Consider the following 143095-nt stretch of genomic DNA (forward strand, 5'->3'; position numbering starts at 1 on the left):
TCACTGCCTAGCCTCCTGGAGGTGTTGTGGGACCAAATAGGTGAAACACTGATGAAAGGAGGTTCCCACCTGATGACCCCAAAGATGTGTTAGTCTTCACTGCTCTCTGGCATTCATATTTAAGTCATAATTGCTGATCAGTGACCCTACGATCCTCATTGAGTGCTTATCCTTTTCTGGTGCACAAATGTCTTGTGTTTTAGTTGAATTCAGCTATGCAGAGAAAGAACATGAAATGAAGAAACGTACATGAACAAATGTCACAAATCAAAGCATATTAGAGCGATGTCATGTCGACAACTTCAAAAAATAAATTTGCCAATATGCTACATCGCTTGTAATGTTATCCATGGAGACTATTGCAGCAACTTATTACATACAACATAATTCTATGACTTTTGGAAAACTTTTCCATAACTTTCGCCTCTGTGGATTATTTGGAGTAACCAGGTCACAATCTCTGGTAGGAGATATTGCTGTCAAATGTATTTTTTTTGTGCTTTGAGCACTACAGACCGAATGCCATCAACTTCCATTATATCAGATAGAAGGCTGATATCTCCAACACTCTGCAACTTGATCCAAAAAGTGTAGATTTAAAAAAATGGCACTAAGAAGTATTTATTTTTGATTTGGGGGTGAACTGTCCCTTTTAAAACTCATTAGTTTTCTTATTAATATTTCACCAGGACTGTTTATTTGAAGTGACACAAGCAGAGGGAGAGCAGGCATTAGCTGTTGTTAAAATAAAGGACTTGTAACACTCTGGGGACAATCAGTCTCACTAAATGACTTACAGAAATTCCCCACAACCCAGAGTGCAATGGCCTGCAATGATCCAAAAACAACATTACAGCTGTTTCTGCTCACTGTCACTGCCGGGATTCAGAGCTCGTCTTTTCTCAGCTGGAATGTAAATGTGTTACATAATAACTTAAATGTGTAAAATGATCCTGCCTTTATCAACTTTTTGCTACAGATGACTGGTTCATATTTAATAGATTTTGTGTTGTAATACTAAGTGGTTTAACATTAACAAGATACATATTTATTTAAAATGTATTATTTGGAAATTTCTGATATCAATGTTTTTATTGCTTTTATCAAATTGAAGTTCTATTAGTAGTTTATTTACTCCATAAACACTTGAAATGAATAAAATGTAATTATTAGAAACACACTTGCTGTATAAAAGTCTTTTGTTTGTTGTGATAATATTGACATTAATAATTGAACTGATTAGCTGTCAGAAACGTATCAGTTATTGGTTGTCTTGTCTTATCTGTGTTTTGATTGACAGTTTTGGGATGTCTGCGCTAATGGTTAACAAGCGTCTGGAAGTTTACAGCCATATTATCACCTCTGTGAGATGGTACTGTATGTACTATATAGCTCTGTGCTTTGAGGTAAATGCTACTGTTAGCTGGCTAAAATGCTGACAAAGACAATGTAGAAGCTAAGAAGGGATAATGTTTTTTTTTTTTGTTGTTGTTTGTTTAGCATATTAGCATGTTAACGTTTGCCATATTAGAATTTAGCATAAAGCATGGCTGAGGCTAATAATGATAAGGATAAGAATAAGAATAATAAATATCTACTAAGGTAAATATCTTGATGCAAGTGTCTCTGACTTTGCAAATGTTCTTAATATGATTACAATTTTAAGCTAGATTTGCATATTTTGTTTGCTGACTTCATATCTCGTGATGAATCAAATTTATTGGCCAAATTTAAAATTTGTCAGTATGATGTACTGTTTATGTTTATTGACAGCTAGCAGAGAGTGACAGAAAATGTTTGGAGAAAAGGGGGACATACAACAAACGTCCCCAGCCAGATTTAAATAAGGTACATCAAAATTACATGATATGCGCCTCAGCTCAGTAGCCTATAAGGGCACCCTGTAAAAAATATCAAAGTATTTTCAGCTGCATTACCTGGTGTGGCTACAGTTATCTTCAAGGAGACGATGAATGCAGAAATGAGCGAGTCACATTAGAATTTTCCTTTAAGGCCCAATTAAACACAATCTCACTTCCACAAAGTTATAATGAACTCCAGAGTTATGCAACTAAGACAATTTACTCACCCTTCAGGCATTAAAAAAATATGTATATCAATGTAAATGTGGTTTTAATGTGACCCACCGCATTGCACGGTATTATGACAATTACAAACTATGACGAACAGGCACAGAATGCATCTATAATGACGTCAGATAACTGTTGACGCGATTCTACTTCATCAGGGGACTTTGTGGCAAAAAAATGTGCTAACAGTAGAAGTCAGAGTCATCACTGGATTATTTTACTGCTTCTGCTTTGAGTGAAAGACTTTTTCTGCAAAGTGTAAAATGATGCTTTAAATTGCCGTTATTCACACAAAGGCGGTCATATCATAGGAGCTATGAAGTCACAACTTAGCCAGATTAACTCGTTTGTCATACAACAAAGACAGCGGTGCTTCACACAGACTGAAATTTGCATGTTCTCATAACTCACAGCCAGTGCCTCAAAGGAAAACGGAGCAGAATCCACTTAAGAAATCATTACTAATTCATAAGTCTCTCTACTGAAATGTATCTCATTACTGCTTCCTTTGTCTCAGTGCAAAAGTGCTGCTCTGAAACAAGGCAAACAGGAAAACATGAGGCAGATTATTGCTGATCGTACTATACTAACAACAAAGGATAAATGTTTAAAGAGCTGAAGTTTACAGTGAAAAAAAATATTAAAGGTTTTTGGGTTGAACAAATATATGAGCTGGTATGAGCTCAAGAAATACTGTAGTTGAAAAGTACGTCAATTAAAGAACAGAGACTCATTTTTGCTTGGACTTTTGGGTTTTATTGTGTATTGTTGTAAAAATGTGTAATAATTTTACAAAACGTTTTTGACATATTTAAACAGAAAATACAAAATCACATGTTAATGGTGTGAAAATACACTTACATTTTTTAAGAAAATTGTGTTCATTGTGAATTATTTTTTTTATATGAAATTCAACAGCATTTCTTAATCTTTAAATAAAGATAACAGCATGCTCAGGGTTGTTTAACATACAGTAAAATCTATAAGGTCACAGTAAAAGTGCCCAATTTGGGCCTTTAACTCACATGTCAGTCAGGATTTCACTTTAAAAGGGTCACATGGCTCATTTACAATGCAATTCTTACACAGAAGTTCAGTCAGAAAAATAAAACATTCATGACACAGCGGTTTATTTTGTTTTGCTGAACTGCCGCAGATTAGATTTATGGCTCGCTGTTGCAAAAATACACTTTGGTCAGGAGTGTGTAATACTACAGCACATGAAAGCAGCTCTTGGTAACCTCATGGTGCTTCTACTGTGTGTTAATCTACATCATTTAAATTATATGATAAAAGAGTGTGTGCGTGTGCGAGACGACTGGCTGGTTTCAAATGTACATATATGGAACAGTTCAGTCAGCGCACAGGAGGAGTCTGGTTTATTATCACAACTTGGGTCTTATTTTCATATGTTTTATTTTATTTTATTTTGGTCACAACTACCAAGTTAATTGCTGAGATCTGGGAACAGCACAACATTGTTAAGTTCTTTAGGTTACTCAAATTTACTTTTCTAATTATCTAATAATTGGGGTGAATGTTAGCCAAATATTGGTTATGGTCCCTAGTAAACTCCATTTTTGTGATGACCCTATGCACTTGCCATAGTTGCACATGCACACAGTTTTCTTGTGCAAAGTGAGATTATCATCTACTTCTTTGGTGCACTTAAAGGTTGAAATGCTGCACATTAACAAAAAGTCAAAACATGACAAAGAATAAGCAAAATTTGTTCTAACTTTGGACAGAAATGTCTACTCTCAGTTCGCCTCCAAATAAAGAGGTTAAGATAATCCCATAATCAGAACACGTGTGTTTCTTGCTAAATTTGACCTCTTTTGAGCAGAGTTACACGTTTCCAGTTCTCCGCAATGATTATAGTGAGTTCAGTGTTGTCTAACCAAAACAGAAAAAAGACCCAATATGCTAGCATCAAGTGCTGAAGTTGTAGAACTGAAACATCTCCTTACTGCCAAATGTGTAAATGAACTACGGTAGCTAAACATTTACGGTTCTTTCTGGAGTCAGGAGAACCAACTTCGTATGGAGATATAAACAGCTTATTCTAAGGTAATGAAAACACAATGATTCTTCTTACTTAATTTTAGGTGATTACAATGAAAACATAGTTTACCATTTCTTTCAATAGTTGCCCTTTAACCCCAAACACTGGGCCTTAAAGTCTAGGAATGTCTTGATTGATTATGTTGCTTATTAGAAAAGATTGTGAGCCCCTCACATTTTGTTGTTGGCACATTCATTGTGCTTAAGGCTGAGGGTTCAGTCAGTCTTTTGGGCAGATTTTGTTGGGAACGTGATGCTTCCTCATGGTCTCTATGGTCAGTATCCAGCTGACACCCCCATCTTCCTGTTGTCCGATACAGCCACGATGCATCCATTTTCCTTTTCAACAGCATTGACTACATTGAAGAAGTATATCCAGTCCTTAGATTTGTGTCCAAGAGCTGTGAGGCCATTTATAACAGCCTGAGGGCACACAGAGCACACACAAATTAATACCACTTGTCCTTCCCACTTCAGATTTCAAATGTGATTACAGGTAAATTGAAGCGGACGTAGTCAGATTACGCCCTGGTAATCTCTGTCAGAACTCATTAACATAAATAGAAATGTTATTCATTAGATAGACGATCACAGTCTAGTGAATTTGAAAGTCATTAATGGACAGTGAAGACGAGAACACGAGTTTCTCACCTTGTCAAAACCACGCTCAAATTTCACAGTGTTATTGGAGTCAACTAACAGTATAGGCGCAGCAATGGCTTCTGTCAGATTCATCCCAAGCCACAGGCGATTTATTATAGACTGCAAGAATAAAAGGGAATCATGTAAGAAAACAAATAAGGAAGCGACAAACGACAAAGAATATGCAAACAGAGTTCAATGAAGTTACCAAAGCTACTGCTGTTATGATTTGGCTTCCTCCTGATCCGCCGATCACAAGGAGTCCTCCAGACTTTGTCTCTAGTATCACCGGGGTCATAGAGGATGGAGGCTGTTCACCTGTGACCACAGTTACACCCCATATCAGACGGAAAAGAGACTTTAAGTAATGACTTTAATTCAGTTGTCTGAGGTTGAAAGTGCATGTTTGTGTCTGTGCTTCACCTGCCGTCACGTTGTCTGCTCTGCCACAGAAATCAGACAGCTCGTTGTTGAGGATGATGCCTGTTCGTGGAGAGTAAATGCCTCCTCCGAAACTGTAAAATAAAACAGCAGACTGATAAATATTATATCACAGTATATTTGATATAATTCCAAGTAAATACATAAGTATTCTGCTTGAAGAGGCATCCTGCTCACAAATGGTTTATGGTGCTGGTGGCAGAGACAGCCAGTCCGTCTTCATCCAGGACGGACACATGTGTAGTCCCAATGTGGTCATTGGAGGGCTTAAGATTGTTGTAGTAGGATTTGTCATAGGTGCCATCTGAAGAAATCATGTCCCTGATGCGGTCAGTGAAGGAGGGATCGATCAAAATCTTGGCACGCTGAAAAAAGGGCATGATGAGAAAAATGGATATAAGCAGTGGAGGAAGAAGTATCCAGTTCCTTTAATTAAGTAGAAGTACTAATGCCACACTGTAAAAATAGTAAAAGTAAGAAAAGGTAAGTAAGTATAATCAGGAAAAAGTACTCACAGTATAAAAAGTTTAAGTATCCAACAAAGAGAAATAATAATAATAAAAATCACACAGAAAATGTATTTTAAATTATAAAAAACAAACACTTTTATCTGCAAGAAAATAGCCCCCCCCCCCCCCCCCCAAAAAAAAAACAAAGTCCATCAATAAAAAACAGAGAAAACATAACCTTACCCCCCGAATTTATTAGGAAATAATCAAAACAAAACACCCCAAAATCTCAGAAAAAAAAAGTTTATCAAAATAGTTGCCAGCCAATTGATTAACTGTTCATTTCAGCTGTACTTGTATGAATTATTTGGTTATTTAGTTTATAACAAAACATCATATTTAATAACTCTTGTATGCAGTGATGCAGTGACGTAAAAACTACAATATTTCCCTCTGAGACATTGTGGAGCAAAAGTACAAAGTGGCATGGAAAGAAACTAGTCAAGTAAGAAAAAACTACCTCAAATTTAAACGTAAGTGCAGTACTTGAGTAGATGTACTTGGGTACATTCCACCACTGGATATAACAGACCCTTTTACAGCTGACAGCATCAAAAATATGCTTGTCCATGTTGGCAATGGAGGTGGTGGTTTGCCCCAGCCATCCAGACCAGCTAGTAAGTTTTAAGCAGTGAATTTAGACCGTTACCAGTGTCACAGCACACTGTCCTGGTGGGACGGGCTCACCTACAGTTAGAGAGGTGTGAGTCTGAAAGGGGTCGGGCAGAAGTAATTAAGTAATGATTCAGAGCAGATGTGGAGCTGTGGTTCAGAAGAGATGTTTTCTGAGTGTTGTGAGGAAGAAAGACTGTGGAGTTTACTCCTTTCACCATAAAGTTTTGTTAGTTTAGTTTTTTGTTTTCCATTATTGTCCAGGTGTTTTCTATGTTGTCCACAAATAAACTCTCAGTGGCGTGCTGAACTGAGACTATGTTGGATCATGGAGAGCAAGCTGACCGAGAGACGGAGGACGGCTCAGCGCCGGGCAACAGGTAGACCCACATCCCTCATCTTTAGCCTGGCAGCTGGATACTCACTCTCTGGTAATTTGTGTACAGGCAGCTAAATCCTGGGAGCCCTAGAAGAGTGTTGATAGCAACCAGGGTTGTCTTTGACATGACATAAGTGTCTTGTTGTGTGTTTGGTTGGCAGAACTGATATTTCAACAGCCTGACTCTGACAGGATCACCACCATCACAGAACAACATGATAGGAGATATTTCACTCCCAAAGGTATAATCTTTGCTGCCATCTTGATTGTAAGGAAGCTGAAAGGACAACTTGATTTAAATCAATTCAGCTTATCCAGGAGCCAGATTTAGAAAACAGCCTCGTGCACAGGGCTGTAGCACATATTTTTCTTAGCTTCTGAAACATGTCTGCTTGTCATGGATTGCAGTTACACTTCATTATTCATTTACTGACTTGGTTTGTTTGTGTGTTATGTTCTAACTCTGCTGTCATTTCATACCCTGCCACTCCCACTGCCTGCTCCCATCAGTGTGTTCACACCACTTGCTAATCATCACTCACCTGTCCCTCATGCCCTCATCAGCTCCAAAATATATCTACCACTCCACTTCCACTAGCTCTCACCACCTGGCAGAAATCTGCACTTTGTTGCTTTGCAGGTTCGTTACTGAGAAAAGCTTATCTAATTTTTTAATATTAATATGTTTAGTACAACTTTAACAGCTATTATTCAGTGAGATACTCTCTTGGCCTTTTGAACTTGTTTTCCTTTTAGAATATTTTATATACTTATATTATAAACAATAATGAAAAAAACATCTTAGATTCTAACCTTTATGTCATCAAATTTAGGATCACAAACACTTCCCCTTTGTCCATTAGCGAATTTAAGTGCCTCTATGTAACGATGGTACGTCTGAATTTTCTGGTCACCATCCAGGGAGTGTGGAGTCAGGGAGAACCCTGCGGGGAAAAAAAACAACAACAGCCAACTTTAACCTATTATGCTCTACTGTGAATTCACAACTTAGAGTGAAGGCCAAATATGCTGGAATTTAGTTCAGCTGCTGCAGTAGGTCACTTTAAGGGTTATGTTATATTAAACCTTTCATCAGACTGAGAATGAAAGCAAGCAGGGGGCCCCCGGAAGGTGGTGGAGGGATGTGCATCTTTGTATTTCCCAAATTGACTGTCCACGCTTCGCCCACCTGCACCTTGAAGGCCTTCAGATCTTCCATTTTTAAAGTGCCACCTAAGAGAAACACGAGGGATATATCAACAACTTGTGAATCTTTAATTCCCCTCACTTTTCTACTTTTTCTTTTTTACACTGCATACAAGTTTCTAATCAGACATATACTTTAAGCTTGCACAATATGCTGAAATTGCACCAACCTGCAGCTTTTATGTCTTTGATTAAGTCATGTCCAATCTCGCCAGTGTAGAAGGCATCGGCCCCTTGCTTTGCAATTGTTTCCATAGTTTCAGCTAGTTTAGAAAACTTTAGGGTGGCTCCTGTGCCCAGGACAGTTTTGTTCTTGTAGCACAACACTTCACTGAAAAAGAGCATTCATGTAAGAAAACATGTTAGAACACAATACGCTGAGAGATGCTCATGCTGCACGTTATCACTTGTGGGAACTGTAACCTCTTTGGGTTACTTTGTTAACAAAGAGTGATAGTTTCATGCAAATTATAATATACGACATGCTTCTTTCATGTTCAATCAAATGTCCTGCAGAAATTTGTTTCTGTATATAAACTTTTGCAGAGGCAGACAAGAAGCAAACACAGGCCTCGAGGCTTTTCTCAACACACTTAACTCCCAGCTTTTAAAATAGTGCATTTGTGGAAGAGCAACATTTCACTCAAACATTTCTGAAAGGAGGTGCTTTAATCTCTGGGTCAGTAAACCCCTACCCCTGAACTGTTAATAGTGCGCACCCTTCGGCTATTAAAGTAAAACAATCATTTTCACTAATCCGAAAAAGTGTTCAAACGAGCATGTCAGCTGGGTGAAACTGTTACACAACATGAAAACCTGAAAGTTTAATACTCCGAGTCAATTGTTAACCCAGGGGTTATGTAAAATAAGCATGAAAACAGTTAAACCAGCCCTTTGCTCAAGGACCTCTGTAGTGACACACGAGAAAAGACTCCAGTGCTACTTTATCAGTGCCCTCAATTTATTATTGCTCAAAAGTAGATATTCTTGACGCAAAATTTTTGCCAACAGTGATCCTTTTTTGAGACCTTTAATACCTCTCAGTCACAAGCAGTTGGTGAGGTGCCATACCAGAGAGATGAGTTTTCCACGTGATCTTTCACCATTTTGTACTTCAAAAGCTTTCCCAGAAACACTGGCATAGGGATGCCCTCCCTGGCCAGTTTAATTGTTGGCTCGAACAGCTTGGCCCAAGGCAGCTTGCCATACTCTCGGTGAACTGCCTCATAGCCCCGCAACTCTCCAGGAACGCCGATCCACTGGCTGCCTGTAAAGTACAAGTGGGAAACAGTGAAGCTGCTTTAAACAAATGATGGAAACCAATGATCAAAACTATAGGTAAACTGAATGTACATGGAAAGGAAAAGGGAGCAATTCACCAGAGACTGTGTTTTTGGCTATTTCCGGGCATGGGAGGATTATGAGACAATGGTCCCCTGGGCACAGATATGTGAAGGGCCCACCACGTGTGGTTAGTGTCTCCCTGTGGTTGTTAAGTGTCTCTTTGAGGTAATTATTCAAACTCGGGAATCTGAAAAAGGCCCAGGCAATCCTGGATGAATCTAACCACCCCCTTTTTAGGGAGTCCTTGTTGCTCTCGTCTGGCCCAAATACGCCCTTCCTTCATGCAGGACTAATAGGCTGAAAAGCTCTTTTGTTCCAACTGCCATTAGCCTGCTGAATAGTTCAATGTGATATTTGTTTGTGATAATTGTTTATTTTTGTACTGTGTTTTTTAGTTATTGCTGTGGTCTGTGAGATTGTGTGTTGCTACTGCTAGTTGTGAAGCAAATTGCCCCTCAGGCATAATAAAGACATCCTTGATCCTTGATCCTTGATCTGGTTATTTTGTGTCGTTTTGTAGTCGTTTGGGCCTCTTTGGATATCTTTTTGTATTATTGAGGTAATTTTGTGTCTCCTTTTGGTCTTTTGTGTTGCTTTTTTGTCATTTTGTGGCTTCTTGCAGTTGTTTTGTATCTCTTTGAAGTAATTTGATGTATCTTTTAGGGATGTTATGTCTTCTTGGGGTTGTGTTCTGTTGTTTTATAGCCCTTTGGTTCTCTGAGGCAATTTTGTGTCTTAATGTGGCAATTTTGTGTCTCTTTAGGGTAATTTTGTGTCTCTTTTGGTCATTTTGCAACTTAGTTGTCATTTTGTGTCTCCTTGTGGTCGTTTTGCCCCTTGTTTGGTTATTTTATATCTCTTCGCTGTTCCTTTGCATCTCTTTGTGGTCTTTTTATGGCTTTTCCTGGTTGGTACGTGTCAGATGGGTGAGATTATGCCTGTTCAGTAATCCATCCATGCCTCAGATCAACAAATGTAATTACATTTGTAAAATGTTTTATACTATAAAGCACCTTCTAACCTTAGCACTTAGTCTCCACTGAGACTTTCTCAGATCTGCCTACCTGTGATCTGTCCAAAAAATTTGGGACAGTAATTTAACAGGTTACGATTGACATGTAGCGGGGCGGTCTCTCTGAAGTTGTAGACTTTAACTTTGCCTGGGAAGAGATCAACAATCAGATTAACCAGGCTAATCAATCATTACCATATGAAGTCGCACAAATGAATGAGAATACCCACCTGTTCTATCTCTTATGGTAAAGAAAGAGCCTCCTCCGATGCCCATACTCTGAGGATTGACCACAGATGTGCAGAGAAGAGCTGCAATGGCGCCATCTACTGCTGAGCCTCCCTGCTTGAGGATGTTCCTGGAAAACACATTCCCGGTCATGTTCATAAGGTTTATGGGAAATGTGTGAACACACAGTCAGTCACTAACTCTGACTCCTTGCTGCATATTTGCCCACCCACACACACACACACACACACACACACACACACACACACGCACACGCACACACACACACAGGCACATTTTTTATGTTTGCATGCATCACTGCAGACCTCGGGGTTCAGTGTTTCAGGGTGTCAGAGTACCAGAGTGCTGCCAAGAGGCAAGTTTAAACCATGTTTTGATGCGTGAGGTAAGCCTTGGGCAAAATGCCAGGAAGATGCTGGCCATGGTGGTGCTTTTTTATTTTTTAACTTGGCTATACTAAACTGTCATAAAAATGGCAACTCATTTGTTTAATAAGGCTCATCCAACTTAATTAAACAACACACCGGAGCTTGTAAGATTTAGTCTGAATCGTCTCCCAGAGCTCTGAATGGGTCCTTTCACCAAGAGGTTGGCATGGGGTCAGATGTGTTCACTCAGCGACAGGAGAAAGCAGTGTTGGGAATGTTTGGGCTCTGTCATGGTCAGGCCGACTCGGGCCTTGAAGTTTGAAAGGTTTGACAGAGGAAAATATCTCAGGAGATAGAATGATGGACTCAAATCTAATCGGAAGAGTGTAACCTGAGGAGTCTCATGAACAATTAGTTGATACTGGTTTATGTCTTTAAATCAACATAAACTGATTTTTTTAAAAAAAAATAATTTACTGTCTACAGAAAGACAGATTGAATATTTTGTGTATAATGGATTAGCAATGTTAATTTGGTGATCTAACCTGTATTTGCTGTGATTTACTGCATTTTTTCCCTCCATATCTGGAACAGGAGCTAGAGTAGAGCAATGGTTCCCAACTGGTGGGTGGCAGTCCAAAAGTGGGTCCACTCTGAGGAACTGCAAAGTGACTCATGAATGTGTCAAGTTTGTATAAAACCACACTGTATTTTGAAGTACGGTGAGTTTTGGCAAAGAGCTTTTATTTTGAAGTGCCATCTCTGTTTATTCTTGGAGTATGTTTTATTTCTTGGGTGGGTTCTAAGCCCACATGTTGTTTACATACATTTTTTGTGAAATGAAATTGAAGTGGATCTAATGTGTGGACCTTGAACTCCACTGTGAAACTGATAAATTGATTTTTACTGTAAAAAAAAAATCTAGAAAACCGTAATGTTGTGTTTACTTTATATGAAATTGTTAACATAAAATTTAATTTTATTTGCTTAATTTTATGAAGATGAAGTGAAGTGGCATTAACTTTATCTTTCTAAGTTTTAGCAACTTCAGTAAAAGTTCACTGTGCTATATATTTGAGTATTCTGCTGGTTGCAAACTAGTCAGTCATATTTGTGTCTTTTTAAATATGTTAAAAAAACAGAACTTGCAGATCTCCTGACTTCATCATTAGTCACTAGTCTTAATTAAATCTTGTATGTCATACCCAAACTGAGTCAGATTAACTTGATTTACTAAAGATGCTCATGGTTAGAAAGAACAGAATACTTTTACTTGTCATTTTTAAATTGCAACAACTTTACAAAATTACGGAAATACAACAAAATTTTACGTAAATGTAACATTTAGATAAACTAACATAACTTAATATTAAAAGAAATATTTACTAACTTTTTCCAAGGCAACCCGTTTCCTGATTTTTTTTTTCAAGTAAGATTAAGTTGCCAGATTTGACAGTGTAATGAATAAGGAGAAATCTGGACCCCATGTTACCAGTTGGGAACCACTGGCTTAGAATTGAAAGTGACTTTGGAAAAACTGTAGATCAGAGAGTCTTTCATACTTTACACTGCAACTGCTGCAAGGATAAATAAAATTATCTTATCTTATCTTATCTTATCTTATCTTATCTTATATATATATCTTATCAGACTGGTATCAGACTTTAGCTTCCAAAATTTTGAAGAATGTGTGATGGAGATGATACAGTTCAATAGGGAAAAAGTCTGTCCTTGAAAGTTTTTCTCATTAGATGAATGTGTTTCCAATGCATCATTCGTGGAGCTCATATGCATTGTCTCTGCTGTGAACTGGGAAATGAATATGTGCACAGAAAAAACCCCCAAAACAACTCTGCAACTGAACACAAAAGCAGGAAGTCTTTCATGCACATTCCAGTGTTGGAAAAAAAAACACATCACCTTTTTTTCTATACTTGGAGTTACTATGATGACAGATTAATGAAGTCCCCGTTGTGGCTCACCGCTGAACAAATAAATGCATCAAATAAATCTATTGCCTCCATATCAGATAGATTAACATCAGTGTGAGGGTTTGGAAACCTGTTTCTTTCTTACAGTCACATCCAGCAAGGGTAGTTTTGAAATAAATCAACAAGAAGTGAAGAGAATCAGGGCCTGTCTGCACACAGTTCTGCAGGCATTATCTCTATTCTTCAAACAGAGCCTATCAAATCTCTTAAACTGCTTATCCCATTGCTCAGTTCAGCTTTTTATCTCAGCCACAGAGCAGGGGGAGGTGCAGCCTGATAGCACACAGAGCTTTAAAGTAAAGTCATCTCTGTGAATAAAGAAGTATATGATAGGAGGACTGTAATTCTACCACAACTTTATTCGCCTCCAAATTCCCCCCAAAAAGAAAAAAAAAACATAATTCAAGCTCTAATGTGAAAGTTTTAGATAAAGTGTGTCGAGCTAAACAGGTCAAATTCAGCGCTGATTTCTTTAGACTGAGGAAAAAGTGTGCAGAAAGTGACTTACCTGCCGATCTCCGAGCACCGTTGCGAGTCTGCAGACACAGCCGCGTGCGTAAAGCTCCCGCTTGGACACTTGTGGACACCACTGTCCACGAGCCAGACGATGCACAAACAGACGACAGCAACCGCGCAAAGTAAACCAGCCAAGATGAAGCAGCACACCATCCACGGCTTTCTTTTATGAGCCATTTAAACTGCTGTGCAGAAAACTTTGTGTTGCAGGGAAACTGTTGCTGCTGCCGCTCGGCGCGCGCATATGAACACTGCCTAGCCCCGAAGGTGGGTTTACCCCTCCCTATATCAACTCTCTGTGTCTACTGTGTTGAAGTGAAAGTGGGGAGCAGAGGGACGGAGATAGAGCATCACTACCACAATGACCACAGCGAGCAAGTCTGTTTTTAATATCCCACTGCCACCCTCCAGAACTGGGGGAATATCCATGACTCCACGCTAATTCCCAGAAGTTTAATGATAATCTGAAATGTCGTAAATGATTTCAGTGTTTTATCAATTCCAGAAAACTTGGCAGAGTTTGCAACCTTTTGTCTTTCTTCTCCAGCAGCTCCATTTCCCCTAATCCCCTTCTCTACCATTTTATCACACTGAATCATAGGTGTAATATTTGGGGGGGTATGACACGTCCTCCCTCAATATTTCAAAGTAGCAGAGGACATTTATTTTAACAAATTTAAGACATTAACACCATAAATTGATACAGAAAGGACTGTGTAAAAAACTTAAAAAATAAGTAAATTAAGTATTTGATGCACAAAATCTTCCCCCAGTAACCAACAAATCCCTGTTTCATGTATGTTGAAAAGAAACCTATGCCCCTGCACTGAAGGAGATAGAAGATCTTTGTTCTCATCATATTCTGGCAAATGTTTGCTAGGCTCATCTGTGTGTGTGTGTGTGTGTGTGTGTGTGTGTGTGTGTGTGCATGTGCGTGTGTGTGTGTGTGTTTGTGTTCCTGTAATCTGTTATGTTTGGTGATAGCAGACACAGTTCTGAGGTCCAGTTTCAAGTTGTGTTATTTGTACCGTGCAGATATGTGTGGGGAAAAAGCTTCTCTTCGGTCTATTGGTGTGGGATTTGATTGTCTTGAGCTGTTTGCAAGAGGGCCGGTGTTAAAACAGGAAGTGTGTGGTGTCCTTGATAATGCTGCTAGCTGCTTTTCTCAGTCAGATGATAGATAGAGTCCAGGTCTGAGAACTCCATCCTAACAATGTGCTGGGCTGCCTTCACCACACGGTGCAGGTCTTTTAACTCAGAGGTTGCAGCTGAAATACAGCACAGTGGAGCAGTTAGTCAGGATGCTCTTGATGATGCTTCTGTAGAAATGTAACAGCACTTTCTGTGAGAGCTGGGCCTGTTTCACTGCTTTTCCATGTATGTGAGGGTGTGTTGGATTTTCTTCTTGGTTCTTCTGAAGTCAATTACCATCTCCTTTGGTGTGCCTTATGTCAATGTCAGGCTGTTGGTGAGAGTTTGCCGCCCTTGTTTTTGTTGTTTGTCCTGCTCCATTGGGACTAGTTGGCCTTTTGTCCCCTGTTTTTTTTGGCCAAGTGATCATATTGAATCAGCCCCAGAACCAGCCGAGCATGCCAGTAAATGAAATCACTGTGATTGGCAGTCCAGCTCAGTGCTTTAGAAATGAGGAACGCCAAGAAAGTGAGAGATGAAAACAAACTTGTTATATCATATAATTTTTTTACCCAATTTAACAGAAATGGGTCATAAATGTTTGTGTGATTTCTCACTACCACATGATAAATATCCTTTGTCCTTTCAACATCAGGTTGTGTTGTTAATGTGCTAACTGGCTAACTAGTGTCTTGAACCCTCTGTGTTTTGGTTTCCTTTTTTGAATGACGAATACAGACGACCACCCATGCTGGTGCAGAGAGTTGTTTCTTGTCACACAGGCACAGAATGAATGTGCTGATTGGCCATTGGCTGTAGTCCAAGTGCAACTTTTTGGCTAAGACATAGACAATGTGAGGTGAAACAACAGTTATTCTTTATTGCCACTAGTTCGTTGATCTTAGTTTGGGGGGTTAAGTTTTGGTTGGTCCGCCACTTTGGTCCAGACTGAAATATCTCAAAAATCATGGGATGGATAGCCATAACATGATGTAAAAGTTCACATTATTGTACAGCTGATACATACTTGTAACCTCTCACTCACCTGTGCTCAAATGACCCCCCAGACTACTCAGGGGATACCACACAGAATAAAATGTCTGTGTGGTTTTGATATTGCAGCACATATTGACAATCCCCAAAATCTCCAGATGGCCAGTCTACCCTTAAGCTGTGTACAGTAGCACAAGCCCATACTAGGAACACTGCTCCCTTGAGCAAAACACAGCTCCAAACACTTCATACAATCTATCTCCAACTTGACTCATTTTAACTTCAGGTGAAAGTTGATTCAGTAAAGTTAACAATAACACCACAAAGCTCCACCCAAACACATTGAATTTCAGCCCTGTAGGTGAATGCAGCAACACGCAACAAGACTGGGCATGCAACAGGGAGACTGCCAGATCTGCCAGCTAGGATGTACAAAAGCAGATCTGATAATCCATGAGCTAATTGCACATGATCACACATGGTTAGCCTTTTTAGAGGAATGGTAAATACCACTTTGCAATTGAATGATCTGGTATAGGTGCTGCTATATCTTGATTTGCCTTGATGTATCACTTTTTGTGCTGGAAGTCTCTTCACTTAGTTCCTAAATTATGTGGTTCCTAAATTCATTCTGGATGGATTGAACAGATGCAATAATGTTATCTCCAGCAGAGCACAAGCAGCAGGCAAGATGCAAACTTACAGGCCCTGACAGATCCTGACGGCCTCTACATGAAGCTCTGCTTGACTGTCCCTGGTAGTCCTCAGTGGCAGTTGCTGACCGAGGTGCTGAATGTGCTGTGGCACAGGTGGCATTGACTGTCGCTGTCCAGGGTGCTGACCCTCAGCTGGGGCACAATCCTTAGGAACCATAAGAGTCCAGTGCAGTGACAGTCAGCTGTTTTGCCATTGCTTCTCATGATACTGAATCAAATCTTAATTAAAAATGAATTGTTTTAACTAACCAATATTAACACCAACACTTAGCAGGATTTTAAGTAGTTTTTTTTCTAGAATAAATTGTTAAATTTTGATTTTTATCTTCATCCCTATCTAAAATGCAGATTACATAGCAGCATATGTATAGTAACTGGCCAGACACAACTATATGCAGCGTGTTTCAGACTGGGGCATTTCTAGGATCTGATGATTTTTTATGCACTTTGGCATCTTATTTACCCATTAAACAGTTTTTTACTCTCCAGATTAATTTTGAATTGGGATGTTAGATATATTAGTAGTTGTTAGTGATTAGTATTCAGTAGAAACAGAACACTTTGCAACTACTATCATTAAAGGATTTTTAGGTAGCATACTTGCAATTGAGTATTTTCAATTTATGCTACTTCATACTTACACTCCTCCACATCTCAGAGAGAAATATTGTACTTTTTACTGCTCTATATTCGTATTAGTCTCTTTGAAGACTCAGAATAATAATACAAATTCTAATCAATTTCTAAATGATGATTTTTATCGTAGAACTACCCAGCAGTACACAAAAAACTTAAATGAGCTCCGCTTTTTTTCAGGGCTTTAATGCATGAACAGAATATATTTCTAGGCCTATTTTAGATGTCCAGGGCCATTAATAAAACATTTGAGGCTGAAGCCTTGAACGCCAATGCTTAACAACACCACTGGTTTCAAATTTGTCTTTATGGTGCAATTGAATGATACATACATTTTGTAAGATAACATTTCAATGCTGAGGGAGAGCCTGCTGATACTGCTTTCTGTCCAGTGCTGCCTATGGCTGGTTAAAACGTCAACAAGGGGGGGGGGGTGTACATTTTCAGCAGGAAACTGCCACCTTTATCTAGTTTACCAGATGATTTTTATGTGCAAAATGCAAAATAAGTTGCTGTTCGAGTCCGGTGATATAGCAGCACCCCGCCAACATCCTCAGCTGGGAGGAAGTAAAACCCAAAAGGGGGGTGGATAAAAATGACCTAAAAACATTCAGTATTAAGCATTTGGAGCAGAAGTTGGACACCTAAGGTCTGTCCAGTGGTGGATGTTTTACAGGGTTTTTCTTTTTGTGTTGTTTTCTCATTATTTCTTACATTACTCCACTCCATGAGATTCTGTGCTAGGAAAGGTTTTGGCTCCCCCTGCTGAGATCTACTTGTTATACTGATCATCTAAAATTAACCCCAGCTGTGTATGTTTTTGTGACATTGCCAGATACTCACTGAAGAAGGGCATCTTAGTTGAAACATCCCTGTGGCAATATCAAAAGTTGAATTGGAGTTCTGTCCTAGTCTTTAGCCTTAGGGCTCCTGGCAAAATGTTTCAATTTGAGCCCAAACCATTTTTTTATTACATTTTATTTTATTTATTTTACTTATTTACTTTATTTGACAGAAAGCACTGAAAGAAAAATTGTTTCAATAGCTGACATAGTTTGCAGATGTGTATTTCCTTGGGAATGAGAGGGCAGAGCTTAAAGCTGGCAGTGAACAACATGACTGACACTGCTGCCAAATCCAGTCAGTGGCTGTGAGTTAGAAGAAAGCAAAGTCACCGGAGCAAAGATCGGTAAGTCCTAAACTTATTGTAATGCTAAGACAGTGGCGTAAGATGTGTTGCTTGCTGGAATGTTGTAGCTGAAGCGTCTGGCCTGATTTGTTTGGTGGATTCAGCAGCATGCTGCTAGTCATCTGCAGGTAGACAGTCTGACTGCTCTTTGATCAATATCTAGCTGCATGTTGTTGGTTAATGGTGTAAAACAGAAGTGTTAGCTTTGTTGACTGCAGAGGTGAGGGAGCTTTAGAGCATTGTTTTGTCATACAGTGACTCAGGCAGCATGCTCCTTGGTATGACATGATACTTGCAATGCTAGATCACAGGTTGTTTGGGCTCATGTGTGGCTCAGTGGGCATGCTACTCTGTCTGACATCGGAGTGTGTGATGTTTTGCTTGCTGAAACGGGATAGCTGAGGGTGATTATCTAGCTGTTGCTTGGTGGGTTTAGCAGCATTCTTGCTAGCTTGACATGGTGTGTCTACACCACTGCCGTCTTGCTGTTGTGGGCCCCAACTCAAGGGTGCCCACCTGGTGACCCTTTAGACCTGCCTGCACTCTAATGTTGATTTCACGTGACCCTCAGATGGTCCCATTCTCTGAGGCAGAAAGTCGTTCCTCTGACTTTGACATGTTCAGCTTTAATGTGGAAACAACAACGATGCTGCAGACGATGTTGTTAATGATATGGTAATGATGATATGCAGTATGTGAACTGAAAAAAGTTCTTACTATAAACTCGATATTTACTTCTGTCCGCCCTGATTTGAGTGACGTCGGCAAGTCATGTACCAAAATTTTCGGCATGTTCCTAAGTTTTCCTGACTTGAGGGAATGTTCATGTTAATTTTTCTCATCAGGAACTAATTTTTCAGATTTTTCCAATAACATGAATGCAGGGTTACAATCACACGCAACTTCATTTTGATACCATTTTCCTTGAGACAAATCAAGGGACAAAATTCAGTACTGGAGTTCCACAGAAATACTCAATGATGTTTTGACTCATTTTACCATGTATTAACTGACAGAGATAATAGTCTGCTGCTCAAGTGTATTGCATCTGTGCATCTGTGTAGAATTTGTACACACAAAGTTACACAGAGTAACTAATGACCTTTATGATCACACCTGCAAATAGAAAAGCTAGCCAGAAAACACATACATGTTATATGTTGTTAGATGTTAATTGTTGTTGCATTAGTTTAATGTCACAGCCACATGACCTATTCTTTTTATGAATGAATGCCTAAAGGTATTTATTGTAATCACCAGGAGGTGTATCATTTACTTTATTTTCAATTATGAAGCCAATTTATTTCAATAAAATACAATAATGTGTCATCCTTAATATCTTCACGGCTGAGCAGCACACAGAGATGGTGCAGGAGCATATTTTGCAACGATGCCACTGTAGGTCATTGCGTTCCTATAAATAGTGCATAGTTATTATTCTACCCTCCCAGCGTCAAATCACCCCCCACCCACCCATGCCATCCCCTATTCACTCACATCCACCATCCTGTGTGCACTGCACCTTTTTGGCTCTAAGTCTTCCAGTCACTCGCATTTTTCCTTCTTTTTGCAGTCTGTGACCTTTTAAATTTTTCAGGATACACGATCCAAAACACTCACTTGTCTTGTCTTTGTTAACGAGAAGTTTGGATTATATAATTGCTAACAATCATTACAATACACTCTGAAGCTGATGGACAGATGAGTGACCTTTTTTTATCTCTCTCTGAGGCATAACTAGTTCCAAAACAATTTTCATCAGGATGAGTCACACTGAAGAGTTGGAGTAGAGCAGCCGGGTAAATATAAGATAATTACGAGTACATTTAAGATAATTTGGAGTATAGATGATACTGATACTGATTTCATAGATAATGCATCATTTCAAAAACACTCTCTTTTCACTTTAGTGCAGTACATTTAGGCAGCTATGTTTTTTAGCAGCACATTTACAACAAACGCTAAAGAAAACAGACTAAAATTAATATAAGTAATATTATGAACTACATACGTTTCATGCAAAGTAGAAATGTTATTCCACAATTTGTTACTCTTTACAAATGAATATTTTCACAGTTCTTTGATGTGAATATATTAGGGGTCTTAACATAAATATAGCAGACTCTTTGAAATTACCTCAATAACAGCTGTATTTAGCATATTTGTTCTTCATGAGGAAAAGTTACCATAGTCTTTATTTCACTCGTTTACTCTCCACGTTCAAAGTGAAACACACTTGCTGTGTCTGGTAACAGCAACACTGACTGAACCTGCAACAGCCCTCCATTTACGGTGATGAAACCATTATTGGAGTGGGTGGAAATTAAGCAGTTTAAGCTCAAAGGAATTAATACCTCCCTCCTACAGCTGTGGCTGATTGGAAATAAGCACTTTAACACGTCATCAGGTCCTTATACCCACTCATTCAGAGAGTCTTTTCAAGAATATGGCTGCTTTGTTTTTGACGTTTTGTTAGTCCAACTTGCCCAGCGAGCTATCAAGTGTTTTATTTACTTCAAAATTTCAAACCAGTTTGGCAACAATTATTACATTTCAACCCTGCGACCAATGCTAAATCTTCCAAAATAAGTTTATAAATAAGTTATTTTCATCTTTAAATAGCCCAGTATAGCCAGAAGAAAATGTTGCCATTTTATACTTTTGAAAAACCATGGATGCATTATTTTTGTAGTTTTTTATAAATTTACTAATATTTCCAAAGTGATGTAGTTCTGATTACATGTATATGAGCCGAGTTTGCCATCGGGTGTTTTTTTGGCATATCAGTGCAGAGAGAGAAGCTTGCATCTTTAGCAACACTGAGCTAACATTGCAGCTCAGATGAGGAGGATGCCATTCATGCCTCTTGTCCATGAGTAGATGCACACCTCCTTCTGCGCAGTGATATGGTTTGCAGGTGTGGTTTAATAGAAAGAAAGAAGTTCCTATATGAAACTGCTCATAAAAAGGCCTGCAGAATATTTCAAGTAACTGAGTCATGGTCTGTGGAAAGAAATATTGCTGTTGAGTTTTTCAAAACACCACAAGCAGTGTGTCATCTAGTTCCATTATATTTGAGAAGGCAGAAATCTCTACAGCTGATACCTTCATCATTCAGCAACTCACACCTAAATAATCTAGACTGATAAATAGTACTACAGGGGAAAATTTGTATTTTGATTTTAGGTTGAACTGTTCCTTTAATCTTAGTGCTATTTTTTTTATTGGTGTTTTATTTTTGTCCCCATATTTCAGGCCACTTTATAAATTTTATGAGAATCAGGACAGAAATACTTAACTGGACAGAATCACTATGAAGTTTTATGTAAAGTGAGGTAAACCCATCATGAATTTGCATTGTTATAATTATTTCCATTATACATTAATAAAGTTTGGTGCTTTACTTCGGATAGTTTAAGCATCTGTCACATTATGGTCTAGGAGCGACATTGCATAGCTGTGAGACATTATTGATCACAGGAATTTAAACTTTGAAGAGGTTAGAGAGTTAAGATTAAGAGCAACTGACTGTCCTTATGAATAAATATTTGATTATTATGATAATGAGTTGTGCTTTGGTTCATTGGAGTGTGCAGTTAATTATCATATCAGTCTGTTGATGACAGCAGGGCTTTCATCTGAACTTTGTCAAGGTATCAGGTTCGCCCTGCTTCCATGTGATCCTGAATGTGTTATTGTAGTGTTGACATTACATCCTACAGAAAGTGCTCATTAGATGAGTGGGCAAAATGTTTTGATGTTTCAGATGAGGGGGCTCTTTCTTCACCTTGTAAGCCCCAAGCTGCTATGTGGTTAATTATTCACCCCGCTGATTAATCTTTCAGTGACACCAAACTGCGCCAGGGGACGGGGTTAATAGGGATGCAAGGTGTGATCAGAGACACAGTGAGAGTCAGCGAGAAGGATCTCTTAAGGATTAAAAGAAAAAACGGTCCTGTGTCACTGTAACGAGAACAGTCCAGGGCGTAAAAGTTGGCTTTGTTTCTACCTTAAATGTGCCTTATTGGCATTAAATATAAATTGCCACAAAAATGTACAATTCAGTTTTACTACTTTGGGGGTTTATTTGTCAAAGAACATATGACATATCCTCATTTAATCTATGTTAATATCGCTCCCACTTAAAAAGCCAAGTTAATATATTTGTTTGTGTCCTTTCTCTGAGAATATAACTCAGGTTTTTGAAAAGTTTCCAAAAATTACTGCAAGAAAAGTTTGACCCTATATGTTTCTCTGTGTCTTCATATTTCTTTTGCCTCCATGCTGGAAACAGATGTGGTTGGAGGCATTATGTTTTCAATGATATCTCAAGAATGTCTTGAGGGAATTTCTTCAAATTTGGCATAAATGTCCACTTGGATTTAATAATGAAGAGATTAGAATTTGGTGGTCAGAGGTCACTGTGTCCTCGTTTGTTTAAGTCTTTTGAGAGCAATATCTCAAGTGACAAAATGCCTTCAAATTTAGCAGAAACATCCACTTGGATTCAAGGATGAACTTGTTCGAATTTCGTGGTCAAATGTCAAGTTTATCACTGTGACCTCACAGTAATTTCAAAATCCTAATCCTAATCATGACAAAAACACAAATGTCCACTAGAACAAAATGATGAAGTGATGACATTCACTCGTTCAAAGGTCAAAGGTCACTGTGACATCATAATGTTGTGCAAAAACACTTTTCTGGATATTATTGGACTTCATAACGCTCACAGAAATGGAGTCATTTGTTCAGATATTGAATTGGTGACACTAATCTTGGGTGTCCACCTTGAAACTGTGCTGATTGTTCAGATCTGCTGTGCTGCCGGGTTGAAGATGTGTGTGAAGTTTCCATGTTTCAGAATATATAGCTTTTTTGTAGCATCTTTCATTGCCTAATTGAAGCATTATCAACTGTCATGGCTACATATGAGTCTGGACAGACATGTATGAAAACTTTACTGGTTCACGGATGTATGCAACCATTGGGTGGTGATTCTAGTTTTATTTAATCAAAGTCTTTGAAAATATAACAGAATATTCCTAACACTTGTGTTGTGTGAGTGCAAAGCAGCAGCTGTGTGCATCACAGCACTCGCCATGAAAGTTTGTTTGGCCATCTGACCCTGCTAAGAGTTGGAGCGGGTGATGTCGGGGTGGATTGGGGGATAAGTGCAAAAAAAGAATGTGACATGGCCCCCTAAAGAGTAAAAAAAACAACACGTAACTTGATTTTTGGTCAGATTTTTTGAGCAACGAGCAGTGCTGTCTTTTTTAGTTATTTCTTTTATTAATTTTTTTCTCTGTGTTTGGTCTTTTTAAAATAGGTGTTTATTTTGTTGATTACTGCACCGTTGTTTTTTTTACTCTTGCCATCTCTGTGGACATGAAATGGGCCATATTGCACCCTGAGGCTTGTGCGTCCCCTGCTGCATCCCAGTGTCTGCAAAAGGGGAGAGAGCAAGTGAGGGATGGAAGGACAAATAAAGAGAAAGTCATACAGATAGAAAAAGATAAAATGATAATAAACAAAATTCACGTCTTAATTCAAGACCAAAACATCAGAATTTATCACAGATGAGGAGATGTTGATAGTATGCAGAGTGTAACTGCACCTGATTGTGATGGTGCAGAGTAACAATGGTTGAGCATTGGTGACACTTGCTTGCACTGGATGAGATGCAGAGGATAAAAAGGTAGAAGAGGAGTTAAAGCAAGCATGCTGAAGAGGGGGGAGGACGGGAGCGATGGAGTGAAGATATTTGTCTCCCTGGAGCAGAGGAGACAGAGACACAGATGTCAGAGAACAAAAATTCCCCAGAGAGAGGAGGGCAAAAATCTGCTCATTTCTCAGCTTTGCACTATGAAACACAGTTCGTGAGAGCTGCAGTGTCTAATTGGCTCCGTGTATTAACATCATTACACACTTTTGCCCTGCATCCCCGGACATCTGCTGTGAGAATTATGACCGTAGGTGTGCAGATGGGGTGAAGCTGATGGATTGTCACGCTTTTATTTTCAGTGCATTTTTTTCCCCTTTTGAATATTGCTGTTTCTATTTTGAGTAACCAACAGTAAAATATTCCGCTATGTTCACACATTGGCACCAATATTATACCCATATTATGCAACAACATTGTGTGCACAAAATAAAAATATTTGTGACTCACAAAAGTTGAAAAGAAAATTGAATTTTAATTTGAGTTATGATCAAAAATGCAATATTATTATATTATATATTATATTCAGAGATATATAAAGTATTGTCAAAAATATTGAAAGCTTTTAAAAGAAAATAAACAGAGGTTTTATTTGCTAAGTTTATTATGTTTGTAATTTAATTTTACCGAAACAAGAAACATTTTTTCCATAGGTTTGGACCCCATAGGTTTGGAGTAAAAATGCAATTCAGTTCAATTTAATTAACTTAATTGTCATATGGACTCATATAAATACAATTTAATTGAAATGCTATTTGTCAGTTATTTTAATTTATGCATTTTAAACAGTGTAATAATAATAATAAATATATATCAAATGTACCCATCACAGTGAGATATTTGTGTATACGAAGATTAGACAACCGTGGTTGAAAAAAAGGGAATTTGTTTGAATATAAGAGAATAGATGATCTGATAAATTGTGAGTTTTTATTTTCTTTTTTTTATTTCTAACAAAACATTTCATGTACTGCAAAAAAAAATGCTAATGTCCAACATGGACACAGTATTTTTTCCCGACATTTAGCAGGGCGTGATAAAATAATCTTGTTTTATTTTACAATGTTCTTGTCTTATAGCCTATAGTTCTGTTTAGTATATCACATTGCAGTTGTTTGTTTATCCCCGTGCTGACTAATGAATAAGTGCCGCCTCTGTGTTAATTCTAAAAAGGTTATGTTACTATTTATAGCTCAAAACAGCTGAAGTTTGTAAAATGACTTCACTTTGTCATCATTTTTTTGTAATCCTTTTTAATGTTTTTCTTTATTATTGTGACCTTGATGTGAGTCTATGAGTCTTTAACATATAGTTACACTAAAATTAGGACACAGCTTGGCAGTAATTTTAATACATACTATTACCTGAAATTCAAATATGTTCAAAATGTTCCCAGCAATACATGATTAAAAAAATATCAAGAAAAAAGAAAAGAAAAAAAGCAACCATGCTGTGAGTGGTTTGTGCAAGTGTTTCAGTACCCCAGCAGAAGCTGTCGCTCAGCTGCTGTGGGTAAAAACACTGTGCTGTCTCTATTTCATGACTTTCAGGTGTATTAAAAGGTGTTAGTATGTCCTAAAAAGGTCCTAAAAAGTATAATATTTTCTAAAAGTAAGTCACTAAAAATGTCATAGTATAATATGCAGTCATTCTCATCTACAACTCGTCAGATACCACCTCTTGGTTAGTAATTTTGGCTTCAGACACCAATACCCAAAGCCCCTTTTTGAAAAAGGCAGCTGGACGCATCTGTTTATAATGCCTCCAAACAGTACTCGCAGAAGTATGATACGCCACTGGATGGTGTCAGTTTGAAACACTGCCAGTAAGAACTTCATATAAGGAGTTGGAAAGTCCCTGTAGGGCGAGCATGACGTGTCAAACAAACCTCGGACTTTCATCAGGGAGCCAGCTGTTTGCTTCCCATATGAAGGTTGAGCCAAACCCTGGGGCGTTTTTTTTTTTTTGTAAACCTAACCACATTCCACAGTCATGCACAAGGAAGTAAACGAGATGTGTTACTGGTGTTGTAAGTTCATTTTTAAAAAGATTGTGCACACCTAAGGAGCAGGACATTTCCTGTGAAAACAGAAATGTTTTTGGGGTTTTTTTTGAAAACACACAATGTCAACAGGATGCCTAATGCGTCGTATGTAGGCATGAATAGCACTGACCAAGCTGCAATATTGCACAAATTGGGATGATTGTATTGCAATATGTCATGCAAAAGTCAGCGTTTCTTCTTTCTGCGATAATAATAAAAGCGTCAAGCAGAACACAACGTACAGAAAAACTCCCGCATACCGTCTTACTTGCAAAAATCATTATTTAAATGTAATGTTAATTACCTTTATTTGCCTGATAAAGGTCCACTGGAATATTGAATTAAAATACTGGTTTAGACAACTGTTTTTCTCGAAATTGCGTTCACTCAGATCAGGAGTATTCAAATTTCTGATAACAGAAATGTTTGTTTCAAAATGCTCTAAAATGATAAGTTTAGCTATTTAGTCTCTGGAAACCTCTCTGGGAGGAAATCCCCCCCGGATCCCCCCTGGAGGTTGCAGAAATACGGCTCTGGGACACAAGCCTACTTTCTTAAAAAAAGACCTCTGTCCACTAGCATGAATCTCATCGCAGCCACTTGTTGACTTTTTGGTGAATCTGTCTGACATCATTTGTCCACTGGTACTTGTGAAATGTTAAAGGGTGTTTTTTCTTTAGTAACAGAAACTCTCATAGGGGGCTTCGGCCGTGGCAAAAGAAAATGGGACGTTAAAGAAGACTCTCATTTTGCGATCAGCAGTGACGTGAGTCTTAATGAACTTTGCGCGTGGATTGCGTGTGACAGACACGCGGCAGCGCAACACAGTGCTGTCATCCAAAGTTAGCGGAGCCCCCCGTGAAGCGTCAGACGGAGCGCCGGGCTGGCAGATCAGGCTGCACTTCACTCCCACTGCAAATGCTCGATCAGGTGGCTGCTGCTCCAAGTTAACCCCTGCGGAGTGAGCAGTGATGGTCGAGCGCTTGGATGTGGATTATTAGAGAGACCAACTGGCTGATGCTGAACACCTGCACGTGGCGGAGGACTGCCTTCTTTTCCTTTACTCGACCTCCAGCCTCCAGCAGCTCTCACTCTGCCTGTCAAGCGACACGATGAGCTCCTCTCTCCCTAAAAGCGACTCCACTACTTCTCTGCTCAGATCCTCGGGGCTCAACCGCAGGTCCGCGCACCCGAGTAGCGGTCCACGCGATCACCGGAGCCACCGCGCTCACCATCATCCCACCGGAGGCAGCGATGATGCACACTGGCCCGAGGACTGCGAGACGAGCGCGCGGAGACCTCTCTGTCAACCAAGACATGCAGACTCTCGAGGTGATCACCGCGTGCAGAAGAGCCACTCTCACCGGCAGGCGAGCGTCCCGGATGACGGTTACGCTCAGGAGGATGTGAGACACAGGACGAGTCGGCATCAGAAAGAGCGCAGCAAGTCCACTAGGTCCAAACACTCTCATCATCACCACGACTCCTCTCGAGGCGAGCCGCCTCCTGCAGGGCATCACCAGAGCGGCGCCCAGCAGGACAGGAGGACCTCTCCAACCCCGTCTTATCCAAAACAACCGGACGATGCGGCTTTCTTCTTCGAGCCCAGAGAAAGAGTCATCACCGGGTCCTCCTCCAGCCTCAGCTCCGACCCACTTGCGACCAGCGCACCTGTCAAGCCCGCATCCAGCCGCACATCCAAAAGACTGAGCGCAACCGCGTCTGAATATGACTCTAGTCTGCATCCCATAGTGAAGTCAGTGTTTGGGCAGGTAAGGGGGCATGGAGAGGTCATTAAACTTTTGAAACAGTTGTTCACATGTAAGTTTGTTTGTTGAAATGGAACAAAAAGACGATTTAAACAGCGCTGTCTAAAGCAGAGTTTTGTCTTGTGAGAATCTAGATTCAGACCACTTGGTGGGAATTGAAAGAAAATTGCAATATAAATATAACTAAATTTGAAATCAAATGCAGTTTTCAGTATTTCCTGTAAAAATATTTCAATTTGCTTTTTGATAACACAGGGCAAAACTTTTAGGAATATTGGAAAAGACAATTCGAAGAGAGATAGGGTTGCAGTGAAATACTGGTTTTAAGGTATTCCATATGAAAGTTGATGATTATCATATATCCTGTACATTTGTGCATTTGCAGTTTTGAAAAAATGCAACGGAAAATCTCATCTAAAAAATCTTTTACTTCAGTTATTGTGAAAAGGGAGACTTTTAACACATACTTCCATTGAAAAAAATGGTTTTAAGTCTAAATTGTAGTTATATAATATATGATCAAGCAAAACTGACCCTTCTGTTTTCATTCCTTTATGGGTCATTCTGACTGATTATAATAATAATTATGTAATACTATAAAACAACAGTATTTCCTGAGACAATTATTGTACCATGAAAATCTCATACCATTGCAACCCTAAAAAGAGATCTACCTCCGCGGACAGCTGGGGGAGCAGTTGGAGCCATAGGTGGTGAAAAAAGCATTTGGAAATAAGAAATTGGAATTTTAAAAAGTCCACCAATAAGGGTGTAAATCCACAGGACAAAAATAACCCAGTGCATTATCTAATCTTTACTCTAATTTCAGTATAACATAAGATAACATCATGTCTAAATTTTAAACAAAGCAAAAGTTTGATATTCTGCTTCTTTATTGCCACATTTAGCTGTGAATGCTTACACTAAGTGTATCCCAGCTGCAGAGCCAATTGGTCGACAGCAGGTGGAGGTTCATGGGTGAAATGCAGGTGCCCTCCAGTCACCCGAGGAGATAAAATTGAGCAGATAAAAAATGGATGCACACATTCAGTCCAAATCTGGCCCCTCTATGTATCTGGTATCCATCAGTTTGATGATAGGGGGGGCTGTAGTCTGTCATGCATCCCAATATGAATACAGCCGCTTTCATTGTGCCTGTCACCTGAGCAACAGCAAGGGGATCAACTTTCCCGCTGTGTGGAAAACTTGTCAATGATGAGAGCTTGTCACTCACACATGCACACACGCACACATAGGTAAGTATGCTGATACACACTGAGGTGAGTTTTTCTATGCATCAACAGCAAATAAAGGGTGTATCTCTTCTTCCCTGCATCACCCATTCACCTACTAATACATTTGCTACACTTCTTCTCCTGTGACTTCAACACATTGTGCAGTTGTACAGCATAGCAAGCTGTCTGTTCCCTTCTTTTCTTGTTTCATTGAAATCCTTTTCTCTGCGTTGATGATAAAAAGCTCAAGAGGAGACAATTACCTCCCCGAACACTAATGTGTTCCAGAAATAACTCCTCTCAATCCAGGCCAGAGCTTCAATCAGTCTTAGGGGTTCCAGTGAGGCAAAATCCATGCAGTGGTGTGCTATAAAAAAGTCTCTGGAGCTGCTGACGTGTGTGGAAATAGCAGATGTTTTGTCATATAAATAATCTCTTATGTATTTCACATGAAATTCATAGAGTTTTTTTGGCAACAGTGAGCATTTTTATGGTGTTGATTTATATTTGAATAGCTATTGTGGCAAATGTTGCAGCTCTGGATGTGTTTTGTGGAGAGGAATTAGAACAAATATCAGGATTACTCAGATATCAGCTTACATTAAAAACATCACATCAAAAAGTTCAGCCACTCAGCGATGATCAATGTTTATATTGTGACTAAATCATCACGTTTTTTAAAGAGGACAAGTTTGTTTTCTGTGTTGTCACTGTGAAGTCATCATCTGTCAATAGTCAAAGACGATTTCTGAGCTGACGCCGGTGCACATCAGTGTGAAAGGATGAAAGATGTATGTGTGAGACTGAAAAAAAAATGATGGTAGAGGCATTTTTTTTTGCACCTTCTCAGTATCTTACCCAAGCTATTTCATTCAAGTGACCGCACATGCCTTTAATGCTTCTTGAATAGCTGTGGCAGCACAACACTGAATGCAGGGTGAGATATTACACACTGCAAAGTCTTCCATTTCACATTTTCTTACGTAACATCAAGATCTGCATACAATCCCAACAGAACTCTGCCAGTGAAGGAAGCTAAAAATAGACCATCAAGACCTGATTACGAGAGACTGGAGGAGGGCAGAGTGTTTTTTTGTTGTTGTCTTGGTTAAAAAAAAAATCAGCTCTTTTGGCAAACATGCTTCCTGACAGGGCAAATTTGAGAATAAAAGAGCAAGTTTCCGGCATGTGCTGTCATGTTTCTCTGAGCTACCAATTTATAATCCACGCTTTCATATTCATAAGATGAATCATGATTGCAAAAAAAGGCTAGTGTGGGGGTTAGACTAAGGACAAATGTGAGATGTGTTAATGTGTTTTGCAGCCTGATGGATACAGATATGTCATGATACAATGATTTGTTTGGTAAAATATATATTTAATGTGAAAATGTATATGTTTAAATAAGAAGAGAAGGCAAAGAACGACTTAACAAGGTGCAAAAATTAGCCAAAAAAAAAGACACAAGAAAAAATACCTTAAAATAGGCAAAAGGAGAAAAGTTTAAAAAAAAAAAAAAAAACAAACAAAGCAAGACAATGTAAGCTTGTGAAAGGCATCTTAATGCAGTACAAGGAACTGGATGTCAATCCAGGTTTCAAGGACTTAAAGTATCCAGGTTGTGCCAGACAAGTTGATCAAGGACAGAGCATTTTGTCCTCGCAGAATTTCAGTTTCTATTTTATGATTATCTAATAATCACCACATCCCTCAGCTTTTGTCACCTTTAGTGACCTTGCTCTAAAAAACCCTCACTGGGAATCTAATGCGTCACAGACCTCTTATTTAAAGACATCTGTTATCTGCCCCTGAGAGACTTATTATTGCAGAGATGGTTTTCTTTTCAAATTTAGATAAAAGAGTCTGCGTATTAACCAGCAGAGGGAGCGCGCACTGCTTGCACTAATGGCTCTGAACTCAGAGAGTGTGTGAGCGAGAGATTAACTGTGTGTCACATCAGTGAGACAGGAGAAGTGAAAGGGCAGGAGAAGAAAGTGAAGGAAGCGAGACAATCAGATAAATCAGGAGTTGGAGGAGGACAGAGGATAAATTTGAAAGTGCTGGCAGACCTGATGATTGTTATATAAGACAAAAGGCTCATCAACTCTCACTTCCCTGCTCCCACCTGACAGCGACGGAGACAATGTGAGGAAAGGTCTTACAGCGTAGATTAGCCCTTCACATCCTCACTTGGTTTTCCTGCTCCCATTCTGACACTTCCTGTCTGCCTTTCCTCTTCGTCTTCACTCTTACGAAATCTCCCCCTTTTTTCTGCTGGGGTCACACTGACCTTGACTATGTCTGAGAGGGAGTGAAAAGAAATGAATTACAACAAAAGGCAAAAATGAGTAGAATAAGGAAAAAGAGCTGTGTGGAAATGCAAGAGATGATCGCATTCACCACAGCATATGCCTCCAGTACGTCTAGAGTATAACAGGCTATTTTTAGATGCAGAGGGATATTTTTATATCTGTGCTGGCAGAGAAGGAGGTAGAAAATTCACTCTTTGGTTAAATCCCTTTTTTGAGATGAGGATTAGGCGGTGAAATGTAAAAAGGCTGTGTGCACAACTGCACGTGCTGCAATTTTAAGCACATGCGTGTGATGCTAAATATTCCTGCAGACCTGAGGCTGAGAGGAGAAATCCGGTGAGGGACACAGGACGGGATAAATGAGTCAGAGGAGAAACAACAGAGATTTAATTGACTAAAATAAAATATGTCAATATTTTGTGTCCTGCTGACGCACTAAACATTAAACCTGACTAACTGAACATGAGAAATAACACCAGAATGAAACCAAAAAACCAGAATAATCTGCTCAGCGAATTTAGCCTTCCTGATTTGAATGGATTAATTAACCGCAGGATAAAACTGTGACGTCTCAGCCCAAGCACAAGATGACGCAAGTGTGCATTGTATGTTTTTCCACCGCCCTAGATGTCCTTTGATGATGACAAACAGACACGCACAGAAAAATCTCATGGTCACCCTCTTTATCCCTTTATCGTTGCATCAGAAAATACTGTGATTTAAACTCAGTAGCTTTTGAGAAACCATTGACGTGACTACATTTAATTCCACTTTGCAAATAAATCAGAATTTTGCCTTATAATAGCAAAAGAATGATCTTAAGGTTGATGATAAACGCATGAGTGCTTGATATAACATCAACCCTTTCCTCCCTGTCCTACATCTTTCAGCTCATTGAACTCACTTGATGGCTGTGGATGAAACAGGATTATATTTGACCTCAATGAAAAAGCAAAATAAGTTAGTCATATTTACTCTTGGAATGGGCTTCATGTCTAGTACATGCATATAGATGTCTTTGCATTGTGGATATTTTGCAAAAATCATTGTAAATCTGTATATGATTCTTGGAAAACTGTAGATATTCAGATGAATTTTCTCCAGATGTTGGTGTAAAGTTGTCGGTATGACGTGTATATGTAGTTATGTAAAGTAAATTGTGTGTGAGTGAGAAGGATTGAGGGAGAAGGATACAGCCGAACAGAGAGAGAGATGGGAGAAATGGATCTCATGCCCGTGCACACTATGTATGGTCTGACATTATGAGAGCTGACGGCTCCTGTGTCTGACGTCTGATGTGTTCTGAAGTTCACAATGAGCCTCCGGTGAGAGGCTGGGTGAATCATCCGCAAAACAACACAGAGGAGCCGCAGAGATATTGAATGGGAGCGAGATCTGAAGCGACTTCGGCGTGAATGTGTTTATTGAAATAGCAGAGAATAGGCAAGGTCGAACAGCAGAGGGAAATAAGGATGTTTATCAGGGTTGCAACGGTTGCTGAAGTTACCTCAGGAGTGAATGCTGATGGTAAAAACCTGCAATGAGGATTTCATACTGTGTGCTGTGGTTTGTGGATTCGGACAGTGGTGGGCAAAGCACTCAGATCAGCATCAGTTGTGCTTATTGTTAGTCCTCTTGGATGTTTGACCTTCACTTTGCAGAATGATGTGTGTGCAGAGTGTTACACTAAAAGGCTGTTTTGAAATGCATCTCCTTGAGGGACAAAGTTTCTCTTTGTTAAACTTAAGACGAGTACCAGCATGAATTGGTGTCATCACAATTTGTTTGGAAGCCAGTTCAATATGCAACTTACATAAGCGTGATGTAGCAATTTTTGGCCTCCAGCGCACACACACTGAGAATAGAAGATATTATGCAAAGCATGGAGTTTAAAAGGACAGTTCACCCCTAATCAAAAATACACTTGTTACAGTGGCCCTAAGGGTCAAAACACTACATTTCAGAAAACACAATAACATTGCCAAAAACACTTCAACATTTCCTAAAACACTGCAACATTTCAGAAAACAATTCACCATTTCGGAAAAGAACTGCAACATTTCCAAAAACACTTCAACATTTCCCGAAACACCACAACATTTCACAAAATGATACAGCATTTCCCAAAACAAAACAGCATTTCCTAAAACAAAACAGCATTTCAGAAAACAAATAACTTTTCACAAAACAAAACATTTCCCAAAACACTATTCAAATTTCACAAAATGGTGAGACTCAAAACAGTCGGAAACCACCAGAAGATGAAGTACTTCCGGTGGTACCTACCTGTTCTGGTTTGAGTCTCACCAAATGCTGAAGTGTTTTCTGAAATGCTGAAGTGTTTTCTGAAATGCTGAAGTGTTTTCTGAAGTGTTGTAGTGTTTTGACCTTGATGGCCACTGAATAGTGCTGTTTGCCAATCTGGATTGTTTTGGTTGAATTTTAGAGCAATATATCCTCCTACAATTGTTTGTATGACGTCCCATAAATAAGCACCCCACAAATGACGTTAGGTCCTCAATATAAAGTTACACAGTTAACGTTAAGTTACAGAGGTGAGGTTCAGGCAAGTAAAGTTAGTGTTGTTAGGTTTAGTAAAAGAAATACTGTGACAACATGCTTCAAAATGACTCAGAGTTCATTAAAATTTCACATGGTTCTGAACACCAGTCTTCTGGGGTGTCCTGTATTTTATGACTCCACTCTCCCCCCTTCCCACCCCAACCTGCCTCCAAACAGGACTGCTCAGGACCGCTTCTTTCTTTACTCCCATTAACCCATATGTCACTTGATGGCTGTCTTCTAAAATATGTGGTTTGGTGTCTGCATGAATTAACAGCTCAGTGTTGTGTGAGACATGTCTAGATTTTGGTGCATTAATTATGTAGAAAATAAAGAAATGTAAACAGTGCATGAAAACAGCCTATAATGAAACTCAGTGGATGGAACTAGCGTGTATCTACTGCTAGCTGACTTAGCACAACTGAGCAAGCTGACATTACAGTTCAGAACAAAGTAGACGCCATTAATGTTTACATCATGCATGGTCACAAGCTCTAGCCACTCAATAATGAGTAGATGCACGCTTCATTCTGCGTGGTGATACAGACGATGGGTCTAGTTTGAGTACCTGGATCATGATGGAAAGAGACATTGCTGTTGAGTTTTTCCCCCTTTTTGGGCACCACAAGCTGAGTGCCATCTAAATCCACTAATATATTTTAGAGAAGGCAGACATCTCTACTGCCAATATCTCCAACACTTGACAACTTGCACAGAAATAATTAAGATTGATAAATGGCATTACAGGTAAAAGGAAAGGTGTGTATTTTTGATTTTGGGGTGAACTGACCCTTGAAGTGAAAGTCAAAATACTACAATGTAAAAATTGTAAGAAAATGGACTGAATTCAGAAGATATTACCAGCTAAATACACTTACGGCAAGATTACTTGTGTGTGTGTGTGTGTGTGTGTGTGTGTGTGTGTGTGTGTAAGAGAGAGAGAGAGAGAGGGAGAGAGAGAGCAAGGCTGATACAGGGATCATTTGTTTGCCTGACTGTGTGTTTGCATTTGCACATGTTGGTTTGCATCTGTGGTGGCTCACAATCATTGTGTCATTTTTTGTGTGTGCATATTTTGGCTTTGATCTGAATCTGTGCCCTTCAAGCTAACATGACATTGTGATGCTCCTGTGTGTGTGTGTGTGTGTGTGTGTGTGAGTGTGTGTGTGTGTGAGAGAGAGAGAGAGAGAGAGAGAGCGATGGTTGGATGGTGAGGGAAGAGTGGGGAGAAATGTGGGAGAGTAGGGGGTGAAGAGAGAGCGTGTGTTATATTTTTAGCTCTATAGCCCCACATCCATGTGTGTTTAATCGAGTGTGTGTTTGTGTGTGTGTGCGTGTGTGTCTGTGTGCATGTTTGGATTAGTGTCTCCAGCGTCTTGCTCAGGGGAAGGTAATATGCTTGTCCGAACGAGCTTCTTCTGTCACATTCGCATAGATGGTTTAAAACTGTGGAGTGAGCGAGAGTAGGGGAGAGAGCAGGGGGAAAAGAGCAAGAGACAGACAGACGGACAGAGAGAGAGAGAGAGAGAGAGAGAGAGAGAGAGGAGGGGAGGGAGGGAGGAAAGACACTGTAGGAGAGAGGATGGAATGAATAAGCAATCTTGCTTTTTCTACTCCTAGCACTTGCATCTCGCTCTGATCACATGCATGCTCCCTCTCCCTCGCTTATCTTTGTGTTGTTCTGATCTGTCCTTCGTCCTTGTTTACATATTTCCTCCTTTGTCTCAGTGTCCCTCCCCTCATACCTCCCAGCGTCCTTGCCTCTAGGTCCTCCCTGTCCGTACACTCCTTTGTCCTCTCCCTCCTCTACCTCCTCATGATATTTTTGCTCCTCTCCCTGCCTTTTTTCCCAAATGTCCTCTTACGTTAGCCAGTGACCCACTGAACCCTCTTTCCCTTTCTAATCACTCCTATTCCCATGCATGCCCAGAAACATATGCAAACACACATGCATACACTCACATACAGCCACACTAATACACACACAGTTAGAGAGAAAACATAAAGCAAGGAGGATTTTTCTTTGCAATGGGCAACTCTGTAAAGTCGCTTAAAATTTTCACCAAGAAGGTAAGGTCCGCTCTGCTGTGGTCTCCTTGAATCCCCCTGCATGTTTGTCTCATGGTGTGACCCCGACCTGACCAAAGGCTAGTGACTGGACCCTGTACTGTCTGACTGGCTATTCACTAACAGGCTATCTTGAACTGTTTCCCTGTGTTTTATGTTGGGAGAATAAAGCTTGTGTAGTTTCAGGAGCTTATAGCATTGATTCAGACTTCGCTGACTTCCTTTAAAACTAATTCTGCATGTACTTTATGAATTGAGCTTAGCACGGCGCTACTGTAATCTAATGTGACATTTGCATCTTTCTGTTTACAAGTTCCATCGGTGCTCAATAGTGCATGCTGCATTCCCTAGAAACCCATTTTCGCCTTTTAGACAAGAGGTCAGAGGAGCTGGTTGGTGCTGCTTGTGCTCAACCTGTTGGCTGAGGTGAAGTCGTTGAATTTGGATCATGTCACCGAACATTAGAGTCAGTCAAACACAGTGATGCCACCTTACCAGCCAGCAGAGGATTTCTACCCTGTTGAACCTGCACCTGCGGGACCAGTCAGTGGAAATGTTGCGAACAGGTGTGCTCTCTGAGCTGTATCTGATTCTTTTAGCTCTGGTGTAGAGGCTTTTTAGATGACAACATAAGTGCGCAACGGATGAAGAACACTCAGGAGCGTTTTTGTAAAAGCTCAAGAAGATAACCTTTGCTTGTACAATACATCTCTTACATCTGCTGTCCTCTTCGTGTCAGCTTGAATAGACTCTCAGTGTAGCAGGCAGACGACCCCACAAATAGATTTTTCCTTCATATCAGCAGCTGCACATCCTTGAGGAAGCACAATATGACATGCAACTGTTGATGCCATCTGTGCAAAATGGGTTAGAGTGCTGGAGAACTTCTTGCTTGACTTTTCTTTTTTTCTTTCTGTTTAGTTATATAACTGTGAGAGCGTGGCTTCATAGTACTTTTCTGGCACGATATACCCACAGACAGCCCTGCTCCATGCATCACTTGGTCAGATTACCCAGTGGGCATCCGTTCCTGCAGTGGAGACTGTAGGAATGCATGAACTAGCATTAGGACGAGCATGGTAACAGATGGAGTGTGAAGGTCATTTGTAGAGAATATAATACCCTGTATATTTGCTTGTAGTTTATGTATGCGTATATATTATTCATGGCATATGCATGTAGATGTCTTACTGTAAAAAGCAGCTGGAGACGAGGAGTCGTTCGTGTCTGAGAGATTAAAAGCAGCAGCAAAAACAGTCCCTTGGTAATTCGCTGTGACAGTGAATCCACTCGCTTTTATCTGGATCTTCCTCCACTGAGTTGGATATTACATGGCGGTAATTGAGGACTTGACCGACATTATTGTGTTTTATGAGTGAGAGGAGATGTAACTGCTTTTGCATGATAAAAATGTGCAGTAGAAATCAGAGTCCTTTTTCTGATAGGCTCGTTTTTAGCATCAGATTAGGCTGCTAGCTCCTCTAATTTAAATATTACTCAGCAATGGTTGGACCGCATTTGAATTTATTTAGACAAAGTTATTTTTGTTCAGTAGCAGGCAGCGATTGCCCATTTTTAATTAACCTGTAGCTGTCTGTAATTGGGATGACTGCTGTTTTGCCCCTTGGATGGTTGGCTAATGGGTGATTATAATGGAATGGCTGGCTAAACTTTAGCCTCGTCTTCTGGACAACATAGTTATTTTGTAATATGCACAAAAAAGTCTTATTATCCCAGCATGATTCACTGTGTCATCAACCCTTTAAACTCCTACCCAGCAGATGCTGTACTACCACTATTACTACTAACACATTTAGACTGTGTTATTACTTGGAGTCATGATGCTGTCAGATGTGTACTCGTGGACTCTGCTGTTTCTTACTTTCGACAAGTTTTGTCTTAGATGATTTTTCTGCATTTTTCAACTTGCGTCCTATTATTGTAGCTTGGCCATTGTTGCTATCAGTTATTATAATGTTGTACCCAATATCAGTGTTAAGATTTTGGACCACGGCAACATTGCTACAACAGATGGATTGGTCTGCAAATTAAGTTACAACATACAGTTTGGTTAATATTTTACTCTTTACCTCAATGTTCTCTTCCGAATAAGTACAGCTAATCTTGGGCTTTCTTTAAAAAGTGTTATTGTTGGGATGTTGTTGTTTTCCCCCTATCTCTACAATGACTTTGGTGAGTAAATGTTATCATACTTTTAAGAGAGGATGGTCAGTAGTGCAAAACTAGGAGAACTTTTTTTTTAATATAGCCTACTGTTATTATCCCTTAAGGAAAGAGAATTGAAGACTGTAAAAAAGAAAAAAAAAAGATTAAAGTCTGGGTAAAGTAAAATCAGAGATTTCTATCATTATGTCAGGAAATGTTTGTTGAAAACGTGAAAAGACTGGGAACTACATAGCACTAAATTGCGGATAGACCACTGCTCAGTGCTTTCGGTGTGTATGCTATGCTAATGTTAGCTGCTATTAGCTGCTGATTGAGAGTATGTCTTCGTTTCAGCTCCTCAGAGAATACTGCTTATGTTTTTTTAACATTTTAAAACATAATTTTTATGGCTGTCAGCGTAAATGCATTAATCGCGATGTGACTGAAGTTCATATACAGCCGACAGCCGATGTTCCTGTCTTTAAGAGGCTGTACTGGGCTGAGTTTTAAAACTACAGTGATGATACTGATATCATCTGAAAGTAGAAGACTTAAGGAATCCAGGTACCCAACATGTCATGCTAGCTTGTCAGGAAGGGGGCTAAATGATGCTCCAAAGTTAGGCTAAATTTCGAGGATGGAAAATGGCATGGCCATTCTCACAGGGGTCCCTCGACCTCTGACTTCAAGATATCTGAATGAAAATGGGTTGTATGTGTATCCACGAGTCTCCCCTTTAAAGATACGTCGGCTTTGTGCTACTCCCATGCACGTTTTTGCAGTCATAGGATTTCTGATCAAGAAAGAATTGCTTCAACTTGTCAATATGGACTTCAAAACAGGTTTTAAATGCAAAATAAAGGAATTGAAAACATGATTTAAAAAATGTGATTAATCACAATAAACTATGGAAATTCTGTGATTAACTGTGATTTCTAAAATTAATTGTCTGACAGTCCTAATGATTTTTTAAATCCTTAAAATTAGGATTGGGGGTTTAAAACAAACTTTTCTGAGATGGGACAAACTTAGAACGCATTTTTATTTCTGCTTTATCCAGACTTTAAAGAGCACTTATGCCAGGCTTGGGCGCATCTTTTTTTTCTGCGCATTAGACTCCACTTTTGACATTAATACATGATACAGAGGCTTGGTAGTGTTTTGTTGTGCAGAGTTGTGACCTGCAGGACAGATTCATGAATGGCATCGGTTGCTCTTGTCATGACAAATTACAACCTTTTCCCTCTGACTGAGGTGCTCTCCTCCATCATGACTGCCCTGACTCCACACCTCTCTATGACTGACAGACATATGTCTGTCACACCCTCCATCCCACCTCCGTGTTGACTCCTTGTTGACTCCATGCTGCGACAATCTGAGTCACGGTCTCTACCCCTGTCTTTGCCTCTGCCCCCATGCCCCATGGTCCAGGACCAAAAGAAGAACTACAAAGCAGTGCAGTCCTGTGAGGAGGGGGGCTCTGGGGGGGCCTATCTTGAGCCGCTAGTGGCCCTGGCCCAGAACGGAGCCAACATGCACAATGTACTGGGGCCTGCGTGCATCTTTCTACGCAAGGGCTTCGCTGAGAGCCGGCAGGCTGTACGTAAGTCCAGACAATAACATGTGCATGCATGCCGAGAGTTTAGCAACACAGTGTATGCCAAATAACAAAACATGTGATGAATGTGTGTATTGATCACCTCTCATTGGAACGTCAGCACTTACAGCATGGAAATGAGCGTGATGGAAACGAGAAGATGGTATTTTTAGAATATGAGATCTTTTTTAGTCTTCAAGTCCTCTTAATAACTAAAATGCTGAATGAAAGGGTGTGCGTGTGTCTGGTTGTTTATGCATGAGGCTGCATTACTCATAAACACTGGTGGACATTTTAAGCAGGTCGGAGGATTATTAAAGCCGGGTTGTTGTGATGGCAGAAATGCTCCCTACATGACTTTTATCTATCTTCGTGTGTTTGCAGCAGTGACAACATGAGTCAGGGTCTTATTATTAAAGAAAACAGTGCTGCTGAAATCCTCGGTGTAAACGGCCGCTGTTTTACTGACTGCTCTGATGACAGGCTCTTCCATGGCTGTTCATAATGGATGCAGGGGTTCAGATTGAGTCATTTTAATCCAATAGTCCAAAAAATAAAGGAACTGTTATGATTTTGCATCTTTCTTATTTTTTTCTGCATCCTCATCTTTATCTTGTCTATTTTATGTTCATCCCAACACCTAATTCATTATTTTTCATCAGGGTGTCACAGAGTGCCAAGAGTCTGCATGATTTCTTCAGCAGGCAATAATCTCTTCCTGTCTGTCTGGAAGGAAACCTGCAGACTCTTGGCACTCTGCGGCACATATACCTGCAGTTTCTTATTTTTTTAACAGCATCATATTGTGCTGCGTTTTGGCATAGTTTTTAAAAATAGCACTGTTTGGATCCTAACTTTGCGCTGTGATCCTTCACAGGACCGAGAGCTGAGGCCCGAAGAAATGGATGGTATGTCACATTTCAGAGAAATAAAGACTCACTGTAAAATCTGACAAGTTGATCTTACTGAAAGTAATCTTAGAAACCACTTGCCTTGAAAATGAAATGAAATAATACTATAAAATCTTGGTTATTCTTATTCTTTAATTGTTAGGTTTACTTGAAATTTTGTTGTATTTACTTAAGAAGTAAAATGGCTTTGTTCTGCGTTGTGTTTGGAACTTCAGTAAACCAAGTTAGTCTGCCTTAACTTGAACATGACAAAGAGGATTTTGCCAATTATGTAGTTAGGAGATCTTTGAGTTCTGTTTTCTCAATATGTTTAAGAATATACACATATTATTGACTGGTATGCAATGGGCAGAATATTGATACATAGCACAGTAAACAGTTTACTGAAGTTGCTAAAGCTTGGAAAGATTTATTTAATTAATTAAACTTGTCATTTTTAAGTTGAAACAACTTTACAAAACCAGTTAAATATAACTATATTTATTAAAATAGCTTAACCATTAGCAATAAAGTAAACAAATTAAGATTAATACACATATTTACTTACATTTTTTAAGGTGATTGGTTTTCTAGATTTTTTTTGTAAATCAACTTGTCAGATTTTACAGTGCAGCAAAATTTTCACAAATTTTCAAATATGTTTCTGACATTTTGAACCCTGTCTCTTTCGTTTTCAGAGCTGCGTGAGGCATTCAAGGAGTTCGACAAAGACAAAGATGGGTTCATTGGCTGTAAAGACTTGGGGAACTGCATGAGAACTATGGGCTATATGCCAACAGAGATGGAGCTGATAGAACTGAGCCAGCAGATCAACATGAATTGTAAGTAAAACTGTCTGTGTGTGTATATGCGGGCATGCCTATGCATGATTTTTCCTATTTCAAATGCTTATTTATCATCACTGCAGAATGTTTGAGTTCAGTATTATTCAGCCACTTTAAAGGAGCAGTGTGTAGGATTTAGTGGTATCTAGTCATGAGAATTTAAGATTCCTTAAGTGTCCATTGTTCAGGAGGTTTTTACCAGTAGCTAAAGTATCTGCAGTGGGCTCCTCCTCTCCAAAACAACCTAATGATATAAACTGGTAAAAACACTGAATAGAGTATTTTGTTTTTCTGATGCTGTTTGGGTAAATGGACATAGGCTGTTAACTACAGAGATCGACGCAAAAACCTGAATACACAAATTGCTGTATCAAGAGCCAGTCTTTGGTATGTCCATTCTGGGCTACTGTTAAAAACATGTTGGACCTGTGGAGGAGGAATTGCTCCGTATGTAGCTGTAAATGACTCACTCTAAAACCCAATCATTCTTATATTTATAAACTAATGAAAATACAATTATGAATAATAAATACCATTTATGCCAAAATATCTCCCTAAATCCTACACACTGGACCTTTAAATAGAAGAAATAAAGTAGTAAGTCTTGTCATTTTTGTCCCTGAAGTTTAACCCAGGTTCCTCTTTTCAATCTGTCCAACAGTGGGAGGACATGTTGACTTTGAGGACTTTGTTGAACTCATGGGGCCCAAACTTCTGGCCGAAACTGCAGACATGATTGGGGTGAAAGAGCTGAGAGATGCATTCAAGGAGGTGAGGAGAGACAAAATTGCAAACCCGGCGAGTTGACAGCATTGCGTAGAGCAGTGGTTCCCAACTGGTCCAGCCATCAGTCCAGATTACTCCTTAGTCATCAGTTTACAACACAGTGAAATGAAACATATTGGTAAGGTCTATACTTCAAAATAAAGTTTTTTTTACAAACTTGAGATGTTCATAAGTCACTTGTGATCCATTCAGAATGGATCCATGACCTACTTTTGTACCACGACCCATCAGTTGGGAACAACTGGTGTAAAGGTTATCTTCGAGTGACACCGACACCTTAAAGAGAGAATATAGGAAATTACAGAAATGGCACACACACCATTGGAAAAACAAACCAAGAGACTTTAGGTCAGATAAAAGAGGCAAAAATATTGAGTCAGCCAGTGTTTTGGTAATTTAGTGATGCTGAGAGGGATATATGGAAGAAAACGGGAAAAAAAGAGATTTTCTTATAGAATTTTATGATTCTGTTCTCATTGTCTTTTGTTTATTTGCGTCTTTTCCTCAGTTTGACACAAACGGTGACGGCCAGATCAGCACAGCGGAACTTAGAGAAGCAATGAAAAAACTTTTAGGACAGCAGGTACAGAGTCTGTCCCCCTCTCTGTAGCTCTACGTCAATCATGGTGTCTGTCTGAATCTAATCTGTTTACTTGTCTTGCATCTTGTCTGAGACTGTGCTGAGGACATTCACACCTTCCCCACATCCTGACTTTTTCAGGTTGGACACAGAGACCTGGAGGACATCCTACGAGACATCGACCTTAACGGAGACGGGCATGTAGACTTTGAAGGTAAAGAATCTCATGCAGTGTTCAACACTATGCAATTCATACAGCATTTCACTGTGTGCAGAGGCTGGCAGTCAAACATGCGCACACTACACCTGTGTCTACTGGTGTCTTTCTATTGCCATCATTTTGTCTCTCTAAACCTTTGAAACCTGGATCGACATCAGTTTTCTTGGGCTGTCCTCAGACACCTGTCACAAGCAATGTAACCCCTTAAAATCTGAGCAATTTAGTTTGATTTATTGGAAAAAAAAAAAACATGGGAAAAAGGCAATGACCAACAAGAAATGTCCTATGAGACAAGAAAATGACCTTAAAATTTGTAGTAAAATATATTTAATATTTAAAATCACTACAATTTTTATTTCAGACTTATGTTAAAATACATTTTAGCCCTTCCTTGGATTGCATTTTTGTATGTCTTCTCTTCTTCTCTTCTTTTTTTACCTATTTTCTGACCATTTTCTTGCAAAGTTTCTGACAAATTTCTTACTGATTTTTTGCCATGTGTTGTTAGGTTGCAAGTTGGTCATTGCCTTCTCTTAGAGTAAAATCCCAACATGTGTGCTGATATTTCAGTGAGGAGGAGATGAAGGCTGTAGGTCTGTCTATCAGATAATCTCCCCACAGGATTATGGCACCTCATAGATAACCCACAGAGAAAAAGATGCAAACAGGCTGTCAGCGATGAAAATATCAGAAAGGGCTGCTGTTTTCAGTAGCTTAATACTTCAACATAATTTCACTTTTTCCTGCATTTTACATTCAATCCATCACCAATGATGTCCAAGCAACATTTGATCTCACAAGACCAAAAAAGAAAGTGTACCCTTGGATTCCTAGAACTCATGCAGATCATCGTGATCATAATTATTGTGATTTTTGAGATGTGATGTGTGGCAGAAAAGGACCAAGTCTTGTCCACTGTTAAAAAGTGTGCATAAATTAATGCATAACACAGGAATTCTGTTTGGATCTATAATTGGATTTAATTTTACTAAGCAATACAGTGAGGAAAAAAAGATACAAATGTTTAATTTTCTTGCATTAAAACATACTTAATAGCATTCTGTCATGCAGATTTGTGATTTTGATTTTGGTTTTGTTTATGTGCACCTGACTCATTTTACACAACTCAGTTTTTGCTCTCCATCTAACTCCTTATAGGGAAATATCTGACTCTTTAGCTGCTAAATGCTACACTATGTACAACAGCTCGTTGCTAACCGTGTCTGTTTGGTGCTAGGTAGAGTATAGTGGGAGATTTTTTACTGAAATAAAAATGATACTATAAAAACAGTAAGAGAGAACCAAAACAGTTAAAAGTTACAAGCTGTAAAACCAAAACAATGAGTTAAAAGATACTAAAATGCTCAGTAGTGGAGAGTAACTGTGGAGTCGAGTGATGATTCCCTTTAGTTTTGTCACTATGAGTGACCGCTTTTTTTACATTACACATTATTTTGTCCATTCGCTCTCATTCCCAGGGCATCATATGTCACTGCTTTGTCATGCCCCTTTGCATACAATATTGACACAAAAGACAGCTTTAAGCACATTTAAAAGACGCACCTGGCTTGACTCTGAGAGGAACTGAGCGAGAGAGTCCATATGGGGCAGCCAAACAAAACAGGACTTTCAGCCAGAAGACCACAGTTTGTGTTTAGTTTGAAACCAGTCAGTGTTGTTTTAATGTAATGTCATGCACTGACATCACTCACATGATTCATTTATGTTACATCACGTAATAAACATACTTATTTTTACCCAAAATATTTTTTTTCTATATCCTGACCAAGAAGTTTTGTTGCCTAAACCTGTCCAGGAACCACTACACAACACTTCACACTCCATGTGTTACATTGCGTTTCCACTCTGAGGCCTGCATTTCACTATCAGCCTAGTAATTTGTGGGTATTTGACATTGAAAAACTAGGAGCAGAACACATGACAGACAAACAGGCTACTACATGTCTGAGATATTGCCGCTGCTCAGCAAGAACAGCAGGTTCAGTAGGTGCTCCATCTTGCATCTTTACAACCCACCAAAACCTCAAAAGCAGAGGTACAAACCTGCAAATCACACGACGAAATATCCATTCGAGCCATTCCATTCATTCAAAGAAACAGTTGTGCTCACTTATGCAGCATTGTATATTTCACTAAATATAGTTTTTAACTGCAAAACAATCTATCCTTTTCTTAATTACCAGAGTTTGTGCGGATGATGTCTCGATGAGCTCCTGACAGAGAGTCGACATGTTAAGAAATGGCATGGATGCTCTGTTGCTATGGGAGGAAGACGAGAGAGACCGGCACAGAGTACAGATGGATTTTGAACTTCTGAACTGTCAATGAACAAGAAAACAAAAACATATCAACCCTGCCCTGAAACTGCCACGCTGAAGCACAAAGGCTGCCGACGACAGCCGGGAGCAACACTGTTGATTATATGCTGCTGCTGTTTCTTAGAGCGTAAACAAAACCAACAGCTGCATTTCTGACTTTTACAAAGTATATTTTTTGAAAAAGCATATTTTCCTTAACAGTAGAATTCACAATAACAAGTCAATAACATTTCTAATGCTGATGAGGCTGTTGATTAAGTTTGAGTTAGTTTGCTCAAACACTATGTTAATAACTGTAGCATTGAAGAAGACACAATCTCAACGACAGCAAACACCCAAACAGTATATTCCTCTAAAGCTGAGGACAGCTTAAGCACAATTATAATATGGCAATATAAAATTATTCAATGTGATCCTGTCAAAGCTGTGTGTTTGTGTACTGTACTGTTTCCCTCCACCCTCTAATGTAAGTTTATAACGTCCCTTAAGGCTCTTGTTAAACCGTGGATAAGGCAAACCGGTATTTGTTTTGTAATTATGTGTAATGTAGCACTGATCTGCTGACTTAAAATAACATTATGCCTGTCTTACTGTGATATATATGTTATCTACAGCGTGCATAAGACTCCTTCAACTGCAAACAACATTGAAGGAATTTTCCTTACAGTGAGTTGCAAATCTTGAATACTGCAATAAGCCTTTTTTTTTTTAATTACATGTATGTTTTATTATCTCTGAATATTACTTTGCATGAATACACACAAGTCATCAAAGTGATAGGTGATCAACGGAGCGTACACATGAAAGAGAGATTCTTTTAATGCTTTAATTTTTTATCAAAGAGCTTCGATAAATGTTTATTGGGGTTTTGTGAGTTCTGAGGTGATTTTACTTCGGTGCAACATTTACATGTTTAACTTCAATACCTCAAGATGAATTGAACAATCAATCATCCATAAACTGCCCCTAGAATAAGCTCTAATACCAGTTTATTCATCCTCGTCGTTTTCTGTATTTGTAAGGAAGCAGCTCCTCTATGGGAAAAAAAAGCCAAAGAGAGTTTACAAAAATATTATTTGAGTCAGTGTAGTAAGTGTTTGCCTTGTGTTTTAGAAATATGATCCATTGGATTATGTTTTCAACATGGCTGTTTGAGATGCCCATTAAACTTCCTGGGGCAGCTAAGTTACTGGTCGACTGTTCATGGATGGACGTGGGGGCTCAGTATATGCATGCTAAAAGGTCAAGATATTCTTCCAAAGGGAAATCTTACTTTGTGATTTTACTTCTTGTCTTAACTGTGTGAAACTATGCATGCAAGAAACAACTGACATTTGTAGCAGAATATATAAAAATAAAGGTTTTTATTGGAACTTGAGCACACAAATGAATATCTGTAAAAAAAAGTGTGTGTTGTCTCAGTGTTGTCAGGACATGAATCTATCCAGACAGTCACTTTGTGGGTACTCCTGTCTTTGCCTGTGGGGACATTTCGGAAGAAAAACAAAGGTTGGTCTCTAAAATGTCAACCAAATCCTCAAAATTTCAAGGTTAATATTTTTTAAAGTAGGGCTTATGCCACAGAGAATTCTCTGTTCTTAAAAAAAAAACAAAAAACAACTACATTTTTCATTTATATTTTCTATTGATGTTTAACTTATGGGTATGTGCTCAATACCATATACACCTTTGGAACCCAGATCACTTTTCTTGTGCTGCGTTCAAGAACTTTTCACAGTATTTAAACCTTTGAATTCGAGGCAAATTGGTTTGATTTCTTCTTCGGAAAGATGGGGGGGAGGCAATGCGTGATTTGGAAGTAAATGTCCTGCAAATTGCAAGATTTCACAGATATAGAAAAAGGTAATTTCCCTGTTGGTTTTGTTTTTTAATTTCCTTTTCCTTTATTTCTTTTTGTGTTACCAATTTTGAGGTAATTTTTTGTAGTTTTTTTTTTTTTTTAAATATATTGCTAATTTGGGGATAATTTCTTCTTTAGTCCCATGTTTTCAAAAGAAATCAAACCAGTTTGCTTAGGTTTCAAATGGTTCATTCTAGCACCAGGCTTATGGGAGACTTGAGCAAAATTAAAAACCTCCTCTCAGAACCATCATAAAAAATATTTGGATTGATGGAAAAAACTGAGCTCTTCAAATCCAGTAAAGTCTGCAGGCAAGACAGGATCAAGTCTGAGATGTTGTGTTTCAAAAGCCAGAATAAAGGAACATTTCAGTGTGATTTTTTTTAAATTAATGATTTTTTTTTTTTAAAGTGGAATGAATAAAAACAAATAAAAACAAATAAAAATGGGGGCAAACCTAATTCTGACATTGGCAAAAATCTTTTTAAGTAGCACAGTGGCAAGTCCTCTGTAGTTTTCTAAAAACACAGGCTTTTTGCTACTAATTAATTATACAGAGTCAAAGCCAACTTGGCTTTTAACAGAAACAACAGACCATCTTCACTCTCATGAGATCCAAATGCATTTTTCAGTATGAATAAAATATTTATCATAACGGATAAAACTTATAATAGCAAGCATGCAGTGTACACAGTAGCAGCAAAAGTTTTAAGACTTAAAACTAAATCAACTAAAAAAATATAACAATCAGAGCCAAGGCAGTCTACTTGTCGAAGCCAAGGGTTACACAATAAACTGGTTACATGAATTTAGTTTGCAGTATTTACATATAAAAGTAATAAGGTAAATATATTGTCTCACTGACAGCCTTCGATGTCCCCTACATTTTGGAAGTTTTTAGTTTTAAATATAAATATATATGAATTCAGACAATTTACTGCCCTTAACATGACCCCTAACAGGGTCCTGTGTTGTGGCATACTTGGTTGGTAAATCAGAAAATCCTAATCTATTCCACCAAAATATCCTTGTCATTGTTTTCTGTGTACACGAAGAAAGAAGGACACTAAAAACATTGTAGCCTACATTTTATTCATTTTATTTCAGTGCAGTAATATAAAAGAACCCTTTGTGATACTATTGCATTTTGCACTAAACAGTTTTTGCAGTGATTATCTCAAAGATTTTATTTTTCATAAAAAACATTCAACATCAGATGGGACCCCTGAGTTCTCCACGCTCGCTTTCCTCTGGGACTTAGATTTTGGGACAGACTCCAGGAAGGAAGAAGCTGTTTCATTCAGGTGCATAAACATCCCTGTAAGTTTTTTTGTAAACTTTCTAGCAGTGGGAACTGTGGGCACTGTGTGATGGGGAGGAGTGCCTCTCACAATTTAAAAAGGCTTGTTTCACGCATTGTTTCAGATGTGATTGAATGATCTGTTGAGCAGTTTATTTTATAACAAAAAATATATATATTATAGCTTCTCTCTTGTTTTTTTAATGCAAAAATCTTAACTAAATCTTCACTAAAGCTCTCAGATAAATGTATAATTAAATAAGAAGGTAGCCTGCAACATTTCCCTCTGAAATGTAATGGGGTAAAAGCTTAAAGTGGCATAAAAAGGGAATACTCAGCTAAGTAGGCTACAAGTAGCTACCTCAAATTTGTACAAGTTAATTTACACTTGAGTAAATATACTTAGTTACACTCCACCACTGGATTACTATAATAAAGTGGACGACACATACTGGAATAAGGTTGGTAAAGTTTAATAGATTTTGGACCACCCCTCTGTAATCAGATTACTGTCCAGCCCACAGCGCAGTGAGGGCTGCCTTTATTGGCCACCTGTTGCCATGGCGACTCTATACAAGTCTGTCTGCAGGTGTAGTTAGCATGTTGCTAACAGCCAGCACTTGTGGCCAGCACAGTGTCAGAGAGCCCCTGGACTTCAGCCTGGACTGTCCAGATGGAGGACTACCTGACCATCTGTCCTCTCAATCCTCCTCCGACACACGACGAGCCTTAAATCCGGAGGACGCCACGATGAGAGTCGTTAGCTGTGGGTCAAAAGTGAGCTTTATTAACCTAGCAGCTCAGTTATGAGCTAGTTAGCATGCTACAAAACAAACTCATCGAAACGTCCTGATAATCAATAACCACCCGAAGGGTAAGTCAGTGTCTCTTTTTGACGTTACAGGCTGCCTCTGCGTGCACTGTAGCCTACTCTGGTGATAAAACGTTAAATATGGAAGACAAGTATTTGTTGTTAAATCATATTCGGTCGGTACAGTTAAATAAATACAACATACATTTTGTGAATTATGTTATTGTTGTTCCTTAACGTAATTGATAATTACTGTAACTTTATTATTGTTAGTTAATTTATTTCCATGGCCCCATCAATAGGTAGGCTATTTAGGGAGTGTCTTTGTGACATGGTTAGTTTTTTGTTTTTTGTTTTTTTGACCCAAAGCTACAAATATTTTGCCTTGAGCCTCTACAAGTGACTTGGGAAAAATGCATGACTCTTGCTCCACCATTAAATAGCAGACAGCCTATTATATTTTAAATTTACACTCTGATGATTGAAAGTTAAAAGTAAGAAGGTGAAGACCAAACGCTGGAGTTGAAAAAAGCATGGTCCACTCATGTCTTGTATGCTGGTTAGTTAGAGAAATTTTAGTTGACATGTAGAATGAAGTGATTTTGATGAAATATCGTCATTGTAAGCTCAGATTTAGTTGTTTGTTTGTTTTTCGATCGAAGCATATGTCCTACATAATATGTTTAAGAACATTTGGAAAGTTAAAAATCTCAATGTTTTGACAGTTTCTGAATAACAACAAAATGCAGCCATTCCCATTCCATCCCCTCCCATCTCATAAATAACCAACAGCCCCTCTCTCAAAAAATATCTGCTTGATACTTGTTTTGTTTTGTTTGTTTTTTAGTGCCAGTGCTTCGTTTTTCAAGGCCAAACATTGTTTCCATTGCCAAAATGCACTGTTTTTATTTTGTTCTGTCTTTGTCAGATGCAGAAAATGAGTTACTCCTGATTTAAATGTCAGCTTCAGAGACAGAATCTTCAAGCGAGCCAGGAAACTTTCCTCGAAGCTGTGGGTTTAACCGTCGAGTGCAGCCTCTTCACTCCCTGTGTCTCTGTGGCTGTTGTGCAGCATGACTTGGTTCACATTTTCTGCTGACAGCCTGCTGTGCAGGTGTCTTGGCATCACCATCACTGTGTGGTTTACTCTCTTCTTTGTCTTCACAATTGTGCCGGCTGTACTGGGAGTCTCTTTTGGTATCCGAAGACACTACATGAAAACACTTCTCAATCTGTTTGAGGTGAGGCCGTGCACAATGCACAATATTACAAGAAGGGTACAAAATCAAAATCCTTTGTATTTTTGATATTGTTGAACCAGCAGTTTGATTAACATAAAAGGTTGGGTTTTTTTAATTGATAATGCATTGTAAAATATGCAGTGTATTAGAACATTTTAAGATACTAATACATTTTTCACAAAAAAGTTTTTTGTAGTTTTAATCTCACTGACTTTATAAAAAAATGCTGTCCCCGTTGGATGGGACCCTGGGGTTCTCCGTGCTCAAGGGGACTAATAGAGGCACAGGCAATGTTGCTTCATCCTTTTCCTCTGGGACTTAGATTTTGGGACAGACTCCAGGGAAGAACAAGCTTTTAGCCATGGGACTATCATCTGAGGTGGAGTTGATACTGTAGGGAGTTTACACTCGTGGGATTTAACTATTTAACTACTGGCATAGTTTGAGGATTTTTGAGCCCCTGAGGTCTAAAGTTTCTATGGGAGATGCTTGAACTTCCCTTCTACACTCAGGGTAAATGTTGTCACCTTTACTGATGAACAATTAGAAACACAACGTGTTGTCTGAGCAGGACTGCAAACTGCTTTACCAATTTCTTAAAGGCAGCTATTGCAAGGCAGCTGTCCTCGCCTTGGAGTTGGTTCTCTTGGCTCTGGATAAGGCCCTGTTAACGCCCCTGGAGCGGGTCTATCTGAAGTAGCTGTCAATCAAGACTATCTTTCTACTGGATTCTGCCAGGAGAGAGGGATGAGCTACAGGCTCTCCTGAGGCTTATGATGGATCAAGGTATAGAGGTGGTTGTATGGCCAAATCTGACATTTCTTCCAAAGATTCTGTCTGGCTTTCCTATTTTCTTTGTCCACTCCGATCTCTGGCATTCAACTTAGCAAAAAGTGGACCTATTATATGTTAGTTTCAACCTAGAAAGCTTAAAGTTAGACTGAAGATGTTTTACTACAGAACAATTTGGAGCTGGTTTTTCAGTCTTTTCAGTTTCATGTGTGGTCAGATTCTACCTGTTACATGGCAGCATCGTGGAAACTGTGGCACATTGTCATATTTCTGGCATATGTGGTATTTAGTCTGAGACATCCACATGTTTCTGCTATCTTAATTTAGCTCTGTGTACCTCCATCAGGGATTTTTTGTGTTGTGTTCCCAAACGGACAACAGGAAGCTTTCTTGCAAGCCTTTGGTAGTTACAATCATCTTGGCTTCATGACACAGGTCTGGGACTACTTCTTGTCAAAAGAGTATGTGTATGTAGTGCATAACTGTGAATAATTTATTTTCCATGGGCTCCAGCCCAGCTAGAATGCACTTTGGTGTTTTATGTAGAGTACACATGAGGCAATGGTATTTTAAATGTCCTTTCTCCAGGTCTAGGTGGCACAGATGCCTGGTCCATCAAAACTGTGACCTATTTATGCTTGAGTAAGTCAGAAAAAAGGTTTGAAATTGTGACTGGACCAGAATAGCATTGGATGTTTCTGCAATGTCTCTGCATTGTTTTCTTGGCAGAAAGCTTCTCAGGAAAATATGTTCTCTGTTGCAGAGCTGTCTCTCTGCCTTCAGGGATGGTGTTGCCTAATTGTATCACTCTGATCATATCATAGTCCATGATCCCCTATTGTCTTTGAATCTCAAACCTTGATTGTATTTTTGAGGCCTGGAGTGCTTATTGCTATCTGTACAACTTCATAGCTGCTAGTCAGAAGTTGTTTTTTTTTATTTAAGGTTTTACTTATCCATTTCTGTATGTCAAATATTACAGCAAACCATGAAATATGATGTTAGTCTTGTTTTCTGATCTAGTTTTGAAAATATCTTTTCTCTTTAATTAGTGGGCAACCTTACGCATGGAGATGGGAGCAAAGGAAAAGAATCAGGAACTGTATAAACCATACAGCAATGGTAAACAAGAAATGTTTCACTTTTTCTCAGTCATGAATGTATACTCTAACTGTATTATTTTGACCATTGACTCTTTCTCATTTCAGGAATCATAGCCAAGGAGCCTCCATCATCTTTGCAGCAGGAGATCCAGGAGCTCCGGGGTTCTGCCAGCTGTCTGCGCTCAGAGCCGGAGTTTGAGATGGCTGATATATTCTACTTCTGCCGCAGAGGTGTAGAGAGCATCGTGGACGATGAGGTGACAAAACGTTTTTCAGCACAGGAACTGGAGAGCTGGAACTTGCTGACTCGAAGCAACTACAACTTCCGTCACATCAGTCTGCGAGTTACTGTCCTGTGGGGCCTGGGAGTCCTCATCCGCTACGGCGTCCTGCTGCCCCTCAGGTCAGCACATGGTGCACAGGCAGGTCAAGAGGTCAAAGGATGTGAGTCGTTCAATAACTAATTCAGTCTTGAGTCAACTATATGTTCTTGTTTTCTGTAGGGTTACTCTGGCAGTCACTGGCATTAGTCTACTTCTGGTCCTGACAACTTTGGTGGCCTTTTTACCAAATAGAGAGTAAGTTTTTCCCAGTTCTCATAACAAGCATGCATGTGAAGTCAGGTCCCTATAACAAGAGTCGAAAGATGGTGGGAAAGCTTCATGACTGACTGTAAGCACAATTTCAGCTTAAAGTGTGCATCCTAAGGGGACTGGAGTACTTATTGTAGCGTTATGCTATATGTCCTCAGTTTAAGGTTCTACCTGAGTGAGAAGGTTCATCTGATGTGCTACCGCATCTGTGTGAGATCTCTCACAGCGATCATCACCTATCATAACAGGTACAACATATTTAATATTCAGGAACAATATTGGCCTCCAAAGAAGCTTTTTTTGGCACTAGATATTTGTCATTAAGTTGTATGTCTTATTTTTTTTTTAATTATTCATTTTCAGAGAGAACAAACCAAAGAACGGCGGTATTTGCGTGTCCAATCACACAACACCTATCGATGTCATAATCTTGGCCAATGATGGCTGCTACTCCATGGTAGAAAAGTTTGTCTCTGTGTGTGTTTCTGTGAGTGTGTTGTGTGTGTGTGTGTGTGTGTGTGTTAGGTCTTCAGAAGAATGACTGATTATGAAAAGTTAGAGGTGATGTCTTTGAGTTGAACTTGAGTTGGACTCGTCTCTCAGGTTGGCCAGGTGCATGGAGGGTTGATGGGAATGATCCAGCGAGCCATGGTCAAATCTTCTCCTCACATCTGGTTCGAAAGATCAGAAGTCAAAGACAGACATCTAGTGGCCAAAAGGTAACAATGCATCTTCTCAGTGTTGACTTTGCTCTTCTACGCTCCATTTGCATCATGGTCAGTCCTGCTGCTGTGCAATCACATATCATTTAGGATTTTTGTCTCAGTGAGAATTGAGTTATGATTCATTCTGTTCACTCCAGTATATGTCTTTATATGTCTTGTTGTTACCTCACTTGGTGCATTTGGTTTACAATCAAGTTTGAAAAATAGTTGAAATAAGAAGTTGTGGTTAAAACATTTGATTGTTGCTCAGTCACATTTCTTACATTTTTTCCTTAAGGTTATTTTACAATTTAACTGTAATTCAAGATAATCTGTTACCAGTCGGTCACTATATTGTTATCTGTGAGAAAATGGACCCACCAGCGGGAGTGTTTATCAAACCCTGGTACATTTTAATAGTTGTAGGTTTTCTGTCTCTTGAGGAAAAGCAAATGCCTCAGCATTTTTATTTGTTTTCTCTGGTTGTGTAGCACCCATTTCAAAACTATTTGCGCCTGTTTGCTGCAAACTCATTTTATAAACAGACCTTCTTTCCAGCAGTGAAATACTTCTTTAGAAGGTTCAACCGCTTTGCACACACATTGTGGCAATGTGTTTTTGTCATTGTTAAAGGCCTCCTGACAAACAATACACTGTTTGTTCTAAACATGTGATACAAGAAACCCCAATATTGTCTCAGTTTATGACACATCAGTGTGCATGTATGGCTGCCATCAAACAATGAACTTGTATATTTTAAAATAAATCTGGAACAGCCTTTAGCAGCTTCTGAATAGAATTTGTGTTTATAGGCATTAAAGAAGGCAGTATATAGCCAGATTTTGTTTAACCTATAAGCATTGCAGTGATATTTTAAGAGGACGTAGGACAATAGGTTATAAATATACAATGATTTAATCAGGGTTGTTGCTATAATAGCAGTTTGAATTGAACATTATTAGACATTAGAACAAGACAATAGAACATTATTATCTAGATATGAATATAACAGCAAGAGTGAAACAATAAACAGACAAAAGAATATTGAACTTAATACTTTTTTTACTTTATTTTTACCTTAGATTAACCTTAATCTTGTATAAGAAAGAGAAGATTTATCCAAAAATAAGTCTTAAATTTGGTTGAGAGTAATCTTGAAAATGTCTTCATATATATGCTGTACATATACCTACAAAGACATGTTGATCACTTCTGCATTGTCGTTGCAGGCTCAGCGATCATGTTGCTGACAAAACTAAACAGCCCATCTTGATCTTCCCTGAAGGTGTGTATGATGATATAATCCTCTTAAACACAGGTGCAGAGTCTGTATAGTGTGTTGTGTAGTGTTGATACCTGGTTCACACTGTGTCTTCTGCAGGAACTTGCATCAACAACACATCGGTGATGATGTTCAAAAAGGGAAGCTTTGAAATTGGCTGCACAGTCTATCCAGTTGCCATTAAGGTGCAGGGAGTTTTTTTTTGTCTTTTTCCTCCTTTCTGCTGTTTTTGCTCTCCCTTACACTTGATATGACCTTGTGTCCATCATGCAGTATGATCCTCGGTTTGGAGATGCTTTCTGGAACAGCAGTAAATTTGGCATGGTAAATTACCTGCTGAGGATGATGAGCAGCTGGGCCATTGTTTGCAGTGTTTGGTACCTGCCGCCTATGAACAAAGAGGTTAATGTCTTTCTCTTAACCTTGCAAAAAAAAAAAAATTGATGTATTAACAAAATCACTGTTATAACTTTCAGCTCATCTATTGTTTATTCTATGTACTGGAGTACTTTTACTCAGCTCTTCATAGCCTACTCTTTGTAACTGTCCTTGTGTAGGAAGGGGAGGATGCAGTGCAGTTTGCCAATAGAGTGAAAGCTGCCATAGCTGCACAAGGAGGATTAGTGGATCTGTTTTGGTGAGTAATGAACCAAGTTTCCATCCAAATGTAGCACAAATTTAACAAATTTTGCAAAACTGGCAAAAGGAGTGCACATTTATGTGCTTTTCCATACTGTTATGCAAATATTAGGGGCGGGTTCATTGAAATAAGCAGTAGATGGCGCTAATTCTGTAGTAGTAACTAAGAGGACGCAAATGTAAAAAAAACAAGTAATATTTTATATCAGTAAAACTTCATGTGTTTATGGTTGTTGGAAAGAGGGGTTGGCAATAGCATCAAATACAGTTCTTTATTGGCTTTTAACTTTAAAGCAGAGGTAAGGAACGGTCTTTGTGATTCTCTTCAGTGGTTTGTGGAGGACACTAATGACACTGTGTGTTTCTCTTTTCTTTTGCTACGTGTGTGTTCTCAGGGACGGAGGGCTGAAACGAGGGAAAGTGAAAGACACTTTCAAAGAGGAGCAGCAGAAACTCTACAGTAAAGTTCTTGTAGGTGAGCAGGACGGGGGGGCAACATGACAATGCACATTTAGAGGATGGAAATCCAGAGGAGGATAAAAGCAAGCAAGATTCAACAGAAGGACAATAATGATGCAGTGAATGTATCACATCATAAATACAGACTCTTACATTGAATACAGTGACATCTTACATAATGGTGTGATTTCAGAAATAGGAATTTATATTGTTTGTAACTGTTATTGTGTCATTTCTACCAGTTTCATAGTGAAAGTATTTTTATGTTTCTATCTGTGTAAAATCTATATTTATTTATAATGTTTGGATGAAAAAGGACAATGGCTACACTCACAGTACAATACAGCACTTAAATTTAGAAAGGTCAAACAAATGCTAATACACCATTGTTGTTCATAAAACAAAATTGTGTAGTGCCCTTTTTTCTTCCTCCATTTTACTGACGTGAGCTTGTAATATATGATTAAAACACACTTTCTCCTAAAAAAAAAGATCTATAAGGAAATCACAAATATTGCATTAAAGCTGTGGTAGGCAGAAATCTGAAAATGGCACACAAAAGGCAGTTTGAAAACACTCTGCTCCTGCAGCTCTCCCCTCTGTCCTACAGCCCTTCTACCATGTGACCGCAGGCATATAAATGTACTTCATACAGTAAATCAGTGTTTCTCATATATTGATTTATTAAATCTTGTTTAAGAGTTGCATGCAGAGCATTTGCTCAGGCCCTCCTTGCTCTGCTCTCTCTCACTCTGTTCATCAGACCACAAATGGGACAAGAGTAAGCTAGCTTCACCACAAACCCTACGCCTTGCCTCTCACAGCTGTGGACTGCTTTGCCAGGAGGAAAGCAGGCAGCAGCTCTTGAGATGGACCTTTGGTCAGCAGCTGAAGAGGTTCAAATTCAGCCTGTGCAAACCCCCCAGTGCCATGTGTCACAGCAGGCTGGTGGCCAGCGGCAGCGCTGGGTCTAATCTGCGTAATGGCAGCAACAGAATGTTTGCAGATCCAGCGGGGGGTCTGGCCTGTGTGGTCACCCAGAGCTGGGGTTTGCACTGCCTGGATTTGGGTTGCTGCAGTCGCTGAGTGGGGGTCTCTCTCCTGAGCTGCTGCCAACTCTCCTCCCAGTGACGTGGTCTGTAGTGGCGAGGAGTCAGGCATAAGCTTTTTTGGATCAGGTTTTCAGTGAAAGGACTTGCATGCGCATCTGCATTTGTAGAGCAGCCCTTTCCTCTTTCCCCATTTCGCCCTTTCCCTGAAGTGACCTGTGAGTGGCCAGAGTCTGGTTAGATTTTCTAAAGCCTAAAAACAGAGCCAAGAGGAGGGGTAGAAGTCTAGTTTTCTCTCAGACCACTCGAATTACAACACACTCAAAGATTATTATGGGATTTTTGCCAAATGTCGCCAAAGCTGAATTACCTCCCACAGCCATGAAAAAAACTATATCTATTTGAAGTGTCTAGTACTACAGTCATTACATCACAGCCAGACAGTGGCAGTGCCAGCACTTGTGCGTCACCTTGCTAATTGGCTCAAGCCTCTATATGTGTCTTCACCTTTAATCTTTGCTGGGCACCGAGAAGCAGAGAAAGTGAGATAAAGCATTTTCAGGCCTGTTTCACGATGTAAACCATGATGTCTTGGATTGTTAGGAAAGTCTTCTCTTCTCATCTTTGAGGGATTTGAGGTTTAGAGTGACGCAAGGGAACTTGCAAAGGAAATGTTCTCATCTTGTTCCCTTTCTTCAACAGCAGGAGTCAGTGTTCAGACAGTTACCATCCTGCATATTGTGGCATGAGTAACAACATACCAATCAGTATGCAGACTGATTTTGTATGAGCATCTAAAAAAACATAGATTTTCTATTCCAATCTAATCCTGCTCAGGTTCATGGGAATTGAGGGTTTATCCCAGCATGCATCGAGGTAAATACGGGGAATCAACTCAAGAAAGGTGGCCAGTGCATTAATGGACTAAAACAGACACAAAACAGACACATTCAATGTATTTTTGAGCATTCAGTCAATCTTAAATCCATGCAGACACTGTTGCAGCAGCCTGATTTAGATTCAAACTGGAGCTGCATGTGAAACAGAATCCAACCACATAAATGAACCCTATCAGCTGTCAGAGGCCTGTTAGGTATCCTGCTGTCTCTCCACATGAGCTGAAGTCTCATGTTTTCAGATCTAGATCAGTCAGGTAGGAGTATAAAGAACTCTGAACACACATTATGACAGAACATACTGAAATTTGCATAAATTATGTCTTTACTGAATAGAGTAAAGCAACCAAGTGACTACATGATAAACCCTTTAAGTCTTGGATCAACAGCAGCTTTTTTGTGCTGCATTCAGATGCCAGAGAGAATAAATAAAGCTGTAAAATGTGACAACAAAATGATTTGAAAATAAGCCTGGGGGATATTATATCATTTAAAAAAATATTATTATATTTTTTAACACTTAGTAATTTTCTTGTTTGTTTATTTTTGTTCCTTATTTTCAGATCAATTTCTTGTGACTTTTATAAAAAAGGTTTTGTAAGTTTTTTGGCCATTTCTTGTGAAAATTGCTCATTGCCATCTTCCTCACATGCCTTTGAAAGAAATTAAGTCAATTTTCTTAGATCTCAAAGGGTTAAAAACTGTCATTTTAAGTAAGTATCCAAATCAGTCAATGAGTGTTGTCGTTATTTGAATGCAGCCGTTGTGTTGATGCATTGTGGCAGGTGTCAACATGCATCAGGTGTGGCCTTTTGGCTCCAGTAAATGATTGTTGTTTGAATGGGCCAAGCATGAGTGTGTCAAATGCGTCTCATGTAATCTGTTAATCTGGGGGAGTGTCTCGGCCCCCTCTCGGTGCTAACCACGCCCAATCAGCTGTTTCCTCAAGTTGCATCGAAGTTCATGGGAAAAGTCTCCCTCGCTCCTGTCCAGTCTGACGGTGAGTCGATGGTAGACTTCAACCGCGTTTTGTTTTTGGATTTAATTATTGAGCAACAAACGTTGTCAGCATGTCTCTGTCGGATCAGCAGCAGTGGTGTCCCACAAGCGTCCAGGTAACGGTGCTCCAAGCCAGAGGCCTCAGGACGAAGGGGAAAAGTGGCACGAACGATGCGTACGCGGTCATGCAAGTGGGCAAGGAGAAGTATCAGACCTCGGTGATGGAGAAGAGCGTGGCGCCGGTGTGGAAGGAGGAGGCCGCTTTCGACCTTCCGACGCTGCATGGAGGAGGTGGAGGAGGCACGGAGCGCAGCACGCTGCATGTCCACGTCCTGCACAGGGCCCTTGTGGGTCCAGACAAACTGCTGGGACAAGCTGTCATCAACCTGCTGCAGCTCAGTGAGGACAAAACCCGCGACAAGACCCAGTGAGTGTACACAATTAGGACTAACTACGAGCATTTTTTTTGTTGTTGTTGTCAGTTATTTTCTTGATTAATCAATTAATTGTTTGGTCTAGAAAATTTCCAAAAAAGTGAAAAATGTCGATAAGCGTTTCCCAAAGGCCAAGATGACGTCCTCAAATGTCCTTTCCTTTTTTTGTCCACAACCCAAAGATATTCAGTTCTCTGTCACAGAGAAGTAGAGAGAAAGGTTAATCGATTAATTGACTAATCGTTGCAGCTCTACACAGCGGGGAATTAGAGGGTCTTATTTTGTAAAAAATAATTTGAAAAGATAGATAACCAGATGGATGAAATTGAGGCATAAAGTGCTGCGACTAATCTTTATTTTAATATCGATTAATCTATGGATTACTTTTCAGAGTAATTGTGTTGTCTATGTCAGCAAGTAGCAAAATTCCCCATCACAAAATCCCAGAAAGTCCATAGAAGTTTTGTTTTGTCCAAAATCCAACAATAAAACACCGTAGAATACATGTAAGAAACTGGGCCAGTTGCTTAAAAAAATCCTTAAATCAACCAATCAATAAATTGACTACCAAAGAAATGACATTAACTTGAATTTAAATGTTGATTGTTTTCTTGATAACTCAATCCGTCATATGGTCAATAAAATGTCATCAAACATGTTGGTTAGTTTTACCCAAGCCCAAGATGATGTCCTCAAATGTCTTGATTTTATCAAACAACATCAAAATTTTCAGTTTACTGTCACAGAGGAGTGACGAAACCAGGAAATATTCATATTCAGAAGCGGGGATCAGATAATTGACTTTCATTTTTATCAGTATTAGTCAAATTGATTTTTGGATTATCAAACTAGTTGGCATTTAATAGCTGACAACTAATCAATTCAGTGAATTTCAGAAGCTGAAACCAGTAGCAGAAAAAAATCTGTCAGTCAACTAATCAAAAACTGATAAATAATCTTCAAGCCTCAACTCAATGCTTGTTCTAAAAAAGTATTTCTCCTTAAAAAAAAAAAATTTCATTCATTGTATTTTTAAGGAGCCTGTGCATCAGATATGACTATGTCTTCAGTTCTCTCAATACAGGACTGCTTGTTTTATGCATAATGCAGTATTTTTAGGCAGATGTTACTCTAGCTTTTAGCTGCATGTAAATGGGTAAATCATGGAGAATTGAGAACTGAAGACTAAGTAACTTTGATTTTTATCTGCGCCATGGGGGAACAACTCTCATAGTACAGCTTTGTGGTCTTGTGGGATGAAACTTCATAATCCCTTTAAATCCTTAATTATTACAAACCAAGTTTTTTTTAATTAATCCCATTGATAATATCATGCAGCATCTGTAAGAACTGGAGCTTATTGTTGTTGTATTTGCTTCCCCTAATTTGAAAAGACTCTGAAAGTGAGTTCCCTCTGTGATATTTGCACCTTTTTTTCCACTGAGGTGAGGTATTTGAGCACACACAGCCATGCATCACTGCACAGACGCACTCTGGTGGGTTTGACTTATGAATGTTGCCCACTCGCTCCAGTGCAGCTTAAGGGATTTGTTCCCTGGGCAGCAACCTTAAAGGATGCCAATCAGCATTACTTACTCAGGCGAGAGACGAGAGTCAAAGGATTCACTCTTTTCATTCAGTGAACTCGTACACAACAGACAGATTCCTCAAAGAAGACCCAGACTTCACTTCATTGTTCCAGCCCAAGCACATTTTTGTGAGAAAGATGAAATGCAAAACCAGTAGATTCTCAATACAATGCACTCACAGTGAACAAAGAACATGATGTGGTTAACTGTGTAGTGATCAGGTTTTACAGGCCTTGCTGGTACAGTATGATATGAATAGCGATTATAGCTGCTCCTTTAAGCTTGAAACATGCTCAACATTGCTCAAAGAAAAGGTTTAACATTTTGATTCAAGATGTTCTTGTAAAAATTTGAAATACAAGACCCGTCAGCTGAGTCTGTAGCTCAGTAAGAATAGAAAATGTTTTGTTGTACTAAGCTGTTGCTGAGTATTTGAGTCCCCCACCGTGTGACCGGTATTATACAAAAGCAGACTGCATACCAGCCGAAATGCACAAACACACGCATACACACACACACTTCCTTCTCCCACCTTCTCCAGGGCTGTTTTGGTTTGTTTGATGCCTGGGGTCATTGGTTTAATTGTAATATAGTCCAAAACAAGATTTGATGTTCCATAATGCTCATGTTTTTATTCATCATAAAATATTATAGATCTGTTGTCTGCTCATGTTGTGTCAAATTTTGTAAAACATAGAAAGTAGTTGACCCATTTAAATGTTTTTGGGGACTTGTCACAGTTTAAAATCCAGATCAGAGAGCATGAAGTGAGCTGTGATTAAATTTGGTCACACATTGTTTTGCCTGCTCCTCAAGTTTGGTTAGTCTCCAACTCTCACAGCATGCTAAGTTGAACTTCACCTGGCTGTACGCTGCGTGTTCAATCATGCATGGTTCAACTGTGTTTTTGTACTTCTGATGACATCTGCTCATTTTGGCAACATGTCGTTAAAAAATAAAAATTGGTTCCTTTTAGGCACTGCCGCAAAAATTTGTATTGATATTTTGTGAGGATTTTTTTTTTTTTTTTTTTTTTTTTAAATCAGCAAACATACTTCAGCTGCTGGTGTTGAGTAAATGCTCAACTTATTTTCTGTTGATCTTTCTGTAAACTCAGGGAATGCACCTTGACTCTGAGGTTTAAATCCAGCTTCAGCCTCACATTCCTGACTGTTTTTATCTATGAAAGCAAACAGTGATGGCAACAGGGAGAGTCAAGCAAGGTCAGTTTTTTTTTTTAACAGGACCACTGTGTCTGTTCTGTCCCCGAAATGTTCCAACAACGCACAACACATCTACTGTTTGAGGTACGCTGTGTTTGCTGAAGTCAGCAAAACGTTTTTCTCCTGTCGACTTGTGTTGCTTGTAAGAGATGGCACCATTTGATACGTTTTCACTCAATAGTCTTCAGAAACATTTAGGCAGCACCGGTGGAAATGAACAGAATGACTAGAAATGTATTTAGTTATTGGAGCATGTTGAAGGTATTTGCACTGTATTGTTCATACGTGTGCTTTTCTTACTCTTGACATGCCAAAAAGTCTTCTGTGAGAAAGGCCCATTTTCTTTAACACATACATCAATGAGGCTTCTGACAAGCTGAATGACATTTATTGTGGTGCTTCTGTTATTGCCTGTATCTGCTGTCAGGCCCCGCTGTGAATCCAGTAGAGAGAAAAATAGGACCCCCAGGGTTCCCATGGTCCTTGAGAAGTTATGCAAATAGAAAAACAGTTTTTCCAGGATTGTAGATTGTTTGGAATTAACTGAACGTTTTGGAAAAGTTTTATATATACATTTTGTTTAAAATGTAGACGTAAAACCCCCCAAAATGTGTGTAATGTGGAATACATTCCTTATTTTTACTCATTTCTAAATCAAGCGCTGCACTGCGTGATCACTGAAATGCGACTTGTGTCACGTGATACACATGGACTCATTCAGCTGGTTGGCAGCAGGAATGTCTAACCTGCAAGGAAAGTTAGCGAAGACTAGCAGTTTGCTTAACCACAGCTGCCAGGAAAGTGTGTGAATAATAGTTAATGCAAACAAATATACATACAATATAATAGATGGATTCAGAGAAAGGCAGGCTCTGCACCAAAACTTTCAAATTTTTGATGCAAAGTGAAAAACTGGCCAAATACTTCATACGTGCATACCTCTCCACTTTTTCTATTTTTCCTAACTTCAAATTGCTTGTTGTCAGACAGGTGTCCAGGTAGGCTCTTTTAAATGACCCAAAGTCCTTTAAATGGGGTTAAATATTATGGAAAAGTTTTTAAAATTCATGGGTAAAATTGTGTGGTAACCCTGGACCCCAGCTGTTAAAACAAACAGTCAGACAATGTAGAGAAGCACGAGGATATAAAGGAACCTGCAGTAAGGTCAGTCAGCTTCCGTCCAACATTTTGACATTTGAAACAGCTTCACTGTAAGTTTATCTTCCCCTGATAAAGCATGATGTATTGTGACTGATTTCGGCTGAAATGGGAAAGCCTTGTTTACTCCTTCACACAGGCCTTAATTTTGGCTTCTGTGACTCAGGGCTGTGGGCTGATTCAATGAGTCCTGGAGAGTTTTGGTCCTTGGACATTATCACTGTTGAGTCCACTCACACAGCTGTGCTTTGTGATAAGAAAGGCTTGAGCTACGCATTGTCTTATCAGTGGTTTAGGCTTCACAAGGAAGGATGTGTGTGTGCAGAAAGTAGACTGCTTGTACTAAACGTTGAGTCATGCATTATCCTCTTTGTGCAGCAGAGTGGAAAACTTTCTTCTCATCACAGGGCTTAAGTGCATCATTTAAGTTTAAGGGCATCATTATTATCATCCAGGCACTGTTTAGTGAAAGTCTTATTTAATTCCTCCTCCTGCTCACTGCTTACTAGTCCAACAAGCAAACGCCCAAACACTTTTGCAACTTCCCCTCTGTTTAAACTGAACCGGCTCACAACTTCTCCTTTTTATTACATGTGGGATGCAGTAGTGTTAATGGTACATATCAATCATATGTAGTAGTTGTTCAAGAGTCAGAGTTGTGATTATAATATACATTTCAATATGGTATAGTATACAGTACAGCATACAGTGTTATTATAATATAGTATTATGTTGGACTTAAATTTGCTTGGTAGACACAAAGACAACTCTAAAGTAAATGTTGATATTGCTGTTTGTGTGCTGGATGCCCTTAATTAGCTAAACCAGGTTTAAAGGGACAGTTTACCCCAAAATCAAACCTTGATATTTTTCGTCTTACCTGTAGTGCTACCTATCAATCCAGATTGTTATGGTGTGGGTTGCTGAATGTTAGAGATATCAGCGTTGAGATGTCTGGCTTCTCTCTAATGTAATGGAACCAGATTGCACTTGTGCATACATTAGAAAAACTCAACAGCAGCGTCTCTTCGCGGAAATCATGATCTGGTTACTCAAGATAATCCACAGACTTTGTTTGTTTTGAGCAGTTTCATGTAGGAACTATTGTCTTTCTACCAAATTACATCTGCCAGCTGTATCACAGCGCAGAAGGAAGTGTGCATCTAATCTTGCATAACTGAGCTAGATAATGTTACAGCTCAGCCATGCAAGACGACATTAATGTTTACATCTCACACTGTCATGAGTACGAGCCTCACGGCTTGGAGTAGATGCTCTCTTCCTTCTTAGTGGTGATACGTTTTGCGGGTGTAGTTCAGTAGAAAGAAAATATTTCCTATGAAAGTGCTACAGCAAGGTCTGCAGATTATTTTGTGTAACCATAGTATCATAATTTCTAGAAAGAGACGTCACTTTTGAGTTTTTCCATATAAATTTGTTTTTGCAATTTGAGCACCACAAGCTGAGTACCATCTATTTCTACTACATTCAAGAAAAGGCAGACAACTCTACGGTCGATACCAACAACACTCGATAACTCACACTAAAATAACCTAGACTGGTAAATACCACTAAAGGTAAGAGGGAAATATTCAGTTATGATTTGGGGTGAACTGTCCCTTTTAAATATGCATTCGCTAATTAAGGGCAGTGGAAACTAGTCGTGAACACAATGCTTTATGGTGATCAGGTCTATAAATAATAACACTAACTTAATGTTATACTATGCTGTGAACCATCAGCTATACTTTTGTAAGATATTACTTTTATTGTGAGGTCATATTCAACAGGGAGAGAAATTTCATAGTGGTTCTACTTTGACAATGAAAGTTTTCAAAAGGATGATGTGATGCCACAGAGGGATTGGATGAAATATTCTTTTTCATAACTTTGCACCGCAAGTAATTACAAGACTGTGCATGGCAGTAAAAACATAACGGCTACATAACACTGTCTACATTAGCATGATAAATAAATGCAATATCCATCTAGCAGTGTTATGCTGAAGGACGTTCACCAGGCAAATTGTGAAGAAGTCCCTCAGCGTAATATTTATCAAGTCAGGGCCTGAGATTTGTAGATCACATCCAATTACTCTTTAGCAGTAGGAGGCAGGGGATTTGTGACAGCAGTCTTACTCGTTTAACTTCCAGGAAAAGACATTTCCTTCTTAATTTGTTTGTGTAACACATCTGAAACATTTCTGAGGGAGGAGGAGGAGGAGGAGGAGTGAATCACAACATCATATCTGATCCAGTACCAACAAGAGAAGGATACTATTGGGTCTCAGGGAGAGGTAATAATGTAGAAACAAGGGAGAAAAAAATACTGTATATGGCACATAAACACACATGATTTAGATGATCACAACAAGGCATAATGCCTTTTTAGTTTCTAAAACCATATTTTTTTAACCAAATGTGTTGGCCGTTAGGGTAACTTTAATTATTCACACTGCAAGAACAGACAGTTTGATGTTGCCACAACACAGCAGTATTCTCTTTACACACACACACACACTCACACCACACACAGAAATGCACCCACGGCCCCTTCCTCATTTCCTCATTTCCCCAGGAATCCAGATTTCAGTTGGAGTTGTTTGTTCAGTGGTGAGCTGACCTCAGATTTCTGCCTGATAGGCATTTTTTATGCTGACTGCTCCTTTTTGTTGTTCTGTTAAAGTATTCTGCTTTTTCTGAGACCCTCCTGTCAGCGTTGGACCATGATGCAGGTGCAGGAGCTGTGCAAACTTGACACATCCTGGTTTCAGCGCACATCTTGGTTGAGGCTCTTCTACATGTTATCACAAGACTTACAGTTTAAATTAGTAGTTTGAAGTTGTAGCTAATTTTTATGTTGACTGCAATGTTGGTATTTCATAATCAAGCTACATTTAAATGTGGTAGTTGTTTAAAGGGTGAGCAGGACTTTACCAGTTTATGTTTAATGAGAAGCAGAGACTAATCTTATGAGATAAAAACTTGTTCCCACAGGGGGCTGTCTGACTCTCTGCAGGGTTGGATGTCTGGGAATGTGCAATTTTTGCTGAAAATCAAGCGTGACACATGTTTTCAAGGCATAATGGGTCACCAGCTATCAGAGAGTCTGCTAACTATAACTCTGTGCTGCATGTCTGATCCTGATCTAGTGCTTTTTATTAGGATTTGATCATGTTACACATTGGAGAAACAGAGAACAACTATCATATATTGCCAAAAAAAGTCCACACAGTACAAGCATTCATGACTTGCCCACATTGGAGGCTGCCACAGGCAGAACAGTATTATTATTTTTAAAAACTTTCCTTCATGGTTAGTTTGCTGGTTGTGCTCAGATCCCTTACAGACTTTCCAAAAACATTCACTGCTGAGTCACTCTCCATTTGCTACAGGATGGCTCATAGTTTCCAACAAGAGGCTAACGAGGACTAAACATCCACAAAATGTACATGAGTCTCAGTCTGAGAGTCTTTTAAGCCATTCAGTAGATGATGTAGTTTTCCATTTTAACTCAAAAGGTGATTGTATCTTATTTCCACTGCCTTTAAGTGGTCCGAAAAATCAGTTTTTGTGGTTCTAAGAATGTTTTTAATCTTAGAAAGCCAACACTTACACTTTGCTGAAAAGTTGATGATATCTATATCCATGTTTGCACAGTTAATATGACATTTGGGGATTATGGCCAGGGCTCCCCTAAAAGCAATGAAAAGGTTGTTTTTGTTTGCAATTTTTTTTTAATCTCTTAAGTTAGTAGGCAGTGGTATGACCAAATTAAAATTGGCTGACTAAATTGATAGGAAGACTGAATTTTGTAGCAAAACTGAGTGGAAGCTTTCTGAGGCCTCTCTTAAAGGCACAAAATGGTTTAATCCACTTTTGCACTAGGATTTGTCTTGAAACGTAGCTAAGGCAGAGTGACTGCTTACACTGCTGGAGCACCAGCACAGACTGCCATATCTTTCCCAAAAAGGGGAATCAGGGTTCCGAAAAAGAAAAGGGAGGCAGAAAGAAAGAAAGGAAGCAAGGAAAGAAAGAAGGAAAGGAGAGAAAGAAAACTGACTCTGTGAAAAGAAATTCAACAGGTGAGTGAGAGAGACATTAATCGGGAAGGATGGGGGTCCCACAGAGACTGCAGTAATACATGGGGCCCAGAATTTTGTGCTGTGCCCCTGGTTATGCATCTGTTAACATGATCAAATACGTTTTTTTTTCTGATAACATGTCTCTCTTTAACAGATGGTTTAAGTTGCTGGACAAGACTGGCAAGGCAGACAAAGACAGAGGAGAGGTGCTGGTCGACATCCAGTTCATGAGACACAACATGACGGCCAGCATGTTTGACCTCTCTGCTGCTGGAAAATCCAGATCTCGCCTGGGCAAGTTCAAGGACAAAGTTCGCGGCAAGAAAAAGGAATCGGATGCTTCATCAAACGTGGTGCCATCCTTCACTCAGGTTCTGACAGACAGCGAAGAGGAGGGAAACGGGGATGCTGAGGTCGCTGCAGACAAGGATGAAAAAAAGAAGAAACATAAGATGAAGTCTCTGTTTTCTCCCAAGTCTAACCTGCAGAAGAACATGTCTCAGTCCATGTCTGTCCTGCCTGCAAAGAACTCCTCACTGAGCGGCAGCCAGTCGTCTGGTCTAAATGTGGATTCCTCTGAAGGTTGACTTCATCACCATTATTTCATTTATTTTCTCTCACCCTGTGTCATTGAATGCATGTTAACTTTTTCATGTCCTCTCAGGTAAAAAGAAGTTCAAGTTCAAGATACACAAACGCTCGGGCAGCTCTGGCAGCAAAGATCCCGCCTCTGGTCACCAGAAACAAGGCGCTGCTGAACAGAGTAATTTGTGCATTAATGGCAGTCACGTTTACTGTGAGGAGCCGCCGCCGCGCACTTCTCGCATCGGCTCAAACTACAGCCTGACCAGTTCAGGCCGCGGATCCATGGAGGACGTCCCCGACAGCTCTCCTCCATCTGTTGATTCACTGAGGGGGGCGAGGCAGTGTTCGCCATGGACAGAGGAGGAGGAGGAAGTAGAAAATATAAAGGAGGATGTGGGTGAACTAAGAGAAGAGGAAGAGGAAAGGATTAAGATGGAGGAGGAGGAGAGGAGGAGAAGAGAAGAAGAGGAGAGTGCTAGGAGACAAGAAGAAGAGCTTGAGAGGGTTGTTGAGGAGAAGAGGAGACAAGAGGAACAAGAAAGAAGAAGGATTGAAGAGGAGAACCTTAAAAAGGAGGAAGAAGAAAGAATAAGGAGGGAGGAGAGAAGGAGGCAAGAGGAAGAGGAGCAATTAAGGAGGGACGAAGAAGAGCGTGAAAGATTAGCTGAGGAAAAGAGGAAACTGGAGGAGGAAGAAAGGAGGATAATTGAAGAAGAAAAAAGGAAAAGAGAGGAAGAGGAAAGGGCACAAGAAGAGAGGAGGAAACAAGAGGAAGAGGAGAGAGTGAGAAGGGAAGAAAAGAGGAGACAACAGGAAGAAGAGCGTGTTATGAGAGAGGAGGAGGAAGAGCGTGAAAGATTAGCAGAGGAAAAGAGGAGATTGGAGGAGCAAGAAAGGAGGAGAATTGAAGAGGAAAGGGTGCAGGAAGAAAAGAGGAGACAAGAGGAAGAGGAGCGCGTAAGGAGAGAAGAAGAAGAAGAGCGTGAAAGATTAGCAGAGGAAAAGTGGAGACTAGAGGAGCAAGAAAGGAGGAGAATTGAAGAGGAAAGGGTGCAGGAAGAAAAGAGGAGACAAGAAGAAGAGGAGTGTGAAAGATTAGCAGAGGAAAAGAGGAGACTACAGGAGCAGGAAAGAAGGATTGAAGAGGAGAGAATTAGAAAGGAGGAAGAGGAGAGGGCTGAGGATGAAAAGAGGAGACGAGAAGAAGAGGAGCGTGAGGCAAAGAGAAGGCTTGAGGAGCAAGAAAGGAGGCGAAGGGAGGAAGAGGAAATGCTCAGGATGGAGGAGGAAAGAGCTCAGGAAGAAAGGAGGAGACAAGAGGAAGAAGAGATTAAATTAGCAAAGGAAAAGAGGAGACTAGAGGAAGAAGAAAGAAGAATTAAAGAAGAGAAAATTAGAAAAGAGGAGGAAGAGAGGATCAGGAAAGAGGAAGAGAGGATGAGACTAGAAAAAGAGATGATGAGGAGACTAGAAGAGGAGCGTGAGGAAAAACGGAGGCTGGAGGAACAAGAAAGGAGGCAAAGGGAGGAAGAGGAAAGGATAAAGAAAGAGGAGGAGGCTAAGAAGGAAAAGGAAGAGTTTGAGAGATTGCTAGAGGAAAAGAGGAAACTAGAGGAGGAAGAAAGGAAAAGGATTGAGGCAGAAGAGAAGATGAGAAGGGAGGAAGAGGAAAGGATACGGGTGGAGGAAGAGAGGAGAAAGAAAGAAGAGGAAGAGGAGAGTGCTAAGAGGCAAGAAGAGGAGCGTGAGAGGTTGGCACAGGAGAAGAGGAAACTAGAAGAGCAAGAAAGAAGAATTGAGGAGGAAGAAAAAAGGCAGAAAGAGGAGGAGGAAAGGATTAGGAAAGAGGAGGAGAGGAGACAAGAGGAAGAGGAGAGGGTTAGGAAGGAAAAGGAAGAAGAAAAAGCGAGACAAGAGGAACAAGAGAGGAAGAGAATAGAGGAAGAGGAGAGGATTAGGAGGGAGGAAAACGCTGAAAAGGAGAGGAGAGAAGAGGAGGCCAGGAAGCTGGAGAAGGAGAAGTTAGCAAGAGATGCAGAAGAACACAAGAAGAGGGAAAATACAACCAAAGCCAAAGCTCCGGGGAGGAAACTTAAAGCAGAGACGCCTGCAGAAGTCACTTCTACCAATCCATTTGATGAGAGTCCTGACAGCAGCACGGCCAGAGAGTCAGCTGTCAAACAAAGGTTAGTTCATGCTGGGCCACAAAAACTGCGACAGATACAGTATGTTTAACTCATAACATGATATAAAAAAACAATACACATAACCAACCCTCTTTACATTTTTGCATAAAACAAACATAACAAGACCAGGAACAGAACAGCAACAGAGGTAGTGAAAATACATTTAAATGCCTGACAAAATGATTTCATTTACTTATACAGAAAGTAGGGATGATAGCAGTCAATCAACGATTGATTAATGGGTCCTTAAAATGTGAAATTTAAATGTTGTCAAAGTGTATGCAATATGTTGACAGTATGTTGATATGTTAGCTACGACTGAGGAAAAACAGGCATTGTTTGTATGTTTTATCAAATAACGATTAATCGATTAATCGTTCAGTTCTGTGAAGTTTGAATGAATGTGTTTTACAGTGAGTTAACAAGGAGATTAAGCAAGTATTCATTTGGAAAAAGATAGAGACTTAAATTCAGAAGGTGCGCAGTTATATTTTACCTTTGAATAGGAAAAATAGGGACAAGAAATTTTCTTTCTTGACATTTTGAAAGAAAAAACTCTTAAGAGATTAAAACTTATAATCGATTAATCAATTGTTAATCATACCGATTAATCGAGTAAGGAAAGTTCTTACAATTTGCAACCCTAACAGAACGTGTTGTCTGAATGTAGTTTATCATCTGTTTCTCAGGATGAAACAACAGCGCAACAGTACTTCTCATGCAACCTAAAGCTGACACCATCATGAAAATTGCATAGCTTTGTTTTTGTGAGTGTGTGTGTTAGCAGCGTGCACGTCTGTGAGTCTGTCAGCTAAGACTGGGAGCTCAGTGCATAGTCTGACCTCATTAAAGCAGAGGTCTCGTGATCATGAGATCACAGTGAAGATGGATGGTGATTTCTCTGAGAATTTAGGATGAAATTTTCTTAGTTATTTTTTAAAAGCATTTGTTATTCATTATCAATTAGGCTTGGATGACTTTATTTTCCATACCTTCGTACTGTCCTGACATTTCATCAGGGTATATGTTATATGATGGTATTTACATAATCAGGGAATGTGCTACATTTCATTAGCTCTTGTAGCTATTTTAGGTAATACATAAATAGTGTATATAAAGTATTTATACTATGTATAAATACTCTCAAAATGTCAAGAAAGGAAATTATTTTTGCTTTATACACAAAAAAAACTCTTCCAAACCATTCTGATTAGTCTTTCCACTGATCCAACAATCACCAACTTTGGTTTGGAAAATGTAAATCCTTACATATGTGTGACCTTTATTTAACCAGGTAAAAGTCTGATTGAGATTTAAAATCTGCTTTTCAAGAGGTGTCTGGCCATGTGGGCAGCACGAGACATTATTATAACAATTGATACATTACAGCTTTTTCAAAGTTCTATGTTCTTCTTTGTTTTCTAACTTTGCAACACAAGGCTTTAAGATTTTAATATCTTTTATCTCCTTGACAACATCTTAAAAAAGGAATGTTTTGTTTTCCCTCTGAGACTCCTTTTAATTAAATGCTCAACCATGCTTAAACTATGCTGTCATGTTGTGTGTGTCTCATTTCCAGAATCCAACTTGGTGCATCATTGGAAAGAAGCAAACCCATTTCCACTGATGAAAAGAATCCTATTAGTGCTCAACGGGAGAGGCGACCAGCTCCACAGCCCCCAGGAAGTAATCAAGCTGAGCGACAGAGTCAGAGGGAGCAGGACGCGTCTACACGACATCTGGCACAAACTAACAAGCAGAGTAAAGACAAAGACATCAGAACTGTGAGTGTTCTCCCTCAGCGCTTGGTACAAATGATCGCTCCTCTTGGTAAGTCCCCCACAGATGCAAAGAACACCCAGAGCTTGACGCAAAGCAGCACCAAACCCAGTAAACGCCCTGCGCCGTCGAGACCTTGTTCTGTGGAAGATGAGCCATCATCTGAACACAAAACAGCCTTATCGCCTTCTGATGGCAACATTTCCGCTAAAAGTATCTCTGAGGCAAAACAAGCCCCAATTGTTTACAGTTTAAATCCATTTGAAGATGACGAAGATGAAGCTGAAGCCCAAGATGATACAACAACCTCTGGTAATACCGGTTCAGCACAGTGGCCTCCAGCTGGGTCACAAGCTGCTGATAAAGATGCTGCCTCTCAAGCAAAAGTCAAATCCTCAAAGACCCGAGCTCCCCCAGTTCCTGCAATGAAAGCTGCCAAGTCCAGCACTTCGATCAACCAAAGCACTGATGGAGACCATGTTACGGATGATACAGGTGTGTCTGTACCTGTTAAAAGTTCACCTGACCCAGAGACTGAAAAACCTGTCAGTGTCCAGGAGGCTCCACTACAAGAGTCCCAGCCCGTGAAGGTGCAGCGTGCTGGGGAAGAGGCAGGTGGGAAGAAGGAGGGGCAGCCTGTCGCGTCACGCAGGTGAGAAAGTTCAGTTCCTCAACAGTTAAGCAACTCATCCATCTCTTCATATACTGTAAATGAGCTGTAGACTAGCTCCCAACATCCTGCTTTTCATAAAAAGATTCATCACGTTGTCGGGGGCGAAATTTTGCAGGCACATTTAAATATACAATGGAGAAGTGTTGTCGTCACCGATTGGTCAATAGCTGTGGTTAAATGGTGATATACCACAGCTTCTCATACCTTCATGCTTCATTCTATAAATGACCTTTTTCACAGCAGACATTTCAACTTGTCGTAGTTATTAAAGCACAAGTAAAATTTATAATATTAACAATGTCTCAGTTCTGTTAAGTGTGTCAGAGAAATATTCCACTGAGCTAGCATGCAAAATATCAGGACCTTTCCGAAATGGAATCCAGCTATCATTAATCTTATTAAAAACCCCTGTGGTTTTCATACCACATGCCAAAATGTTTGTGGTGAAAAAGGTCTCTTTATAATTCATTAAACGCTACATTTTCTCCATGCTACCTGCCTGCCACCTGTTGGGCCAGCTGTTCCTGCAGAGTTAAGGACTAAACAATAAATTAAATAAAACAAAAAAAAAAAAACTTTAATAATGTGTTGAGTGAAGAAGCACAGTAGTGGACTGACTGTTCTTGTTTGAAGTAATGACTGTGTATGAAGGTGGACAATGAATCTCCACCTACTTTTTTAATTTTTTTTTTTTTTGTCTTAGTTTGGGAAGCTGTGATGTTAGTCATATTTATTACATTAGTCTGTGGTTTGGTTTGAAATAAGCCGGGGAAAAAAAACAACATTAATTAAAAAATGCCATTTTGGTTAGCTAACTTGAGGACGTTTACAAAGTGATATCCATATTCCAACATGATCTCACTTTGAATATTTGTAGCTTGTTAGTTTACATACTATACATTGTGTAATAAATATGTCCTCCATCTTTGGGGTTAGGGCATTGCTAACATTTCTGCTGAACTGCTGGCTGGATTTTGAATGAGCACAAGAGGGGAGAGGAGAGGAGAAGGGGGACTAGGAGCTTGAGCAGGCGCAGTTGCCATGTGGTTGTACTGCGTATGTTTTTTTTTTAATTTTTGTTTATTCTTTTCTTTAAATGTTAGGGTTTTTTTTTTGAGGAGTCAGGGGACATGACAGGGGACATGTCCCCTCTGTATCCCCTTTAAATGCCGCCCCTGCACATTGCATATTTCTAATGTAGCATCCTCTGTGATTCTTCCTTTCATTTATGATTTATACTCATTCATCATTCATGTTTGCTTGTATTATTAGTTGTGTTGTATTTAATAACTTTAGTGCGGATGGATAAGCTTCTAGTGTTAATACAACTTCAGCTTGACTAGTCATTTCTAAATACTGCATGTTACCCTTTGATTGTATTGGAAAATGATACAGTTATATAACTGGGTCATACTTGCAAACCAGCACTCCACTTCCTTTCACTTCAATCCAGCTAATGTTTCTTTCTGTCTTTCTCTTTGTTTGTTTTTTGTCATTTCAGGCTTCAACCTGTAAAACCGCTTAATCCTTTAGAACAGCAGCCTGTTTCAGTCGTTCAAGGGGAAAAAGAGAACAAATCAACAAAAATCATTTGTGAAGTTCAGGAGAAAACGAAGGTATTTTTTAAGCTTTTATGGTAGTTAAATGATATTCTGTCTCTCAATTAAAAATAGAATTGCTTTTGTGTTAACATATAAATTCCTGTTTGTCTGGCTTATCAGTTTAATGGTTTTGTATTTGTGTTTTAATATACGTCTCCATGTTATAGTCACAGGTAAATGACGGTGGGCTGAAAGGGCCCTTTTCTCAGCTGACTCAAGAGGAGCTCATCTCTCTGGTGCTCAAACAGGAAACACAGCTCTCAGAGAGAGACAAGAAGATAGCAGAGCTGGAGCAGTACATCGACAACTTGATTGTGCGCATTATAGATGAGAAACCAGAAATTCTCATGTCTGTGAACTCTCTCAAGAAGGCTGCTTAGGTGGATCCATAGCTGACACTTTACTCCCACTGTACCTAATCAGTTCAGACCCAGTGATTTGGCAGTACCACAGCAGCAACTACAGAATATTTGTTTATTATATTATGAAAGGTAACTGGAGGAAAAGTTTACAAAGTTTAAAAATTAAGAGTCCATGTACTGGCATAATGAATAATGATGAAGATATGAGTATATTTGGTAAAAGACAGAATCTGTTTCAGTTTGAGCTATGAGCTGTACAACTGTCAACTTGCAATCAAAGATATTAATGAGTACAAAGTACATTTTTCTAAAAAAAAAAAAAAAGAATAATATTTTTGACACTTTGAAAGAGTATGTTTGACATTTAAACAACCTGTTTTGTGTATTTGTTTTGACTACTTTCATGTTGAGTTTAAAATCATTTCCAGAAATCACTGTAAAAATTAAAAAAAAAAAACAAAAAACAAAACAGCAGCTTCCTGTCCCGTGGAGGTATCTCCAGTATGAAGAAGAGCCTTAATTTACTAAACTATGCACTAGTTATGTAGATAACGATTCTTGCCCTTGTACTGAATGTCAAAGTTTACGTGATTCTACTAACCCCCAAATGGCACTTTACTCAGCTTGTATTAACATAATGCACACTGAATTACTGTACTGTACTTAGTTATGGTATTAAGATATGCAAAATACAATAAATGTCTTTCTTGTTCTAATAAACATAATTTCTGAAAACAATTTCTGAACAAAATAAAGCCTAACTCTTTCTGTAGATTTATAAAGAAACAATTTTATATTGTTTATTGATATTGCTTTTATTACTATTGTGTGCGATCTAGGATTCCTTATTTTCTAGATTTTTCATTCTGGTAGTTTTCCTCCAAATAAACTATATGTCCTGATTTAAAATTTGAACAGTTCCTAATATCTACCAAATTCATAATAAATGAAGAGCCTCCTGTATTTACTAATTTAGGATTTATCTCTAAATGAAAGATTGTCTAGAATTACTGATTAGGTTAGAATAGCTGTATTCCCATGTGTAGTTTTCAGGTAATGTTATTTTAGGTACCACATTAATTTTTTTTTGTTTTATTATCAGAGAGGACAGCACAGTATGAAAAAAATCACAGTATAATATGATATAAAATGTTATGATAAAAGTCAGTGAAGTATTTGATAAAAGAAAAAAAAACAGTGTGGTATGGTGTATAAATGTCATTGAAAAAAGTCAGTATTTTAGGCGATGGATATCTGGTTAAAAAGTCATATAGTAGACCCATGTTAAAAATGTTATTTTAAAAAAAGTCACAAATTAGTATGCAATAACAGCATCACAAAAAATCATAATTTTATAATCATAAAGTAGGCTTTAACAATTTTACAGAAAAGTCATAGTTTAACATACAATAATATGTCATACAAAAGTCATAGTATGGTATGCAAAAAAAAAATGTCTTGGAAAAACAGAATGTAATAGTATAGCATGTGAAAAAAATATGGAAAAAAGTGCCATGAAAAAAAAGGTCATGGTAAAGTATGATATAAAAACGTTATTAAACAAAGTCACTATTGTATGTGATGAAAGTGCCATGAACTGAAAGAAATGTAAAAAGTGTTGCAACCGTTCCCAGTCTCCCCTATAGCAGGAGCAAGCGGAACCTTTAACATCCCGAACGTTTGTATCGACCCGGACATGATTTACTGGTCCCCATCAGACCGGATACAGAGACGTTTATTGATCGTTTAGCAGCTGTTTACAAATCCTGCATGTGCATGTGGAGCCCACCGGCGAGCTGCAGCTGTGCAGACTAACACCTGTTTGATACTGTTGATCTATAGAAGTCACCGTACGCACGCGGTAGCAGCTCGTTTGTAAGATGTCTCGTGCGGGTTTGAGCTGCCCGGGCTGCGGCTCCTCCAACGTTGTGGACGATGATCTGTACTGTCAGGCCCAGATGGTGTGTGCGGACTGCGGCTCGGTGGTGTCTGAGGGAGTCCTGGCCGCGGAGGAGTTCGTTGGATGTTCAGGTATGAACAGTGGTGATCCGCAGGGCTCATAAGTGTAACCTGCAAAAGATTTTCGTGACATAATGCTTTAACTCTTCATATGCACGAGACAACTCTTAAGAGGGTCATTTTCAATATGACTTATTATATTTTGATTTCATGTATGTTGTCTGCTATCTCACACACTCTATACTGTCACTACTGTCACTGTATGTTTTGTTTATTTGGTGGAATATTAGGCCTCGTGCAAGAAACGATATAGAAATAAAATTTCTCTTATCTTTGTTCATACTTTTAAATTTATTTTTTTTTTTATTTATTCATTTTTTTAGGTTCACCAATGTTATCTTATTGTTGCTCTAGGAGAATATTATACGTCTCGTGTTCACAGGCCACAATTTGATGTCCTGTGCAAATAAAAAATAAGTTATATTCGAGGAACACTTAAAAAAAAGTATAAATATAATTCTATCAAATTTAGACAATGTTTTTGAATAATAATGATTGGATTTTCTGGGCTACCACTATACTTGGTGCATTGATCCCAGTTACTGAAATTTCAGGTACTGTGCGTCCCTCTGCTGACCAAAGCTGGATTGTAACAGTTACTCAGATACTGCACTTTAGCACAAATCTGAGGAACTTTTACATTACTTAAGTATTTTAATCTTATGCCACTTTCTACTTCTACTGCACTGCATTTCAGAGGGACATATTGTACTTTTCACTCCTACAATTATTTGAAAACTACTTTACAAATTAAAAATTTTGCACACAAATCATATGAAAGTATATGTGTTGCTGAAATGATTAGCTGATCAATATTAAACAGCCATTATTTTATAATAATGTAAGTCATTTTTCATGCAAAAAGGTGTAAATACATTCTATTAGTCTAGATAATTAAAATAATTAAAAGCAAAAATTTTTGTGCATGAAAAATGATATATTCTCATTTACCTCTATAGGTAAATTAAGATTAAGATTAAGCTACTCTGGGCACTTAGTGATAATTTGGTTTAAAACACTTTTATTTAGAAATATGCTGCACCAGTTTGTACAGAAATTGTAGAACTGTGCCAAAAGTGTTTTTGCATTCTTGAACAGCATGGTGATGGGTGCATATGTGCTGGTGTCTTTGCTAATACTAACCCTCTGACATTTCTTCTACAGTTACCATTAGATTTTGTCTTTGACTTTGCTCTGTGTGCTTTTTACAGAAGTCAGCTACAGCCGAACCACTGCTGTGACCAAAAAGCCCTGTATGAACCTGAAAAAAGGTGAGATCTTCTCTCCAGCGGGGACCTTTTGCTTGTTAGAGATATTGTTATATAGTAGCTCTTCCCACTGCTCTAACATGCTCACATCACTCTGTTACACCTCTACAGGTCTGCAGCGCGTGAAAGCCATATGTCAGATTCTCAGGGTGAAGAGTGAGATCGAGAATCTCTCACAGAGCCACTATCAGCAGGCCTATCAGCACCAACATTTCATCAAAGTCAGCCTACAGAAGAAAGAAATTCTTGGTGGTTGCTGCGTGATTGCAAGCTGCAGACAGTTCAATTGGCCCATAACCATGGGAACCATCAGCTACCTGCTGGATGCCGACCCGATGGTGGTGGGAGGGGTTTACCAAGAGATGGTCAAGATTCTCAACATTGAGGTTCCGATCACGAACTTCACAGATGTTCTGGAGGCCCACAGTCAGGAGTAAGTGAAGGACAGTGGTCTGAATGGTCAGTTAGAGGGAAACACCTGAAAAACTTCATCAGCAACATGATAGTTAAACAGGCCGTTCAAAAACATATATGTATATATACTTTTTTTTTTGCATTGTAGAATAGCAAGACATAAACAGCAGCTACATCTGGATAATTTATACGTCAGCATTCATTTTCGTCATCCCCTGTTAAACACAGAGAATTAATTTTATTGAGGACTGACTTTTTATGGCCCAGGTCTACTATAAATTAGGGGTGTGTGATATGTCAGTTATACGCGAGTACTGTATTTTTTTAATTAAACAGTACTTTATTTAACCTTGTGATAATAATACTTTTCTAAAACTTAACAATACTTTAACCTAATTATAATATTACTTCATTTTGCTTTTTATAGCATTTTTTGTTTTACTTTGTTATTACAGTAATTTATTGAACTTTATTGTAACAGTGACTTATTTAATAGTTTAGTATTTTTGTAGCCTGTTGTACTTTAGAGGAGATTTCAAAAACACATAACTTGTGTATTATCTGGAAAAAACAGAACGGGTGTAACACAGGCTGCTTTGCTGGAAAATCCCATCCATCATCTGATGTATGTGGATGACCTGGTCATTTTTAGTCTATATGGTGCTGGGTTTCGCCAATTACTGAAGGTATGTTCACAGTATGGCCAAGATAATGATATTATATTTAGTCCCGAAATGTCATGAAAGTTTGAATCAGAGAGGACAGGAAATCTGTTTTTCCAGAGTTTAATTTGTGTGATGTTCCTCTTATGTCATGTAAGGACATAAAATACCTTGGTCATTTTCTTACTGATGATTTGAGTGATGACAGAGATATTTATCGACAGTGCTGTGAACTCTATGCTCAGGCTAATATGTTGATTCGTAAGTTTAGTATGTGTTCTAATTATGGGAAATTTTCATTATTCAGAGCCTTCTGTACACCCATGTATACAGCTCACCTGTGGTGTAACTAATATGTTAATATATATATATATTTACCAATGTTTACATATGGGATGATTTTTATTTGGTTAGTTTTTTAAAAACAGCACCATTTGTGGTCTAAATCATGCATAAGAAATGCTTAAGATTATGCATATCATAATTTTTGAAGATCAGGACCCCGGGAAGCTTAGCTGCTTTTTTGGTTGCAGCTAATGACGAGGTCTACGCTTACTAATAACTATTTTTTTTCTTTTTGTCAGGTACAAAATTAGCTCACTTCATGTTCCTGAAGAATTGGCTGAGAACTCCACGGACTTGGCCAAATGTGCCATGGGCCTGGTGGAGCTGGCAGCAGATTCCTGGATTGTAACTGGCCGTACACCCGTCCCCATCATGATGGCGGCAATCTATTTGTCTTGGCAGTCCTTGAAACCCAACAAGCACCGTCTGAAAGTCTCCCTGGAAAAATTCTGTCAGATTGCCAAAGTGAAAAAGCAAAAGCCTGCTACGAAGAGAATAACCGAGATGAAGGAGGTGCTGTGTAAGCTGGGTAAGGAGATTCCCTGGGTCAGGGAAGCTGTGACACCAGATAATGTCGTTCAGCTGGTGGAGGACATTCTCAAGCACCGGCCTGCCCTGCTAAGGAGGGCTCTGAGAGCCCATGAGGACGCTCTGCTGGCTGAGAGTCAGGCCAGCTGCGGAGACTCTCTAACTGAAGAGACGGCTCCCGCCCAAGTTTCAAACGCATCCTCCGTGGAACATCTTGAACTGAATGCTGAAAGAGCCCAGCAACCAGGAGATGGAGATGAAAATCTATGCACAGGGCCCGAAATGCACATTGACACTCAGGGGGGCAAAGATTCAGTAACAAACTGGGGGAAGAGAGTGCTGTTTGCACCCCCATGTGTGATCCATGCAAAGAGAAGGAGGGCGGAGCAGCCTGAGGTCAAGGATGTAACCGGTGATGAGGAAATCTCTGACAGTGAAATCGACTCATACATCCGCACTCCTCGGGAAGCTCGAGACTTTGCTCTGATGCAGAAGATATCTGAGATTGAGAAATCATAACTCATTAAGACTGAACTATACCAATAAGGATGCAGATATTTTACTTTCCAGACTTGGTTGATGACGAGAGTACAAGTTTTTATTTATTTTTTGCTGCTTATACTTGATTCACTCTCAAATAAAAATATGTTGAAGTGGTTTAAAAAATAGATGGATTTGGAAACACCACATAATGTTCAGTTAATGCAGAGTGAAGACCTCGTAGACCTTGTTTAGAATATGATGAAATTTTTTATTTTACACATTTTGACCAAATAACAGTTTTTTTAACTGACAAGCATTTACCTCAGATAGTGTTTCTAAACTTAAAAATATCAAAACACCAACATCACACAACTAGCCAAATAGTTTCCATTGAGATCCACATTTTGTTAATAAATTAAATAAAGGTATATATTTTTAATGTTTCATGTATTCATTCAAAACTGACGATCAGCTGTTTCAGTAAAGTTCTTGAAGCGTTTTTGGAGAAATAGAAATTACCTTGGGGCTTTAACATGAAGTGAAGGGACCCTTACAAGGTTCTCAAATTTACTGCAGGGGGGTTCCAAAATTATAATAATATTTTTTCTAGAAAGTTGAATCTCAGTAAAAAAGTTTAGTGTATACTAAAACTTCATGTAAAAAGTCATGGCATTGTATTTGTTATGAAAAGAACTGTTGGAATATAATCTGCAAAAAAGATGTCATGAAAAAGTGGCAGCATAGTATGTGAAAAAAATGTTGCAAAATAAGGTTATGGCATGATGTGTGATAAACTATGATAGTAAACTTTATGACAAAACTGTAAGAAAAGAACAGTTATTGTAAGTTATGTTAAAAACAGTTGGAAAAAAGTCTTAGAAAGTATGTGAGTATAGTATTTCTTATTTCTTATTATATGTAAAGAAAAAAAAACAAAAAGTCATTGTATAGTATGACAAAAAAATTAGTTGAGTCAAGGTACAATATGTTGGAAAATTGGGGAAAACTGTACTATTTAATGTCGAAGAAAAACAAGTCGCAGTATACCATGCTGTAAAACTGAAAATAGTTTTGTGACAGTAAATTGTCAAAAATATTACAAAATACTCATTGTATACCATGTTCTCCAAAATAGCATCAAAAAGTCATAGTTTCTCACATAGTAGTGATCTCATCCCAGCCACGTGAGGTGTCAGAAGATGATCCAGCTGTTCATGGAGAGAGATGGAAGAAACAATCTCAAGTTGAGTTGTGCAACGTTTAAACTAACCGAGGCCAGCCACCGGAACCAAACGAGCGTAACCGAGCTGCCCGTCCAGTGTCCTCACAAAGGCCAAACTGCAACCCTCCAGAGCGAACCGTTTCCCTGGCATTGAGACTTCTGAGGAAGGTGAAACGATCTTTCCTGTGCTGTTATGGGGCTGATGCTCTTAAATGACAGGGAAACATAGGTAGTGTTAGACCGAGGTTAGGATCTCCCATTAATACAATTATGGGTTATTCTCTAATCAGGCCTCTTCTTCATCTTTTCCCTCAATGTTTCATGGGATAGGTTGCCTCGCTGCTGTTGATTGATGCTTGACATTGACTTTTCTTTAATCTTAACTTTTCATCTGCTTGATCATCTTGCACTATTTCAGTGTGTAGTGACTAGTTTTAAGAAACTCTCATTTTTAATGCAAGCTTATTGTTCCTGATAGATGAAGTTGAGTCCCATTACTCCACTTCATCTTTATACCAATTCATGTTTCTGAGTCAGAATTTTGCATTATGAGTATTTATGTATAATTACGTATTTTGGTATTCATTTGTTAATTAATTTAATAATTTGAATAAATTGCTAATTAATTAACAAATCCCCTATTTAAATCGCTACACCATACTATAGCATGGCATTTTCTGTCATTTTTTATCGACTTGCTATATCATGTTGTTTTTGGCCCTTGTTGCAACATTCTATGCTATGGCGTGTCTCGGCATGCTATTTTATGCTGTTTTCAGCTGTTTTTGGGACATGTCATATTTGACATTTATTGCAATACTATAGTATAGCCTTTCTGGTTGGTTTTTCTCCATACTATAATATGGTATTTTCAGTCATTTGTTCAACGTGCTGTATTATGGTGTTTTTGGCCCTTTTTGCAACATTCTATGCTATGGCGTGTCTTGGGACGCTGTTTTACGTTTTCACTCACCAGATTCTCAGAAGAATGAAAAGGTGAACACCCAGGGATGGTAGAAAAAGGTTAAAACTGCTCGAGGCAGGCTTTATTCAAAGATAAAAATGTCAAAAGCGTAAATCAAAAGCAACTGTTACCTCACTCCTTTTCACGAGAGTTACATATACCATCTAACACAATGTGTAAACAAGATAAGGTTAAAGCACAAAAAGCACACAGAGTGATCTGTTGTTCCTCTTTATCTGGAGGTCTGTCGCATCATCACTCTCTCCACTAGAAACTTCATCCTCCTGCTTGGGGTGTCATGTTTGGTTAGAAGACTCATCCTCCTCCTGCTGGAGAGTTTCAGCCCCTCCGCGTGTGGTTTTACTGTCACTGATCACTCAAACGGCTGCTGCTGCTGATTCAGGAACATGTTAAACATGACCAATTTTATTAGCCTATGTATTTGGCATCACACTGCAAAGCCTTAATGGTAGATATGGTTGTTACATCTTTAAAAGTTTTAGCTTCAGAGGAAAATGACCACAGAAATAAACAAGTTTACCAGTTGTACTTATCTCTGTATTTCAAAAAAAATGCAGCTGTCAACCCACAAAATCACAAAGTCATGGTTATTCTGTCTGTATTGATGAAATTGGCAGATTGCCATAATGTTTACTGGGCACATTCATGCTTCCTAGTGGATAGTTAATTTCCAGTTTGGAATCTTTTACACAAGTTATATAATGGCTAGGTGTCAATAAAAGTTATGGATATTCATGGTCCACAGAGGATAAACACCAACTGGCACTCCTTCAACTGCTGTCATCAGGGTCAAAGTTTCTAGTTTTCAATTTCATATGTGAAACTCTAACGGGCAGATTAAAAAGTAACTCACTGAAACCTAACACCCTCATTCTTCCAAATAGATTGACCTCTCCTCAGAGCCAAAAGATCGACCAACATAAAAAAAGGCTGATATCCATGAAAGTTCCAGAGGATTTTACTGGTGGTCAGAGGTAACTCCATTAGTCTGAAACGCCAATGTTTCTGCTTTTACTCATAACAAATCAGCAAGTTACACTGAAACAATGGCAAACACTTGTCTTCACTGTGTAATTACAAGACCACACTGGCAGCACAGTGATTAGCAGGCACTCCAACACGATGATGGCACTTGAACATCTTCCGCAACTCAGTGCGGAAGCGGCCGTGTAGCCAAGCATAGAGGAAGGGGTTACAACAGGATGAGCTCATGGCACACAGGTGGCACAGCAGTTGGATGAGTAAAAAGTAGCGCTTGTTAATGAGGTGAATGTCTATGTCTCGCAGCACATTAAACACATGAATAGGAAGCCAACACACCACAAAGGCTGTCACCAAGAGTGCAACCAAGCGAAAGATCTTTCTCTTGCGAGCTTGTTGAGCACCTGTCTGGCCTTTTGTCCTGTGGCCTGGTGCAACACACTTCCTCAGTTTAACAGTAATACAGAGATAAGAGACAAAGACGGCTGACAATGGCAGGACATAAGTGACCAGCAGGGTGCTGTATGCATAAGCTCGTCTTTCTTTCTCTTTACCCAACCAGAATTCCTCACAGATGGTGAAGCCTTCTTCTTTGAACTCTACGTGGTAGGTGTGGGCGACTGCTGGAGCTACCAGCCCGCAGGACAGAAGCCAGATACCCGTAAGGACAGAGGCACAGGTGGCCACAGAGGTACGCTTCTTCAGGGGATGAACTGTTGCATAATATCTGCAAAAAAAGAAAGAGTAAAGGGTGCATAGTGTTTTTCATTCATGCATGCCTAAAAATGATCCAATGAATTGTTGCATGATTTATCAAAAAAATGGATTAAAGTTTAACCCTCTTTGTTACATAATGTATTAAAGCTGAATCAAAATGACTCATATTTAAGCCATTACTTTATTAAGCATGAGGAGTGAAAAGTGTTATAATTAAAAGTAAGTAACCTGCAAATCACCATAATTTTTAAGTGAGTATGAATGAAACATTATGACATAATGATTAAATATCCTGGATGTCTTATTTCTGGCTTGTCATTCTACTCAAACTGAGAATAATGTGTTAAATTATGGAGAGCTGAAATTCAATTCATCTTTATAGTATGGTTGCTTGAGGTTTAAATCTATTTTTTCAGAAATTCTTGGCTAAAAGGTCAATAAAATCATGTTACACAAATCAACAGAGACTATATACTTTGATGATCAAAATGATCCTCAAAATAAATTCCAAATGTCACTTGTGATCTGTGTGAGATTATTCCTGCTGTGTAGATCCACCCACCTGTCCACAGCAATCGCTGTGAGCGTGAAGACTGAGACGTAAACTGTGACTGGTTGGATGAGGAACACCAGATAGCACATCGAGCGGCCAAAAACCCAACCGTGTGGGTTGAAGGCGTAGGCCAGAGTGAAGGGGACGCAGGTCACGCACATGAGCATGTCAGAGAAGGCCAGGTTTCCAATGAAGAAGTTGGTGACATTGTGCATCTTGCGGGTTCGGCAGATGATGTAGAGGAGCAGGTAATTCCCAAAGACACCAACCACCACAACAAGCACATAGCAGGGGATGATGAGAGGCTTGTAGGTCTGCAGGAGAGCCACATCTGCAAACTGGGAGCTGTGGTTAGTGGAGCTGTTCTGCACCGCAACCTCATAAACCTGTCCATCTGTCTGCTGTCCTGACACCGACGGCTGTGTGCTCCCAGTCGAACCACTGTGATTGCCCTCCATGGCAGCAAAGCCTAAATTTGCCAGTATTTACACTGTTCAAAACACAATAAAACCACTGTTATTACAGAACATTACGAACTTTTCCAAAGGTCCTATGAATGTATTTATTCTGAACAATGCATGCAAACTATAAATGCAACTTCAACAACAACAATCTATGTATGACATTTACAAAAGGAAAGGCAATTATTGCATAACGATGCTTTTTTCCGATACACGTCGTCAGAGTAAAAGATGAAGTGCATGTTATTAGAGGATGTATAATTATGAAGGCATTTGAATGTGAATATCTAAGATGGGTGGCACAACATTGTGCGTCTTCCACATGTGCAAATGGAAAATGTCAAATCACAGGGTTGAGTCTGTATATAAAGGGCATACAGTGCTGTTTTAGTCTTATTACAGAGCAGCTGACTATTTTTAGCACTTTGCAGCATCAGTGGAGTATTTATTAATTACATTTTATGGAAGTTGACTTAAAATGTTGCATTTGAGGAGCTCTATATGATCTTCAGCGCATTAATATAGCAATAAACAACCATTAGCTATTTAAAGATGTGGTGTTAAGGTGTCCTGAGCAGAGAATCAAGTCATGTTATTGTGTGTAATGTGATATGGGCTTCTCTGTTCTTTGCTGAGGTAGAAGGTCTGGCAGGGCATGCATGTTAGTGCATATAAGTCCCTGCAAGTCCCACTTTGCATTGTGCTCGTATGACAGTTAAATACTGATATTGGGATAGCGTCACAGAAGCATAGTGCTAGTTAGTTGCATTTTGTAATACTGGTATTCTCTGTCCACACTGGATCCGTGCATATTCACTGCTATTACATCATGTAAACAAATCCTGTAAATGATAGGGCTTTGTTTAATTTGTAAAAAAGCCATTTTGTAATATGAATGAAAAGATGAGGAATTTGCCCTTTAATGTCTTTGGGATTCTATTTTTTTATTTATCTGATGTATGTGCATATTTCCATTGACTGTGGAAAAACAATGCAGAACAATGTTACATTTTTTACGGTGTTTTAGCTGCATGCAAATTTTGAGATATGAGCACCTAATTGAGTCAAATGCTTGTATATTGTGTCACATGTACTGCCTGTTGGTGAATCAGATATTGAAATTACAGTACAAGTTGTGGATGAAATAACGGACTCGCCTAACAAAATAATGCTCCTGCAGTGACAGACTATTTTACGTAGTCAAAAATTTTAACAGTCAATCATTTGGCATTGGTCTTCGGAGAGTCTTCTTGTGACCACAGCTCATCTTTGCTAATGTGGTTTTTTCTATGTTTTGCATATAATTTCTTCACATTTTTTAAAAAATCTTTTTCATCCTGCCTCATTACATAAATTTCAACTACCGACTAACCAACTCTTTGGGCTTTCTACAGCTCTCAAGTTGCAGTCAGGTTTCTGTTATTTAGCTTACAATGACTTTCCCTGAATATGATTAGACATACAAAAATAGCTCAACCCAAATGGTACAGTATGTTATCAACTTGGATCTTACAGTGCTGTGACAAAATAATATAATAAAAACCAACATAGTTGTTGTTCCTTGCTTTATTAATTTGAGATAGACGTGTTCACTTTCTGTACCCTCTTCAAGTAATTAGATGCCGTATTCAAAGCTTTTTTTTTTTTACTAATATTCATCTCCACTGTTATTAGGATTGTCTGGCTTTATTAAGTCTAAATATAGATGTCTGAATTATAATGCCAAGATGTTTTACACAACATAAAATACATAGCTCAGAATTTTTATTTATGAATGCATATTTCTTTTTATAAGATGGCATTTTAAAATAGATATGTAAAACCCAGGGTATGCAAAAAACTTACTTCAATAGCCCCTGTGGCCTGAATAACATGCAAATGGAAAAAAAGAGAAAATAAATAGCAGTTCTTATGAAATTCATAAGCAGTGCTATTTTGTGACATGTTGACATTTAAAGGGGTGAAATATATGTTACTGCAACTATTATGAATACATTTAATAGCCAAACTGAAGATTTCAGTAATAATAATTTGATTTCATCCTATTCTATGTTATACAATAGTTATTTTTTCTGTCTTGGAGAAAATATGTTACCATTATCTATGACCTGAGGGATGCAAAAAGAAAAACAGAAAGGAAAAGAAAACAAAGAAAACAAAGACATGTTTTGACAAAAATCACATGAACTCACCTGTGTCGTTGTTTTTCAGTGCAGAGATGGATTGAGTGAATATGAGGAGCAGGTTTTCCTTATGCGCTCCTCCACAGTGAGTGAGCTGCAGCTGCTGTTGTTTCAGAAAGAGAGAGCGAGAGAGGGGAGAGATATATAGGGAGGCAGGGGGAGAGAGAGAGATGTCTGTGCAAAATGACAGAAAGCCAACAAGATGGTAGAGAGCCGAAAAGATTGATGTCTAGGTTGGACTTGACGATGACGTTTGATCTTGAAGTGATTAGTTAGTGTCAGGACTGATGGATCTCAGGATAACAGTAATTATCGATGTGTTCACAAACGTGCAGGTCTCTATCTTGTCGATCAATGCACAGATGCATTGCGAGTAGACTTCTGATTTAACACTACTAACGTGCTGTTAATGCACTTTTTTTTCAGAAGTTGTGTATTGATCATTTATTATGGAGGGAACTGATTGAAAATGTTACCTGTTTTGAAATAAGCGTTTGCATAGATATGTCATGGTCTTAAATTTTGAGTTTTATTGTGTGGACTGTTGAAACACAAAATTCAGTATTGCCAGTGATGTCTGTCAAAAACTCGACTGATATATAGTGATAATTAGTCCTTGGCAGAGAAAATTCAGTATTCAGTATATGAAAATTCAGGAGACAAGGACACAATTGTGTGTTTTTTAACTGTTTTAAGTGTTCGATGCATGGTTTGTCATTGATGACTTATATCAGCAGAGCTGACAGGTATATCAGCAGATATTTTATTTTATTTATGCCATAGAAGTCAAAAATCACCTGTCACAAATAAGACTTGAACTAGCAACCTAAATAACACAATCTGCCTGATTTACCCACTGAGCTAAACCCCCAAACAATTCACACTTTTGACGTTCATTTTAGCTCAGTATCAGCAGTCACGTCTGTCGAAATATTTCATTGATATAGAAGTGAGACCGATAATCAGCTAAGTTCTTGGCAGGTATTTCAGTATTCAGTATATGAATATTCAGGAGACACTTTCTCACAGTCGGCAGATTCACTACCCCAGACTCAATACTTTTCCACTGCTCTATCTCCCCTGCTCACTCCACACACCTGCTCTCACTCACCTGATAACACTCACCTGAAGCTGATCACCAGCAATCAAGCCCAGCATAAAGACTCCAGCCTCACACTCACCCGGTTGGCAGATTGTTGCCATGTGAGACTTTCCAGCATTTCTCTACCTGATCTCCCGGTTCTGACCTAGCCCATCCTCGACTCACCTGTATTTTATGCTTCTCAGAAAACGCCACAGCGTTCTGTCCATGATCATGAGTTTTGCCTTGGTCAACCTGGTGTCTGGTTGCCTGTGGCTGTTGGGCGCTTTTCACCTGCAGCGCTTCAGCATGAGATTTTCTGTTGGGTTTTTTTCCGCTGCACTCACTGCCCGTGAGTAAACGCCTGGTGAAAAATGTTTTTGCCTCGCTGGTTTTTGGACAGTTTACCTGGCTTCATCATCCCTGCTAATTGTCCCTTGCCTGTTTGTTTGCTTGGACATTATGCTCACCTAGTAACCAACTCTTGCCTGTCTGGACAACATATTTTGCCTGCTCTCCTGTGAAACCGCTAACGGACAGAGACTTTGTTTAGTGCTTATCACTCAGCTCAGTGTTTTTGTTTTTTGAGCTCTTTGAACTGTTGTTTTTTGTAATGTTATTTCTGTGTGCTGCTGAATTTAAATAAAGACATTGCAAATTGATTCTGTGGTCGGTTGTGCTGCAATTTGGTTCAAAATACACCCGCTTCACAATTATGTGTTTATTAGTGTTCGTTGCAAGGTATGTTATCAAAGACTTATATCAGCAGAACTGACAGATGATATATCAGCCTATGTTTTATTTAATTTATGCCATAAAAAACAAATCACCTTTCCAAGACAAAGATGTGAACAAACAACCTCAGACACACTAACCACCTGATTTACCCACCGAGCCAAACCTGATATTTTGCATGTTTAACAGACTGAGCCATGCATCTGACACTTCATCTGTATTTTACCTTGAATATAGCTTTTTGCTTTGGACAACTGAATTTACCTGTCCTGGGTGAGGTTTAAACTAATTATTTCATAGTTTGCAGACAAGCCCTCAAACCAACTGAGCTCAACCTTCAGACATTTCAAACGAAGTTGCACTTCAGACTCTTTTCTGGGAAGCGGCCTGTAAATCTTACCTGCCCTGCATAAGGTTCAAGCTCAACATTTCAAATAGGTTTTTTGTTTAAATGTTAATTAATTTACATGAAGTTTTCATTGTTTGGTCTACAAATGATGTACACCAAGGTGATGTGGTATTTATGTACCCTCCAGTGCCATTTAGTGGCCACTGGAAGTACTACATCATGAAATATTTCATTCTCTGCGTGCATTATCCGACTTTCACAGAGATGAGCGACTGCGTCAGTCTGAGTCCCGCAAGGAAACCCAAACATGCGTGGGGGTGCGAAGGCCCTTTCATCGCTGCTTGCAGCTTTAATTACCTTAGCCGTTCCCATGTTCTTTTTCTGGAGCATTCACTCTGGAAACTTTTCTTGGACACTTCTTAGGATTTTTAGCTTCCATGGTCCCACCACCTTCTTCCTTTCCCTGTTAACTCTGGCTGATTGAGACAAAATGCATCACTTCCAGTATGGCAGTAAAGGAAAGTCTCCACAGACACCACAACTGTGTTATACACAGTCAAATACAAAGAGTTTTCCCTGGTGGCGATAAACTTAATCTGTATTGTGCAAGTTGCTCTGCAATGGCTTGAATGTAACAGACATTCATTGATTTATAAAGATCCTGCAGGTTTATTGTTTCCAATTGCTATTTATAGATAATAATAGCATTTTAAAATAAGGTTAGTTGGTCATGCAGAGAACATGCCACTTATAACTCATTTTCAAAGGAATAACAATTTTGCACCTCATATAATAACTTTACCAGGTTCTCTGTTGGATTTTTCTCAACAAAACTCTTTCTAAATTGTAAGTGAAGTGGAGTGCAGCTTTTAAGCAGCCCCTGCCTCCATTATGCCCCGAACTCCCACCTTGAAAAATGAGTGCTTACACAGTAACTCCATTGTTCAGGAACATTCACTGGATAAAAGGTTTTTTAAAGTACTCTGTGATTCACAGTAACACGTCCTCAAACGGCAGAATAAGGCTAAATCATTTCATTCATTCTGTTAAGAATAATAAGAAAATGAACTTTTTGTTGGAGACGGAGAATGAATGATGGAAGTCAGGGCGCAGTTGTGCCTCTGTCGAGTCATTTCTGTTTTGCAGCAGTGAGTACGAGCTGGAAATTTGCTTTACATGTCAGAACACACAGCTATGAATGAAAAAGATAAACCTTCTTAGGACAAAGCTGCACCCATTCTGGGTGCTGTCAAAGGTAAAAGATTTATGAACAAACCTTTCTAAACTCAATCATCTGTTTGAAGAAAAATATGACATTGAAAAGAAAAAGGACAATAACCTTGCTGCATGTAAACACATAAACATCCATACTGCTGATAATGAGAATGACTGCAAAACATACACATTTCATACAGATCACATTCCCTCTGCATGCATTGTAATGAAAGCACTGCAATCCTATATTGCCAAGGTCATCAATTACATGAGACACTAGCAAGAGAGAAAATAAAATAAATCAATTCACCTTCACAAAATGATTACAGGTTCCGAGGACGGCATTGTAGGATGCAATACTTTTATTTGTCAGTGAAATGTTCATAGAGAAAAGCACCCCTGTGGGTACAGGGATAATGTGGGAGTTTTTCCTCTAAATAAATAAATTAATTAATTAAAAGGCCATTAAAAAATGCTAAAATATGTTGATGTGTTGATGCAAATACACTCTGTATGGAGTGATCAGCAGTCAAGGAGATGAAGCGTCTGCTGCCAAGGGCCCCATGAGCCTCCATAATCATTACTCCAGTGTATTTTTAAAAAATGAATTTTAATGCAAGTGTGTGTCAGAGTGTTTTCACAAATGAGAAACGCTGATTAGGCTGCAATATTTACAGGTCTAGAGCTTTATGTTGACTCCAGATGAGTAAAATGTACCGTCGGAGAGCTGCTCAGGCCAACAGGCAGAGAATTAGACATTTTAGGAATGTAAACGTGTGGATTAGATCGTTATAGTTTAACTTGAGTTGTAATGATCTGTTAGCAAAGGATGTTATTATGAGCTTGAATTGATGTACAATAATACATGGCTGATTTAGATAAAGCATACTTTATTAAGGTCTTTTACATATATTGACTCTATTACTGACATGTAGATAATTCACTGAATACTCATACTTTAAAGATCAGTGGTAAGCCTAAAAGAATCATATTGGGTTTCTAGGTTGTTTTGCCGATGGTTTGTGCTGTCATTATGCTTCACAAAAAATACACACAGGCTTACTCCTTTGTGGACCTATGCAGAGAGGGGTTTTCTTTTGTATTTTATGTTATTTTATGTTGTTCTGTGTTGTGTTGGGGTTTTTTTGTTGGTATTTTTGTCTGCTGTCTTTCTGGGTTTCTTTGAGGTAATTTTATGTTGTTTGGTTGTTTTGTATCTCTTTGTAGTTGTTGACTCTATCTTTGTAGCCATTTTGTGTCTCTTTTTTGGTTGTTTTGCCATGTGTGTAGTTATTATGTCATTCTTTGCTGTTACTTATTGGACAAAAGCAACAGTTGCAATCTTTTGACCTAGCAGATAGCTGCAGTCTTTATTTTCATTATGTTCAATATCTTGAGTTGTGTCTCATCTTCCCACCTACATGTCTGCAGTCAGAGGGTTCGGCAAACAGTATGCATTAGGATGTCTGCTCTTATCTCTGTTGCTATGGCAATATTTGCAGCATTGCATTTATTCTTATTAGGGTTATTAAAATATACTTTAGGCATTACATAAAGCTGTAAAAGTAGATATGAACAAATGTCTTGTGTGACCTTTTGTTCAGTACAGCCCTGCAGTTATGAAGTGTTTGTTATACCCACTTTGCCTCACTTGTTTATCACCTCTGCCTGAGTTTTCTTACATTTATCAAGAATATGCTGCCCCAACAGAGAACAACTTGTATTCTCAATCCATAAGCGAGTGCATATAAAATTAAACACTTGTAATCTTGGCTTTGACATTATTGTAAAGAATAGTTGATAGAGAAAGTGGTTTCTTTGGTGGTCCTATTGAAACATTCTTTAAGGGTCTTCTTTAAGTGTTTACATTCATTACGCCATGTTTTATTGTACACAGTGAAAAATCAAATCCTCTTTGTGTCTAATAAATAGACACCATGCCATGAATTCAAATAAACAAAGGTACTCGTAAACACGATTTATATTGAGCGGGATAAAGCAAAAGGATTTCTTTTGAATCTGTTTGAAAGCATTTCATCTGAATGAAATACAAATGCTGTTCTTCTATCATGATGCCAAAGCTACGCAAGGACATGTACAGGGACAACCTTGCACACCTTGCACAAAACAAATGCACCACTGAGATCACAGATGCATGCTTTGCATTAAAATTGAGGGGACACATATAAAACGATAGGTCTGGGGTTTCTCCACCAGAAAATTTCCAGCATTTGCTGCGTAAATTTATGGTGTAAATGACTTTAATTATGTTGAAATAAAAGCATTCGGCTACTATAATGTTTTTTTGAGGAGGAAAAATGTACTTAATCTTAATATTGTTAATCTTCTTAACACTGAGGGGAATGTGTCCCCTGCGCCCCCGCGCCCCCCCCCCCCCCCACACCCCGCAAATCTACACCTATGACTTAGATGTTTACAAATTAACACCGGGGCATTTCTAGGGCTCGGATCAACTTCACAGTTTTTGCCTTGAAAACCACTGAACGCTCTGAAATAACTAAATGAGGCTTTCAGCAGATGGCCACAGAGGGTGGCCCCTCAGAGAAAGACATAAATGGGTGCAGATGTTTTTAATCTAATATACTGGTGAACAAAGTCTGATGGGGGTTTTGTTATGTTTCTTCCTCCCGTTTGTGCTGCATAGAGTGAGCGGAGTGTCAGTGGGGATGAGTGCTGCAAAGCCCGCACTGCTTCTGTATCAGAAATCTGTATGCAGCATCAGGAGTCTAGACAAATATACACAGGTGGTGCTCTTGCATCTGCCCTTTTGACCTGTGATACATGCCCGTTTTCTAGACAAGTATGTTGCCCTAAGTCTCAGCAATATTAATCACTTTTGTGAAATCACACCAATATTGTGTAATGGTATTCAAATGAATAAATATTTAAGTAAGGAAGTGCCACTGTTTGTAACTTTATTTTTCATGAATAAATATGAGAGAGGTACTGTTTTTTTCACTTGAGCAACTGCCCCTAAAATGTTTATGTATGACCCTGGGCAGCACAGACATGCCCCTGCTCATGGATATGCAAAGAGACCCAGCACTTCTCCTAAACAGGAGCAAGACTCACAGACTTTGCAGTGGTTTTGCATCTTTTTTGTTGTTGTTGTTATCCATGTTTTTGCATCTCTTTGTGGTCATTTTGTGTCTTCTTGTAATCATTGCACCTTTGTGGTTGTTTTGCGAATTTTTATAGTTATTTTGTGTGTTTTTGCATTCACTTTGAGTCTTTATTTAATCAGTGCATGTTATTTTGAGGGACAGTTTTCAGGTGAAGGCCAGGGACGGGGCTTGACAATTTGGCTGTTAGGCCCGTTCACATACATCCCGTACATCACAAGAGTTTTATTGAGAAACAAAAAAGAGATGTATTTTTCAGCTCATAAAAAACATGACACTGAGCTCTGTTCTTGTTAGAAAAGATGCTGATAGATTCCTGCACACTGCTGGACTCGCAGCTGCTTCAAACTTCATGGAGTTATTTTGGTTCCACCTAGTGGTCACCTTGAGTACATTTCCCAGAGTTATTGCTCTGATATAGAGCAGTAAGTTTGTATGAGCTATGGGACTCTCCTCCTTTACTTGATTAGAGTACACTTTACTGCCTCCCAAATCAAGCTTGCATGCCGTTAATGTAATTGAGTCAAATGACGAAGGGCTGACTCAACAAATGAGTAATTGCTACCAATTAAACAAATGGACTTCACTGACTGGACAGTGATGAAAATGTTGCACTGTGACAAGACCGGGAGCTGTAGGCCAATAACAGTCATTTTTTATCTTCCTAAAGATGTGAGAAGCATATACATCTCCCTCTAACCAATTCATTAATTCATCCTTAACGCAGGATCGATAACAGAAACACGGACACGTGTAAAAGGTCACTGGTCTTTGGTTTTAGTATTACAGTACAAACAGTAAAACAAGGCACTGCACTCAATCAGTGAAATGTGAAGACTGAAAGAATAGAAAAAAAACAAGAAGCCATCGACAGAATAAACGCTCATAATGTGGAATTTAGACAGAGCTGGATGTCGTTGTGATGTTTCTTTTACTCGCCTCCGCACAGCTCCAGGAGGATTTTGCGGTAGTCACCAGATGTGTCTCCCTGCACAGTGAGAGACAGATCTGTGAGACTTCAAAGGACCGGTGTAGTGAATAACTGCAGTCTCATCAAGACACACTGATAACAAACACTGATATTCAGATTCCAGGACTTAGAAAACCTACCACGATATGCTTGTAACTACTCGACTGAAATGAAAGCAGTGATGAATTGAAGTTCAAAACAACACTAAGGCATTACATCAAGTTACAATTGCAATTATTATATCACAGCTGATGTATTTCAGAGCTTTTGCTGACTACAGTGGTTTCCTGCTGCTTGTATTTAGTGCCTCACCTTGATGAAGGAGTAGAGAGTCTTGCCATACATCTTCAGGAACTGTGCTTTAATGTCCAACATGTCAATCTCCGCCCGCGCAACCATTATTCTGATGAGGACACTATCTGTAGTGCCCAGCCCCTGACACGAGACACAGACATGTGTTTGTATGGCAACAGAGTTTATCGCTGCTTTTTTTTACCAAATGAAGTGCAACATCAGCCTACTTTTCTTCTGGCCGATATAACTAATGTCATTTGTGTACGAATATGGAATGAAAGAATGAAAATATGATATATACAAACAAACCAACACCAGCAATTTAATGTGTAGTCGCTTCACATTAAACTGTAGTAGCTCCATTACAATAATGAAATATTTACCTTCATTGATTTGTATAATCGCTCTGCAAAGAACGCTGGCTTGTTCCTTATGCATTTCACTGTAATGCAAAAACAAATACCAGCACATGAGGTGAGATGTTTTCAAAACATGAAAACAAAAAAGTCAGCTGATTAAATGTGTGGAAGTTCAGTGTTTTTAAAGTTGCTTCTGTCATCTGGAATGACATTAAATGCAACAATGAATATATTAATACATAACTTAATAAATATGCCTATGAAATACATAGATATAATTAGAAATTAAATCATGAAAAGGAAATTGGGAAACAAATATATATATATATATATAAATAAATATATATAGAAGTATATATATGAGTCAGTATAGTTCAATAAAAAAAAAATCTTATTTCAGGGGACTTAAATTTCATGATTCCTAAATCATGTATTTTGGGGGCTTTTTTTTTATAACAATCTTAAATAAATGTGGAATTATAAAACTCCCCTGAAATAAATAAAAGTAGTCCTTTGTAAAATTAAAAAAAACAAAACATTTTTGAGCTAATTTACACTTACAATCTATACATTTGTACAGTAAATAATAAATATGTCTATGAAAGAAATCAATAAATATACCGATGAAATAAATCCAGAAATTAATAAATGAGGCAATAAATATATAAGGTTCCATTTTTTTAAGATTTTGGTGACATCTTAGGTGCTAGCCTGTTACAGCAGTGTTTCAGAACTACAAGCACTAAACTGCACGATATTTTCTTTTATTTTCTGAATAAAAAGTTTAAGCTGTGGTTCTGGCTTTGTCTCTGTCTGTGCTCGTTTGAACTTAAAGTTAGCAGCTTTTACAACAGATCTCTACTTGATGGAGCATGTCGCAGCAGAAACAGACCTATGGCCAGAAAGACGTCCTCCAGACATCCAGACATCTCCCTCTTAATGCTGTCCTCGATGTCTCTTCCAGAGATCTTCTGATACTCCTCAAACACTGAAGGAAAAAAACAACAAGATTAATGGAACCGAATCCAGAATAAATCTATTGGACTGTCACACAGTGTCATGACACTACACACTGCATGAATGAAAATGAACGTGATTTAACAAAGCAACTGTTTGCCTCTTAAACCGCCACAGAGGGTCAGTAAAATCCCCAGAGTCTACTACATGACCTTTTGCAGCCAGTTTAAGTAAAATGAAGTAATTTCATGTGATGTACTTATAACACGTGTGCGTTACGTAAGCAGATTTTAACACGATGTTTGTGAATATGCTGGAAGAATACCTCGCAGCAGATGGTTTCGGTTCCTCACACAAAGCACAGTAAGGAATTTAACCTCGTCCGTGCCCCATCGAGCCTCACCAGCCTCGTAGATTTCCTGTAATCACAAACGTTAAAATACAGCGAGTGATAACTGACATACACTTTATCTCAAAGAACCTGAACTCTTGCCTTGGCATCTATAACAGCCTGGGCCTCGTCCACTTTGTCGCTTTCATCCCGTCCAGCCTGCAAAGCAGAAGAATTGGAAACAATAAAACAGAAAAAGAACTGTGCTTCTATGATGCCAAAGAGACTTTTGCTTCTTCTTCCCTAAACAGCTGAAAACATTTGACCCCAAGTTCCTTCTGACACTTTACAAGTCATCTTGTCTGTCAGCTTCAAGAAGAATGGAAAATGATCTAATGAAATACAGATTTTTTTTCCAGCAAGAATCAACAAAGTGAATATTTCTATTCTACTTTTGGAAGCTTTGAAATACATGTTTTTTTATAAATCAGGTTGAATTTTTAATGAAAATGTCATATAATCATCGTTACATGTGAAATCAAAGAATTCATTATTCTTATAAGAATTCATCCTTATGTTTGCTCACCGTAAGTAGGGAGACCAAAACCCTCTGAAACATTCCTGATGTGTCTCCACAGACAGCGTCCTCCAGGTTTTTTCCATATTCTGCCATTGAAAAAAAACATGACTTCATTAAAATGTAATGTATATAATGTAAAACTTGTTAAAGTTTCTGCACAAAGGAGCAGAAACTCATTACAAGCCTACAGATACATAGAGTAGTAAATATAAAGAAAGAACAAATATTTACAACAGTTCCATTATTATTCACTGTGGTGTAATCTCGGTTCAGCAGCTATGCTGGTATAATTGGTGCAAAATGTGTGTGTAACATAAAGCCCTACATAATAACAATTACAGGCATTGAGAGACATTTAAAACCCACTTTGAAAATACTTGCCGACTGCCATCATTACAACCACAGAAACAATAAAGTGCCAAAGAGAGCAGTAATGGCTTTTATAAATAATTTATGTCATCCGCTGTTTTCTAATAACGGATGTCATTGCATCTCTAAACAAAGAACAAAGAGGCTCAGCCGCTGCTACACAATATCAGCTATCAAACATGACGCACAGGCGCCAACACACACTGAGACGCACCGTGACTTGATGCTAGAAATTCTTCTTATAGAAGTGACACACTTACCTTTTTTGTAAAACGCATTGATGGTTTTTATTTCAGCATTTGACCTTGAGGCAAGGACATCGATGAGACAGGCCTCCTCTGTTCCAGCCCCCTGTTGATGGATGATTACGGACGTGTTAAAAACAAGATATGAAGACACAGTTACACAAGATAAGTTTATAAACTAAAGGAAATGTAGCTTAAAGGATATGTTGCGCAACATTCTATATTTTTGTAAACAAATCCCATGAAAAGACTGAAATCCACAATATGTTAGTCCATCTCTACATACTTTCCCACTTATTCGCCCTCGCTGTGGCTCGCAGCCCGAAGCTCGTCTGTTCCTACATGTACTGAAAACATGTTACCGACATAAGACACTGAAAATTTTAAGGACTTAAGCCTCACAACCTTTTATATATTTTTTTAAAAGACCGGGAATCTTGCAAGATCACTATTTACAAGACTAGAATTAGATTCCTTTTGAGATTATTTCCCATCCTGCTTTTGGTGGAAAATATTATGCCAAACTCCCTTTAAGAAATATGACAATGAAAAATTACATGTCCGCATAGACAAAAAAACCCTCTAGAAACACAAGATAACAGGCAGTTTATGTCTACAGTATTCTTGTCCAAGATAAACTGTATTTATGTACTAATTTTACATTTTGGTAACTTAGTGAGAGGAGACTGCTGGAATGAGAGGAAAACTGTTTCAAAAATGTATATTTCTCATTAAAATAGGTTCTACTTCTATTAATGCACATTTGAGTAAATGCACTGATGAGTAAATACAATAGAAGCAAGGTGTGTGTGTGGAATTCTAAATAAACCACAGAGCCCAGGTTGATTGTGATAAAGGAAACATGTCACACAGTGCAACGCTGTGTCTGATTGATGTGTTTTGCAAACAAATGAAGCTCTGAACAGAGGAGTAAGATAAATCAGACTTTGCATAATACAGATAATACGTGTTGGAGAAAAAATTGATTGTTGGTCAATTTTTGGGATTCATTGACAGAAGGAAAAATAGATACTGTCACTAGACTTGTGCTAAAATTTGACCTTCATTGCATATTTCAGCTCGTAGGCGTCGTACACAGGCGCCAGCATCAGCAGACCGAGAACGACACTCCTGAAGTTCCCACTCAGCTCTGAGGACAGATCATCAGCCAGGTCCTGCGGGAGGACAGTAACAGATGGATTAACAGGATAATAGCCCACCAGTTGTTCCCAGTGCTTCGCTAATCTAACCATTAGGGTCATCTGTAATGAAAGCTAATTATCTTTGAGATTAAAATAAGTTAATCTTGGCTTTATGTCTGAGTTTTGTGCTGCCAGCGTGGACATGAGGCCTGACTTCACACATTCCAGCAGCAGGACTTGTGTCTCCGCTAGAAGGTGTGGTTTCTGGACACAGTCATGTGAGGCTGTTCCACACAGCTCGCCTGTGTAACCCCTTGTGGGCGTCGCCGTGAACAACATGACTCACTCTTTCTGCTTGTGAGGATTCCTCTCACCATCTTTTTTTTGAACTGCAGCTCTGCTGTGGAACATTTCAGATGACTTTATCGACCTCTTACCGGACACTGCACTGTGGGCTGGTTATTATCTCATTTTGTCAATAAAATAAACACACCCAAGTTCCTTTTTAGTTAATATATTGATCCACATGACCATGAGACAAAGAAACGGTCAGTTGGAAACACACCTCAGTGGGTTCAATAAACCTTTCTTTTTTTTTTATGGAGGGGAACGTTCCCCTTTCCTACAGCAGAACACAAAGCCCTCTCTGTCCTGCTGTTTGTTTACACGGGGTATTAATTTCTGCTTTACAGTTAATGGTTTACTAGCACATTATCTATGTTTTCAGGACAGCAGCTTTAAGTGAAAGAGTGATGAGAGCGTTCACAATGAAATAAGAAGTTAAGAGATGACACATTCACTGCTGCCGCCAATGCTCTCCATCAGGGCTGCTTTTCAGATTCTTCTGAGTCTCCATCTGCTCTTTACTCGCTTCCTCTGATACATCAATTTTTGATTTATGTGTCCGAAATCCCATAACATGCACTACACACCCAATATGTGCACTGTTTATGTGAACATAAACAGTATAATATCTTTTTGGATGCACTGACCTGATGTCACTTAATGAAAGCCGTGATTACCTCAGCTCTACCGGTAATTAAAAAATAATTTAAAAAATTTTAGCACAGTGAAATCTTAATCTTTATGCATATATACTCTTAAATTAAGTATTATTGATGTTACAGAGCTATCTTGGTCACTGTCATTATGAACATTGTCCTCTATCACATTGCATTGTGGGATAATTATGCCTACTGTTTGCATAAAGTTATATTTTGAAGGAAAAAGTATGCAATTCATGTACTTTTTTTTCATAGTAAGGTTTTGGACATAATAAAAAAATCTCACATACTGTTTTAGCTGACTAAATAGCATGTTAGTATGGAATTTCGGACACAGTCGTAGTGAAAAACACATTCACAAATAAGATTTGTTCTTTCCTGCCTTGGAGTGCAGCTTTGTGGTCAAGCGCTCACCTTTCCCACTGACTGTTTGTAGGCCTCTTTGATGCGCTGCCTCTGGGCAATAGTACGGTGCGCCACGACTTCGATGATGGCTGCCTCATCGGTGCCTGCAAGAAATAACACAATATATAATAGTATAACCTTAACCATCTTTAATGTTTAAACTTGTAAGGATTACGTTCCTAAAGGTTAAGATTTCACCGCGCTGTCTGTTTAAGAACAAGGATTTAGCTCATAGAGTTCAAATGAGAGTAGAACAGATATTCCCAATCAAATCAGCATCAGAGGATGGTCAGAGTGGCATGCATTATTATTTACCATTGCAAGTGTTGTGAAACATGTAAAGCTGCAGCCACATTCTGTTGAAGCCTACACGACGCAGCCCTACAAACTGGGCCTACCACGGGCACAAGAGAAACCCACTAACGCCACAGTTCTTTAAAACTTGCTACAATACAACAGTGTAGTGAATAAATATGAGGCCAAATGTACCAACAATCCACTTTATTCATTTTTTGATTTCATTTTACATGAAGATGTGATTCACACTTTAAAAACTAACATTGCATTTTCAAGGACACACAGCTGAACCCTACTATTGTGTTGCAGGCTTTCTACCGTATATACCTCTGTATAAACAAATAATGATATGCTGCCAGTCACAAACTCACTGAGGTGAGATTTTGCAATAAATATTATGAAGAATTCTTCGTTAAGGATGTTTTTGTGTTGACTTTGAATAAAGTGTGTTTAACGACGAGTTAACAAAGCAATTAAGCTCAAATTTATCTTAGTTCTGTGAAATATGGTTATATTTTTGTGTTTACAAAAGGAAAAAAAAGATGTAAAAATAAGCCACAGTTCTCAAACTGGTAGGCGTGAAACACATTACAGCCCCACTGACAGGTTGTCATGATAACAACCAGCATCAGTTTACCAAATTCTTTTGTATTTGTAAAAAGACCACGCCAAACAATGTCCTTCCTACTCAGTCTATGTCTATGGTTCAGCCCTAATGTGTAGCACATAGGATCGGGCGACGCCTCAGCGGCCCTGGAGATGATCCTAACACACAGCTGTTTGTTGGCATCGGCATAGAAACCATCTGTTTACAACAGAGCTCAAACTAGAGTCAGGGGAGGATGATTATGCTAACTAACAATAATAACATCAACATTCCACGCCATTATTGTGGCAACAGGGGAAGAAATGTGACTGTGACGTACCCCTGGATGTTTGTCAGGACGTCTTTGAGTGATACATACCTGAGTGCGCGGCTTCAGAACAGTGCAGCCCATAATGAGATTACTATTTTACTTCCTGCATGATCAGCAAAACGAATGCTCCTTCCATATCAGGCATGAAGAGGAAGCTTTACAGCACAGTGTGCAGAGGTGAGGCAAAGTGCAAGGCCGCACACAGCACAAGGAACGGACTATGAAAACTCTAAGTTGCCATGACAACACACTGAGAAACTTTCAAACTTTCCTGGAGAGGACGAGACAAACCCAAGAAAAGAATATTTTTTTTCCTCATGGAAGTCTTAATGACACAGTAAAATCTAACTTTAGCTAATGATGGTTTCTGGATCACTCACCAGCTCCTTTCATGGCTTCTCTAAGACGCTTTGCATCTGCCTCAGCGTCAAAACCAGCCGCCTCAGTCACTGTTCCACGATTTCCAATCTGGTCAGAAATGAAAAAGAAATTACAATCATTTATCCATTAAGCAGATATAAAATTGGGTGTTTGACCTTCACTGTGCTGAATGATGTGTGCAGTTTGAAAAGGGAACGTTTCTCTGTGCTTATAAAGATAAATCAGTAACAGTGACTTTTGGTATCAAAAATATAATTTGGCCTAGAAAAAGGAAGTATTAGGACTAAAAAATTCACTGAAAAATAAAAAAAGAGGTATTAAAATTATTTTTATTTAATTTTTTTTCATTCTGCTGTGGTTGACAATCTTTTAGATGATGTAAAAAACAAAGATGTAAAGGATTTTTTTACACTGCTTAATGACATCTCACGTTAATCAAATAATAACTGCTGCTGATAATTGCATCAAAGTGCAAGGTAGCATCGAGTGAAATGAAGAAATGAAAACCTTAAAGTAATGTATGGCTATACCAAATACCTTCAAAACTTCTGAGATTTTTGAATTAAGCTTTGAATCTGTTGTCACATTTTATTTACAGAAATTCTGACAACAGTGAAAATTCAGTTGTTTTTTTTTCAAGACTATATGCCAAAAAAAAGATTTGAAGCAGAGTATTTCATTTATAAAAACCCGACAATTTTGGAAATCAATACATCTATCTTTTTTTTAATTAACTTTGAGCTTGAACTTTACAACACTCTGTTATTGGAAATATTTGGATGACACAAGTCAGAAACAATACTACACAGCAACCACTGGAATCTAATTCTATAAATGGTATTAATAATAATATTAATGACATTAGTGGAGCCTGATTTTTATCTGCAGCTGTGCAGAAAACCCTGGGTTTAAACATTATGAATACACATGCAAAAAAAAGAAAAAGCTGTGCAGAAGTTTAATGTTGAATTAAGATTTTCAACATTCACATTATCTACGAAGCTTAAAACTATTCAGCACAGCCCTAAAATAATGTTAATTAAATTTTCATACCACATTTTGTGTCTATGATTAAATAAGTATGACAACAGACCTGACACATCTGTTACTGTAGCACTTGTGAATCACAACAGCACCATGTTGCTACAATTTAATAAAAACAACAAGAGATTTTTTAAAAAATTAATATTTTATTGCCGCACAGCCCTTTTCAAAAGAATCTCTACTGGTGATGCAAATACATGTAAATATTGTACATGAACCACAGCTTTGGGGAGGACTTACGGCTGCCATTGTAGAAGGAGTGAGGATTTCCAAACTGGAAGCACAGAAAGCTACGAAAGAATAAATACAGAATGATATTTTGTCTCTTGCACAATGACCTGTTTATTATAACACAAAAATAAGTAATTAACTGCAGCATCAGGTTTAGAAGCAGTAAAATGTAAACACATCTCTAATGTGTCCAACAAAGATGCAAAAATTACTCCACCGTAGTATCCATTTCATCTTTTTGTGGCAAAAAAACTCTACCTGTTAGCTCTAAAGCCCCACTATTTCAAACCCTGGCCTAATGAAACAAATTTGGCAACAATACATCTGTAAAGCAGATATCAACAGATATCGTGATCTTCTAAATCAGGCAGGTCCAAAGTCCAGCCCGGGAACAATTAAATGGCCCGCCACTTGTGTCAAATGATTCTATATGTGTACCACCACACTATATTTGTTGGGATTTTCAGATTCAGATGTCCAGTTATATGGGTCAGCTTTTCTCTGCCACTCATGTTTGATTTGTAATAAAGATTTTAAACAGCTCCTCTTGATGGAGCACAGTATTATGTTAATGAATAAGAATTAAGTGTACGTAAGCAGTGTAAATATATGTATTGTAATCCTTGCTTTTCCTTGTTTTTCATCGTTTTTTATCCCAAGTATTGCTCGTTGGAAATGTTTTTCTTTCTTTTAGATATTTCAAAAATATTAATATCCATTTGTATATTAGTAACAAGCATATACAGCTGTTTTTAATTCCAGTGTTAGGCGGGTTCCTTTTAAAAACCCTCAGGGTTTTATTACACCTGTTTGGGTTCCAACAGTTTGAGAGTTTCACAGAACAATTACAATCTTAGAAAATGTTTTCACGCTTTATGGTATGACACAACTTTTTAATATTATTATCTACATGTATGTTATTATATGTAACAATGACCCTTAAAGCAATAAAATCTGAAACCATTTTAAAGCAATTAAATTGCTTCATTTAATAATAATAATAATTTAAGCAAATGCAAACTGCATGATAATTGTCAACTTTCATGCATTACCACACAATTTCAGGGTATACCACTTCGACCCTACCACTCGGACTTTCTGATGATATTGTACATTTTTTATTTTATTATCTCCACATATGAAGAACTAAACTGTCTCTGTGTTAAACATTACCCTCGCTGACCTTTGATTAATATTGCATGCAGTTCATCATCAGAGAAGGTTTCCGTCACACACATTTGGTCAGGGGCTCTCTTGTGTTCCACGTCTGTGCTGGCGTCCCGGGAACTAATCTCATTGAAGTGTTTGTTTGGACACACCTGTAATTACTCCACTGAGAGGAAGGCTAGTGGGGTTTCACTCCTACCTGTTTTCCTGCAGGTTTGGATCGACTTACACATTGACAGAGTTATCATATATCTGTCAAAATCAATTTAGTTTAGCACATACAAAGAAGACTAATTTAGTTGACAAGCCCCAGTGCTGCAGAAAGTGTATGTCCCCAATCCAGATGTTTTACATTTACGGGGCTGTTTGTATTACTCATAAGACAAAAAATGATTCCTGTCATGGAATTTGTGAAGAGATATTTATGATCCTATAAGTACCTGATTTCTGTGTGTAGGTCAACAGCCACACCTCAGTGGTTTGCGATGTAAACACAATGTAGGTGACTTGATCTCATGTGTATGGACCACAGACCATAAATAAACACAAAGCGGATCATGTCTCCATAGCGCAAATGGTATAAATTATGAATCTTCCTCTGAACATACAAAATGACAGCTTCAGGTAGTCAGTTTGAGTTTCAGCTTTAAAGTGTATTTAAACTGTGTAAATGTGTACACTGTAGGCTACGTTTCAGGGCTTGAAGGTCATTAAAGATGAAATGTCAAACTACCCCTGATGCAAATGCTTTCAGTTGGACTTTAATTTCAAATGCATTATTTATTAAATTCTAGTTTACAACTTATTTTGTCGGAAAGCAAGTTATTGGCTCGCCAACCTAAAACGTCAGCGAGTTCATTGGAAATTGAGCAATAGTGGAAAGGGGTTTTACTGTAGCCTGACTTACAAGCACTGGAAAAACTCTACACCACAACTATGTATCGAAAGTAAGTTTTGCATGTGAAATGTACACCCCAAAGTACAAATATGCACTATAATGTTCAGGGTAGCTTAAGTGCGATGGTAAAATGCAAAGAAAACGTGATTCAGGAAGCGGTGCCCAGCTACTTAACAGTTAACTTGGCATGAAGTTGTTGGACACACCCTATCTGCAGAACATTACCCGCTTTACAGTCTGAGCTTATACTCCGCAGAAACAACTTCCGAAAAACACCTCAAAAACATAAACTCAACTGTGAACCAAACCTTACCTGTCCCAAAGGCCAGTGGTTCCGAGCGAAGAGAGGAAAAGCGTCAACGTACCGGGAAACTAGAGCCTATAACTGACAGCAGCTCGCGCGTCCCACCCACTGGGATGCAAGGACCCGCCTTCCGCGTGCACATTAGAGCGTGCACGTGAGCTACTGCTGCATTCACGGGCTGGAGACAGATCAGGAGGAGCCGAAAAACTCTCTTAATGCATTTACTGTTATCCCCGTAATGACCAGAGGTGGAGTATAGGCCCAGGCATAGGTGTAGATTTCAGGGAGGACGCAGGGGACATGTGTGTTTGTCTTCCCGGTAAAAACATCAACGAGTAGAGGACTTTTATTTTGACATAATTAAAGTAGGCAACACCACAAATGCGTGCTAAAAAGGCACATTTTTGGTGCATAAAAATTCACCAGAATGTTGTAAATAAGTTCTTTAACGGGCCTTGGTTAAACAAGAACAAACACATTTCAAGTGTTATGACAATAATATAGTTATTATTATTGTCCAATAATCCACATCATTTCCTTCTCACCTTTTACTCGTTTTTTGCAGTTTGTTGGACATTTCGTGCCAAGTTGCTCATAGTGTTTTGTGTGTGTGTGGGAGTGCGTTTTTAGAAAACCAATGCTGATCCATGTGTTAAAGATTTTTTTTCTTGAATAATTTTATTTTTAAAATAATTTCGGACTCTGTAGGTGTAGTATTGGACAAAACAAGCATTGCAAATGTGTCACTATGGGCTCTGGATAACCAAATAATCAAACATTTAAATGAGAAAATAATACATTTTAATAACACGTTTATATATAACGCACCTTCTCTGAGCGATGTCAAGTGAACGCAGCATATGACCACACGCGCTAGGGGGAGGGGAGCTGCAGCTGCGCTCTGAACTACACTACCCACAATTCCATCCGCGCGTCAACAGCAACAGCTAGGATGTTGCGATATCGCTGGCAGCCAAAGATTGCTGTGGTTGCAGAGATTAGGCTGCTGGGTTGAAACCGCTGCCTAATGTTTTGCTGGATGTCAAATACCGTGTTTTTTTCAGCTGCAGTCGCGACAGACGGAGGCTTCAGTTTCCTGTCGACTCTGCGCCTGTTTGTGTTGATGAAAGGCTGCATCGCGCTAACGCGTTAGCTTACCAAAAATCACAGTTTTAATGTAAATGGGAGCAATTAAATAGCTCGACGGGCAGCTATGTGCCATCTAACGGTCTCTTCACTTGACTGAGGATGGAAACATTATTTCGGGTGACGCTATCAGACAAGTTACACGTCGGATACATCGCACCCGTGGACATTATCTTCAGAGGATAACCTGGATAACCTTACACGAAATGTCATAGCGCTTAAGTAGCTAGCACTTAGCTAGCTCGGTAATGGCTGGACGAGATGGAGAAGGACCTAATGTTATCATCAGCAGCCGACCATGAACAGCTGGATGGATAGCTAAAGAAATACTTTCTCCGGAGATGCTTTAGCCTCCTGGGTGGTGTAATTCACTTACATAACAGCTAGTCGCAACCGCTCTAGCTATCACCAACTGGCTTGTGTTGGCAAGCAAATGGGAAATTTGCCACCAAAAATCTGGGTTGTCTCAACATCATAAGTGACAGAGGCATCACTGCATGTTCTGAGGCTGCAAATAGACTTTACTTGAAGCGTCGGGTTCGTCACAATCCGACTTGCATTATCTGATCAGTGCAATAATAATTGAGTGCACGGGAAAACAGTCATCTTTGACTGAAAATACTCCTCCTGTCATTTCGACATCATGAGGAAGTTCTTTGATTCTCGTCGGGAGTTGGTGAGCTCTGGGCCTGGCTCTGGAGGAGGAGGTGGCAGCTCCGGGTCCAGTCATGCAGGCGGAAATTTCATTGGCAGAGCCTTCACTGTCGGCCGGCACCAAGTCACTGTTGAGGAGATAATTGCTGAAGGTGAGGAGGGGTTGCACAGGCCCTATGATGCTATTTGTTTGTTGTTTTTCCTCCTTATTCTCCCATGCATGTTGATTAAGCGAGAGTGTGTGTCCTGCAAGACAAATGCACGTGACAGAGCAGGGATGTAACCTTATGCCATCCCCACAGAAATGATGCAGCTTTGCATCTTTGTATCTTGGATACATAAATGCAAAACTAGAGGCCTACTGCTTTCTCTCAGCTGTACACAGGGCTCCAACGGATCCTTAAAAAGTCTGAAAAGGCATTGAATTAGTTAATCTTAAAATAAAGCCTCTGTTTTTATTAAAATGTCGTAAAGCAACCCTTGAAAGGTTTAAAAATTGCAAAGACATGGGAAGTTGGATTTTATACATTTCTTTTTTCTGACGTTGCATTGTAAAATCTCAACATAATTGGTCAAATAATTTAAAAAAAGAATTGACCAAATACATCTTCTTAAACTATTTCTGATGGGAATTAAAGCAGAGGATTATCACATACAGACTGAGAAACACAAAATTGGTAATAAAATTCACCAATAAATGCTAGGTATTCTCAATTCTAGCCAGATCTAACTTTTTCACTGAACTTTTTTCACCGCACCAAGAATGTAAGGTCTCTATAACTCTGCGTAAAATTGTTCATGCTCTTTTATTTCCAGTTTTGGTTATTGTAAAAGTGGTCTTAAATTTCATCCTGAGTGGCAATAAAGAGTCTTAAAAAGCATTTTTGCCTTAAATTGTAGGAACCTTAGTACTGTGACGAACAGTTTCCTGTTTGCTGTTTTATGAATCAGAAGTGTGATTAAAGGAGACCTACCTGGTGTTGGACAGTCAGGGCAGTTATTGGATCCCTTTTAGAGTTTTTCTCAGTTACTTGAACATGTTTGTCCATTCAGAAGATACATTTTCAAAATAGCTGACAGACAGACCTAAAATGAAAGTCTCTGACCATTTTGTTTTCAAAATACTCTCACAGTCACAACACATTAAAAACATGCCTCAAAAGCAAATATTTCTATCAAATCAACACAACCTGCGGTCAAATGGGTATAATCTTCAATCATTATCACTATCAATCATTACACTATGGACAACAGAATAAAAAATAAAGAATGAACCAGTTCAACATTAGTTTGTGCCATTGGTTGATACTTTACATAGTTATATCATATGCCAAAAAAGGCATGAATTCTCCAAAGATGATTTTACTAGAGATCACAAACCCTGCTGCACTCTGCACCTGCCCTTTTTGCAGTCTTTTGTTTTTTTGAGATGCCCTGTTGAAATACTGGAAAAAGACAAGCATTTTCTAGAAAGAAAGACAGTTTTCTTTATTCATTTTTTACCATTACGTTCATTATTCATAAATGTGCCTTTGACCTCTTTGATCCACGCTCGCAAAACACAGAAAATGCATCTTTTATAGATGGTTGAGGAATGATAATTCATTTTGCAAAAAATTGTGGAAAGGAGTTTCACACTGATGCACTAGAGTTTTACAGTTATGCAAGTAATTTCTGTCGTCTGTGAATAGATGTGTTCAATTTGTTTAATTAAACCATTTATTAGATTAACTGTATTAATACAATAAATCCAATAGAGTTGTGGATCTTTCTATTAGATCAGTGTTAACTGTTTTGAAAAATTTGCATTTTTAAGAGAAGACCTCTCTGTGTTAAGAGGGTTATGATGAGTTTCATTTATCGGGTCTTAATTGAGAAAACCTGTAAAATGAATAAAAGAAGGGTTTTTTTGTACAGTACAAGCTGTAGATTACAGGATTGTTGGTTTTTTTGTAAATACCAGCAGCACTGAATTAGGGACTGAATTATGTATATATGAGTGGGGTAGGAGGTGGTGAAAAATGGAGATGGCATGTCAAATCATTTTTAAGCACTGGGGAGAATTTTTATTTTGGTTCAGGGGAGGGACAAATAAGTTTAAATGGTTATATTTTGTATTTATTTTAATACAATTGAACCTCAAATCCATTGGCAGGTTTGAAAGGCATGTTTTCTTTAAAAATTGCTAAAATTACACATTTTATCATAGCCAGATTTGCCAAATTTTGAAATTTCCAACGGCCCTTCAACTCCTAATTTTTAAGGAGTACTGACACTCTGCTTAAGATGTATGCTCCTTTGGTGATTACTCTCACTCTTGTGCTGTCAATGGCTCCAGTATTACCTGCATGTGGTGTGAAAATAAAGAAATATGGTTATTTGTGGTGGAGAGAGGGTCACTCAGGGAGGCTCAAGGAAAAATAATTGTTCTTTTTGGTTGGGTCAAGATAAAAAGAACAACAACAAAAAAAGAAGTCACACTCCAGCCAGCTTCTTCCTGTGATAAATAAAGCACAGTCCCTTAGTAATGCTGAAATAGAGGCCTGTACCTGACTAAAACAAAGCCATTGTATTCCTAATTTTAAAACTGGGAAATCTTTTTGCTATTCTTATATTTCTATTAGTTTTCAGTTCTGGTAGTTTTGTACAGACTGCATACATGCTCATGGTAGTACTGTGTAAAGATTAAATGTACATGCTCGTGGTGAAATACTGTTAACAACTATTGTCATTCCCAGACATTCCTTACCTCTATTGAATTTTGATTGAATATAAGAGACTAATCTTCTTAACCGTAGCCTGAGATAATTACGTCTGACTTACAGTATTATTAGAATCGATGCAACCCTCAGCCTCGACCTGCACCCGTGCTCATACTCTAGGTATCTCTTGCAGATTTATAGTGCCACAGTGCCGTACAATACCATTTCACTCGTGTCAAGTTGAGAGTGCAGTACAAGCCGCAATGTCTGCCTGAAATTGATGACTCTGTCCCAACTGAGCTCGGCAAAGGGAATTTGTGGTCTGAGCTATACCAGATGGTTAGGCCTCAATGTGGGCCTCGACGTAAACCCTGCAGCTATGACATGACTAATACATAACGCTATGAGGCTGCACCATTTGGTCCTGATCACTGATGTAAGGCTACATGGACGCAGATTGCAACAGTTGTGGAAGTAATTGGGTGTGAAAATTTGCATGTCACAAAAATGTTAAAGAATGGGATGCTAGATTTCACTTATTTTGTGTTGACTGTGGTGAAGTGTGGTTGTACTCTTGCAGTGTGCATCTAGTTGTTGGTGAAATGTCATCTTTTTGAGGCCTGACAGTTTTATTCATTCTCTTTCTTTGTCCTGCAGGTGGCTTTGCAATCGTGTTCCTCGTGCGAACAAATCAAGGGGTGCGTTGCGCCCTGAAGAGGATGTATGTCAACAATGAGTATGATCTGCAGGTGTGCAAATGCGAGATTCAAATCATGGTGAGTTGAGATTAAATCATTTCTCCCCCTGTTCTCACATGGACCTCATGATTTTTCCACATATGAAGGCAACTACAATATAACTCAAATCACGCCTGACAAAATCCAAGAAATTCACACACGGAAGCTCTATTCTAACAGTTTGGTAAACATACAGCCTGCAGCAGGGTTAATTTGATGGTTGTGCTGTATTTAGTCATCTGGTTCTTGGTATGCTTTGTTTTTGTTTTCATAGTATTGTCTTGCATGCTCTGCTCTCCCCCTGGGATGTATTGTCAAAGGAGTTGCAGGGGTTATTTCGTGTGAGCACCGATTCTTAAAGGACCATCAAGTTCATGTTTTTTTTAAGCATTTGTTGTTGAGATTAGTTAAAGGTTCTAAAGTCCTAGCTGTGCCCCTATGAGGTCAAATTTTCTCTGTTTTCTTGTATAACATTACTTAAAGCTGAAGGTGTCCTTGCTATGAATTTAATACAGATGCACATGCTGGTAAAAAAGGAAGTCTTTCACTGCATTGAATGACCTCTTGACCTGGTAAAAATGAAAGAGCAAGTCTGGTATTTATTATGTTTACAATAAGGATATATGTCACGGTATCCTATCACAATTTATTCTATATCCCATCAGCAGTCTAGGGGAGTTTTTTCTGAGTTTTGAAGCGTTTTACCGTAGCAGACTCGGACATTCGTTGAGTTCACTCACAGAACTGGTTCTTTTCTGTCTGAAGGACAACTCAGGAAGGAAGGAAGGAAGCAATGGATGGTGAAATGACAAACAAATGTATGATTATGTAAACATTCAACAGAATTGCATGCATTTTAACAGCTTAGTTTTACTTTGCATTTCAACACAGATGATCCTTAAACTTGGTTCAGGATGATGGCTGGTGAAAACTGCAACATTATATGACGTGTTTTCTTTACCTCCCGGTCCCTGTCTATATTGTTCTCTCTCTCGCTCACTCACTTGCTCTATTATTGACAGACATGCAAACGCATGCACACACACACACACACACACACACACACTCACACACACACACACACACACACACACACACACGCACTCACACTCATTGTCAGACAGACAGTGTTTCACCTCAGCCGCAGTACTTTAGTTTTTTCATTACCTAATAGTTTCCTGATTTCAGCTCCCCATTGCAGCTCCCTCTGCAGGTGATGGCCTCACACTGCATCACAAAACACTAAATTGAATTAAGAGGGTTCTGTCGTGTAATTCACCCATTTGCAACAAAATATGGGAATATGGATGATAACAGGACTTCTTTTTGTGTCACTGTTTCTTTGTTTTGCAAATGCTTTTGTAGCCTCTGTGGCATCTTTTCTGAATGATGAATTCAAAGTATCAAGTCAAGACAAATCAAGTCAAGAAATAAGTCCATCCATTTTACTGATCAACTAACGATTATTTTCTTGATTACTTGATTAGTGTTTTGGTCTATAAACTATCAGAAAACAGTAAAAATTGTTGATCAGTGTTTCCCAAAGCCAAATATGATGTCCTCAGAACGTCTTGTTTTGTCCACCACCCAAAAATGTTTGTTTTACTGTCACAGAGGAGTAAAGAAACCAGAAATGTTCCAGATTCGAGAAACTGTAATTAGAGATATTTTTTTTACATAAAAAAAGATGTTGGGTCTATTAATTGTCAGAACATGGTGCAAAATGTTGATCACTGTGTTTCTTAAGACTGAGGCGACGTCCTCAAATGTCTTGGTTTTGTCCACAACCCAAAGATATTCAGTTAACTGTCATTAAAGACAAAAGAAACCAGAAAATATTAATATTTAAGAAACTGGAATCAAATAAATTTTGACTTTTTTTCTTAAATAAACAAACACAACAAAACAACAGGCCAACCAGTGGCTCACCTGGTGTGTGCTCGCCGCAGCGGCTGCAGGTTCGACTCCAACCTGTGGCCCTTTGCTGCATGTCATCCCTTTTCTCTCCTCCCTTCAAGCCTAACCTGTTCTATCTGTAATATAATGCAAAAGCCAAAAAAAACCGTTAAGATAATAATTAATTGATTATCACATCAGTTAGTGGTTGTAATTTAATAACAACCAACTGATTAATTAGCTTTACACTGTGCAACAGCTTTGCCAGAGTTGTGCATTTTTGGACAAGCTTTCTGAGCAGTCTTTTGTTAACGCTCTGAAATGTGTGTTTGTGTTCTTGCAGAAAGACCTTGTCGGTCACAAGAATATTGTTGGTTATCTTGACTCCAGTATTACGGCAATGGGATCGAGGGATGTATGGGAGGTCTTCATACTTATGGACTTCTGCAAAGGTGCGTGCTGAAAGGGAAATGCAGTGCAGCTGCAGCTGCATGCTTCATGTTTGGGCAGCTTTTTGCAAATAATTTTAACAATATCAGTGTTTTCGAAAATAAAACACAGAAGTTAAGGTTCAGTTATATACCATTTGGGTTTATTTCCCCTGTTGTTTGAGCTGCTGTATGACTGACTCTTGTTTTGCAGGGGGGCAGGTGGTCAATTTGATGAATCAAAGGCTGCAGACCGGCTTCACCGAGGCCGAGGTGCTGCAGATCTTTTGCGACACCTGTGAGGCTGTCTCTCGCCTGCACCAGCGCAAGACACCCATCATCCACAGAGACCTTAAGGTGACACATTTTGCCTCTTTTCCTCTGTGTGATGCTGTGGTCTGTGGTGTGTGGGTTATGATGGGTGGCTCAGGGGCAACACCCTCCTGCTGTGGATCTCAGTGCTGTGTGTTTGAAGAGTCATGGTTGATGTGTTTGCATGAGCTGAAGCTGTGTTTAATTATGGATAAGGTTTAATAGGAGGTTAGAGGAGATTGTCAGCTGTCAAAATACTTAACATACCTTTCGGTTTCTGCAGAGTGCAGTCAACTGCAGTGTGGTTGTGGCATTAATGTAAAGTTACTGTCACTCAGTAGCTTTAATCCACATGGAAACACAACTTTTTATTGCACAACAGATTTCTTGAGTTACATTAAAAACGTGACACGTTTAGGAGTGTGTGTCAAGAGCGCGTTGGAGCATAATAAACGGAAGTGATTTGGATCTGGATATCATAATGTGAAGGCACCCTCACCTTGATTTTTATCATCATTATCTCAAGTGTACATGTTGTAGGAGGCATGTTTGACTAAAAAAGTGTCAATCACGGTACAGCACCACCTTCTCACACAAATTGGGTCCTCTCATGTATAACCCCCGTGTTCTCAATTAAAGCAGATCTACAGTATGTGACTGTGTGTGTGTTGCATATCTACAGGTGGAGAACATCCTCCTGCATGACAAGGGACATTATGTGCTGTGTGACTTTGGCAGCGCTACGAACAAGTTCCAGAGCCCGCAGACTGAAGGAGTGGCCGCGGTGGAGGAAGAGATCAAAAAGTTTGTACATCTTTTTTTGTCTGCTTTGGCAATATTTGCAGCTTTCGTTCATTAGCAATCCTTTTAGGTATGGCTGCACAGAAACTGTCAGCAGTATTTCATTCATGAGCAGCTTTTGTTGTTATTGTATAGACTAATTGAATTTTTAACCTCGTCGTCATGTGGTGATTCTGCGCGGCACTGTTAATATTTTGACGTGTGTGCAAAAACAGCTTTTGCTTGATGCGAAATGCAATTTGTGATGGATGAAATCACTACTTTCATTAGCATTTATGAGCACATAATACTGTGTAGGCTGTTTTCATTTCACTGCCGCATCAAAAACTGGTGGTTTTCCTACTAATTTTGTCCTGTTTTCATTCTTGCTAATTTCTTCCTGTTTCCTTTCAGGTACACCACTTTATCATATCGGGCCCCAGAGATGGTGAACCTCTACAATAACAAGATTATCACTACAAAAGCAGATGTGTGGGTGAGTGAGGAGAACAGACAGATCTGTGATAATCATGAGAGTCGTGCAGGTACAAGAGAAAGAAAGAAATATTAAAGGGATAGTTCAGCTCTTTTGAATTGGGGTTGTGTGAGATACTTACCTATAGTCAGTGTATTACATATAGTAATGGCGTTTGGCTTGCCTTCAAACTGGGGGCAGAGGTATCATCATGGTGGCTAAGCAATGTGCTGCTGTGGATGGGAATTGGCAACAAAATGTATTTTAGCCACCTATAAGAAATCAATAACAGTTTAACTGTACGCTATATTTAATTTACTGCATTACCTTGCCACAGAGAGCCCATTCTGACTATGGTTAATGGCTTCAAATTGGCATCTATTTTCTAAACCACCAGACTCCATTAAGAAAAACAGTTATTTAAGCTCTCGGAACACTATAGCTGCTGGTCTACCACTGCCTCAATTAGTAAATTTGTTTGTGCTGTTGTGTGACTTTGGCGATGTAACAGCTCCAGTTTCCCATTGGTAGTCACTGTCTGACAGCAAGGTACAGCTGTAAAGATATTCTAAATATAGCGTGCACTTAAGCTTAGGTGGCTAAAATATGTATTGTTGCTAAGCCCTCCACATCAGTGCATTGCTTAGCTTCTGTGTCTGTCCTCCTGCTGGCTTCTCCAAACAGGGGCTTGCCAGCAGACTGATGGCATGTAACACACTGACTATGGATAAGTACCTCATACAACCCAACTGCAAAAGATCTGAACTAACCCTTTTAACCTGAAGGCTTGTTAAGCAGCACATGTATGAGGTTTAGTGATTGTATGTACTTTAAAAAGAGAGCTTAAAAAGATGCTGACTTTGTACATTATGCTAGCTTGTATTTAGAGAGGGAAGGGTATTTGTTGTTTGACTTAATGTTTATTATTGATTTTCTCCTCTAATCTCCCCCTCTCTTCCCCTCCTGTCTTTGTCTGCATTTGGTGTGACTGGGCTCACATATGATTGTCTTCTCTAGGCGCTGGGCTGTTTGCTGTACAAACTGTGCTTCTTCACTCTGCCTTTTGGTGAAAGCCAGGTGGCCATCTGCGATGGCAGTTTCACCATTCCAGACAACTCCCGCTACTCTTATGATCTTCACTGCCTCATTCGTTAGTCCCTCTTAAAACATAACTAATGTTTTCAGCAACAATCAAATTCAGTTGTCACAAAGGCATGCACTTGTGGTTAAAGTGTGAATATGAACATATTGACTTTTGTATCTCTCTACTGCTTGAGTCAAGAGTCACTCTTGTGTCTTGGTGGTGTTTTTTTTCAGGGTACATGCTGGAGCCAGACCCAGACAAAAGACCAGATATCTACCAGGTGTCCTACTTTGCTTTTAAACTAGCTCAGCGGACCTGCCCTGTTCAGAATGTGAAGGTCAGTCTCTCTCAGCACCAGCGTCAGCTGAAATATTTGGAAATGCTTAGCTTTCTCTCATCAGGGATTGATTTTCATGTCGTATTCAGTGGAATCTCTTACATTCTTCCTGAGCAGGCAGTTGTCACACTGTGGAAGGAAAATCTACACTAATTCATCAGTAGCAAACAGTAAAAAAATGCTTGTTATATCTAATGATATTCTTTGTTTTTACTTCCAACTGCAAGAATCAGGAAGTTTTTAATGCCAATTTGTGTCTGTAACGTTGTCAATGATGCTGCTGTCTTGTGGAAACACAACATACATTTATTTAAAGATTTTGCACTTTTTTCCCCATAATCCAGAATTCTCCGATTCCTTCTAAACTTCCTGAGCCAGTCAAAGCGAGTGAGGCTGCAGCAGCAAAGAAGAGCCAGAATAAACCCAGGCAAGCATGACCTGCTTACACTGTATCACCATTAAAGCTGTAGTAACACTGTGGAAGTAATTAGGTACAGTCAGTATTCTGATACTCATTAAATAATTATGTTAACACTATTTGCCGTGATTAACAAGAAGGCCGACATGCTCCCTTTGTTGCCAGACTGACAGATCCAATTCCCACCACTGAAACCTCCATCACCCCTCGCCAGAGGCCCAAAGCAGCCCATACCCAGCCTGCGGCTGGCATCCTACCCATCCAGCCTGCTGCTCTCACCCCTCGGAAGCGTGCTAATCTCCCCGGTGGTGCAGCTCAGCCTGTGGGTACGTACAGCTCTCCGTCCTTATTCTCCCATTCGTCATCGGAAAAAGAAACTAAGCTTAAAATAAGGATGTGCAGAAAAACAGGAATCCCTTTTATCCTGTGCACACATCGAATACCTTGATTCTCAATGGGAACAGGATTCTTATTCTAATGCAGAATTTGGGACAAAAAAAAGGTTTCTGCTTACTTTATTTGTAAGTTTGGTCAGCTGTGATGGTCTGGAGAGGTCCTGATGTTGTATTCTTGGCTGTCTTGCTAAATGGTGTAGGTCTTTTTCTTTTACTCTGCCACGCACAAACTCAACACACGGTCAGAAGTCACCTGTCGCTTATCTTCATGACCTCTCTTTCCATCTCTGTCTGCCACTAGCATCCACATTTTGGCATTGCAAGCATGGCCTTTCTTGGCAAATCTCTGCTAACCCGTTGATTGTTCCAAGAGCTAAAATTATCTGTCCAGCAAACTTTTGCAGAGTTCCTCCCCAGCAAAGCACATACCAGTTCACCCTTTCCCTAAAAACACTTTGTTGATATCTTAACACATCCATATAAGCCCATGTACTACAGCATCCCCCCACAGTAAGCAGGTTAAGACTCTTATTGATTAAAGGAATCTAACCACAGGCCCAAAGTTATTATGTAATGATTTTCTCCACACATGATTCAGTTTTTGTACCTGTTACAAATCAGTTTGCTGTTTTTTTTAATCAGCATTTAACATATTATATAATCCCCAGAAATGTTCCGATGAGTCTATTTTATCTTGCTTGATTTTCATATTGTTGCACATCTGTACCGGTATTAAGATTAAATAGTGTTTCATGCTGTTGAGTAATGTGTCTGTGCTCTTTTTAACGTCCCACAGGAGTCAGCTTAAACCTCTCCCAGCCAGCTGCAGCTCTGCAGTCACAGAAGGCGCAGACTTCAGCTCTGCCACTCGTCCAGTCACAAAACAATTCATGTCAGGCTGCGGCTCCCCAGAAGCAGGTAAGTACTGACAAATACTGCGGAACAGACAGAGGAGCTTTTAACAGGTGCAAATGAATACTAACCATGAGTCAAAATTTTCTGTATCAAAATGTGGAAAAAAGACAAAAACCTTCAGTAAATTATAATGCATGTTTGGCTTTTTGTGTCAGGTTGGGCATTGAGTATAGGATGTCACATAAGTTATTAATTTTAATTTCATTAACTAATCAGTTAGATTGACAGACAATGAAATGCAAAAGTTTTGATAATTGTCAAAGTTCTATTATGCCTCTTGACAGTGATTGCAGAGACGGGGAAATGAGTTTTCAGGTTGTTCGTCTGTCCCATTCTTGTGAACACGATATCTCAAGAATGTCATGAAGGAATTTCTTCAAATTTAGCACAAATATTCACTTGGATGAGTTTGGTGGTCAGAAGTCAAAGGTCAAAACCACAGTTAATTTGTGTGGCTCATTTTTGTGAATGCGATATCTTAAGAACATATTAAGGAAATTACTTCAAATGTTGCACAAATGTCCTGTTGGACCTAGAGGTTTGTATTTAAGAATAAGATTCAAGAATTTGCTTCCTTGATCTGTATTATATCATTGTAAATGAATTATTTTAGGAGTTTGAGTTTTGGACTGTTGAGAAATTTCAAAACATAACCTTGGGCTCTGGGAAATTGTGATGAGCATATTATAGACTAATGCATAACGGAAATAAAAATATGTGTCAGCCAAACACAAACATAAATTCAGTTGTGGGACTTAGTTAAGGTGGTTTTCTAATGTAACCTTACAAGTGACAACAGAGTTTGTCATATACCTTTGTGTGGAAGCCTGTGCAGCCAGCAGCAGCTTCAGGAGCAGAGACTACAACAACTGCAGCAGCAGCAGTCGTGTCACCAGTGACCAAGGCTGACGTCCAACCACAAGCACAGCCAGTAGTTCAGCAACAGACCACACCTCCCTCTGCGGCCAGCGCCACCTCCCAGCAGGGAGCTCAGACTCCATCGAGCCCCGCCCCTCCTCAACGCCCGGCTCGACGCAAGCAGGCTCAGCAGACAGCGGCTCAGCCTTCACCCAGCAAACCAGCCTCTGGTCAACTGCCTGTATCTCAGCCAGCAGCTGCTCAGGCTTCACCCGCCTCTACTGAGATCAGCCAGAAAGCAGCTGAGACGGTAAGTTCTGCTCACCATTCAGTTTTTAACAGTGCCTAAACACCATCATCTCTGTAGAGCTGTCAGAATTCATTATAACGCCTTCCTTTCTATTCGTTTGTAATCTTTCAAGTGGCAATTTTCTTTTCATCCATCTATTCATTGTTTCAGTTTTTTTCGTAGGTATCACTTTGAGACAGACTATAAAAATATTGTGGTAGTTACTCTCCCTGTTTGTTACTTTCTAAATCTGTCAGTCATTTTCCTTCTTTTTTGGTCTTTGGTTTCTTGAAACTTTTAGCCTCCAAATTTGACTGAGTGACATAAAAACTAAAAGGACAGTTTACCCCAAAAATAAAAATACATATTTTCACTCTGACCTGTAGTGCTATTTATCAGTCCAGACTGTTTTGTTGTTTGTTGCAGAGTGTTAAGGATATCGGCTGTAGAGATGTCTGCCTTCTCTCAAATGGCACTCGTCTTGTGGTGCACCTAAAAATACATTAAAAAAACTCAACAGCAATGTCTCTTTCCAGAAATCATGACCTGGTTACTTGAAATATTCAACAGACCTTTTTGTGTGCAGTTTTAGGCAGGCTATATAAGAGCTGATTTGCGTGGTTGAACAGGTTTGGTGCACTTGGAGTTGACTTCTCTTATATTTTCTCTTACCAGAAAATTTAGAGAAAATAAAAGAGAAATTTAGAAGAATGTTGCTGCATGAGGACCAATGTGTAACATTTAAGCATCCTGTGAGAGTTTCTGTGACGTGAGATCCTCCATGAACTGTCTTGATCTTCTGTATTTTGCTTTCACTCCATGCTCCTTTTGACCAGACTCCACCTGCTTCTCCAAAGCCAACTGAAGAACGAGGCCACCAACGCACACCGAGTGACGCTGCAGTGAGCAGCGTTGCTGGAGTTCCGGTGAGCGACTCCTCACAGCAGCCACAAGGAGCTAATGGAGACGCTGCCCTCATCCAGTGAGTTGCACATGTAAACCTGAAGAAAAAGTCAAACTCTGTTCTTCCCCTGTTTATTTTATTCATGATATGTCGTGCTTTTTTTCCCCTGTAGATCATTTACATCTCAAACTGGCACCGCCCAGCTTGTTCAGCTCGGTGTTGATGATGCAGCCCAGGACCAAACCAAAGCTGGAGCCACTGCTCCTGTGTCCAGCGATGCCACCAACACCCCCACACAGCCTGCGTGGAACCCATTTGATGATGACAACTTTTCAAACCTCTCTGCAGAGGAATTCAAAACTGAGGACAAAAAGCCTACTGGTACTACGATTAATACTACTGTGTTTGTGTGTGTGTATATGCAGTAGTACGGTGTAAGCATTTACTAACTGGGAATTTCTTTTTTTGCAGACCTAACTTCAGAAATTGATGCATCATCCTCTGAGGCATTGATACCAGGCCTGCAGGCCTCATCTGTGGATAATACACCCCAAGATACTGGTATGTCACTTTTTTCCCTTTAGATAGTCCACAAAATCAGAATTTTGGGTTTCCATCCAAATGTAGCACTCATTTTTCATTGAATTTTCATTTTATCTGCAATAGAAAATACAATTTTATGCGCTTCTTCATCCACTACTGTTATGCAAATATTGGGTTGGTTCATCGAGATAAGCAGTAGATGCCTCTAACTCAGGTGCCATTACACTACTGTGGAAGAAGAGCAACAATCGGACCACAAACGAAGGAAAACAATTAATGTATAATATAGGTCTGTCAGCTAATTTTTAATATTGTGATCAGTTGCAGAATTTCAATATTTAGTTGCGATTAATTGCATTTTTTAATCACGTTTTCAATTTCATTATTTTGCATTTCAAAACAGTTTTGAAGTTCTTATTGATAAGGATATTCTTACAGGAGTGTCTTGATTAGGAATCAATAATCTATTTACATTTAGATATCTTGAGATCAGAGGTCAGTGGACCCCTATGAGATAGCCAAGCCGTTTTTCCATCACCAAAATTTAGCCTAACTTCGGAGCGTTATTTAACTTCCTTCCTGAGAAGCTAACATGACATCGAAACACTGGATTCCTCAAGTGCCATATTATAGCAGTATCATCTCTCCAGCTTTAAAACTGAGCCCAGTACAGCCTCTTAAAGACAGGAATGCCAGCTGACGATTAATGTGATTAAAAAAAATTGTTATTTATGGACTTTAATCGCATGGCGATGACCTCCTCTGTTCCTTGCAGCAGTTGGTTCAAGTGGTCAGCATTTCTTAGGCAAGGCAGCTCAGACTGAGATTTACAGTAAAACTAAATGAAGTTGTTTTCCACTTCAATACCTCTCTGTTGTACTGATGCCACATAATTCATTGTGCTGTATGACTCTGAGGGAGCACAATGTAAAGTAAACCTGTTAATGCACCCGATCCATTAATCTGATAGCATTAAGAAGCTTTCAAAAGCAAGCGCCGCCAACGAGCATCACATGAATAAAACAAAGGGCTCAGTCAGAATGAAAGAAATTACGACATTTAAATGATGTTACTCTCTTGATGTTAATTTACAGCGTTCTGGCAAGGCTGCTTTTATACTAAGCAAATGGAGCCCAGGATTGTTTTATGTTTCCCTCAACAAGAAAGAAAAATTTAAATATGTATTTCCTCATTTACTATATTAGGTAGGACTTTTTAATACAAGCTACGGCTAACAAATACACACTTGACTTGGTTTTAATCGCTATAATTGGCCAAGACAAATACTTAAAATCAAGTTTGAACTATTTTTATTGATGCACTACAAACTGTAAAAATCAGCTTTCTCCCATCATGCTTTTTGTTTGGCTTCACAATTGATTAAAATTTTTTACAATAAAACACTGCTTCTCTTTCCTAGTAGAAAAACCATCGACCATTCTTAATGTGGATTCGGGATCGTCACTGTTGGTTGTCCCAGATCCTTTCGGTCTCGAACTGTCTGATGCACCAGGTAAACATCTTACTCTGTGGATCCATATTACACATGAGGACCTTTCTATGGTCTTTTTCCTAGTTGTGGTAACATTTCTATATTCCAAACATGCATAAGTATTCACTCATGACAGGCCTTTGACTTTAGGAAGAAAATCCAGGAACATGTTTCTTCAGAAGTCTTTATCAGTATTTGCTCAAGTATGTCTCCTTTATTGTCTCGTATTTCTTCATTGGCCTTCAGAGAAGCTCATTGAAGGACTCAAATCTCCAGACACGTCTTCACTCATGCTCCCTGACCTCTTGTCATTGTCTGATCCCTTCGGTGGCTCTGTGGAGGAGTCTGCAAAAGGTGTGTAGTGTGTGTATGTGGGTATATGCTCTTTTGCAAGCAGGAGTATATTTTGTTTCTGAAAGCTAAAAAGGTCATCAAATATTCCAGTTTAGTAGAATGAGCTGGAACTGGAGGATTAAAATCACTGTAGATCTTACTGGAACATGCTTTTGTCCTCTTCATACTTAACTCTTTTTTCTGTCTGTCTTGACCCACCCAAGACCCTCTCACTGCAGAGGACTCCCTCCTGGGCTGCTCTCTGATCTCTGGTCCATCTGCCCCTCCGCCAGCGAGCAGTGCCACCTCCTCTGTCTCCTCTGCTCCCACCTCGGCTGCCTCTGCTTTGGATGATTTCAGCCTGTTGTCTGGGGACTGCGCACAGCCAATAGCCGGTAAGCTGTAAAACACGAACCCCAGTGATTTTTAATCTGTAAGAGTAGACGGAAAACAGAAAACTCACGGGATTTAAGTAAGTGAATGCAAAGTATCAAGCAGCCCCTTTTCCCTTTTGGTTTCGCATTTCTGTCCTAAAGGAGAACACAGCCCGTGTGGTTTACAGAGGTGATATTCATACTGTAGTAGAAAAGAAAAATGCAATTTTCCTTGATGATTTTCACATTCTCAACCACTGGGTGGCAGCAAAAGCTTTTCCATCATAGCTTCACAAACTCATGTAATCAAAAGTCACCTTGACTGATAATGTATTATCATTACCTTCAGAACTTGATAAAGTTTCAACATTTAAGGAAAGTAATTCAAACTTTTTATATTCACTTTTTTAGTTTTCCCCAGTACAGTAGAATAATTGTTCCGGTTAAATTTTCTATGTCTCACATTAACAACAAGTTCTTTAAAAATAGCTAAGTGCGTCTTCTAAATTGAATAATCTATAAAACCGATTGTGTGTTCCACTTAGAGAGCTCCACAGCTGTGGTGTAGTTGTTGGTTCTTGGCTGGTGAATGAAGGCATTAGACTGTCGTTGACGCTGCCAACTCTGAATCACAGCCTGACTGTGTGCACCAGCTGCATGATCCTAATTACTGCTGATCTCTGCTCATAATATCTTATCAAACAGGCTTTGTACCGCTGGGGAGCTTCCGATGGTTTTCACAGCTAATTTTATGAAAATGTTTATCATGGTGACAAAGGTCTGAGTCTTTTTTATTGTTGGCCTAAAATTCATGTGGATGAAGCATCTCCTCTATAGTGCATTGATTAAAAACAATCATCTTTTTAAATGGCCACAGTGCTCCTTTTTATTATCTTTTCACTCCTAATCCTTAACCTTTTCTGGCAAGAATTGGCTGTCGCACTTTTACATCAACAACCCACAGGGTGACCAGATCCCAACAAACCAAATGTGGGGAACAATGTGGGGCACATTACCAATGCTGAGATACTAAAAACAACAGATTCACAATTTTAAAAGTACAGTACTTTGCCAAACTTTGATGTAGCTGCCATTTCTTTGTGATAGTTTCCAATATATGCCACCTAAATCTGTGAGTTTGTGCTGAACTGCAGTTTTCCCTTTTGCACAAGGCGTAGTAAACACAGTGATGGTCACCTGTGCTTGACCCATATGTGCGCAGTTTTATTGACATTAAACACAGCCCTGTGATGACAGACTTGTCTGCCTCTTAACAGCCATTAAATAAAAGTCAGATTTTAGAAATCCATCTGTCCTGTAGTGGTTTGACTTCTGACAACTACAAAATGGGGGACATCATCTAAATATGTGGGATGCAGGACAAGGAATAAAACTGCTGTGGAGCCCCACATGAAAACCTTTTAAAAATGTCTCAAAAAAACAATGAATTCCTTAATAAAAAAAACATGGTATTAAAATGTCAAAACAATATTTCAAAGGTCATAAAAGTGGGAAGACTTGGGAAGTAAGATTTTATGAATGGTTTTTGTCTGACATTGCATTATAAAATCTTAAATAATTGGTAACATGTATTTTTTTTACATAATTTACTGAATACCTCTTGCGTAACGAAACATAGATCAGGATAGCAAAAACAATAATTTTTGTCCCACCAGGATGCTTTGAGCAAAAGATCCACTGTCTGTTGACTGTCACTGTACCTTAGAAGACATGGGGAACTGCAAATTCATTTAAAAAAGAGGGTTAATTAACCAACATTTCTCAGCATGACTGCAACCAGTGTAGGGAAATGCACACGAGGCTCTGTGTATTTAATGCAAAAAGTTTGTAAAATTTGGCACGATGGGAATAAAGTTACCCAGGGATGACATTTTTCCGTAGGCCTGGGAGTTCTCCATTGGATTTTAGAAAATAAGCTCTGTGGTAAACAAACATTTATGATACTTGCATGTTTTTTTCACCAAGATAATCTTCACAAATGAACACCACTTCCAGGTTTTTAAAGCCTAAATGCAATAGTCAGAGGTAAAATTGCTAGGCTAAAACGAACCATACTGCCGTTGCATCACCACCAAAATGAGGCTGTAAAACTGTGGTTGGCACATTTTTGTATGACGATGTGAATTCTTATTCAGCCATTTGTTAGCAGCTATCTTTTTTAAGACAAATAAAAATTTCAAATTTCCCCCTGGGGCATTTGCTGAGGTATTTTATGTTGTCGAATAAATCCTGAAAGTCTTGTAAGCTTTTGTTAACCACAGACCTTATTTAAGGCTTCTAACTAAAAATCCATTCAAAAAGCCCAGTGACTAAAGGCAGTGGAATCCCTCATGCAGATTAAGAGTAGGAAATTGCCAAGACAGCCTGTCGACAAATGTTAGATAATTCCTAGTTCTGTTGACATAATGTTTTTTCTTTCCTCAGTTTTGGTTATTGTAAAATGGGTCTTAAATTTCACTCCAAGGTCCTTTAAAAACGTCTTAAATCTACTTTGCCTTTAACTGTACGAACCCTGCTAACAACCCACCTGTCCTTTGTCCTCTGCAGACTCATCTCTTCTGATCTCAGACTTTGAGCCGCAGCAGGCCACTGCAGAGGCCGGCACAGAGGACGAGTTTGATCCGATTCCCGTCACGGGCCGAAAGAACTCCCAAGGTAAGTCTTCATATTCTCCACCGGGAAGCACAGGTAGGTCGAGATTAGGATTAAAGACACAGTAATTGGTTGTTTATTTCATATTCCCCAGTTGAATGCTGATTTTCTAAATAACAACACAATCAGGTGCCTACACTTTTTTACACACTCAGACTGTTTTAAAACCAGTAAATGGGTAAATTATGCCCTCTCTTTCTCCCTCTCTTTCTCTCTCTCTTTCTCGACCTCTCTCCCCTCCTTCACTGCTTTGTTTGCTTGTTGTGACTCGCGCTCCTCTGCTTCTCCCTCCCTCTGTTTGCCTGTATTTGTCTCGTTCCCCCCTTCCACCTCCCCCCCTTGTCTCTCCGGCCAGTTTCAGGAGGCCACTCGCGCAGTAACAGTGGCGGCTCTGAATCCAGCCTGCCCAGCTTGGCCCGCTCCCTGCTGCTGGTGGACCAGCTCATCGACTTGTAGGCGGCTCCCCCCGTAGAAGCTGTAACACTGGATTATAGACTGGCATAGCATAACGGCAATCAACACTGTTGTCATAGCTAGCTTCCTGCATCCCCCGCCGCCCCAGCTGTCATCTCCATTCTAGTTCCTACAGTAGAAACGCCTTTCAGTGCTTCTTCATACCTGCCCTCTCCGCAGTATCAGTCTGGCTTCTCTTCGCCTCTCATCTCTCACCCTCTCGCTCACATTTTCTCTTTGTTGTCGTCTCTACTCTTCATGTGTCATCCGTCGGTTCAAAGAGTGGCCAGTTCACTAACATCATCCTTTCCAACGATTAACCATTCCATCTTTCTGTCAATCAGGATATATTCTTGCTATCCAGTTTGTTTGAGCAATATTGCATTATGTCTAATAGCAAACAATAGAAGATCATTGTTGTAATGTACAATAGGCATAGTTATAAGTGGTCGTAGTTATTATCGTGCACAAGTGAAATTGTCGTTGTTTGCCTTTTTAAATTCTCCTCCCCCAGATTTATTTGCACATTTTAAAGTAAAAACCATGGAAAACGTTAAATGGCCATTTAGTTCAGATGAGGTCAGTTTATTTCTACTATAAAAGAACACCTTGTGTCATGTAGCCCAATTTGCACAGTAGCATAAATGTTACCTCTGTCAGGGCTGTTGGATGGAATATCTTTAACAATTTAAAGCTGCTATAGATTACACTAAATAAAATTACAATCTGGAAACAAAACAGCCATAACCACGCATCCTACAAACACCACGCTGAGTGTTGACCGGACTGAACAAAGTGCCATAAAATAATCTGTAAATAAACTGCTAACTGGTGGAGAAAGTGTATCAGCTAAACTCCAAATATAACCACAAAACTAAATAAATTATGCCCAACAGACAAAGGAGCCGGAACAGTGACAGTAAGTTTTGGCATTGAAAATAAAATTTGGCACTGAATAAGGAAATACTGGCACTGAAAAAAATTCCACTGCAAAACAAAACACAGGCTTTTTTTTTTGCATTCTGCAAAATTTTCAAGGGACAATCATCACACCTTTTTTTCCCAGTGTCAGTTATGTCATACATTCACATCTGCGATAGCCATGGCCAGAGGCATTATATTTTCAAGTTGTCCATCCGTACTTCCGACTCTCGTAAATACAATATCTTAAGAACGCCCTGAGGGAATTTCATCAAACTTTGTACAAATGTTCACTTGGACGTAACAATTCACTGATTAGATTTTGTTGGTCATAGGTCAGAGTCACTGTGACCTCACAAAACATGTTTTTGGCCATATCTCAAGAATGCGTATGCCAGTGATGACAAAATGTCACACAAATGTCGAATAGGATATAAAGACGAAGTGATGACATTTTATAACCAAATGGTCAAAGGTCAGCTTCACTGAAACACATTTCTGGCAATTATCCAGCATCAAACAACAGCAGAAAAAAACCAGACTTAACTTTACATACTTGCTGTTTGGGAGCTCCAGGTGAACTCATGATAGACATTAATGTATGCTGTGCTCTGTGTGGTGATGCCCGAGGCTTCAGAGCGGACTGCATGTCCAGACGAGTGAAGTTCTGGCCTTAGTATGCAGATTATATGAATAAATCATGATGTCCTTGCCTTAAACTCCCACCTTACACGCTAAAACGATGACAGAAAGTTAAATCTGAAAAAAGAAAAGAGAAAAAACTATCAGCAAAAATAAAACAACCTCATACTGAAATAAAAGCGGCATTAAGAAAAATCTGAAAATTGTCATTGAAAACAAGTCCAAATCCATTAAAAAGAAAATAAAAGATAAATGATATTAAATCATTTTTAATACCTGCATTTTATTTTTCAGTGGAACTTTCTTTCGTGCCAATGTTTCCTTTTTCAATGCCAAATTTTATTTGTGATACCAAAACTTACTGTCACTGTTCTACTTCTGTAACCAATCTTATTTGCTAAAATTATGATCTTATTTTTAATTTTATCCTCGGGGCAAGCAAGAGATTGTTTTGGATTTAAATGATAAATCAGGGTCATTTAACAGTGTTTATAGCAGTGTGCCATATCAATAGAAAATGCATGAAATCATGAAAATAATTTGAATAATCAGCAGTAATAGGTAATAGTAGAATACAGTAGCTTTTATCTAGAAAGAAACCATTCATAAATATTCAGGTAATTTGTTGGCACTAACAGAAACTAATAAGACATTATAAAAAAGGATCTTTACTCATTTGCACTTTTTGTTTCAATATCAACTCAAAAACATTCATTCTGCATTGTGCAATCCTTCCTACATTCCTGTCATTTGTTCACTCCTGATTTATGTAAATAGATATCTGCAGCCCCTGCAGGCTCTTATCCAGACCATAGCATTGGTTATTCTTCCCGTGTATATATTGAGTCATTGTCATGAAGCTTTACTTGTGGAAAACATATTGCTTTACTTGTGAAATCTCATATATCCATCCATATATACTGTATATATACATATATATGTGATAGATGTATGACTGAAAATGACATTGTTTTCCTGTTAATAAATGTTAATATGAATAGAGTGTTAGAGAATGAATGTAAGAAATAAATATTAGTCTATAATTAAAAAAATATCTATGATTCTGACACCATAATCACTGAATAATATTGAAGAATACTCTATATAAATATTTCATTCCTCTTTGTGGAATTGTGTGTTGAGAAAGTTTTTTTTTTTCTTGGTTATATCTACTCAATTATTGTCAGTACATTCAAATGTATAGATGATAAATCCTAGTCTTTGTTCAACCCCGGAGATTAGGCTGAGTCCCATGTCTTACTCCATCCCCTTGTGAAAAGAAAGTGAGCCTGTGTTATGTTTGTTTACACGAACTGATGAAGGATTATATTTTTATTCAAAACCGGCGACAGTTTTCTGGAAAAGTGGGAGCTTAACCTCTTGAATCTTGTTTCATTTCATTGCTTAAACTAGAACTTTTTCTGAAAAATTGTGCTTCGTAAAGCTTTGTTTTGCTTTACCGGCTTTTAGTGATCACAGGATTCATATCAAAAAGCATGGCAGTGTTGTTGAATGTTATGTTCATGTGTGTTGGTATACAGTGTTATGATAAGTATGTATGTGTGCGTGGAGTCAGAATTGTTGGATGTGTTTTTCCAGTAGCCTACTTGTGTTGTTGTTTGCTGCAAATATGGCGACGGTCACGTTGCCATTAAAATCTCTTCTGAAAGCACAGCCCCCACGCACCCACCCCCTAAATTCTCTCAGGAAGTCAGAGCTACGTCTGAGAGTTGGATATTGGCTTACTGCTCCCCGGTCTCGCTGTCCGCTGAAAGTCTGCGCTCCATATTACCGTTTAGAGAATTTGTCTGATGAGGTTAATGTGTGAGGGGCTCTGTGATGTGTGGAAAGGTTGAATCTGCCAGTTTTGTAATGGAGACACAACACATTAAGTCAGTTGCCCAGGGATTGAAAAATCAGCTCCAATCAGCAATATAGATGTTTCTGTAGGATCAAACAAATTTATTTTTGCTTCCCATCACAGCGGGAAGACTACCTCCACCTCTTTGTTTCCATTTTTTCATATAATTAAGTGTTTTTTGTGAGTTCTACTTGAAATAGTCGAGATAAGTTTAATGAGAATTTATTGGGGGTTTTTTTGTTTGTTTTTTGTTGTTGATGTTTAATTTAGTATCGAAGCATAATAAGAATTTTGAATAATAAACCAATCCGTAGGGGGTAGAAATCAGCAAAGACCCCATGATACGATATCATCATAATACTAAAATCACTATACAATATTTTTGCAATTTTAAACATTTTGCGACATACTGAGTATTGTGTTAACTTATATTACAATACTGATTGTGTTGAAATTCAATACTTGATCCCCATGTCTCAATACAATTTTGCCATGCAAAATATCGAAATACAGTTCTTTTTTTCTCTTTTTTTTTCTCCCACCCCTACAAATCAGTCATATTGTGGTTTAATGGTAAAAAGTGCATAAATCTTAAAGGTCCTGTATGCGACATTCAGATCATTAATCCAGCAGCAAACCACTATTTGCTGTGAAACATAGAGTAATGAGCAGAGAATGGAGGCACGCTACCTCTGTGTGTGTTGCAATCTGAGCTTCTCTGTAGTTTGTTATAGAAAGCTGGTCGGGCTGCACGTGCATGATAGTGCATGTGTGTATCTCACTGGCTAGCTCACTGCTGTTGCTTTGCACTGCTCTCATTTGGCGGTTACCGCTCATATCGGGATGGCATCGTTACAGATGCCTAGAGCCCACACTCCGGTTTCATGCTGGCTAACATCGTTAGCTTTGTCAGCATTGTTGCTGTTGTTAAGCACTGTTTATGGAGTTGGCACCTCCATTCAGAGAACCGTGTGCAGACAACTCATACGCTCTGAATTTTGCATATAGCCCCTTTAGTTGGTTTTCATGAGCTAGTTGGATATATTCCACTTGCATAGTATTAAATAGAATGTGGTTACGTTCTGAATGGCGGAAGACAAGGCAACAGTATAAAATAAAAAACCTTAAAATTCAGACTCTGGGAAAAGTGCAAAAAGTACCCCAGCTGGCAACGAAAATCAATGGACATTAATATGTAGTTGAATGTCGCGTGTGATGTAGGGTAACATTAAAAAAATAATAATAATAATAATTTAATGTCAGGACAAAATTCTCATGCCAACTTTAATTTGCTGTAGAATACTGACGACAGATGACGCTGGTTACAATGCCCTCCAAACATCTCAAGTCAACATCATTATGACATCTTCTATTCCTTATATCTTACAACTAAATATCATTTCATGTCAAACTGTTATATTTTTAGTGTTCACAGAATTACACGTTGTGAGGATATTTAAAATACAACCAAAACACAACCAAAATTTGTCTTTCTGCTGTCATTCTGATATGTCGTGCCAGCTTGGATGGAGCCAGTTTTTGACTTATTCACATCTTCTTTAATAATAAAAAGGATTCAATTTAATTAATTAATGCACAAGACTGAGAGTATTTTGAGTAGAACTCCCAATTTAATTTTTGAAGTACATCCTTTTTTTTTTTTAAATAAATTTGCGAAAACTCAAAGGAGTGGCTGGTTTCTAAGCAACAGTCTGCAAGGTGTATTTACTGTAGGTGCTGCATGTGCAACTGAAGGCTTGTTTTATTTTTGATCATCCTTCTTTACGATCCTTCCTCTGAACAACTCAAGTCATTTGCAGTTACTGTTTGAACCTATGCAACTCCCGAGCTTTCTCCCTGTAGCCGCCAGTGTGCTGTTGTAATCGGTAAAGCCACGCAGGTAGTGACATTTGTCCCTGATGTGGAAACAGAAGCCCCTCATTTTCTCTGTTGTTTTGCCAAAAATGAAAGCTGTCGATTAACTGATACTATTGAGTGTTTCGAGACGCCTCTTGTCTTTATGGCCCAAACCTGCGTCAGAACTGTGGTATCGTGTGCTCCTTCTATTTTTGTGAGATAATTAAAGAATTATAAAGGGATGGCAAATAAAATACAAATGTGAATGTCAATGTGTTGAGTATTGATTGTCAGATATTCTTTGTTTGTCCAGAATATTGGTTGATATGGCTCAACAAAATTATACATTATGCAAAATGACTGTGTTCATAATGTTTTGTCAGTAAAAGGAAAAGTTTCAGCATATATTTAAAAAAAGAAAACTTAGATAAAGTTGGGCTGAGAACTACATGTTTGAAAATAATAAATCTGGGGGTGTGGCTTTAGAAAGATGTCTCAAGAAATGTCTGCTTCTGTTGACCCAAGTTTTTTTTTTAACTGTCCATTGTGATTCTGATCATGTTAAAGTGGTGCAGTTTATGTAGCACTCTTTTAACTGCTCTTCATCAGTCTTAAGTGCAAAGATATCCGAAATAAGTATTTTGGGTAAGATTGTAAGGGTTTAAATTATTTGTTAATTTATAGAAGATTTAATTGTGTAATGCACTAATCCAATTCTTATTCTACTCAGATACATTAATTCTACTCAGGTAAGACTCTCATGCCCCATTTAAATGTCAGTTAATTTTTTAATTTTTATATTTTTGTGACTATGGCTTTACTCTACTAGATGCTATCATGTTTCATTTGTCTTCATGGAGGTCTGGAGTCAGGAATACATCTGCAGCTGATTGGGTTAGGATCATTTCTGGAGCTGACAAATCAGTCATATTTATCTTACTGCAGATAGTTTTTCTCCAGAGAGCACTGACAAGTTTACTTTTCATCTGTGAAATGTCCAGCTCGGTACATATCTTGGTCACAACTTTCCAATAACCAAATTCAGATTGTCTTCATCAAAAATGTTTTTCATCTGTTCATGTAAAAACAAATATCCGTCTTGACCGATCAGTCATAACCGAAACTTAAAAATCAAGTGTAGGTCGAGCTATTTTTCACCTCAGCCATCTGAGTTTGCAGATGCAAGATATTTCATTCAAAGAACACAAGAATCCATACCATGTTTGCCACTTCAGTTTTTTTTCTCTCTACAACCCAACAGGATTTTGCATAGACCAGGTTATGTTTTTGGATTTTGATCCACAAGAAACATCGTCCAGAAAAAAACTGAACAGAATACAATACAGTATTACAACTCTGTACAATTACAACTTTATTGCTCACCACATTGGCAAATTGTCTTTAGCTCTAGCTTACCAAAATCCAAAAATAGTGCAAGACCTTGTAAAATTATAGAACAATTCTAGCAGTCTAGAAGTACAGCACACGTGAAGAATACAAATATCATAGATAGCAAAATATGTAAGAGATTCAGAGGTCAGCAAATATTTCAAGCATCTATCTTCACATCTCTCTTTCATCTTCTCCACATACAGACCTGCAGAGGGAGCTCAACAGTAATGCACTGCGAGCCGCTCGGACTGTGGCTTCTGTGCAGCCCACTGAGGAGAATCAGAGGCCGAGGATCCAGCAGACTGCTGATTGTGTATATAATAAACACATGTTGCCACCAGATGAGAGGAGCGTACCACACCACCATCTGATACCAGCTGCATCCACCAGCCTGCCTTTTATACCTGTGAACCAAGTATCCCAGTTCCAGCCCCCAAACAGCCCGGTCACTTCTGATGTCTTCCAGCTGGCCCCTTTCAAAACGCCAGGAAAAGAAACCAAGATGGCATTCAGCAGCACCTCCTTTTCTACATGTCATAAACCTGTTGAGACCTCAGATGTTTTCCTCCAGGCACCGTTTGGAAAGAGGCAGGAAAACACCAAAGCCGGCCCTAGTAACACCCACATATTTCAGTCTGGTACACAACAGATTCAAACCAGCAAACGGTGTCACCTGGTTCCAGTGTCATCACCTCCTGGTCCCCGGGCCCCTCTTCTGCACACAGAGACGCCTCTGCTCCAGCAGCCGGTGGCAGTGCACCGGGTCGTCTCCAGGATCGGTCAGCAGGCTGCTGTTGGGTCGGTAGCTGTGGGGCCTCTGCATTCCTGGAGCATCGGGGGAAGACCTCTGGATGACCCGTTCACTGCTGCACCTTTCCAGCCAAGATGCTCTCAGGGGAAACCTTGATTTATACCATCATCTCCTAAAATACGCCAAGACAGAGCTTTTTTCTCTAACTTAAGAAGCAGGCAAAGCAGACTTCAGTGGCAGTATTAACCAAATACCTAATGTAGCTTTACTCTTGTTATTACTGCAGTATTAAAATGAGTAAATTATCCTTTAACCAGTTATGTGCTTGTTTAAACTTAATGTTCTACCTCAGTCATGTGATTTGCTTTCAGTCCAAGTACAGCAGTGCACCATTTCAGCACTTTACAAACAGTTTGAGCTTGGACTGAGGGAAGTTTAAGGATTGGTCCTTTTTAAGCTCAATTAAGGACATCAAAAAGGGTTTTGTTAAAGGCCTAATCATTTTTAGTCAAATAATGAAGAAAAAGCATTTAGTGTGTTTCAAGCTTGTCGTATTTTTTAAAAAAAGGTCTGCATTACTCAGTCCTTTACAAACATTGCAGTTTTATTATTTACTGATGCTGTAATATTAGAAAACATTAATAGCTTAGAGATAAAGTTGCTGTTTTCAGTTTTAGTCTTTTATTAGAAACATGTCAGTCAGTTTGGCAGTGATTGCAGTTATTTCTAGCTGTTTACCCTTTTGTTTACATTTCAGTTACTAATTGTGCCTATGATGTACTCGTCGAGTTATTTTTCCAAAATGGTTGCAGGCTTCTACTCAGTATTCAGCATAGATGCTGTAAGAGATACCAGACTTTCTGCTGCAAGCCAAAGAAAATGTTAGAAATGTATAGACATAATGTGAAACATGTTTCACACAGTTTGAGGACATAAAATATTCTTGCAGTTATTACTTTCATATCAAGCACTGTAAACTCTTTATAAAGATCTTCATAAAAGACAGGCAAGTTACATAAAATACCAAATGGATGATCTAGAAATAGGTAGAGAGTCGCCCTGGAACCAGTATGATTTTGAGATTTGAAAGGACTTTGATTTCAAGCTCCATTTACCTGCTTTACTGCTTAATTGTTTGCAGGTTGGTGTTGCTATTTTCCAACAAACAGCACCAGTGTTAATGGACCCTTATAGTTCTCTTAAAAGGGTTTTTAACATGCTAATGTTGTTTGTCTTTGGTCTTTGTATTTTAAATGAAACATATCGTATCTGTGGTTTAGGTGACAGGTCAGAAGGGATTCTCACGAAGGAAACATCATCTCTACCAACTGACTTTTAGTGAGTTTCTCTTAAAAGAATATTTCATCCCACAAATGACCATTTGTATATTAATTACACACTCTGTTTTATGTTAAATCCTAGAAGAAAACTTTTCTCACATTCTTCTGGTAAATGGCAAAACCAACAACTGAGAAAATGCATAATGAATAGAAATAGGAGGGGCCATGTTTAACAATCACAAAACTACAATAAAACATCCATTTAATAACTCTCACACAGCTCATGCAGTGTAATCAAAGCCTCTTTTATCCAGTCGTATGCTCAATACTTCCCAAACAGCCCCTTCTGATGGGGAATTAGACTTAATGATAAACTTTCCTATCCTCTCTTCAAGGCTTTAAAACATTGTTGTATAAACAGTCTCATACATAGACAAGTAGTTCACCAGCGCCCTTTATACGACAGTATTTTAAATATTCTCATCTTATTGATGACTTTTGTGCATCCGAATTAACCATTTAGCTCATGACTGGATAAAAGACTCTGTTTATTTTCCACAAGTTATTTGAGAGTTTGTAATCAGATGTTTTGATGTTGTTTGCTGTGGCTAAACGTGAACCCCTACGACTTCAATTCATCAAGAATTTTCTCTGTTTTTGGATTCTTCTTTCAATGTGAAGGCATACGAGAAAAAAGACGTTTTCTTCATGAATTCAGTGTGACACAGGGTGAGTAACTGATACACAAATGGTCATTTGGGGTGTGAACTCTTCCTTTAAGATAATAAGATCTCATTTAAATGCTTTAATTTTGCTTTATATCTTCTCAAAGATAAGGATTTTTTGTAAACATGCTGCCTTGCCTTGCTTACAGCATTTGTATATTTCTATATTATCTGGCAATTAATACTGGACATTAGGAAATGTCAGTGAAAAAAAAAGCATTTAACGGATTTTATTAAAGGTTTGTAAACACAATGACATCCTGGTCATTCACTATTATAATGCACACACCCTAAATTATGAGATTTGATTCAAGTTGATTCATTGCCTTTCTCTGTTTTCTTTGAGATGGGACTCACTGTTAAGATATTTTTCAGAGGCAGCCCTGCAGGGTATTGAAGAGGCTAAGATGTTGTTTAATGTCTCTTATGTGTTGATAGAGTTGCTAAGGTTTACTTTATGTTGTTGATGCATTCCTACTCCTCTGGACTTCAAAGATGCAGACAGTGTTGTTGCTTTGGGTGTTACTGATGCTGTCCTTGAATTTGAAGCAGCAAGGCCAAATATCCAGGAACATTTTTTTAGTTTATCTTCATTATACTAGATTATACAGATTAAAGAACATGCAAAGGTAAAATGGAAAAACACTATAAACACAGGTGTGCAGTTGTCATGTCAGACTGAACCCTCAATAAACCTGCATAAAACATTTAAGTCACAACTCAAACCTCTATCTACTTAAGGAGGAAAAGGGAAAGTTGAGCTGCTTGTTTTTTCTTTAAAGTGTCATGTGATCTTAGATTTAGTAAGAGATGGAGAGCGCATGGAAAGAGAGGAGAGTGAGCCAGGTTGCGAGCTGATTTCATCACAATAAACATGTCAGGGTTTGTGTATGTAAATGGAAATAGATAAGTCCGAGGCTTTCCTGTAAATTAGTTCAAGGTTGTGTGTAAGCTGCACTGTGGTTCATAAACTTGCTTCACTGTGGAGCTGATTAGCAGTGCGACGTCCGTGATTGCCATTGTTTGTGCAGCCAAGGTAGACTGTGCCACAGGCCAAGATGAGGCCGCTGCTAAGCATATTTTCCTCCTGAAAGTTATTCATCTTCGGTGGGGTTGCTTTTTAGTAGAAGGAAGATTGATTTGATCATTCAAATATTGAGAACGTTTTGCATCGTTGTCCTTTTGGAAATGAGAGAATTTAATATTGTGTTATATGTTCCTCATGACAAACAGTAAAAAAAGACAAACTGCCAACACAATGCTGGAAATGGGAAAAAAAGGATTAAAAAAAATTAAATGGCCTTAGGCTATGTGAATACCTCTTCCAGAGCCCCATAGCATCATAGTTGGATTTTGATTTTATTGTCTGCCTTGAATCCGACTGCCTCTGCTTCTGGCACTTCTCTCAGACACACCTCCATTAGCTCACTGCCCACAGGACTGCAAGTCCGTCTGCATGCGTCTGTAAAAGCATTTACAAATGCTGAACAAACTAAGGAAAGCACATGGAAAAGATATATTAAGATTTATTTCAGTAGATCTGAGTGGAATAAGAGTCAGCTGACTTGTCTGCTTCTATCTCTTGTTGCATAATCTCAAACTCTGAAAATCAAGTTCCATTTTATTTTTCAGTTAGAGAGAGTTTATACACGTCTTAACCAAAATGGAAACTATTTACTCCAAACTGCTTGGGGTTATAAATAAAGTAAATAATTATTTATCCTTCCTTTAATCTGTCTACATTCTAGCTGTTTGCACATTTTCTCCAATGCTAGTTTGGAAAGCAGAGCAGTCCAGATGTGCTTTTCTCAGCAAATTCCTCCAGTTTTTCCATCAGTAAATAGTGGTGACCAAAATATCTTTGTCTGGAGACATTTGAGTGCATCTTTACCTGGTGTAACAACCATCTCAACCACAGCTCAAATCCTTTTGTCAGAGATGTAAGGCCTAATTTCCTTGTTTGTCTGTAAATCAGAGCTTTCTCCTGCGATGGCTGTGGATAGCTGCCAAAATTTTTCTGAGAGCATTGCAGGCATAAAACCAAACTTAGGATATATAAAATCCTTTTAAAGCAAATACTTCACCTAAAGTAAATGCACTTGTCCTACTTTATCTTGTATTTATCGAGTATTTCATCCCTCAACTGATCATTTGTATATCAATTATTCACCCAGTGTTATGTTGGTTTCATGAAGAAAACTTTGTTTTTCTTGCATTCCTCCATGGCGAAAATAGGATCCAAAAAAAGCAACCGTCTAAATGAAGTGAGGGCCATGTTTAACAACAGCAAAACTCAACAGCAAGCCTCATTTATCCAGTTGTATGCTCAGTTCTTCCCAAACACACAGGAAGGCGCATTAACCATCCGTGAGTGAGACTGTTCATGTTTTAAATAAGATTCTTGCAAAAATGCATGTGTTTGGTAGGTAGTATACGACCGGATAAATGAGACTTGGATTACACTGCACGAGTTGTGTGAGTTTGTAAACAATGGCGGAGTGTGTTACTGATATACAAAAGATCATTTGGGGTGCTGAAATATTCCTTTAACAGCTTTAACATGTCTGGTCATATTCAGGTCTGATTCATTTCCATACAAACTGTGTAATCTTCAAAGATGATGCACAGTTTAAGGCCCTGCACGCTCACACAGGTGTTTTCAATTCTTTCTGATTACACCTCTGCTCTCTTGGGTGGAGCTACAGAGAAAATTACATGACGTCATCAAACTTTATACAGTAATAAAAGTCTCTATTTACTATACAGTGCACTATATTTATCCTCCATTTTATTTTAAAGTGCCTCGCAAATTATCCCCACAGCAGTCATTCTGACTTGTCATAGCAGGAAAAGTGCACAGTTGACATAAGTTTCTCCCCGTTTCATGCAGGATATTTTGACTTGACAAAGTAGAAACAACACAGGTGTAAAAAATAAGAAAATGAACGATGTCTGAGGTCGATTTAGCTGCTTTGATTTCTGGATCCTTGTTTTGTGCATGCTTGCTCACAGTCACTCTCACTGGAGCATTTTAAGAGAGAGCAAACCATCGTTAGTGTTATCAGTAACAGCTGTGCTTTTCCTGCTAGGACAAGTCCAAATGTCTGCTGTGAGAAAAGCCTATAACATTAACAATTCCTTGGTACTGTTTTAATATCCCGATTACTCGTGACAGTGTGACAAAGCCCCAGCATGACAGGCATCTTCTTTTTGTTTTTGTGTTTGTTTTAGTTTTTTTTTACAATCAGCTCGCTGCTAATCAAGCTAGCTGTTAGGCCTGCTAGCTGTCTGGAGCAAATGTGTTGGGAATGATTCATTCAAAGTACCTGGTGGGTAATTTACGGTTTTTACTCTTACAACTCCTATTTGTATGTTACCTTGATTAATTATTTTGTTGTGCTTCCTTTGAGAACAAAATATTGTTCTTTCACTTTGTTTCCTTCTGGCATGAATCAGTATTTGTCAGCTAGTTTATTTATCTGTGAATCCAGTTTCAGTTATCTTACAATACCTATGGTCTAACTCTTTTTCGTGGAATCACATTGTTTTGCAACACTCTTTTCACAGTTTGACCATTGCTTCCAGTAAAACCTCAAAAGCCACCTACTGTCTTCAACCTTTATTGGAGGTGTGTTCAGCTGTCGCTTACATGCACATTGAGGGCAGAAGAAAACCTGTGGACGTAAAGCACAGGTAGGTACAGCATTTAAAATTGTGGTTGTAAGTCCTTAATTGTTGTCACTTATTCTGATTCCGAGAACCTGTGATTATACCTTAGTTTCTGCAAACCACAAATACGTTAAATTTGCACATTTCATACATAGCCTTGTCATATCAACATTTCAAAAATGACGTAGTATATGAGCTGACTTTGGTATTTTAAGGTGGAGGGGATGGTTGACGGTGTGACACCTAAGCGAGACGCCTGCCAAGCTGTATCATAGAGTGGGCTAGTCTAAAAGTAATAAAATTGGGATTCAAGACTTGTGATGTCAATGACAGAATTAAGGAAAGAAAAGCACCCCAATATCAGTAACACAACCACTACCAAAGAATAAGCTTTAGCTTAACAGGAAGTGACAATTAAATAATTAAACAAATCACCTGCAGGCTCTTGTTCTACATTTACCGTAAAAACATGATTGTGGTGTTGCTCTTCTTTTAACTCTCAGCAAGAAGCATAGAAGTGTACTTCAAAAAAATGAAGTGCCTTTTATGCAATCACCTAAAAAGATCATGACAAACACTGTCATCGTCCATGGAAATCAGGCATCTGATGCAATATAATGTGAACTGTATATTTCTGTAATTTAATGAATATTCATTCACACAATATACATTTTACAAAACAACGCTTGCCAAACAGACTTGCATGTATAAAACACATGACGCAGTTACTGAGCCACTGGATTTTCTGCTGCTTGTGCAAAACAGTAAAAGATTTGTTTTACATAAAAAGATTTGCATCAGGCAAAGGTGAAAATGCAAATTTATGCCACTCCATAGCACATCACAATGCCTGAGCAATGTGTCTGGTTGAAATATTTTAAACATGAATACTTTGCTGCTGAGCTCCAATAGCATTTAATAACCAAAGCTGTGCTTGCTACACTAAATATTCATTTTCTAGACTTAAAAAAAGTCATAGTTCATGGCACATCATGCGTGAGCCCCTTGTTGAGGAAAACAGACGGTGCAGGAGTTGAATCACCAGCTGCAGCCTCATACGGCAACATTATACTGTCTCTCTGTTTGGATAGAGGCGCAGTGAGAAGTTCCTTTCAGGTTTCCATCCTGAGCTTGGATCCCTCTCCTCATCTTTTTGTTTTTTAATCACCAGTGGTTCTCATGATTGGGACGTGGAGGAGGGCGTGATGGAGGAGGTGCTCTGCATGGAGGTGGACTCTGAGGTGGAGGTGGTAGGGAGCCATTTGGAGACGGAGGTGCAGAGAGTGAGCTCATGTTGGAAGGGGGCAGTGCTCTGTTGGGAGGTGGTGTGTACATGGGAGGGGTGGTTGAGGACGGGGGAGGAGTGGACGGCAAAGGGGGGAGCGTTGAAGTTGGCGAAGGGGGCAAATTGAAGATGTGGTCGCCCTCTGAAGGGTGATGGCGGAAACTGTGGGGCAAAGAGTAGACAGGCGTGGAGGGATGGTTGTAGATTGGGTAGCGAGGAGGAGGGTAGGATTTGCTTCGGGTGAAGTTTATGCACTTGCCCTGTAATAAAGAACAACAACAAGGTTATTGCATAGGTTTTGTTTTTGAACTTAACCCTTTGAAACCTGAGCAAGGTGGCATGATTTCTTTAAAAAAAACATGTGAAGAAGGCAATAAGCAAATAGAAAAGATCCAAAAATTAGCAAGAAATTGGTAAAAAAAAAAAAAAAAAAAAGAAAAAAGTACAAGAGAATTACCTAAAAATCTGTTGCAGCGTGAGATTGAAAGAAAATCTGTAATGACAAGAAACTGCAGACATTCCTGGATCTGCTGTGGCACAGGGATTGGCAGGCTTTGTAGGGTACAGCTTTCAGCAGATGGAAAGAGGAAATTCCTCCATTCGCGAGTGTCATGGAAGGAAACAGCATTCTTGCCAGCCCAGTCGAGCTGACGCTGAGAGCTGGAGGAGGCAGGCAGCATCTACTCTAAATGACTTCTGCAGACAGGAGCATTCCTCCAGACAATACTGCAGTTGTTTTTACCTTTGTCAACTCACTATGCCACTTTTGCTTGAAGTTGGTGCAGCTTTAGCTTTTAAAAATGTTTAGTCCGTGGATTACGTGCATCTAATGTCATTCAGATAAGATTCTAACTTCCCAGTTTGATCCTTTCCTCCAAACTTCCTCTATCAATCATTTCCAGAGGTCATGATTTTAAGCTCTGGCAAATTCACACACATCTGCCTGCCAAAAGTTGACATAGTTAGTTCAGAATTTTATTAATTGCTTTGTTTTGAATGAATGTGCTCTTATCTAACAGCTGTAAAGAGCTCATAATTCCTCAGAGGAAGTCACAACATCACGCTTCAACTTTCCATTATTCTGTTATTTTTGGCTTGTCGATATCTCTCACCTTGTCTCCAGGATGAGGTCGCATCACAGACACTCTGTCATAGCCTTTTCTCAGGAATACACACAGCGCATCCAGTTTGCCCTGCAGGAAGATGATCACAGAAGACGGTCCAAATAAATAACCGTATAGAGTACAAGTGCTCTTTGACATACGCCTGAGTATTAGTGCCACATCTAAAACAAAAATGTAAAAAAATAAAACAAAAGTAAAAAAAGAAATAAATAAAATGTTTTGAGATTAAGGTCATCATTTTGAGAAAAAAAGTCATAATATTATGAGAATAATGTTGGAATTTAGTGAAAATAAAATCATACTATTTCAAGAAAAAACAGTACTACAAGAATAAGTCCTACTTCTATTAGAGAAAAAATCCTAATATTAGCTGATTAAATGTCACCTGTCTCTCCAGCCTTAAGATGCAACTTCTTCTACTGTACTACTAATTTACTATTTTAATCATGTAATATTATGAAAAACTGTTACCAAATAATAACAATAACTATACATACAATATACAATAATTGTATTCTCATTAAATTACATCTTTATTTTTGTAATATTATGACTTTTTTTTCTTTGAAATTACAACTTTATTCTAGTAATTTTAGACTTCTTCTTGTAAAATGGAATAATCTTAATCTAATTAATTAACGACTATTGTCATAACATTATTGCTTTTTTTTCCTCAAAATTAGGACTTTGTTCTCATAATTGTATGAACTTATTCTCACTATTTTAGTTTTTCTTTGAATATGGCCCTAGTCCTCCTTTGCACTGACAACAGCCAGAATATTAGCATCATTTGTGTGCAGCGGCCAGCTGCACAGCAAAATCAGTCCTTTAAAATCCGACTAGCAAGCAAAGTTTATGTGTTTATATTTGTGACTCTGCCAGACTGTATCTGTACTTTTTGCTCCAGATGTTTCTCTTTGATTCTTGCATAGGAAGCTTTATTTGGTCGAGCGACAGATAAACAAAGAATGTATTTTGTTAGAAATAACACCCGCTCAACAGAATCCATATTCAGGGGTTAGCTCAGTTCATGTCTGGTTCCTATTACAGTCCATCCAGCTGACTAATATGTTAGGAAACACATTTTATTAACTATTTCCTGGTCACACATCATTCCCAGGAACACTAAAAGTATGATTTTTTTAGATTATGGCTGATAGAGCCCATTGTGAGGAAGAGTCTTTAAGTTTTAAAACATCTGGAACTGTCATCATATTACATATGTTAACATTATGTGAACCATGCAGTTAAATACATTTGGTAACAGTTATACAACTATGTTACAGCTGAGCAAAGAGGAAGTGCATGAGATGTGGTTGAGAGCTCTGGAAAAAAAATATTTAAAGGAATTATTATATATTATATAAAAGGAATTTTAAAGCCAAATAATAATAATTTTTTTAAAATACTTTTAAGCAAAAATATTAATAGACATCTAGTGAAAATTCAATGACTCAAACACAAAATAAATTTAACACCAAATCACAAACTTTCTGACTGAATGAACCAATAACATAACTCAAATA

General features: G+C 38.8%; 9 protein-coding genes across 12 annotated transcripts in view; 5 read left to right on the plus strand and 4 right to left on the minus strand.

Moving 5' to 3' along the window:
• Positions 1 to 4122: 4122 nt before the first annotated feature.
• On the minus strand, positions 4123 to 13770 carry ggt5b (gamma-glutamyltransferase 5b). The gene is made up of 12 exons (XM_042509587.1): positions 13416 to 13770; positions 10530 to 10657; positions 10352 to 10447; positions 9015 to 9210; positions 8114 to 8274; positions 7824 to 7970; positions 7551 to 7681; positions 5415 to 5602; positions 5220 to 5311; positions 5005 to 5114; positions 4806 to 4916; positions 4123 to 4577 (listed from the first exon to the last, which is right to left on the minus strand). Exons 1-12 carry the CDS (start codon positions 13598 to 13600, stop codon positions 4431 to 4433), a joined length of 1692 nt encoding a protein of 563 aa, XP_042365521.1. The 5' UTR covers positions 13601 to 13770; the 3' UTR covers positions 4123 to 4430.
• Positions 13771 to 26941: 13171 nt separating this feature from the next.
• cabp1b (calcium binding protein 1b) lies at positions 26942 to 45271 on the plus strand. The gene is made up of 7 exons (XM_042509616.1): positions 26942 to 27626; positions 40440 to 40470; positions 41151 to 41294; positions 41959 to 42068; positions 42592 to 42666; positions 42805 to 42877; positions 45088 to 45271. Exons 1-7 carry the CDS (start codon positions 26967 to 26969, stop codon positions 45111 to 45113), a joined length of 1119 nt encoding a protein of 372 aa, XP_042365550.1. The 5' UTR covers positions 26942 to 26966; the 3' UTR covers positions 45114 to 45271.
• Positions 45272 to 50177: 4906 nt separating this feature from the next.
• Positions 50178 to 56105, plus strand: LOC121960039 (glycerol-3-phosphate acyltransferase 4-like). The gene is made up of 12 exons (XM_042509632.1): positions 50178 to 50435; positions 52280 to 52349; positions 52436 to 52733; positions 52834 to 52908; positions 53082 to 53171; positions 53287 to 53380; positions 53527 to 53642; positions 54857 to 54912; positions 55009 to 55094; positions 55183 to 55311; positions 55467 to 55546; positions 55944 to 56105. The coding sequence occupies exons 1-12, from the start codon at positions 50268 to 50270 to the stop codon at positions 56047 to 56049; spliced, it is 1368 nt and encodes a 455-aa protein (XP_042365566.1). The 5' UTR covers positions 50178 to 50267; the 3' UTR covers positions 56050 to 56105.
• A 2792-nt stretch (positions 56106 to 58897) lies between these two features.
• On the plus strand, positions 58898 to 75356 carry LOC121959871 (trichohyalin-like). Its single transcript, XM_042509395.1, has 6 exons — positions 58898 to 59378; positions 67594 to 68021; positions 68104 to 70210; positions 71790 to 72641; positions 74164 to 74278; positions 74431 to 75356. Exons 1-6 carry the CDS (start codon positions 59023 to 59025, stop codon positions 74641 to 74643), a joined length of 4071 nt encoding a protein of 1356 aa, XP_042365329.1. The 5' UTR covers positions 58898 to 59022; the 3' UTR covers positions 74644 to 75356.
• Positions 75357 to 76345: 989 nt separating this feature from the next.
• On the plus strand, positions 76346 to 80406 carry brf2 (BRF2 RNA polymerase III transcription initiation factor subunit). Its single transcript, XM_042509596.1, has 4 exons — positions 76346 to 76656; positions 77856 to 77915; positions 78024 to 78345; positions 79573 to 80406. Exons 1-4 carry the CDS (start codon positions 76506 to 76508, stop codon positions 80378 to 80380), a joined length of 1341 nt encoding a protein of 446 aa, XP_042365530.1. The 5' UTR covers positions 76346 to 76505; the 3' UTR covers positions 80381 to 80406.
• A 3219-nt stretch (positions 80407 to 83625) lies between these two features.
• On the minus strand, positions 83626 to 85260 carry LOC121960319 (prolactin-releasing peptide receptor-like). The gene is made up of 2 exons (XM_042509994.1): positions 84812 to 85260; positions 83626 to 84259 (listed from the first exon to the last, which is right to left on the minus strand). Exons 1-2 carry the CDS (start codon positions 85258 to 85260, stop codon positions 83626 to 83628), a joined length of 1083 nt encoding a protein of 360 aa, XP_042365928.1.
• A 9465-nt stretch (positions 85261 to 94725) lies between these two features.
• Positions 94726 to 105908, minus strand: anxa4 (annexin A4). The gene is made up of 13 exons (XM_042509647.1): positions 105874 to 105908; positions 103505 to 103554; positions 102220 to 102307; positions 100635 to 100729; positions 99136 to 99249; positions 98090 to 98180; positions 97467 to 97546; positions 97043 to 97099; positions 96875 to 96968; positions 96485 to 96580; positions 95617 to 95675; positions 95252 to 95374; positions 94726 to 94957 (listed from the first exon to the last, which is right to left on the minus strand). The coding sequence occupies exons 2-13, from the start codon at positions 103511 to 103513 to the stop codon at positions 94901 to 94903; spliced, it is 963 nt and encodes a 320-aa protein (XP_042365581.1). The 5' UTR covers positions 103514 to 103554; positions 105874 to 105908; the 3' UTR covers positions 94726 to 94900.
• Positions 105909 to 106824: 916 nt separating this feature from the next.
• On the plus strand, positions 106825 to 134975 carry LOC121959458 (AP2-associated protein kinase 1-like). Of its 3 annotated transcripts, none has more exons than XM_042508734.1 (20): positions 106825 to 107816; positions 111024 to 111142; positions 113343 to 113451; positions 113642 to 113784; positions 114422 to 114543; positions 114934 to 115015; positions 116012 to 116144; positions 116312 to 116415; positions 116760 to 116842; positions 116999 to 117159; positions 118025 to 118146; positions 118970 to 119311; positions 120127 to 120272; positions 120367 to 120575; positions 120666 to 120755; positions 122158 to 122250; positions 122476 to 122583; positions 122787 to 122957; positions 125505 to 125612; positions 132939 to 134975. In XM_042508734.1, the coding sequence occupies exons 1-20, from the start codon at positions 107654 to 107656 to the stop codon at positions 133640 to 133642; spliced, it is 3312 nt and encodes a 1103-aa protein (XP_042364668.1). In that variant the 5' UTR covers positions 106825 to 107653; the 3' UTR covers positions 133643 to 134975. The 3 variants fall into 3 exon arrangements, with proteins under 3 accessions (XP_042364668.1, XP_042364669.1, XP_042364670.1); XM_042508735.1 differs by having other exon boundaries at positions 122161 to 122250; XM_042508736.1 differs by lacking the exon at positions 132939 to 134975 and adding an exon at positions 125965 to 127287.
• A 4800-nt stretch (positions 134976 to 139775) lies between these two features.
• antxr1b (ANTXR cell adhesion molecule 1b) overlaps positions 139776 to 143095 on the minus strand; it is a 16446-nt gene continuing 13126 nt past the window's right edge. For both annotated transcript variants that reach the window (XM_042509026.1, XM_042509027.1), the window contains exons 17-18: positions 141558 to 141638; positions 139776 to 140705 (exon numbers count right to left, since the gene is read on the minus strand). In XM_042509026.1, the coding sequence (XP_042364960.1) occupies positions 140325 to 140705; positions 141558 to 141638 (462 nt within the window). In that variant the 3' untranslated portion in view covers positions 139776 to 140324. The remainder of the gene's footprint in view (positions 140706 to 141557; positions 141639 to 143095) is intronic.

Source organism: Plectropomus leopardus, chromosome 20 (assembly GCF_008729295.1).
Source record: "Plectropomus leopardus isolate mb chromosome 20, YSFRI_Pleo_2.0, whole genome shotgun sequence".
NCBI classification, from domain to species: domain Eukaryota; kingdom Metazoa; phylum Chordata; class Actinopteri; order Perciformes; family Serranidae; genus Plectropomus; species Plectropomus leopardus.

What these genes read in the sequence shown, in the direction of transcription:
- ggt5b (XM_042509587.1), bottom strand. Translation starts at nt 13,600, where the DNA reads ATGGCTCATAAAAGAAAGCCGTGGATGGTGTGCTGCTTCATCTTGGCT. An exon ending in ACCAGCACCATAAACCATTT is followed by an intron (nt 5,312 to 5,414) that starts GTGAGCAGGATG and finishes TTTATTTTACAG; the next exon opens with TTTCGGAGGAGGCATTTACT. An exon ending in TCATAACAGCAGTAGCTTTG is followed by an intron (nt 4,917 to 5,004) that starts GTAACTTCATTG and finishes TTATTCTTGCAG; the next exon opens with TCTATAATAAATCGCCTGTG.
- cabp1b (XM_042509616.1), top strand. Translation starts at nt 26,967, where the DNA reads ATGAGCTCCTCTCTCCCTAAAAGCGACTCCACTACTTCTCTGCTCAGA. An exon ending in CCAGCAGATCAACATGAATT is followed by an intron (nt 41,295 to 41,958) that starts GTAAGTAAAACT and finishes TCTGTCCAACAG; the next exon opens with TGGGAGGACATGTTGACTTT. An exon ending in AAAAACTTTTAGGACAGCAG is followed by an intron (nt 42,667 to 42,804) that starts GTACAGAGTCTG and finishes TGACTTTTTCAG; the next exon opens with GTTGGACACAGAGACCTGGA.
- LOC121960039 (XM_042509632.1), top strand. Translation starts at nt 50,268, where the DNA reads ATGACTTGGTTCACATTTTCTGCTGACAGCCTGCTGTGCAGGTGTCTT. An exon ending in GTATAAACCATACAGCAATG is followed by an intron (nt 52,350 to 52,435) that starts GTAAACAAGAAA and finishes TTCTCATTTCAG; the next exon opens with GAATCATAGCCAAGGAGCCT. An exon ending in GGATTAGTGGATCTGTTTTG is followed by an intron (nt 55,547 to 55,943) that starts GTGAGTAATGAA and finishes GTGTGTTCTCAG; the next exon opens with GGACGGAGGGCTGAAACGAG.
- LOC121959871 (XM_042509395.1), top strand. Translation starts at nt 59,023, where the DNA reads ATGTCTCTGTCGGATCAGCAGCAGTGGTGTCCCACAAGCGTCCAGGTA. An exon ending in CAGCCTGTCGCGTCACGCAG is followed by an intron (nt 72,642 to 74,163) that starts GTGAGAAAGTTC and finishes TTGTCATTTCAG; the next exon opens with GCTTCAACCTGTAAAACCGC. An exon ending in AAGTTCAGGAGAAAACGAAG is followed by an intron (nt 74,279 to 74,430) that starts GTATTTTTTAAG and finishes TCCATGTTATAG; the next exon opens with TCACAGGTAAATGACGGTGG.
- brf2 (XM_042509596.1), top strand. Translation starts at nt 76,506, where the DNA reads ATGTCTCGTGCGGGTTTGAGCTGCCCGGGCTGCGGCTCCTCCAACGTT. An exon ending in GGAGTTCGTTGGATGTTCAG is followed by an intron (nt 76,657 to 77,855) that starts GTATGAACAGTG and finishes TGCTTTTTACAG; the next exon opens with AAGTCAGCTACAGCCGAACC. An exon ending in CTGTATGAACCTGAAAAAAG is followed by an intron (nt 77,916 to 78,023) that starts GTGAGATCTTCT and finishes ACACCTCTACAG; the next exon opens with GTCTGCAGCGCGTGAAAGCC.
- LOC121960319 (XM_042509994.1), bottom strand. Translation starts at nt 85,260, where the DNA reads ATGGAGGGCAATCACAGTGGTTCGACTGGGAGCACACAGCCGTCGGTG. An exon ending in ACAGCGATTGCTGTGGACAG is followed by an intron (nt 84,260 to 84,811) that starts GTGGGTGGATCT and finishes CTTTTTTTGCAG; the next exon opens with ATATTATGCAACAGTTCATC.
- anxa4 (XM_042509647.1), bottom strand. An exon ending in CAATGCGTTTTACAAAAAAG is followed by an intron (nt 97,547 to 98,089) that starts GTAAGTGTGTCA and finishes TTTCAATGGCAG; the next exon opens with AATATGGAAAAAACCTGGAG. An exon ending in GGACGTCTTTCTGGCCATAG is followed by an intron (nt 95,676 to 96,484) that starts GTCTGTTTCTGC and finishes TTTGCATTACAG; the next exon opens with TGAAATGCATAAGGAACAAG.
- LOC121959458 (XM_042508734.1), top strand. Translation starts at nt 107,654, where the DNA reads ATGAGGAAGTTCTTTGATTCTCGTCGGGAGTTGGTGAGCTCTGGGCCT. An exon ending in TGAGGAGATAATTGCTGAAG is followed by an intron (nt 107,817 to 111,023) that starts GTGAGGAGGGGT and finishes TTTGTCCTGCAG; the next exon opens with GTGGCTTTGCAATCGTGTTC. An exon ending in CGAACTGTCTGATGCACCAG is followed by an intron (nt 122,251 to 122,475) that starts GTAAACATCTTA and finishes ATTGGCCTTCAG; the next exon opens with AGAAGCTCATTGAAGGACTC.